A 128,628-nucleotide genomic window follows, 5' to 3' on the forward strand; every position below is an offset into this window, starting at 1 on the left:
ATCAGGCCTCTAAAGTTCTTTCACCTGTGTGTATGATTCGAATGATTGACTATCACCCTGTCATGCAGTGGAAAAACCATGTTGAATGTATGTAAATGGAAACCATGTTTTGAAAAATGGATTCTATAAGCCGACTACCACATGGTTTACAGGTTGCAGCCATTTGGAGAATATCATCTTTTATTTCATCCAAAATGATGGGAATCGAATTCTCACAGCTCTTCTCGGAGAGTTCCAGTTGCTGTGATAAACCTGACAAATCTGTGTCTGTTTACAGTCAGCAAAAACAAGAACAAGGTTCAATGTGCAAAGACCTTAATACGTGCAATTAGCAAACCTCTCATGCCTAGGACTGATTAGTATGAGCCTATATGAGATCAACAGCGCTAAGCAAACCTGTGTCAGTGTGCTGTGTCACAGTGCTATCCCTCTTTTCCGTTGGCTTGCTCCATGATAGTGAGCGGGCCGGCAAAGCAGAGGGATAGCGAGTTCACATTCAAGTGCGCAGGAACCAAACAAAGATGGCAGCCACAGTGTGGTCTCTTTTACAGTGGTGTAACTCTGAATTATATTGATTTTAATGGACTTACTCCAGATTTGCACCACTAAAACCAAGGTTGGACTCTAGTCCTGTATTTGACTGAATGCCTAATTCCTGACACCATCCCTTTAAGAAACACCCGTCAGTATTAGAGCTGGAGGAGGAAGCCAGTACTTTCTTCTTTTGGAAAGGCCATCAAAATTTCAGCAAGCAATAGTTTGCTTTGTTCTGTGACCCTGAACATAAATCCTATTAAACACCGTAATATGGATTTGACAAATGGAACATACATCGGCTAATTCCTTTAATGATCATTTGGCACCAGAAGTTTGCAGACATATTAATATAAGGAAAAAAAAAGCAAGACAAAAATCCCTTTCCTAAGCCCTTTCTAACAATGTGCTTCTTTCAGAGGGTTCATAACATGCGAGTGCTCTTGGTTTGCTTGTGTTTCGGGGCTAGCAGTGAACTAGTTTCCCCTCCTCTCCACACACCTCCCAATCCGAGATCCTATAAAGCAGGGGTTTTCAAACTTTTTTCTTGGGACCCAGTTGAAGAAAATTGTTGATGCCCGCGACTCACCGGAGCTGGGGATGAGGGGTTTGGGGTGTGGGAGGGGCCCAGGGCTGGGGCAGAGGGTGGGGCTGGGAATGAGGGGTTCAGGGTGTGTGGGGGTTCTGGGCTGGGGTAGGGGGTTGGGCACCGCGGACCGTACTGCAACTGAAGTGGCCAGCAGCAGGTCTGGCTCCTAGGCGGAGGCACACAAGTGGCTCTCGCTAGCAGGCAATGCCCCCCTTACTCGCCCCCCGCTCCCATTGGCCGGTTTTAAATTAAATTAAAACAGAGCAGTGGATCTGATCCCAGAAGAGAGACCCACCAAATCTGAACCCCCTGATCATGGGAATATTATCAGTGGGAGGCCTGCCCGTTACGGTCAATCAAAAAGAATAGCTTGGAGCTAAGGTACCAATTAGTAGACAGAGGAAAAAAATCCTTGGGAAATAGGAGTTAGGGGGAGAATTGATAGTAACCCAGAGTTTGTTCTTCAGAAAATTCCAACAATTTTAATACAGTTTTGTTGCAAACTGGAATAAAAACTAGAAATTTTGAAATTTCCCAAGGAAGGGAAGTTCTGAAAAAAAGGAAAAGGAAAAAAAGAAAAGGAATTCTGAAAACAACAACAACAACAACAACAACCCCCCCCCAAAACAACAACCCCTGGTTTTGGAAAAACTGAATTTGTTTGGTTTTATTTGTTTGGTTTTTAACTAGATCTGCCAGTTGCCCCAACTCCTGGGGACTCTTCATGCTGCCCAGCTTCCCGGAACAGCTTGGGAAATCCTCCTCCGGGGAGTGGGAAGCCTAGAAGCCCTGAAAGCCCCAGGTTCTAGGGCCTCCAGGCTCTTGGCTCGATGGCAGGAAGTCTGGAAGCCCTGGGGACCTCAGCCCCAGGATGTCCACACGGTTGGGCTGCCCCAGAGCTATGGACTCTGGAGTCCCCACCTCAGGGCATGTCTGGGTCACATTTTGGTTTTGATGAATCAGCATTTTCAGCAAAACCCTGTTTTGTTAGAAAATTCTGGACCAGCTCTAGTTAGGAGTCAGGGGGCTGTTAGGAAAGGGGAACGTCTGAAACTTTTCTGAACAAGACATTTTGCGTTTTTAAGCTTAGTGGAATCGAATGGATTTGCTCTTAAAACTTGCTGACATGCAGCCATTCTGTCTTTATCACACTGAACAGCTACAGCATTGATTATTTTCAGGCTAGAAGACATGAAGGTCGACTTTGCAGCTGAATGTGACGTGGGGCAAACTCACTGGTCAGCTAGAAGCTAGATTAGCTGTAGCTAGTAGCTGAGTTACAGCAGGCGCTGCCCTTCTGAATTTAACCTGGGTGCTGTTTATTTACACTAATATGCATAATTTGGACTATCGCAGTTCTCCCTAAATAAACAGGCATAAGTGCCAATCAGAGAGCTGGTTTGTCAGGGGAGAGGGAGATCAGTAATGGCAACAGAATGCCCCGCAGATCCAAACTTTCCCATGTTAATATGCCAGAGAGCAATTTAAATGGGTCAAGTGTGCCAAAAAATATAGTTGCCAAGATTACAGCATGTTCCAGATGGGTGCAGGGGGCTGCCTGCTTGGAACAAATCCCCTATCATAATTAGTATAAAAATAAGAAAAGAATCAAATTCTGCTCTTGAATTTACTTGGTAGAACTCCCATGCAGAGTGGTACAACATGCCAACCTGACCTAGTGTACTAATAAATCTAAAACCACGTACATGTCTAAGAAAGAAAGAAAAAGTGTGATTTTTGCCTTATTATTCAATGTATTATTCTTCTTTGTTTGAGAAACTTGCTGTTTCAGGGGCCTGTGAAGGAACGCAGTGTACGTGCAGAGTACAGAAAAGTGAAGGCCCAATTCTGCAACTATTTGGCAAAAGAATGATAATGTTCGTATAGTGCATATATCTGAGGACCTCAAAACAGTCCACAGAAAAGTGAACATATCCTCAATACCACTTCACATGCAGTTAGAGGTTAAGGTCTACAATTTCAGAAGTATCCACCAATTTTTGGGTGCCAAACCTTATACCGAGGGCTTGATTTCTAGGGGTGCTGAATACCCAACATTCAACTGGAGTCACTAGGAGCTACAGGCACTCAGTACCTTGCAATATCGGCTCTTGGTATCTTAAGCTAGGCACTGGGAAAAAAAAGATGAAACCCAAATTCAAGGGTCTTGTTGTACAGTTACAGCGCTGATGCTGTAGTCTAAATGCTTTCAACATTGATAGAAGAGAAAGGGCTGCTTCCATCAACATAGGTAGTCCACCTCTCAGAAGCTGTAGCTAGGATGACAGAAGAATCCTTCGAGATGTGTCTATACCTGGGGTTAGGTCAACCTAACTATGGGGCTCAAGACATGAAATTGTTCACAGCTCTGAGTGATGTAGTCAACCTAAGTTTTAGGTGCAGACCAGGCTTCAGTTGTAGATGTGGACCTTAAGTGACTTGCCAACACCTACACAGTGAGTCAGTGGCAAAGTCTGAAATATAACCCACTACTCCCATTCATAGAATCATAGATTATTAGGGTTAGAAGGGACCTTAGGAGATCATCTAGTCCAACCCCCTGCTCAAAGCAGGGCCAACCCCCAAATGGCCCCCTCAAGGATTGAACTCACAACCCTGGGTTTAGCAGGCCAGTGCTCAAACCATCGAGCTATCCCTCTCCCCACCATGAGCCACATGATCATCACACCACTCAGTGGCACTATTCTCATCAATGTTAATACTCACATGAGGAAGGTGCACTAGTTTGGGGAACGTGTCTGCCTATCAGTTTAGCAAGTCCATTTTTTGCTTTGGGAATGCCTGTTGTATTCTCAACATCTGTTTTGAATGGGCTCTTTGGGAGGCCTTTGAGCATTCATTCTGTATCTGGAACGTCACACCTAGGACAGAAGCTTTCTCTGGGATCCTGGCACAGAGCAATCAAGGCCCATCAACATGGAATGATTTTTCCCCCAGTGGAACAATGGTCTTAACGGTATTTTAAAAAGAAAACAAACAAACAAAAACCCCCCAAAAACACGACTTTTCAAGCTATTAAAGCTGAGGCCCGAGAAATATGTTTTGTCAAGAAACACACCTAAAGGAGGAAATAATGAATACAAAGGTACCTGGTTCTACGTTCCTTACCTTTCTCCAGGAACATCAAAGAAGAGAGGAGTAGCCATCATTCCTGCCAAACATATACCTTTCCAATTAAAGCACAAATATATAGATAATGAAGGCAGAGATCTACTTGTTAGAGGGACAGTTGGTGGTAAAATGCTCAAGTTAGTAAGTATTTATGCCTCTAATCAAGGTCAGATGCATTTTTCAGAACATGCTTTCAAATCTTAGAGGTTTTGGTGGAGTTATTATTGGAGATTATTAGATAGAAAAATCAGGCACAGAACTAATCTCACTAATGAATAAACATGATTTGATTGACTCCAGGAGATGTCTGAATCTAAAGGAATCTAAAGGAAAGAGACTACTCTTTTTCAGTGCTGCACAGAATATATATACGAATTGATATAATGCTAATCTCTTGCGTAACACAGCAACATCAGCACAGCAAGGCTACATCTGGTCAGATCATATACCAATTTGGGTTCTTATTAGTAACTGGGAAGATACACTTAAAATGAGGTGGAGATTAAACACCCCACTTCTATGTGAAGAGAAAAGAGTTCAAGATATTAGAGAAGAAATTAAGCAATAGTTTAAGGAAAACAAAACAAAGATTAAAACAAAAGAGAAAGAGAGAGAGAGAGAGGATTCCTATTTTAGTAGAAATGCAAACATTACTTAGTAGGGTTGAAAAACCTAAAAACATTACATCAGAAAAAAAAATCACAGAAAATATATAAAAAAGAGAGGCCAGAAGCAAGTTAGATTTGTTACAAACAGAAAAGGCTGATCAGGCAATCAGAGACACAAGACAAGTCCATTATGAAAAGAGTAACAAAAGTGACAGATTACTAACTAATAGACTGAAAAATAATGCTAAAGAAAGTACAATTACTCCTCCAGCCTGGAAGGCCCTAAAGGACATGACAAGGGGTTCAAAAAGGTAGACAGGGAGGTTTTTGCATACCACTATAAGAGACCTTACTCCCTAGATTCAGTTGACTATAAATTGATAAAGGAATATTTAGCTAAAAGCTAACATACTCAAACTAAAACACCCAGAGCTAGAAGCCCCGGAGGAAGATATTAAGGAGAAGCCCTAGAAGTTATTAAGTCCCTTAAAAATGGTAAATCCACTGGCCTGGACGGACTTCCTCCAGAATTCTATGACTTTTTTAGGGCACAGCTAACAAAACAATTAACAAATCTCTTCAATGAAATAACAGAAAGATCTCAGATACTTGGAGAGAAGAACAAGTTGTAGTTGTCCCAAAATCTGGTCAAGGACTCGTCCAACAGTGTGTTTTACAGGCTCATCTCCTTATTACATCAAGATGCAAACATTTATGCTTCCGTCCTAGCAAATAGATTGTTAATATATCTAGGTACTTTTGTCAACGACCAGATGGAGTCTGTATTAAATAGGCAGCTATCATTTAGCGTTCACAGAGTTTTAGACCTGATCTTCACAGGCTTTACCAGTGAGCTCAATCCACTTTTATGAACAGATGCAGAAAAAGCTTTTGACAGAGGAAAATGGCAGTTCTTAAAGTTACATTTGGTTTAGGCCCTAAATTTCACGACTGGATTTCCGTTTTATACTCCAGGTCCATATGCTATTATTAGAATAAATGGATCTCGATCAGAAAAATTCACCCTTTTCAGAGATCCATGCCCTTTTCACCTCTTCTTTTTGCCATGGTAATGGAGTCATTTGCCCAATCAACCAGATATATAACCTAATATAAAGGGAATTACAACAGGAAACAGGGAACACAAAAAGCCTTATATGCAGAATCCGTGCAGTCTGAGGGCAATATGAAAGGAATCGGTGGTCTCAGACCAGCTTTTGGGTGGGGTGGGGGGAAGGCCTGAAGGCTCCTTCATGGCAACATTTGGAATTTTTTTTGGTCAGCTACAGAAACAGCAAAATGGGCAGAGAATGAAGATACTTCTCTAAACTTATCCCTGTAAAAATATTGTTATAGAAACACAACAAGGTCGCCATTCCAGCCAACAGCCTGCCAAAGTCATGAACTCTGTCTCAGCAGAAATGATGAATCTTGGTGCAAGCCATCAGGAAACCAAGACTCTAAGAAGTTTTTTTTATGAAAGGTAAAATAAAATCTTACCAAACCAAAGCCCCCTCTAAAATCAATAAGACCAACCCCAAGGCAATCAAATCCCCTGTCAATCAAATCAAAGTTCCCCAGATTAGTCAGCTGAATTGCCCTTCTCAAGATTTCTTTCCATGCCTCTCTTCACAACAGCTGCGCAGTTCTCCTTACCCCAGTGTTGGGACAGACGGCACTTCACAGCTGCTACTGGATGCTTGGCTTCCTGACAGCTACCTCGCTGCCAGGCCCTCACATGAGGACAGTTTCTGGGGCACCCAGAGCATTTTGGGTGTGCTTCAGTGGTGCTGGTGGTGCCACCAGCTTCCAAGATATAGGGAGACAGCTAGGCAAAAATAAATTCCGAATGGTGTGTGTCAGTGTGAAGAGGCAGACCTTTCTTTTAATAATAATTCTGTGACTAACACCTGTGCATAACTGGGACCAGAGCTTCTCTGGGATATTTTCCAGCGTCTTTGTGTCTGTGTGAGCCTGTCCCGGAGTCTAAGGGCTAGTCTACACTTACCAGCCGGGTCGACGCGGTGAGTTCGACTTCTTGGAGTTCGAACTATCGCGTCTAATCTGGACGCGATAGTTCGAACTCCGGAAGCGCCGCGGTCGACTCCGGTACTCCACCACTGCAAAAGGCGGTGGCGGAGTCGACCTTGGAGCCGCGGACTTCGATTCCGCGGCGTCTGGACGGGTGAGTAGTTCGAACTAGGGTACTTCGAATTCAGCTACGCTATTCACGTAGCTGAATTTGCGTACCCTAGTTCGACCCCGCTTCTTAGTGTGGACCAGCCCTAAGAAACTGGAATTGTGTGAACAAACTGCCCCTGGGGAGAAGGAGCAGCAGCTAATGGGAAGTGGCACAGAAGAGAAACAGGAGAAGCTGCGAGGAATAGGATTGCATGGAAAGATCCAAACCCCAACATTGTGCAAACATCTCCAGCCCAGTTTCTCTCTCTGTAATGAGACAATTACATCTTACTTCTTAAGCCTCTCGGATTTCCCAATATGCACATGCTTTTTCTGGCATGCTTCACTTCGCCAAACCAGGCATACTTGTCCTCTATAGCCATGCTGCTTATTTGTAATTGCATGTACTAATTGTAATGAGCTCCCAAACGTTTAATAATGCTGGTCTGATGTTAATTGTATTCTCTTGACTGGCCGGAGGTATTCATAGAGTAAATACCAAGTCTGGCATCCTCCTCTCCCCTTATGGCAAAACTGCTTCACCTCAACTTGAATGGCTGCTCCACAATACATGCAGCCAGACAGGTTTCAGGTACATGGGGTTTTAGACACTCTCAGTCAGGAAAATTGGGCCCATCATTTGGAGTGTATAAACAGCATTATATCCGAAGTTAGATAGAAGTTCTTAAGTTATCAAGAAGCATAAAACTCCTGCAGAGGGACAGCTTATTTTCAAGGGAATCTTAAAAAGAAAAACAAATGTGTTTCCAGGGCAGGCAAGTGCTGTGAGGGGAAGTGGTCCATAGAATGGTCCTACATATAATTTTGAGTATATCCTCAGCCATGTCACCATTGCCTCTGCCCATGCTATCTTGGCTACACTGCTATTTATACACCTCTACCCTGATATAATGCAACCTGATATAACACAAATTCGGATATAACGCGATAAAGCAGCGCTCCGGGGGGGCGGCAGGGCTGCGCGCTCCGGCGGATCAAAGCAAGTTCGATATAACACGGTTAGATTTTTTGGCTCCCGAGGACAGCGTTATATCTGTGTAGAGGTGTCCTTGCATTGTCTCTCAGCGAGCTGCCACAAGTATGTGAGCAGGGGAATCGTATACCTCGCTCGTAGTATTAGTCTTACAGTGAAATGTCAGATTCTCTCTCCCCTGCCCTGGATTGCCCATCAGTCACTAGCAGTCACTGTAATCCAATTCATTTTCTCTCTTTCTCGCAGGTATTCCTAAAATACCTTTCACCATGGTACTAAAGTGCTGGATGGTAATTTAAAGTAGTACTTAGGTATTGCTAACTCCAGCCATTCGAAATCATGAGTCCGGCCCCAAAAATCCAGAGATTTGGCTTAAAAACCATAAGTTAAAAAAATTACATGTTTTATTTGCAGTCTGAGCTATCAGGGTGCTCTTGGCTTGTGCTTTCAAGCTTTTCTCCATAGCCACAAATCCTAGAAATGTACTTTTTTCGTGCAAGCTGAGATACTCACCCAGGGGCTGGTGCTTTAAGGAAAATGCCAGATATCATGAGACTCACGATAAAATCTTAAGAGCCGGCCACACTGATACTGAGTATTCCCGAAGAGGCTAGGTTATCTCATTCTCCCAAGCCCTATTTTTAACACCTCCTTCTCTTGTTTCCTGGTTTATGATGCTTTTGTCCTTTCTTCTGTTTTTCCCCAACCCAACTTCATTACTGTGGACTGGTCATAGGGACTAGGGAGTTAAGGGGAAAGAAATCACTACTGTATATACTCGTTCATAAGCCGCATTTTTGCAGTAAAAAAGGAAAGCACCAGGGAAGGGGGTTGGCTTATGAACGGGTATAGCGAGGGAGAGGTGGGACACAGCCCCTCCTCGCAACAGAGGGAGCAAGGAGAGGCAGCACAGCCAGCAAAGCCAGAAGTCTCTCTGCTTTTGGCCATGCTGCTCTCCCTCCAGCCTCCGAAGCTGCTGCAGCTCCGGGGCTGGCAGGCTGCAGACGTGCCGCTCGGCCCGGCCCCCCCAGAACCAGTGGCTTATCCTGATGGCCCGGGAGCCAAAGTTTGCTGACCCCTGAATTATAGGGTCGGCTTATGAACGGGTCATAAAATTTTTCCATTTTTACTTATCCATCTTGTGGGGGGGTGTCGTCTTATAAATGAACCGGCTTATGATCGAGTATATACGGTACTAAGAAAAGGCATTAGAGAAGAATTGACTCCAGGTCCCGTCTGGTATCCCATAGCTAGGGTTCTGCTGCTTAGAAAGTTCTGGCTCCTGGGCCTGTCTTGTTGTGATCTCACTGTGCAGCACAGTTATCTTGTAGGGTCATATTTGGACAGATAGTTTTTAAGATAGTCAGGATCTGTTGTGGTAAGGGTCTGGTGCATTATGATGAAAGGTGTTAATTCAATTTGTAAATAAACATGTAGCCAGCAGAGACCGTGGGGGGAGCTGCAGGCCTCAGTTACTCAATGAGCATGCTACTGTGTTTTAAGCAATTTGCAGTTTGCTGGTGATGTTTATTTTTGTAACCAGACAGAAGGAGGTGTAATTAGGCTCGGCAGAATTCATTTTTTAAAAATAACGTTGATGGAAAATATCAGTGTTTATTTTTAAACAATTTTTTAAAATCTTTATCCATTTAAATTTTCACAGTTGCAGGAAATCATGGGAGGGTCGGACAATTATTTAAGGACAGTAGATTCCAAAAGTTAAAGCTTTATAACTGTTAAAATATGAATTGTCAACATCACATATCAAAGTATACTAAGCAAATATCCTTACAGCAAACGGTGTGTATGGTGAAATCACCATTCACTGACATTTACCGATAAACATCCTTCAAAGGCTAGTTGAGGTCTAACATGAAGATAATGAATGCATAGATCAGAGTAGCCAAGTCCCTATCCGAAAGGAAGCATAGTAGTTTCCTGGCAGTAGAAGCTGGTAAAAAGTGTTCTCCTCTGATGCAAGCTGCATGTTCAGGAATAGTGAGGAGACCAGCACCACCTTGAGGCTACCATGATGAGTGGTGTTTGCCTGGCCTCAGCTGAGGATGAAGTCAGTGTTTTGGCAAATTTCTCAGAATCTTCACCTTTTCGTGTTCTCTGTATGTATATATATCTTCTTACTATATGTTCCATTCTATGCATCTGATGAAGTGGGCTGTAGCCCACGAAAGCTTATGCTCAAATAAATTTCTTAGTCTCTAAGGTGCCATAAGTACTCCTGTTCCTCTCTTCCTAAGAGCATCAATTCTGTCTTCCCTGGATTAAGTCTGAGCCAATGGCTGTTGATCCATTTCATTATTTCCGATAATGACAAAGGCTGCTTTGGTGGAGAAGGAAGCAGGACAGAGTGTGATCAGAATACTGCGGCATTTTCCCATGTTTATCATGACTGCGTGGTCTGTTTGGTAGGAGCCAGCAGAGTTCTGTCTTCCTGGTGCTGCTGGGTTCTTTATGTAGGTCAGCAGCCTTTCATCACTGGCCATAAGGAGTGCTGTCATTAAGCACTAAAAGGCATGGAGATCTGGCCTCTCCCAAAGACCATAAACAGTTCATCCTTCTAATCCTGAAGCCTGTCTTTGAGCAATATCCTGGCCTGAAACCTGAGTGTAAAAGGGACATATTTCCAAATACAGCTTTATCCCAGCTCAGTTGTGAGACTGACATGAACCGTCTCATTTTAAAGCTATAAATTATAAAGCAGCTACAGTCATCTGTAGCAATCCTACACAGCTGTGAATAATCAACTCCTTTCCCTTAGATATAGCACTCTATGCGCAGCATAGAACAAAGCAGTAAACTCTATTCAGCCTTTGTAAAATGGGGCAATTTGGTCTCACTCAGTGTAAACAGTCAAAGGTTTTGGAGAAACTGGGTATCTGCACTGAGATTAGTATCTTGAGGCTCATGATGGATGGAAAACCACCACTGTCTGCTGCGTGGAACAATCCTTTTGTACCACAGCACACCAGTGCTGGGTGCCTCTGGAAAATCATTACATCTCAAAGTTCTGATCCTTAATTCCACTAATATACACGGTCAAAAACATCTATTTCCCAGGAGGCTATGAAAGAGTGTGTCACTACATTGTCAGAAAAAGTGACCCAGTGGCTGTGTCTGCTGCAGGGCCGGCTTTAAGCCGATTCACCCAATTCCCCGGAATCGGGCCCCATGCCGAAGAGAGCCCCGCGCCTAAGGGGGCCCCGCTCTGGGGGTCTTCAGTGGCATTTTAGCGGCGGAGGGTCCGCTCCGGGGGTCTTCGGCTGCATTTCGGTGGCTGTGGGTCCACTCCAGGGGTCTTCGGCTGCATTTCGGTGGCTGTGGGTCCTTCGGTGCCACAGAAAACCTGGAATGGACCGCCGTCGAGTATTCCAGTTGGGCCCCACGGGTCATAAAGCTGGCCTTGGTCTGCTGGGTAAGTGGTCCTTGTCCAGTTCCAATCCTAGATGCTTTGCCTGTTAAATACAGAGTGAAGGAACTGATTGGTGACTGGGGTCTCTCCACTTCTTATGCTCTTGGAAGGAGGAGCTTGAGAAAGGGGGGCACGGCCTCCCGAGGATACAGCTAGAGAAAAAAGAACTCTGAACTCCCATGCAGGGGCACCAGCATACTATGAGTAGGGTCCACATGCAGAGGACCCTGAAGAAGAATGTGATAAGTTATAATTATTTGATCTATCCACTGGGTTAAAAATTATGTTCAGTTATCAGCATTTATTATAATATAATAGATGACAGTTTCCTAACTCAAAAAGTGTTGCATCCAACATGGAGGAATGCTACATTAGACCTCATCTTGATAGATAAAGAGGAACTGATCACAGAACTAAAAATTAAGAGATACAAGTGATCATGACTTCATCACATTTATAATGGGCAAACAGAATAATGTCCAAACCATGGGTATCTTGGAGGGCTGGTATGGTGTGTATATAAGGGAGGCAAATGCCAAGCTGCTTCCTTTAAGAACACAGTCACTTGAACTTGAGCAACCAGAGGATCAGCAAGAACATTTAGTTTCTCTTGGTATCGACACCTCCTCATCAGTTATTGGGAGTGGACCACATCCACCCTGACTGAATTGGCCTCGTCATCCCTGGTTCTCCACTTGCAAGGGATCTCCTTTCTCTTCATGTGTCTGTATATTTATTCTTGTATCTGTAATTTCCACTCCATACATTGGAAGAAGTGGGTGTTTTACCCATGAAAACTTATGCCCAAATAAATCTGTTAGTCTTTAAGGTGCCACCGGACTCCTTGTTGTTTTTGTGGATACAGACTAACACAGCTACGCCTCTGATACTTAGCTTCTGATAAGGGTGAAGAAATCATGTGACACTGAAGTCACTTCACCCTGGTTTAATTCAGACATGGGGTTACTATTTTTTTTTTTAACTCCCACAGACTAGCCCCTTGCAGGAAAAATGGGTCAGCCAAGCCACTGAAATTGAGAACAGATTGGTTGAGCGTATACGCTATATTTTCCAGCAACTAAATTACTAGTATTAGTGAGGCAGAAGATGCATTTTCTTATTTTTCGGTTCTTTCCTCCTCCCAATTGGTCTGTGTTTTGTTTTGTTTAAATGAGAAATAGGATTGGACTTTAGCAGCCCAAGATCCATCAACTAAAAGTGCCTTTTTCTGTTTCCCACTCAGGGCATTTAATACCCTCTAAGATACAGTCAAAGCAAGGGATTTTCCTTTTACAGACCTCTGCCCAAAGAAAGAGGGCAGAAAGGAAGTTGTTACAAAGACGTTTTACTTAACTGTTTAAGTTTTCAGTGTAAGATTGAAATAAAAAGAAAAAAAAAGTTATACACAGTTTAAAACATTTCTATGTGGAACAGGGCGAGCTCCACTCCTGCCTTCTACCACCACAGGAACGGCTCTGACTCCACTGGTTGTGTATCCACATTGTATCATTTATTTGTGCTCTCTCCACCAATATCTTTACAGTCCTGTGCAGCAATGCTGTTTACATGCATAGAGTACGTGCCTACAGTGTCTCCTCTGCTGTCGGCCCCCCCCCAGGGCCTGAGGTCCCCCTTCTGTGAGACTGGGCTCAGCTAGCTTTGTTCCTCTCCTCCCTCACTTCCTTCCGGTTCCCTTCTCATCTCTTTTGAGCTGGTGGGCTAATTGGCTCTTTAGCCAATTAGGTGGCTCCCTCACCGGATTGGACAATTAACTTCCATTGTTGTTTGCAGCGTCAGTGTAGCCCAGCGGGACCCAAGATATTAGAAAGCTTTCTTCTTTCACCAACAGAATTTGGTCCAATAAAAGATATTATCTCATCCGCCTTGTCTCTCTAGAGCAGTGTTTCCCAAACTTGGGATGCCGCTTGTGCAGGGAAAGCCCCTGGCGGGCCGGGCCGGTTTGTTTACCTGCCATGTCCGCAGGTCCGGCCGATCGCGGCTCCCACTGGCCGCGGTTCGTGGCTCCAGGCCAATGGGAGCTGCTGGAAGCGGCGTGGGCCGAGGGTAGGGGTTTCTGAACTATGCAGGGGCCGTCGGTGGCACCCACATCCTAATACTTTGCCCACCAAAAGCAGCATCTAAGTATGTGAACCCAAAAGATCACTATTGACCTGTCTTTCAAGGCTTGGTGGACTACAGAGGCAGATTCATGAATACAGATATGGGAAACACTGGAAAGGTTCACAAAGCCAGGGTACTAAGGAGCATGGAGGTGTACTTGAGGGGGCAAAGAAGGGACTTTATTCCCCAGAGACGATGTGGGTTTCTACCGTGTGTCTATGAGCCCGACCCCAGTGTGTGGCTGCGAGGCGAGCTCCGACCCCGAAACCTGCGCTGGGTTGTGAGCCCCGACCCTGACCCCCATGGTTCATGATGCACTATGATGCACACCTTATATGTATTAGTTGATTTTGTACGTGGCTCTTATGATTAAAATAAATAAACGTTCTATTATCATTATGATTCTTGTTATTTACGTATTTTTCTTTCTTTCTTTTTTTTTTTACCAAGTAGCTACTATGAAATTATATGTAGGGGGGAGGGCACAATTTTATATTCTTGCCAACAGTTATTTTGGGGGACCCACATACACACATGAAGCCGTACCCCAATATTAATGACTCTGGAAAAAGGGAGTTCACTTACAAATGTAGTAGCTGCAGAATGATCATGGAGTGCACATCTGGCAGGCTGAAAGCTCATTGGTGATGCCTGTGCATTGGTCTGGAGGCCACCAGGACCAAGGCTGTTTGCATAATGGTCACGTGCTGCATGCCGCATAACATTTGTGAGGGTAAAGGGAAGTGCTTCCGTCCAGAGTGGGCACAGAAGAGGGCTGAACTCTCTGCAGTCAGCTGGATGCCACTCATCTGCATGTGGTCCCGGTTCCCAGTGGGCATGTCAGGGATGCCGGATGTGCATACATGTTAGAACAGCAGGGAGGCAGAGGGTGACATCTGCCTGCACCGAGGGACCCTTTCACACCTGCACAGCTGCTGGAAAAGCACAAGAAGGGACACTGGCACATACCTGTGATGCTACCTAGCTTTGTGAGGGTTTTGTTCCCCTGTCGCAGACAGTCTTTAGCCATTCATTCCTGTGATTATTCACCCACTACAGGGTCACTCCACTGGGTTAACACCTTAGGGATTGGGTTGGTGCTGTGGAGGGTGCAGGCCTAGTTGTATAATGATCATTGTGCAAGGTTTGTGTGTTCATATGAACACCTGTTGCAAGACTATGTTATCTGGAGCACTCAGTTTAAACAACCGTATCAACGTTTCCTTAAGCAGTGGGAGGGATTCACACATTCTTTCTAGTCACCATTTGTTGTGGGCAGTGCTAGGAACACTTTAGAAGCTGCTATGCATCACCACACCCGAGCCTGAAACTGGTAAAGGTTTTGAGGGGCTGCGGGAGAAGGGGCCATTTAAGTCACTGTTCAGTAGCAGACGACTTTGTTACTTTAATTGTGTTTTCCTGCTCTGTATGTGAAGCAGCCATAAAAGAGGGTTATCTACCCATTTTGTGTGTTATGACTTCTGCTGCTTTTGAAACTACTCCTGCATTTTAAGCAAACCACAATACATTTTCTTCATCCCTCCCAGAGAGTTACGGACCTGCGGGTGGGGTGGAAGTAGGTGTGGGAGGGGCAGAAATGTGTTTGCAGTGCGATGCACCAGAGTTTTACACTATTCAAATTCATGCGCTCTGAATCATGGGGACCAATCCCAAGCCTGAAAACATGGTGTTCATCATCACATGCAGGAAGGAGACTCCACACCGAGTAAATGTTATTGCTTCCTTGACTTGAAAGTGGCAATTAAGAAAGAACTATGTGACCGGAGTCCCAGGGGGACCACACTGAGATTGCTTAACCAGGGCAAACTACAAAGAATATGGCAGGCGATTCCCCAAACTGGTTATTACTCTAATACTTAGATTCATCAAGGTAGCAACAAAACAGCTTCTACAATACCTTGATGGCTACCCAGAAGCCCAAAACACAGTTCTCTTAAAGCAATCCAACCTTGGGCTCCCACCCAGACAACCAAGTCAAATATGATGAAGATTACTGAAAATCGTGTTCATCATATAAAAAAGTTCTACCAACTTTTTGCAGGGAAGGGGAGAGTTTGCAGGGAAGGGGAGAAGGGAACCACTGAGAACACCCTCTCACCCCCAATGCCAGAACATCCAGCCCCTGTCCAGCTGACAGCGGTGAAAGGGACAAGGAAAGACAGATACACCACAGGTATGGTGTTCCCAGAAGTTTCATATCAACGCCACAAGCTGCTTGCCCCTCCACAGCAAACGCCGGGCAGTAACATCTTTCAAGGGAGAAAGGACTTCCTCAGACCTTTCCTGTTCTAGGCCTAACCACCACTCCACCACATCCCCCCGTCTCCCATGATGTGCAGCTCCCATTTGTAAGGGAACCATAGATAGTCTTTCAAGGAAGAATATAAAGTTAATTGTTACAACCAACTATACATTTACTATGCCCAACCAGGACCTTTCTAAAGCCACCCTCACCCTCTTCCCAGTCCAAATGGCCCCCGAACCTTCACTGCCTGCACACTGGCCGAGAAATGCACAGTCGCAGGAGTGCCATGATTGTTGCGTCATTGATCTGGTTTATAGCTTCTGCCACATGCGTAATAGCCGTTCACTGGGGAAAAAACAAACAATAAAATCATTGATTTATAGCTGTGTCTTGCTTGGGGACCGTTCTGGAAAGGAGCAGAGCAGGGCTAGTCTTTAAATCAGGGATGTAGTGCTGGAGCAAGAGGGGATCTTGGTGGGGACAGTGGGGGGCCATTGTAATTTATCAGCCTGGGATTCTGATTCCTGCTGCAGCTTGGGGTCCTCCTCATGGGGCTTGCTCAACTGGGTCCCTCCAGGTGGAGGTACAACATGACACGCTCCTTTTACTCTGAGTCTTCTGTGGTTTCCTCTGAGGCCCATGGTGCCTCTGGCCCTCGTCAGCATCCCATTGCACGAAGAGGCCAGTGGGGTTGCGGAGAGGATTGTGAGCTGAGTAGTGGGAGCCCTTGACAGCACCCAGTCCTGGCATGTACGAAGCATGTCCTGGCATGTACCTGGACAGCACCCAGTCCTGGCATGTACGAAGCATGTCCTGGCATGTACCTGGACAGCACCCAGTCCTGGCATCTACCTAGAATGGGCAGGTATGAGGGTCCCTCCCTAGACTGACTGTTCAAGTCTGTTGTCCTCTGATACAGGAGCCTCAGATGCTTCATGAATGCCTGGCACTGGGACAGAGTCTGGGAAATGCCAACCTCCTCCAGCCTGCATGACGTTTCCTGGCTCAGGTGTAGGTTCTTGCTGTCCTGAGCAAAATTGTGTAAGATGGTGTGTTCCGACCACACGCTGATTGGCAGGCAGGTGTGATGGGTGGAACAGGTTGCTGCTCTTGGAACATGATTCACGTTCACCTGTCCTGATAAAAAAAAGTGCAGCAGAAAAAACTATTCTGAAGTGGTGAGTGCAGCTCACTACTACTGGTGACAACGGGGGGACAGAGCCCTTTACAGACTGGGTAAGGGTCAGGCAGGAAAGTTTCACTGCATTGTGGGAAGGGGGTATGGAGGACTATTGAAACTCGGGACTCGTTATATGCCTTTTGCCCTGTTGTACAAACACCTTGGACAATGTTGTCGCTGCCTGGAAGAGGTTACATTCTCAGCACATAAGAGGCATACATAGGATTCTGGGAGAGGGAAAGCATTTACAGTTTTCAACAGCTGTATGTATATTTGCCTTTTGGTGAGTTAGTATAAACAGATGACTGAACTTTCACTAGATCTAGCCATCAGTAGCTTGATGATTTCTTGCAGGCGCCATGGCAGAGGTGGGTCTTGAGGAGAGATTTGCAGGAGAAGGAACTGGCCTTAAAAATCAGTGTTTCATGTGAATTGGGCAGCATGGAAGACGGGGCAGAGAAATTTGTGGGCAAAGCTGACAAATGGGCTGTTGAGATTGGCATCATTGGTAGAGAAGGGTGTGGTTGCACGGAGACAAGAGAAAACAGGTAAGGAAGTACCTAATTGTGAGTGCTCTTGAAGGTGGCTGTAAAACAACTTCCCACAGGAGTTGAAGAATAACAGAAGCCTGATTGTATCTGAGGAAAACGTAACACATCTTGGCCTTCCCATAAAATTGTTGCAAAATGTATAAGAAATCAGACTGCCAGCTCCCAGAACTGGAAGGGAGAAGAGAAGAACAGAAATACAAGATCAGTGAAATGAAGTTCTGAAAAATCCTCCTGCTAGTGCAATATGAAAAAGAAGAGACATCTCAGCTCTCTCATTAGAGCTAATATATCTTTGCCAAGAGAAGCACTAATCCCATAATGATAGGCACAGTAGGAAAACACGTCTAGAGTGTGTGTTGCCATTATATCTACTAATATGAAACAATCATTTATGCAGGCCTTTCCCCTTTCCACACTTCCTGTGTGGTGAGATCTTCACCTATCTATGAGTACTTCCAGGAGTAGGTGGATGGGGTGTGGAGGGATTTTTTGATCCTGCAACTGGAGATTTTAACTGTGGAGACAACTGCAGGAGAGCAGTCAGTCCCTAGTTCCATCCTTCTCAGCACCGTGAAATGGAATTCATATTAGAAATTTTTCTTGTTGCTTTTATCTTGTTGGTGGCATTGGCATTTTACTATGAACATCCAAAGGCTGAAATCCCTCGGGAAGTGGATCAGCACATAAAGCTTTACATTTTTCATTACTTCGTGAACTTTGCATTTGGTCTGGTGAGTGTACCTTGTTTGAAACTCGGGTTTGCCTGTTGTTTCCAAATACAGAGGTGGATTTTTGTAAGAGTCAGTGTTTAAATATATTGTAAAGAGCTGGCACGGGGTCCCTGTCAACTGGATTAGTTCTCGGAGGTAAAGAGAAGAAAGCACCAGGCAACATCACTCCCAGGTAGTTGCGAGGGAGAATTATTTCTTAGTGTTTAGGTAAAAGCCTTTCTAGAAAAAGTATAAAGAGTGATAAAATCTGTGCTAGGTAGGAGCTCCGGGCAGGGCTGTGAAACCAGTTGCTTATGCAAATGCAGTAGAAAGATTTCAAGTCGGGGTAGCACAGCCTGCAGTTATTCAGTCCAAGGTGTAAGGAAGACTATAGTGTCTACATATATATATATATATATATATATGAAGTGTTAAAACGAGGCAAGAGATAGGATTGAAGTCAATGGAGTTGCATCAACTTACATCAGCTTAGGAGCTAGGCACGGTCTGACTCCTGCTATTAAGAGAGTTCTGCTTAAAAGCAGTAGTAAGGAGCCGCTAGCTGTGAGGCTTAGGTTGTGTTTTTAAAGCGGGGATTCAACCACCTCTTTTTGGGTGTGTGACGAGTACAATGTATCTTTGCCAAATTCACAGCGCATCATCTGAGTCAGCATTGACTTTACTGAGGATTTTCAAGGATATCCTTATTAGTTTATAACCCAAGGGTAAGTCTACACTTCAAGCTCCCTCTCTCTCTCTGTGTGATTGCCAGGGGAGGAGACACACATGCGCTAGCTCTCAAGATAGCACGCTACAGACAGAACGGAGCCACAGTGAGGCAAACTACAAGATGGCTGGCAGCCCTGAGGATGCACCTCTTGGCCTGTACTTGGGGTGACTAGCCCAGCCTCTCTAGTTCTGGCACACTGGCTCAAGGAGAGCTAGCAAAAGAATCATAGAATCTCAGGATTGGAAGGGACCTCAGGAGGTATCTAGTCCAACCCCCTGCCCAAAGCAGGACCAACACCAACTAAATCATCCCAGCCAGGGCTTTGTCAAGCCTGACCTTAAAAATCTCTAAGGAAGGAGATTCCACCACCTTCCTAGGGAACCCATTCCAGTGCTTCACCACACTCCTAGTGAAAAAGTTTTTTCTAATATCCAACCTAAACCTCCCCCACTGCAACTTGAGACCATTACTCCTTGTTCTGTCATCTGCCACCACTGAGAATAGTCTAGATCCATCCTCTTTGGAACCCCCTTTTCAGGTAGTTGAAAGCAGCTATCAAATCCCCCCTCATTCTTCTCTTTTGAAGACTAAATAATCCCAGACTAAATAATCCCAGAATGTCTCCTGGTGCTGGGAACCATGCCCTCCATCTTGCAGTGTAGACTTGCCTTAAAATTAATTTAGAATGGTCCCTTTAAGAAATGTCGCCTTTTTCTTTTTTGGAACCTTTCTAAGCTAAAAATATAGCCCTTACAAGCACCAAGCTTCACCCACGCCCATCTCTCAGACAAGCGCCTCTCCAAATTTTGAAATATACACTTAAAACCAACTTGTCCCTTATTGTCTCCCCTGCCTGGGGGTGGAAATGGGGCAGCAGGGCCACGTGGGATGGGAAGCTCAGGGAAGAGTGTTGTGGGTCCAGAGATGTACGGGAACATCAGATTAATGTTTGGGGAATCATTTGTCTGGAGAGAGAACGTGAGCTGAGCAGGGCTATGAGTTTTATGGGCTTCCCCCTCCATGAGCTCAGCCCTCTCCCCTGCCCTGCCACCAATGACCCCTCTTCCAGTTCTCCCTACAGCTGTAGAACTCCCACCATGCTCCCTCTACAGCCATGTGCTGCCCACACAATAACTGGATCCCTCTGTTAAAATGGCAGGCAGCAGGCACCTCTCGGAGCTACTGTTTCAGACTGCGTCCAGACTCAGGCCATTCAGTTACTTTTGGTTCACATTTTTTGAGTTCTCTTAGCAACCCTGAGGTTTAGAAACGTATCTTTTTACATGACAGCTCAGACGCTGAAGCATCCGTTTGGACAGCAATACAAATACAGCGAATAATTCAACCAGCCGACCAGGAAAATATTCAGCATTCATTGGGACATAGATGGAAACAGTTGTGACTAAGTGTGAATAAAAATACATGAATAAATAGGAAAACTCTTCTGTGCTTTAGCTTTTTCTTATTAGCTAAGGTTCAACTGATGAGAAAAAAACAGCTGGACAGCGGTGGCTTGGCAGTCAACAAAGGACAGGGGGAAAGAGACAGAAAGTGCCAGCTTATATCTTAAAATAGAAGATGGGGATTGGCTGATGGTCACAGGAGTGAAGCTGGCTAGGGAGCAGGGCTATGGAAATTGGGGAACTGTCTGTTGATACAATAATATTCACAGTGTTTAAAACGTTACAAGCGGTCTCTGCTCAGTGTTCCACAGGGAGAGATTAGGGACGGGGGCTGGTGAGAAGAGGGATGCAGATCAGTGGAAGGGAGTGTGGAAGGACCCCTGAGCCATGCCAGGACGGCTCTGCCCCCTCCCCCCAGCACAACTAAACAGTCCACATGCACACACCCGCCTCCTTTGCTTAATCCTTTTCTATGCCCTACTCTCAGCATTATCCAAGTTCTATTCCCATAATCACCACTACCTCCAAAACTCTGAATCCTACCCACTCACCCCAATATGTAAATATGACAGCAACTGCTCCACATTTCAAAAACCTAGGAAATTCATACACAAAATCTGTGTGTGTGTGTGTGTGTGTGTGTGTGTGTGTGTGTGTGTGTGAGAGAGAGAGAAGAGAGAGCGCGCGAGCGAGCTAAGGTTGCCACCACACATGCCATAACTAAGACCAAAACCACAAAAGCAAGGATATGAAAAGTTAAATGAGCTAAGAGTACATATTCCCTATCCTTCCACCCACAGCTACACATCTTACCACTAGAGCTGCTGTATACCACAGACTACGAAGCACAACCGTAACCCTTCCTCCATAGGGATGCAAACCTCCACCACTGCCTATTGTTGCCAATGGGATCTGTTTTTCACTGTTTCAGCTTGAGTGTCTACTGTGGATCGCATGCTACACCATTTGTGTTGATTGTGGGAGGAATCTTTGAGCAGGACAAACTTGTGAAATGAGGTGAAATGAGGTCACAATTGACTTGTCATTCAGCTTTTTTTATGCTAGCTTGCAATTCTTACAAAAATTGAGAATACACCTCCCACTGCCATACCTATTGGCAAGAAAGAAATTGCTGCAATCAGCTCCACCAGAAAATTGCATGTGTTTTTTAATTAGGTGACGCATTAGGCAACAGGTGATACATTCAAAACCATGCCAACTCACGAGTTACTAATTTAGGAATTAAAATGCATGAAGATAGGCCATTTATATGCAGATATCAAGATACTAGCTCATGGTTTTAGCATGCTAAGACTTGATGACAACTTATACTCTTCTCTGGAAACTCTGTGTTACACTTATTGCAACATTTCAGAGTTGGAGGCTGGCATCCTTATGGGTTACAGCTGAGCATGGTAATTGTGGTAGTGCCGAATTGTATGTCAGCAAATGGAGAAGTAGATGGCACAAATGGGAAGGTAGCTCTGTTTTTTACTTCCTTGCTGTTGTTGTTTTGTTAGGTAATGTGAGTTACAAAATTATTGCTATTGTTGTCCCTGCTGTCCCTTCCTTTGGTGCATGATACATTTCAGTTGTATGCTGGTCAGGGCAGAAACCATGTCTCCACTTTGTAACAGAACCATTTAAAAACAAACAATAATTCTTTATTTGTCACTATTAGCAGAGTGCACCGACAGCTCTATAGACCCCACACTATGGGTTAAATTCAGCCACATGCAATTATATGTTAATGTATAATAAAAAAAAATGTGCCTCCTATAGACCTGCTCATCTGAGCACCGTACACACCCCAATATATTTTAGGGGGGGGGGCAATCCTGGCTCCAGTGAAGTCAACAAGAGTTTTGCCATTGACTTCAATGGACACAAGTTTTCATCCTAGATGTTTTATGAATCCTAAAAATGAACCCATTTCAGACATGGCAAGGATACCCTAGATAAGAAGGTTTTGTCTGGGCTTTCTAAGTTTCCTGTTGTAAACTGGAAATTGCTACCAAATAAAAAGGAAAACCCCGCTCCATGTTGCATTGGGTAGTGCTGACATCACAAACATGGGATCATTGCCAATCAGCCAGGAAGGTCTGTTAGAGTTCAAATTTCTAAAGCAATTTCAGAATTGCTGTGAATTTGGAGAGGGGGCAGAGAACTGATTTTGCCATTTTAACGAAGTGTTAGCTTGTGTGATGAAGATTATTGCAAGTGGGAGGGAAACATTGATTTCCTACCCTAGTAACAGAGTCTGAAAATAATACTTTTTATTTGAGGAAGGTCTGGATTATCCAGCTGCCAAATGTGTCAACTACACTAGGCTTATAGTAAAATTCTGTAATGGTAAGGACGGCATGACTCAGGGCACTGGGAGTGGGAGAAGAAGCATTTCAACTTTGCTGTAGGTTACCAATTCAAAGCCAGCAGAGTTATCATTACAACCTTTTTGATTACTAGTATGAAGGATAATTGGTAGCACATGTGAAACAAGTTGGTTGTCTGAATCTACTTCAGAATGTGACCATCACAACAGGGCCCTTTGATGGCAGCTCCGGCACAGACCCCGAAGTATGAATTGGTTATGGAAACAACTTCCTGTTCACCCTCCAGGGTATAGCTGAAGCACATTGACAGGGAACTAATTTTTGGTCTCTTTCTCCCTATAAACAGGGAAGAATTTGTGAGAAACTGGGCATCTGTAAGGAGGTTTACCTCATCAGGGCCTTCTTGTATGGAATACCACCATGGAATGATGCTAATCTCTTCATCGAGGACTTGAAGTTTGCAAAGGTGTCAGTGAGGGTCTACCATCCGAAAGTGCCATCTGCTGGCCCAAGGAGAGGAGTCCTTTACCTTCACGGAGGAATTGGCCAGATTGGAAGCATACGTAAGAAGTTTAAAGAAATTAAGAACTATGATAAATATGAAGTATTATCTAGTTCCTTCCATTATGATAGTTCCTACATGATAATTAAGAACGACTGCAATTAAGAATTTAAAAAATAAGTTAAGAATGATAACCAAACTTAAAAGTTACATACTTTTAGTCAGACTGGCTGGTATTATGCTGCTAAGCATTCCCTTCTACGAAAATTTGTACTTATCCTTGGATTTCTGTTCTCTGACCATTCATGAGAATTACTTTACTTTTCCCTTTCATTGTCGCTACTGGAGACAGAAAAATTGGAGCTTTGGCCACAGCTAGGCAAACTGCTCCCAGGCTGGAAGTCTTTGAGATCAGTAACATACTGAACTTTGTTAATAATTATAGCACCAAAATGTCCTTTGTACCTTTGAAAAATCTAACCATGATAACAATAATCCCCTAGACATATTTTTGGTTGCCCAATCTGAGACATCATAAGATACCCGGATTTCAGTAGGTGCCGAGTACCCACCCTTGGAAAAAATCAGGGCCCTTTAAAGGCATCTCACATTGGGAAAAAATTGAGGCATCCAAGATCACTGCTCTCTTTGGGAAATTGTGGCCTTTATGCAGGCTGAGTGTTGGATGCTGTAATTAGAGTGGGGTGAATTTTTTCAGAAGCATAGTTTATTCAAAGAAAAATGCAGTTTGGGGTTTACCAAAACTATTCTTGAATTAGGAATGAATTCAGTGAATGGTTTCTGTGAATTTTTTTTTTTTTTTAAGTCAAAGTTTTGTTTCAACTGTTTCTAAATGAAGTGTTTTGACCTTTTGGTTTGAAGCAAAGTTTTGATTAGAAATGTAGCAAGATTTAAATAAAGCAAAAAGGGTAAAGGCACCCAAAAACTAAATGAAAACCCCAAATCATAAAAAATATGAAAAATTTATGTTTTGGGTTGAACCAAAACAAAATATTATTTGGCTTTTTCAGTTCAGCCACTGACTTGAAAACAAACAAACAATTATTTACTCAGGTCTAGTAGCATCTGCAAAAGGGGGTATTAAAACAGATAGAAACTTTACAAATGTCCTCATCAGACATCTATTATTCCTGTGAGCTATAATAATCCCTTTCGAAGAGGTAGCTCATTTTGTCATTATATGCTTCCTTGGTGCAAGTTTTAAGCCCTGTGACAGGGGATGCCTCAGAGGATTTGGCTAACAAAGCTGCTCAATTCCTGAATGTGCAATTGAGATGCACCTGTCTTCCCTTCCAATATCCACTTTGCACTATTCCATCATCTCTTCCTTTTGTTTCGGACAAATAGACACCTGAGACATTTCCTAAGATCTGTGTTAAGATGTTGTGGCTTTTTGGAATAAAGGCCCGGTCTATTCTGACCACCTGTGGGAGAGACAATTACTACATTTCTATGAAACTGGCCCCCCAGACAACGTTCCTTCTCATTTGTTTTCCATAAATGGGACAAATGGCGGCCTTAACTCAGATTTAAAAATCTGTGGGTGCAGTTTCTTGCGTTCCCTTTCTCTCCCTCTCTTTCTACATCTCCACCCTACCATTCCAGCTACCATTTCATTCACTCATCCCTTCCTTCCTGCCTCATCATTCATTCTATATCCCACACTCATTATTAACTCTTTTACAGCACTCTTTTTCATTCTCTTTTCCGTGCAAGTTTCCCTTCCCCTCCCTTTCTTCGTTCTACACACCACTTCTTTTTTACTATATTCTATTCTGGTTCTTATCTGTTGCTCATTGCTGCGGCCATGGGAGGACCTCCCAGACGTGTATTATACAATGTTCCTGGTATCTGTCATGTGTTGATCTTCCTTACCACAGGAAAAAAGCGGCATGAACAATTATAAAAACATTAAGATAATATTTATTTTATATATGCATGTATATGCACATGCTGTGTGGTTATACTGGGAGAGACAAGGTTTAAAAAGAAAAGTGTCTTGCCCTTGCAGTGGAAAGTGGTGAGGTCTGAGGTAGTTCTCTGTGTGTGAAAGAAAATACCACACTTGCCCCTTAGGAAAATCCCGCCATTGCATTATGTGGCCCTGCTAGTGGTACCAGTGGTGTCTTTGTTCAGCCTCCCATAGGGCTGTTTACATAACGTGAAGGTAGAAATGTGAATCAACATTGGTGTCCTGTCTGCACTAGGGCTCCCACAGATGTTAACAAAATGGAGGAAGAGTTCATCCCTGTGCCACTCCCCCCCAAATCTAGTATTGTCAAGGCCAAGGACAGGAGAAAGCCAATGCAGCTCATTAGTATGAAGGAGATACAGATTCCAGAAAGTCTGACTCTATCTTTTAAGTGACGTTACTTCCACACCTTGACTCACGCAGAGAGGCATTGAGGAGTATTTTGAGTATGGTGTTTGGATACTTCTGCCCCAATGCACACAACTCCCAGTGAAAAACCCGAGAGGCCTTTTTGCCACATATTGACCACACTAAGACTTTCTCTGGATTAGTAAACCTGGGATGAGCAGAATTCCAAGTCACATACCCCCCCCCAATCTTCCTGTAAGATCATGAGTCCCTCATCAAAAATAAACACCCATCTGAATTTTCTTCTCGTTTTGTAAGGACATAGAATTGAATATCTTGAAGACATTAATACAATTCCATTGAGAATATTTGTGTTGCAGGCATGTATGAAAGAGTATGCCGTTTTATTGCCAGGAGAAGTGACTCAGTGGTTGTGTGTGTTGGGTAAGTGATTTTATTTCAGTTGCGTTATGTGGGAACCATTTACAATGTGTCAGCTTCCAGGTGTATATGTCCGTGAGCCACTCCCTCTCAGTCTGTTCTTTCAGAAAGTGGTTCAACAAAAGGAACATATGGATGGATATAATTTTGCACTCTACGCTCCGCCCTCTTGTTGAGTTCTTTGGAGCAGACTTGCAATATGTCTGTTATGGAGCCTGAAAGAGCAGACCAAACAAAGAAAAAACCCTTTAAATATTTTAATATATAGCATCATTTTTATAGATAGTGGGTCAAGTCCTGACCCCTATCATGTCGGAGGAAGGGGACTGCACATACCTTACTTTCACCTTTCATGATGCAGCCAGATCAACCCTTAGGATGGCTGTTATGACAGTGCGTTAGCTATAGAATGATAGAAGCATAGAAATGAAGGGCTAGAAGAGACCTCGAGAAGCCATCAAGTGTAGCCCCCTGCACCGAGGCAGGACCAAGTTAACGAAGACCGGACAAGTGTTTGCCCAGTCTGTTCTTAAAAACCTCCAGTGATGGGGATTCCACAACTTCCTGTGGAAGCTATTCCAGTATTTAACTATCCTTGTAGTTAGAAAGTTTTCCCCAATATCTAAATTCAACCTCCCTTGTGGCAGATTCCACCCATTATGTCTTGTCCTGCCTTCAGTGGACACAGAACAATTGATCGCCATCCTCTTTATAGCAGCCCTTAATGTATTTGAAGACTTATCAGGTTCCCCCCTCAGTCTTATTCTCTCAGGTCTAAACTTGATTAGTTTTCTTAAGCTTTCATAGGTTCCTGTTTTCTGAACCATTTTTGTTGCCTCTCTCTGGATTCTCTCCAATTTGTCCACATCTTTCCTAAAATGTGATGCCCAGAACTGGACACAGTACTCTGAGACCTCTCCAGTGCTGTGTTGAGAAAGACAATTACTTACCTTGTCTTACATACAACACTGCTGTTAATACAGCCCAGAATGATGTTAGCCTTTTTCACAACTGCATCATATTGTTGACTCATACTCAATTTGTGATCCATTATAACATCTAGATCCTTTGCAGTGTTACTACCGCCTAGCCAGATATTCCCCATTTTGTAGTTGTGCATTTGATTTTTCCTTCCTCAATGAGGCACTCTGCACATATCTTGACTGAATTTCATCTTGTTGAATTCGGACCAATTCTTCAATTTGTCAAGGTCATTTTGAACTCTATTTTTTTTCTTCCAAAATGCTTGCAAGCCTGACAAACTTGATATCATCTGCAAATTTGATAAGCCTACTCTCCACTTCATTACCTAAGTCATTCATGAAAATATTGACTAGTACTGGACCCACAACTGACCCCTGCTGGACCCCTCTAGATACGCCCTCCCAGTTTGACAGTGAAGCTTTGATAACTACTCTTTGAGTACAGTCTTTCAACCAGTTGTGCACCCACCTTATAGTAATTTAATCTAGACCACGTTTCCCTGCTTGCTTATGAGAATGTGCGACTGTGTTAAAAGCTTTACTAAAATCAACGTATATCATGTCTACTGCTTCCCATGCTCCCCCGCCAAGCAGGCCTGTAACCTGGTCAAAGAAGGAAATGAAGTTGGTTTGGTATGATTGGTCTTTGACAAATCCATGCCGGCTATTCCTTAGAACTGCTTTTCTCTAGGTGCTTACAAACTGATTGTTTCATAATTTGTTCCAGTGTCTTTCCAGGTGCTGAAGTTAGGCTGACTGGCAACAATAATTCCTCCTTGTTCCCCTTTTTAAAAGATAGGTATTATGTTTGCCTTCTCCATTCCTCTGGGACCTCACCTGTCTTCCAGGAGTTCTCAAAGATAATTACTATTGGTTCCAAGATTGCTTCAGCTAGTTCCTTAAGTACCCTAGGATGAATTTCATCAGGCCCTGCCAACTTGGATTCATCCAGCTAATGGAATATTCTTCTAGGCAGCAGCTTCATAGCTGTATACCACAGAGGCCTAGGAGAAGGGGAGCAGCTTTGGCAAATGAGTCCTCAAGCCCCTCCACTGCAAAGCATGCCATTAGTCTCTCTCCACAGAGACTACAGCAGAATTGGGGGCAAGGGGGAAGATATACAAGGGTCTGCTGATTGGCGGGGCTCATTGCAAGCACTCTAGAATGCTTCCGTGTAGGGCTGATAAGAAGGGTCGTGCGTGCGGGCGAGAAGGGAAGTTGTGCCTCTCCTCCCATCCCCCAGCACCGACTGTTTTTTGGGGACGGCCGGCTTCCTTCCTTCCAGTGTTAGTTATCAGCTAACAGCCACTGCCCTGGTATGCACCTAAATGACATCTGTCTATATGAGCATCCACTATTAAAAGTTCAAACTTGGAGGCTCTTTTAAAAAAACACACCCAATCCATTTTAAAATGCAACAGTCTGAATGATTTGAGTTGCAGTTTTCCAACCCCCTTTTATATAAAACATGGTCCCCTCCGCTGAGAGCTGATGCAAAGGGCGGTAAGAGGAAGCCATTTGCAGAGCACAGGAAGAAATGTTATGGAGCCTACCAACCCCAGGAATTACTCCACATACTCTAGAAAGCCATCTGCTGTCCCTTACCTATTAAAAAACTGGTTACAGATAGAACAGACTTTTAAAAATCTCCCTGCTAGTTATCCCCCAAATGCTAAAGTCAAAGCACACGACCCTGTTATGGATCACTGGGATTTTCAGGGAAACTATGTCTGTGTAATGAATGAGAGAAGTGGCTTCCCTAAACGCTTCAGTTCCTCAGCATTCATCATGTTGTAACCAAAGAGCTTTAGCTAAATTCCTTTAGTCCTGATAACCTGACAAACCTGATAGGAGATGGCTGCTGCAGGATAATCAGAGAAAAAAGCAGGCAAAAGACTTTGGGGTCTGTACTCAATAAACTGTCTGACTAGCTTCCCTGATTAACAAATGTTTTTGGTGTCCTGAGATCTTTGGCTAATCAAGAGCATCATAAATTGCTAACAAAAAGACATAACCACAATGAATATTCATCTGTATATTCCAACCCTTCTGTGTCTTTGAGGAGCTGTTAAAATGAACGCTGATGGTTGCTGACTACCCTGTGTGGTGCGTTTGTGGGTTAATGTTTTTATGTTTCCGGATATTGTGCATTTCTTTACGGGAAATTTTATTTCCCAATTTCTTTACTCCTAAAAAAGGATAAAAAGTTGTTTCCCTCGAATTATATTAAAAATCACAGTACCTGTTCCCTTAATCCTGGGCTACTGGAATTGAGCGAACAACCATGCGGAATCCTTAGCGCCTATTGGCTCCCTTTATAAATAATTCATGACACAAAAAATAGTAAATCTTTATAACTTTCAGTGTTTATTCTCACATATGTACTCGGGATGGAATTAGACTTCATTGCAAACCTAAAAGCCGAAAGGCTGATTACTGGTGTTTACTCCAGAATGCTTCAGTACCACACAGAGTCAGATGATGTGCCTACAGTTGTCTAGAACGTAATTAAAAAGATTTGGTGACTCCTGAAGCTATTCTACAAAGCAGAATTTTAAACACATACATAAGTAATAATAAACACATTTTTCTAACTTTAAAAGGTACTTGAAAGAAAAGATGACACTACCCATAGATATGATGACATTAAAACACTGTCATTGATATTTTAGGTATCGTTCGGCTCCTAAACACCCATATCCAACCCAGTTCTGGGACTGTCTCACTGCCACGGTACACTTTATGACGACAGCAGAAGACTATGGGGTGGATCCCACCCGTATTATCATCTGTGGAGACAGCAGTGGAGGCACACTCGCTGCTGCTGTTTGCCAAACCCTTGTGGGTAGAACAGACCTCCCAAAGGCACGAGCCCAGATCCTACTCTATCCATTTCTCCAAGCTGTGGACTTTAATTTGCCTTCATATCAGCAAAACAGTTCAGTCCCCGTCCTGTTAAAGAAACGGACCCTCACACTTGGACTGCAGTATCTCAATAAGGATTTGTCACTGATGAAAGGTATCCTAGAAGGTTCCCATGTGCCTGAGGATTTGAAACTGAAGTTTAGCAAATGGCTGAGTCCAGACAATATCCCCATGGAATTTAAGATCAGAGGCTACAAACCACCTGCATCTGCTACATATTCAGAAGAACTTCATACTTTGGCCAAACCAGTTTTTGAGACAACCTTTTCCCCACTCTTAGCTGAAGATGCCATTGTTCGCCAGCTCCCAGAGACTTTCATCGTGACCTGCGAGTACGATGTGATCAGGGATGATGGACTGTTGTACAAGAAAAGATTGGAGGACAATGGCATTCCAGTAACTTGGTACCACATAAAGGATGGATTCCATGGAGTACTATTCCTAATTGACTATGGGTATATTTCATTTCCATGTGGAGAGAGAGCAATGCTCAATGTAGTAAACTTTATAAAAGGCTTGTAACCACCGCCCCTCAAAAAACAAAAATATCTCCCCCCGTCCCGTTCTTCAGAGCTGGGAGTCTTGCTTTCCATTCCCAAAGCGATACGTCTGAGTGGCCGCAGAAATTACAGAAAACTCTCAGATTTCAATTATCTTTGTCCAGCTCTGAAATACCAGATATGGGGCTGCCCCCTCTTTCCCCACCTGCGGCTGCTATTTCTAGCTGCTTGTGAGAAGTGCAGCTAGAGGAGCTTAGGAATCTCTGTTTCTCCTCCTTCTGCTACTCAGCTGGTCTTCCAGGGAGAGATTTGTGCAGTGCTGCCCAGGGGATGGGAGAAAACTCTAGGGCTGGGAAACTGAACAGGCAAAAGGGATTTGGGGCTGAATCTGGAGGTAATGGTGAGGGGGGGTGAATTGGGGGAGCGGTAAGTGAAATGGTGACTCCTGGGGAGTTGAATCTGGAGCTGGCTGCAGAGGAGCCTAAATCTGATGGAGGCTGAATCCAGAGCAAATGCTGTAGGGCATAGAGAACTGAATACAGGGGTTGGATCTGGAGATGCAGGCAAAGAAAAAATGGTGGAAGGAAAGAGGAGGAAAGCAGGGGATCAGCTTGTGGAGAGCAGAGCAGTGCAAGTTATAAAGCCATAAAATATGAACAATATTTAATCAGGAGCTACATGCTGTTATGAGTTTCAAAGGTAAATGAAACAACCTTGTGCCAGGAGGTAGGAGACAGGGTTAGTGTGTCTAACCAGAGCAGTAATCAAATGGTATGCGCCACAGAGATGTTGCATAAAGTAAAGTTGTTTAGACTCGAACTTCTGTATTAAAGAGCCACCCATAAGGAAGAGGCTTTTACCTCAGTTTCAAAAGCAGCATTTTAAAAATAAATAATTGTTGACTTCCCATGAATGCCCTTTTTGATCAGCCACTGTAAAGAGGACATGTCACTATGGATTCTAGGCCGGTATTATCCAAAGCAGAAAGCAATTTCTGATAAAAAGAATGGATCCGTGAACACTCTACCATGCCATGGCAGAGAAAGAGCTGGGATAAAGGAACTGCCAACATTCAAATGGTCCGTATCCAGGAGCGAATAACGGATAAGCAAAAATGCCTTATGATTTTTAACGAGGTGGACAGGCACAAACAATGGAGCACATCATAGCTGAGCGTCCCCTTTGTTCTTTCGTCGGGGGCCTGAAGGACATTACCAGCTCACTGCTGTGGCGATGTGCTGGCTATCAAACCTAGATACAAATCTGTAGTCATTGCTACCTCCCCAAGCCATATGAAAGACGACGACTAGGTGGATGGAGCAAATTTGGTCTGAGCTCTTGGAAAATCCAGAACACCCCAAGATACACTGATTTTAAAGGACTGGTGATTTGAGGGGTGGGGAGAGGCCAAGTCACAATAGTCCTCCCCTTTCAGAGATACTCTCGAAGTCCTCCACACCAGCCCAGGCTGTCCTTAAGTCCACTGCCCTGTCTGTGCCACTCCCGCAATGACTAGAACGAATGATCCCAAGTTCACTGCCCAGATTGTGCCACTCATTCAGTGGCTGGTTGGGGAACCCAGGTCCATCCCTACACTGGGTTCCAGCCCAGGGGCACCAGCATCTAAGGTCTGTACTACCAAGAACCTTCCTGCCACTCCCCTGGAATGCTTCCTGCCTGGCCTGTCCTAGGCTTGCATTCTCCACCCTTCTAGCCAAACCCCTATCTCCTGGATCTGCTACACAAACTCTTCCTTAGTAATCCCCACCCCTTTCTCGCCCTTGTCCCAGGGAGAAAAATTGCAACCTTCCTCCCTGCAGCTTCCTCGGTTTTATAGATGCCCCACCTGTTCTTGCACAAGTGTGCTTCCCTTAATTAGGGCTCTCCTCTCGGCCTAAATCTCTGCTGGCCCTGTTTGCAGACTAATGGGTTACTTGGCCCATCTGGCCTGCGTTTACCCCATCAGGGTGAGTATGGGGAGCATACCCCATCACAAGGTGATAACCTACATAGAAAAATGATACCAAGAAGATGATTATTCAATACTCTGAGGCCCTGAAATCTCAGTGCTCATTATTTGCAATAAACATAACTCCCTTTCAGAGAATATCCTACATGCTGAATAAAATATAATGAACATATTTATAATACATAGATACAGTGCAATACACAGAGGGTTAAGTATTTAAAATAACCTGATACCAATCAAAGCTCTCAGTAGCTCAAACAAAAACAGAGAGAATCTTACCCAAAAATAAGGGGAATAAGCCTTAATACTACTAAAGAGGTTGCGGCTGTTTTTAAAAACAGTGAAAAAACTTTGAATGTAGAAAACTAAAATATTAAGCGTTGTTAATAATTGTGATTACACCCAACGGGTGATTTTCAAGAAAAAATAGTAAATAGCTTAGAAATCATTTATTTAAGGTTTACAATTCAGAAATGTTTGTGTATGCGTGAAAATATGACTGTTGTACGTTTTTAATTTCGGGGACATAGTTTATATTAGTTGGCTTTCAGTAACAGAAGTAATGATATAAATTATTATGAATTGTAAACCTTTCAAACTGATTTTGATGGTATTGTCACTACCGGGGTAACTCATTCAACTAGGATCTGTATTAAGGATTAATGTTTGATAAATACAATCTTCCCAGAAGAGAACAGAATAAAGTTAGATCAAATTACCTTTGATATTACTTTGATTGTTGTATTGAAGAGCTGGAGAAGCTGGAGTAAGATGGGTTTTAGAGACTGTGCAGGAAGGGAGAAGATAAGGGTAAGCTCAATGGTTGAGGTTTGCTGAGGGTTTAGGTCTGCGGGCATGGGGTGGAGGAAACTGGGGTGGGAGGCAGTTAGCTTTAATCGGATGTCCGGGGTAACTAGATAGTTTCAGAGACAAGCTGGGGCCAGCTGGGAGTTGGTAAATACATCACAGAATGTGAGAAGTTAGGAACAGCAGTAGGCAAAGGAGAAAAGAATGTTTTGAACCCGATGGATGAAGTGGACATGAATAAGTAGCTGAGGTGATGTAGGCTGAAGATGGGCATTAGTAAATATAGATATGGTTGAATGTGTTGGATTCTGAACTTTGTGGTCATTCAACAGTGGCGTAACTATTCCTGGGGACAACTGGAAGACACCCTTCCCATTTTACAAGGGTCATAGCACTGAAGATCATGCAAACTACAGTGCCATATTCTCTTTCCAGTGATGACATATCTGGCTGCAAATTCTACTGCTCTATGGTCCTCCAAAAATGTTGGTATAAAGTTTTAAAAAAATTGTAAGAAAGCCAGTTCCATAAACTCTATGAAAAATGTAATACTTAAAAAGATACCTCAAAACCCTGTAAATAAATAGAACAAAAGGAGGCTTTCCTCATCCTAACTGACCACAGAGCCAAAAAAATAATGTTAAGTATCTCTCTACTTGTCCCATAAGTGTGGTGTATTAAGGTCTGTTTTGGAATTGCGAGCTATCACTTTAAGAGTATATGTGTGGAGGTTTCTGATCCTGCTTGCAGGTTAGGGGACTCTTTGGGGAAGGAAGTGATCAGTCAGTCTGGAAAGAGCCAGCTTAAAGCAGGGTGGGTGAGTTATGCCCATCTGCTTTAGGAAGCAACCTATATTCTCTGTCTCTGTGTTGGGGTTCTTGCGTGTAATCGCTCTGAATTCTAAGCAACGAAATATAGTGTTACACTGCAGCCTTCCAGCAAGGTATTTCTACATACTGTGAGCAAAACAATAAGGAGTAAAGTAATGTGCAGGATTTCAGTCATTCTGCAGCAGCTGAGCTGTTTCTTGTAGGACCGTAGAACTGGAAGGGGCCTGAAGAGGTCATCTAGACCAGTTCCCTGTACTCATGGCAGGACTAAGTATTATCTAGACCGGTGGTGGACAACCTGCCCTAAGCAATTTATTCCAGTGTTTAACCACTGGTGGGCCGCAAGACAGTTTGTTTACATTGACCGTCTGCAGGCACGGCCGCCCGCAGCTCCCAGGGGCTGTGGTTCACCGTTCCCGGCCAATGGGAGCTGCAGGGAGAAATTCCACAACCTCCCTAGGCAATTTATTCCAGCGTTTAACCACCCTGAAGTTTTTAGGAAGTTTTTCCTAATGTCCAAACTAAACCGCCATTGCTGCAATTAAAGCCCATTGCTTCTGGCCCTATTCTCAGAGGCTAAGAAAAATATTTTTTCTCCTTCTTCAGAAGGGGAGGAGACAGAGGAACAGTGGGAAGCAGCAAAGCCACGATGAACCTTGACTACGTTTAAGCTGGCGAAGTTTTCCAAAAGCATATAGGGTCCCCCTGCACACATCCTCCCACCCTCACAAAAAGGGATGGAGAGTGTGGTCAAATGATTAAAGCAAAGACTCTTGTGAGTTAGGATTCCTAGGTTTTATGCACACCCTCAGGGTGAGAGAGGTTTAACCCTCACATCATAGGAACTTGTCTTTCTGCAATACAAGGGTTAAACCCAGTTGTCCTCTTCTGATCTGTAGTCAGAGTTCTCCTTGCCTCCAAACTAGGAATAGAATCTATGAATCCTAGTCCCCAATCTCCTTGTTCTAGACCAGATTCTCATACAGTGCAAGGAATGCAGAATGCATGTGGACATAGTGGGGGCTAGCTTCTCTCAGTGGTTGCGGCAGTTTTGTTCACTCAATAAGTGGCTGTTAAACAAAACTAGTCATATATGGGATGTTACATTTAATTGCTGAGATTCTAATGACTGAAAATTGTTTAACATAACATATAGATTATGAGCTCCTTAGGGAAGGGTCTGTCTTTTTCTGCCAAGCACAGGGGTAGGCAACCTATGGTACGTGTGCTGAAGGCGGCACGCGAGCTGATTTTCAGTGGCACTCACACTGCCCGGATCCTGGCCACCGGTCCGGTGGGCTCTGCATTTTAATTTAATTTTAAATGAAGCTTCTTAAACATTTTTAAAATCTTATTTACTTTACATACAACAATAGTTTAGTTATATATTATAGACTTATAGAAAGAGACTTTCTAAAAATGTTAAAATGTATGACTGGCACGCGAAACCTTAAATTAGAGTGAATAAATGAAGACTCGGCACAGCACTTCTGAAAGGTTGCCGACCCCTGCGTTAGATGTATTCAAGTTTGGAGGGACTCCCAAAAAGCAAATCCTCAGCCAATTATCCCTGGAGTAAACTATCAGTAGACAACATTTTTGTGTAGTCTACATGAAACTAAGTGTCTGCTATGATAAATCTGGGTCCCCTGTCCCAGACTTTTTACAGGTGCCAACTTAGTAGACCCCAAAGAGTCAAAGGACTCTGGTGCCATCTATAAACAACAGAGTAAATGGTGCAAGTTTCTCAGCACCAGAATGACAAGAGAGACCCACTTTATGCCTTTCGCCTGAACCTGTGGTGCAGCATCCCCAGTGCTGGACTGCCACGGATAGAGTTGGTGCTAGAAAATCTAAGGTGCCATAACTTTGACACCTGACTCAGCCACTTGCAGCTCATTAGAGTTGATGATGCAGAAAAGCTGACACCAAAGCAGGTTGATCCGGGTACTTTGGTGTCATATCTCAGCACCAAAGAAGGTCAATCTAGAAGGATGCAGGGAGCTCAGTGCTTTAATCAACAGTGAGGAAGCCCAGGCATCAGATTAGGCTAGCCAGTTCAGATCCAGGAAATTTGGTGCCATGACCAGCGTGCCAAAACTTTGACATTGGGTTCAGCCAGTGGGATAAGACTGGGGATCTGGTCATCACATAAGCCAGGAAACGAGCCACTGAATCTAGTGGATCTCTAAAGTTGATGCTGGATTTACAGATTGCCAAACTTAGTTAACAGGGTAAGACTGCCCTTTCCATACGTGCAAGTCCAGGTGTTACTTATGCTGCACAGATACCACTTTGTTCTTTTAAATAAAGAAACCTCTAGTAACTGATGATCTAGCTAATTAAAAGGAAAATAGCTCTGAAAGGGCTGAAGAATAAAACAATGAGAGAAGCATTGACGACACTGCATGGGATTTGAGCTTGCTGTACTTTCAGTGGTTAAGAAGGAATTCAAGGGTGGTTGGACCCTATTTCCTCTTTTATAGCCTTGGAATCCTCTGTAAAGGGAGGGACAATTGGCCCCAATAGACCCTGGTCTCTAGAAGATTCTGCAGTTTTAACTTGTAGACAATCACAGAGGTGGCTGAAGCTGCTGGCTCTGCTTAACCAGTTGCCTGAGGCTCCCTCTGTCCCCTATTTCTCCCTTATGGTGTTTCCGATTTTCACTAACACCATTAGGGTTCTAGCCACAGATACCTAGAACGTTCCCTGAAATTTGGGAAATGATCAGATGCAGCCAGCAGATGTCAGTGCAGGACCATATTAAGTGACAAACATACCAGCTAGTCACCTGGGAAAGAATTCTCTGTAGTAACTCAGAGCTCTCCCCATCTAGCATCCCATCACTGGCCATTGGAGATATTTGCTGCTAGCAGTCGCAGATCACCTACATGCCATTGTAGGCAGTCTCATCATCCCATCCCCTCCATAAACTTATCAAGCTCAGTCTTGAAGCCAGTTAGGTTTTTTTGCCCCCACTACTCCGCTTGGGAGGCTGTTCCACAACTTCACTCCTCTGATGGTTAGAAACCTTCACCTAATTTCAAACCTAAATTTGTTGATAGCCAATTATATCCATTTGTTCTTGAGTCCACATTGGCTCAACTTAAGAAACTCCTCTCCCTCCCTGGTATTTATCCCCCTGATGTATTTAAAGAGAGAGAAATATCTCCCCTCAGCCTTAATTTGGTTAGGCTAAACAAGCCGAGCTCTATGAGGGGGAATACAGGCGCAGTTGCCCTGAATTGTGACACACTGAATCTTACCTGGCTATTTATTGGGTCATTCATTTCAAATACATGATACCAAAATTCATCAGTTCTCATAGTGCTGTCATATTCAGAAAATGCATCACAGATTTGATAATCCCTAACTTTCAAAATCAGAGGATCCATTTGTTGCGCCCTGATCACATCAGGAGGTCCATCAATCACCACCTTTGTATCATGGCAAGGTGTTGATACAAACTGCTTGGATTAACAAAAGCAGTCTCTCAAGTACAAGATCTTGTAAAGGCATTGGCTTTTCTCACATAAGCCAGTGCTTTGCAAAAAAATTCAATGACAAATGTCTTATATGGATGTCTTGTATTGATCATGCTTTCCATTCTTGCGTAGTCACATGTCATAAAATGCACCAACACTTCAGATGCCGGTGACGGCACAGGAGAATCCTTGTAATTGATTTTCATAACATTCTCACTTGCAGCTGTCACAAAAGGTTTCATAAATCTCAGAAGAATATCTTTGTATACAGTCATCATTACTAGGTACAAAAGGTGACTCACCGGTGCTTCCGTTTGGAGGAGTCAGTTGACCTTGTAAAGCATGGGCAGCACTGCATGAAAAAACAAACAAACACCTTCATTAAAGGATTCTTGGAGCTCATTGGTGTTCTTATTTCCCATGTTCCAGCAGCACCTCTTTTCTCTTTTTCATCAAAGGTACTGACAAAGGAGGAGTATAGGCCAGGTACCATCAATTGATCTCTCAGCAAGCGCATTTTCACATACAACACACTTTTCTTCACACGCGTATTGCAAAATGCAATCTATTCATTCAGGAGGCCACTCTTTTGACACTTCTCTGAAAGTGGTAGTAAATGTTGATCAAATCCTCAACATTCATCTGTAATGAGTTCAATACGTGCTCTGCCATACAGTACAGGTGGGAGGAGAGGCAACCCACTACCTACAATCTCTGGTTCATTGTTTGCTTGGCTTTAATTTGAGACAATATACTGTTGTGTTTACTGTGAATGTTTGCAGCATTTTCCATGGAACATGTAACTCATTTATTCCAGTCAACATTGCGTTTTGACAGCACAACGTTGGTTGCATCAAACAATTCCTGAGATGTATTTGATGCACGAGAAACCATATCTAAAACCTCAGTAACTAAGGCCAGTTTCTGGGAGCTCATACACAACCAAGATTGGAAAATACTTCTCAGACTTGTTCAAACTAGCATCCAGTGCCAAAATATTGTTTATGGCCTTCAGTCACACTTCGTACATTTTCACGGGCTTTGGGTGAGATAGTCCCTGGTATAATAGGGGCCATTTTTCTGGAAACACACGCATAGGGCTGAGCAATTTTGGAGTCTGGGAACATTTTCTTGAAGAAAGGTCTCACATGATCACTGCTAGCAGGAGGAATGGTATGCTCCAAAAGTAATCCTATAAATAACACTTCAGCTTTGGTTACACAGTCACTCATTTTTGACCCAGCAGATGGAGAACAAGCTACCAAAGATTTTGACTGCATTGCAGCCTTGGCACGGCTCGCTTGTTTCTCCTTAGCAATGTGTCTTGAAATATCATTGTATCCGCCATGACTAACAGAAAAATCAGCTCTGCAATACTCACAAAAAGCAAATGTTAGCCCTTTGCCCTTGTGTGGTTTTTTTTTTGTAGAAAATGATGCTTGTGCTGAGCCCCCTACCCCCCACAACAGTCTTAAACTGACAAAGTCTTTTCACTTTTTAATTTGGCAAAGCCTCAATGTCTTCATAAGCCCCTGTGGCTGCTGAGTCTTGACCAAAGCCAGATTAAGACAGAGTCAATGTAGGCATGTGCCTAGGGCCCAATTTGTGGGGGGCCACCCAACATTAGCTCATGATCCCTGACTGGTCTAGTTCAGGTACTGGTGCGGCAGCCAGTCCTTGGCAGCAGCAAGGAATAGCAGCACCAGCTGCCCCAATACCCACGACGGTGCCAGGGCCAACACTGAGTGAGTGGCATTGCGACTTGGTGCCTGGTGGTCACAGCAGTAAAACATATGACAGTCACAAATACATTTAATATGTTCCTTTTCACTTTCATTCAAGGGTCTCTTAAAAACAGATTCCTCCACTGAGGAATTAGTTTGGACTCATGCCTCTTGGCCTAGAGGTTTCCTGAAGAAAGCTTCAGAACTCTGTTGTGAGAAGTATCAGAAGTTTGGGAGAATCTCTCAAATGTCCTACCCCACTGGTAGAAGAGGGTGCACGAATTTCCTCAGTGGAAGTAGATCTTGAAATCATGAAAGACTTGCACTAAAGTAGGGGCATTGGTATTTGGGAACCTTTCTTTGCTCTGAAAAAGCACTGTATGCAGATAGATCCGGCCCCAGCAATTTTACAGCCATGTGATATTTTGGGCACTTTTCCCCCTTTAATAATGGATCTTGTTCTATATCATGGCAGCCATTTTGCTTCTCCATTAGCACCAGCAGGGAGGAGGGAGGGTTGTATGATCATTACTATTTGTACTACTTTAGCACCTAGAAACCCTAGTCATGGACTAGAATCCCATTGCACTAGGCCCTGGACGAACATAGAACAAAAGATGGTCTCTGCCCCAAAGATCTAATAATCTAAGTATAAAACAAGAGATGACTATTGACAGACGGTTTCAGAGTAGCAGCCGTGTTAGTCTGTATCCGCAAAAAAAACAGGAGTACTTGTGGCACCTTAAAGACTAACAAATTTATTGTAGCATGAGCTTTCGTGAGCTAAAGCTCACGGGGGCATACAAGGAAACAATATTGGTCAGCATGAGAGGTAGTGGATTCAGCACATCAGAAACCTAACCATTATTATAGGTATTTTTTGTAGGCACAAGGAAAATAAGAGTTTTAAGGAAGGCTTGAAGGAGGATAGTGAGGCAGATCTGTGGATAGTTTCATGGAGCTTCTCCTAAGCATGAGAGACAGCATGGGAGAAAGCATGAAGGCGCTTATTTGAAAATATAACAAGTGGACAATAGAGGCTGGCATTGCTGGCTCATCGGTCGAGTGGACGAGAGATGATGTAGGTAGGGGGGGAATAGGCTATGAAGGGCCATGAAAGTGAAGACAAGTAGCTTATAGTTAATGGGATTGTTATTAGAGGCATACCTCGAAAACTGGTGTTAAAGGCTAGATCACTCTGCTGTATTGCTGAGGAAAACAGGTGAAAGGTGGAATACACTGATGGTGGGTTGGGCTGTGCATACGCACAATGGAAAGAAGAACACAAATTCAGCACATCCTGCCCTAAAAGGAAGATGGACAAGTCTGATGACTAAACATCCAATTCACGTGAAGTTCCCAGTAGAAATTTGCGAGAAGAAATTCTCACACTCCGAACTTTCTGTTCTGGAAAACCCAAGTCGAACATTTGCTAATTTTTCAGAGGAATTGGGAAAATAGGAACATCTATGTGCCCTGCTTTCTTCTGCAATATGTATGGCACAATTGTCTGACTAAAGATTTTTCTGAAGTGCAGGAGTCCTGCTGGGGAGTCTCCTGAGGAATACGAAAATCAGAGAGACTTCAGGTCCAGCTGTGTACAGTTTTCACAGTGAAGCCCGTATTTTACACCACCATCTATTCCAGCATAAAGGCGAATATCTATATATAAAAACTTTACATCAGCTAAGTGCTGACATATAGGTGTAACAATATACCATGGGTAGACCTTATAGAGGCACATGACAAACAACACACCGAGTAGCTGTGCTCTTACATGTATATAACACTGTATATAAAATCTGACTACACACCTGTGTACTTTACTCATATTTACTGACAAATGAGACTATGAAACAAAGTGTATGAAAACAATCATGGAATTGATTCTTCTCTAGAGAAGTGTCTACCACTATTGCCAACGCAAATATTTGGCTTTTGGAATGTCTAAGAGTTAGTTCTGCAGTCCCACCAAGAAGTCCATCCAGAACTGAGTCATAATGAAACCAGATACAGAATAAATAGCGTTTTAGGCCCATTTTGAATGTTCATGTTGCCGGAGTTTGACTGTCAGATTCTAGTTTCTTCTGTGTGTGGGTAGAGCCATCATCATGATTCATGGGAGGAGGGTGGAGATAATTATTAATATTGCAGTCTTAATCTGATTATGTATTTTGCGCTGTGTCTCAGAGGGTGCCCTGTATTGCTTAGTCTCCTGTAAGGACACTTCAGAAACAAGTCCTGGGAGAATCAAATCAGAACCATTTCTCTGAGTACATCATCCTCATTCAAGTGAAATGGGGTTGGTTTGTGCTCCTTTGACATTAATAGGAGTGATCTGGATTTCTCCCTTTTTGCTACCGGTATTGTTCATTTGGGCAATTTGTTATGATCTCTTCAAATCAGAACTGCCTCCTGGAATTGACCAGCCACTAAAGCTTCGGTTTTATCACTCGCTATTAGTTATGACTGCTGTTCTGGTAAGTTGACTTGGCTTCAAACAGGGGATTCAACTTTTATTTTTGACTAATGGGATGGAAGTTGGAAGATCTGTAAAAAAAATGTTCTTAAACAGTCTAGAAACATCTGGAATATGAATTATACCACATTAAATTATCGTAATTCTTAAAGGTAAAGACTAGAGGCTGATTTTAGAATTTATTTATTTTGATTTTTTTCAGTGCCTCTCTCAAACTCTAGACACTTCATAATTTTTAAAACACTGCTTCACACAAAATGTTAAAAAAAATCTGTTATACATATTGAAGGTGTCCATAGATAGATACTCACATAATAGCAAACCTGACAGAATTCCAATACATCCTCTTCCATATCCCATTTCCTTGTCAAATATGGCAGAGAAAAAATGAAGAGTCATTTCAAAGTGGGAAACCAAAGTTTTTGGTTTTGATAATTTTTAAACATTTTCTTCAACTATTTTTGATTTGAGAAATTCCTCAAAACTGACCCTTTCCCACAAACACTTTTTGGTTTTGGTCAATTGCCTTTTTGACAGGAAAATCTCACTGAAAAAATCCCATCCAGCTCTAGTTAAATGCACATGCCTACCTTTATACGTTCACTGAGACATATTCACAGACATTTTACTACAGTGAAACCTATCTGAAGCAACAATCCCAGAAAGTAATAGATGTACTCTTTAGCTACAGATCAGACTAATACAGCTTGCACTATGTATACACTATACCCATGTTTTTTATATTGTATGTATTATGTATGCACACACAGATGGAATACAAAAAGATGTGCTACAAGTTATATTACTCTGAGTTTGGGACGGTTGCTTAATCACAAATGGCAAAGAGAAGAGTGGAGTTATGCAGATAATAACAGATGAGTATAAATAAAACTTTTATACCATACCAAACCTGCCACACCTACATGTGTTCTTTATATATTACATGTAGTCCATAAAAAAAAATCCTAGGATAATTTTACGGAATTTAAAACATTGTATTGGGATTATTGATTGTAACCTTCCACTTGTAAAGCTATGTGCCTTAGTTACTATGATTGTGCATGGATCTGAGGAAGAGAAAAATTAAAATTAAAATTAAAATTAAAACTAAAACATAAAACATCTTCAAAAATAACGAAAAATAATTTTTCTAGACCAAAAAAGTCAGTCTTGAAATGTGAACCTTCCAGGGCAAGGAGTGACCAATGCGTCCCCTTGCTTCTAACAAATGACATAAAGCTCTTTTGACATTGAACTTCATAGCTCATAGACATTATATCTTAAAAGTTATTCCTTTTTTATGTAAAGAAAAAGCTGTCCTGGACCCAGGGTTAAATATTTGCCATCCTGGGCATCGAGCAAGATAAAGCTTTTTTTGTTTGGTTGGTTTGGGGGCTTTGTTTTTAAAGGAAAATTTCACTCTTGAGAGGAAAAGGAGGAAATATTTGACAGGTTGCTTTAAAAGCACGGCAGGTATTTGAACATACTGAAGATTTTGGAATGTGATATTAAGTCCTGGTCAGATGGATTAGTGGATAGGTGATATGGTCATATCCATGTGATAAATCTAACAGGTATGTGGTAAATTTATCACATGCTTGTGCAATTTATGACATGGAGATCACCTCAACATGTCCAGCCGGCATATTACATATTTTGAAGGATAAGTTAAAGCTGCCCTGAGATTTACACTTAAAGCAGGACTAAACTTCTCACGTTTCACACTTTAATGACTGCACATAGTGTCCAAATCTGGCACAATGACCCCTCATAGGACAACTGAATTTTCTTTGCAATTTTTAACAAAATATTTACTTTCTTTTGTAGAGGAAGCATTTGATTTTACATTTTTATCCTCTTTTCCTTGGGTTCCTGAATCTAAACAGCCAGCTGCCAAACTTCCCACAGACCACAGAGATATATTCTCAGACATCAGCTAGGTTTGAAATGTATTAGGATAATCTTATGGAGCTATCCCATGAAAAGCCAACAGAACTGCTCAAATACATCCCCCTCTTTCCAGTGTTACAGGGGTTAGCTGCCTCTGTGGTGCCATTCACAATTTTCTGGTCTCTGATAACTTGGGATGCAACTATTCCTCTCTCCCTAGCCTCTCAGATCCTTCTAGCTTCTGTTCGCAGCAAAAGGTGATGGAAGGAGCTGGGAAGATTGATGGCCATGTTGTCAGAGAGGTCAAAGACCTCAAAGACCAGTTGTTCCTTCTGAGGATGCTGGTCAGAGAGCAATCTTGGGCTGACGGAACTGAGGGAATCTGTTCGTCTAGGACACAGCAGCTGGGACTGGCTGCTGAGGATCACAGCTGTAGTTCAGGGCTGAGGAGAAGAACTCCTGTCTGTTTTCCTGACTACCTCACAGAGCCCACTGGTTCCCAAATATTCTTTAGAGCCCCGTTTCTTGGCTCCAAACAGTAGCCTGGCTTCCTAATTCTATGCCATCTTCTCCTTTCTTATATCCACATGTCTACAAAGCGAAGGCCACGCGGGGGGGGGGGGGGGGGGCGGGGGGCTCCCCAGGCTAGCTTGAATCTAGCTAAGGTGAGTAGCAGCAGTGAAGGCAGCACAGTACAGACTTCAGAGCGAACTAGCGAGCTGAGTATGGACCTATGGTCTGTGCCAGGTTTGTACTATCTAAGTTGAAGTTTATACTGCGCTGTCTTCATTGCTATAGTGACCCATGCTAGCTGGATTCAAACTAGCTTGAATAAGTTAGCCCGTGCGCAGCTTTTGCTGTGGAAACATGCCCTTAGATGCCTCCTTGCCTAGCCCGTTTCCAAATCAGAAATTGTTTTTCCTTTTCTCCCTATATTTTTAAGATCAGCTGTTTTTTTGATTATTTGGCTCTCTAAAAATGAATGATCACAACCACGAACCACAACAAAAGACGACCCTTTTCTGTTTGGAATGGGGCTGCGTAGGGAACTCCGCACTGCACCATGTCCCCGTTGCTTCTTGTCCATGGCACTACTGGAGACCTAAATCATCTCTGTCCAACTTGGCCACTTTCAGCACCGCTCAATGTACTTAAAAACAGTTCGACCATTTCTTGGTTTGTGACCATACTCTGCACTAAATTCAACCCCTTGCCACAAGCTACCGTCTACGCATTTTGTGTAATTTGAAAGATTTGGACCTCTTTGCAGTAATCAATTTCGGATCTTTTCTGTTTTAATAGGGAAGGATTTTCGAGAAGCTGGGTATCTGCAGTGACATAAGCTTACTCCGGTTGATCCTAGATGGAATACCACCACCATGGAGAGATTCAAAACTCCTCATCAGTGACCTGAAGTTTGCTGAGGTGCCAGTGAGGGTTTACCAGGCAAAAGCACCATCTGTTGGCCAAAGGAGGGGTGTCCTTTACTTTCATGGAGGCGCTGGCACCCTGGGAAGCATTAGTAAGAAATACCAAGATTCAATTGATGATTGATAATTAAAAAAACAACAACACACCACACATTTTTGGAATCTCAGAAGAGGTTTGTGTTTGGCTTGAAGCCAGATCTAAAATAAGTTTTTAAAAATTTTTTGGCCCATCCAACAAACAAACAAACAAAAGCAAAAACAACAACGAGTTCTTGTGGCACCTTAGAGACTAACAAATTTATTTGGGCATTAGCTTTTGTGGGCTAAAACCCACTTCATCAGATGCATGGAAAAATACAGTAGGCAGGTAGAAATACACAGCACATGAAAAGATGGGAGTTGCCTTACCAAGTGGGGGGTCAGTGCTAACGAACCAATTAAATTAAGGTAGAAATGGCCTATTCACTTCTTGTCAACTGTTGTGAATAAAGAACAGGAGTACCTGTGGCACCTTAAAGACTAACAAATGTATTTGAGTATAAGCTTTTGTGGGCTACAGCCCACTTCATCAGATGCATACAATGGAATATATAGTAAGAAGATTTTATATATAAAATCTTCTTACTATATGTTCCATTGTATGCACACACACACACACACACACCATGAAAAGGTGGAAGTAGCCATACCAATTGTAAGAGGCTAATTAATTAAGATGAGCCACCTTAAAGCATGAATTAACATTTTGGTCCATTACAATACTATTGCTGTTATAGACCAAGAGAAATACATTTCCATAGTTCTGTACTTATTTCCTTTTATATTTACACATCTTCTAGGCATCTATTGACTGTAGAATACACCTCTAGAATCTGTAAATGGGGGCAAGAGTCCCCAGACCACTAAAGATACTTTGGTGATTAATTTGGCCCTGTGGGAATACATGCAAGAGTAAGGTGATATGGATTTGGCCCTTCTTGAGGAATATTGTATATTGAATTCAGTCCTGATTCACTGACTGATGGAAAGGTTTTATTGTGTGGAGAAATGTACTCACAGGACTCAGGACTGCAGTGGTTTCGACAGCATGTGTGCGCCACACCTTATTAAGGAGTGTACATAATAATAAACGTCTAATGTATTCCAAGGGCGATGAACTATTATGACATCAAAACTTCCCAACTGTGAGAAGAGTAAGACAATGGAACAGACCGCCACCAGAGGTTGTGACAGCTTCTTCACTGGAGGTTTTCAAAAGGAGGCTGGATAGCCACCTTTCTTGGATGGTTTAGACACAACAAATCCTGCATCTTGGCAGGGGGTTAGACTAGATGATCGTTGTGGTCCCTTCTAACCCTATGATTCTGTGATCAACAGAGTTACACTGGGCAAGAATTTGGCACAAAAGAGTACGGAGCAGGATTTGGTTCTTAGATTTTACGTAGTTCTTCACGAGTTTCAGTCTTATTTCTAAAGAATATGGAATATATGAGAACTCAAATAGCTTCTTCTTCCTTGCCACTTCCTTATTTGGGGTTGGCGACTTTTATAGCCTTCTTTCAGAACTCATGATTGTACATGAGGCTGTCGCACAGATTGGTCTCTGAGGTCTGCTGATATTTGGTTCAGGTACCGAGTTTTTAGTTTTCCCCTTGGTTGCCTTCCATTCACACTATTAAGTATTAAAACTCAAATATGTCACTCTTGAAAATTTTTGTTTTCAGATGCCTTTGAAAGAGTGTGTCGTTATATTGCCAGAGAAACCGATTCAGTGGTTGTGTCTGTTGGGTAAGTGAGCTCAACCCAGTGTTTTTATATAGGTTTTTTTTTTCAATGTGACAGTTTACAATTGGAATGCTTCTGTGATACATGCGGAGATCTGAAAATGTGACAGTCCTTACTATTTTAGCTTGTGCCCTATATTTCTGGTTTGAGGGTTTTGTTCATTTTAGGGATGTATTTTTAGGCAAATTGTGCTAGAGAAATTCAAATAAAATTATTTAAAATTTTGGACATTTTTATTGAACTAATTAAAATGCATAGGTTTTATAATTGTGCAAATTTAGAATGGCGTTTTTAAGAGAAGATGCCACACCAATTAAACATAAAAATATGGAAACAAAATTTTTGCAATGGCTTCTTTAAAAATCATCATTTCTTTGATATTTAGTTATCGGTTGGCTCCTGAATATCTGTATCCAAGCCAGTACTGGGACTGTCTCAATGCCACCATACACTTTATGAGGAATGTGGAAGATTATCAGGTGGATCCTGCCCGCATCATCCTTTGTGGGGACAGTTGTGGAGCTAATTTCGCTACTGCTATTTGCCAAATATTGGTGAGCAGGACAGACCTCCCAAGAATACGTGCGCAGGTTTTGATCTATCCAGGCCTCCAGGGGCTGGACTTTTATTTGCCTTCATATCAGCAGAACCGCTCCGTCCCCATCTTGTTCCAGGATCGCGTTGTCTACTGTTGTTTACGTTACCTCAGTAAGGACACATCAGTAGTGGAAGATGTCCTGAAGAGTTCCCACGTTCCTGAGGATATGAAACTGAAGTATAACAAATGGATAAGTGCAGACAATATTCCTGAGGAATTTAAGATCAGAGGCTATAAACCACAGAAACCGCTTTCATATAAATATGATGTTCATGAAGTGATTAAACAAATGTTAGAGGTAATGTTTTCCCCACTTTTAGCTGAAGATGCTATTGTTAGCCAGCTTCCTGAGTCTTATATTTTGACCTGTGAATTTGATGTGCTTAGGGATGATGGACTGTTGTACAAGAAACGATTAGAGGACAATGGTGTTCGAGTCACCTGGTACCATAATGAAGATGGTTTCCATGGAGTATTAACCTTATTTGGTTACGGAATTTTTTCATTTCCATCTGCAAAAAAGATACTGGATAATACTGTGAACTTTATTAAAAAAATGTGAAAAATATTCTTTTTTAAATGCTGCAGGTCCTGTACTTCCAATAGCAAGTGCAAAATACTTTATGCAAATAAATTAGGCACTTTTTGTTTAGGTTTGCATTTTTTAAATTATGGAATATTTTACACTTTCCAGTTTCCACCTGCATAATTGTGACCCTCAGATAGAAATTATAACAGCACACAGTAAAGCCAGTATAACCACTGAAAACCACAATAAAAACATGCCTAAGACAAGGGGGGAAAAAACAGAAATATTCATTCTGCCCGAGCTTACCTCCAACAATTCATAGATCTTTGTACAACAGGTCAGGGTCCTGAGAGAAGCAACAGGGACAACTCTCCAGCCCCTCCGGAAAGCGGAGGGACCTGCAAGGAGAGGGGAAAAGAGTGGCATTGTTGTCTCTTGCTCCTCATCAACATGAAGGATTTTTGGGGAAACACAAGGATGGAAGAGTCTCTTGATGTATAATGCAACATCACTTCCCTTTTTACCCTGCCTGTCCTTCCTGAACAAGCCATACCCCTCTAACCAATATTCCAGTCATGAGACTTATCCCGCCAAGTCTCTGTGATGCCAATAAAGTCATAATGTAGCTTATGCACTAATACTTCCAGTTCTTCCTGTTTATTCGACACACTTTTGCAATTGTGTATAGACATCTAAGATGTAGAGCAGATTCCCCCACAGATGTCCCTCTTGTTGCTCCTATGACCCTAGTGTAATTCCTGCTCCCTTCCCCTCCCCCCCCCCCCAACATAAGCTTCTGTTAAGGTTGCCTGTTTTATACTGCCGGCTTTTGTCACCTGCCTCTTTTGAACCTGGTTTAAAACCCTCCTCGCTAGGTTGGCAAGTTAGTATGTGAAGATGCTCTTCCCCCTTCTTGGTCAAGTGGACTCCATCTCTTCCCAGAACACCTTCTTCCTGGAATAGCATCCCCTGGTTGAGGAAGTCAAAGTCTGCCCATCCACACTGTCAGTGCAGCTGTGCGTTCATCTCCAGGATGCATGTGTCCCTGCCTGGGCCCTTTCCCTCAACCAGGAGGATGGACAAGAACAAACCCCACATCCTTCACCCTTTCACCTTAGCTCCCAGAGCCCTGTAGTCACTGCGGATCTGACCCATGTATGCGGAGTGACAGATGTGACTCATGTTGCTTCACACACAGCTGGACAGTGCACAGATCCTATGTAATGAGGGCAGTATAAGAATCTGTACAGAACAGATTAGATCTTAGTTTTTGGGAAGAGCTTCAGAGAGTATCACTGCCTTTTATTCCCCCCTCTCCCAATTCTGTCCCAGAACTAAAAACCATCTGAGAGAATAGCTTTTTCCATGTGGTTTTGTTTCTAAAGCAACACAACAGATGGGCCATATGGTGATGCAAAGCCTTCTCAGAGCATCATTGTAATGAAAGAGGATAACCAGGAGTTCACTTGCCCCTCCCAGATGGATTTCACATGCTCCTTTTCTACATTCTGTTCCCGCCTAGTTTCGTCTTTTGCCCTTTCCCTTTCTCACACTTTGCCGTCCTTACCTTCCCCCGTTGTTCTGTCTCATTCATCCTCAAGATGGAGGGTGACTACACTGGGCCAGTCAGAGTCTAGTCTTGGTTACTCTTGAATTCAGCGGAGATGCTCTAAATTGATGGATTTTAAATAATAGCCACTTGACTTCAATTTCTTCCTGGCTTCCACCTTTGCACAATTCAACATTGCTCTCAACTGCCCTATTCCAGCTACCAAACAAAACTGCCCCTTTTACCAACCTCAGGTCAAATGGACCCATTTCAAACTGACCCTCCCACCGATCCCAATTGAAAACGTTCCTCCCAATTGAAAATGTTCCTCCCAACAGCTTTGTGTCAAGCCTTGTGACACCCAGCTGCCTCACCTTGTGACACCTTGTGACACCTCAACCTGCCAGGCCACCTTCCAGAACCTTTTGATGGCAACATTCCACACCTGCTGTTAAAAGGACACCATCGCACAGATCAGTCTCTCTTTCTTTGCACTATCTGAGCAGATACAAAGAGATAAAGAACATCCCTTTATAGGTAGCCTGCTGAGTATTTTTGCAACCCTCTTGGCTACTAATGAACTAAGCAATTGTTTACCATAATACTTAACCTCACAATATTGGGACATACAGGAAACTAGGTTTTTTTTTAAGTCACAGGTGTCTTTCTACCATTAATCATAATGCTTCTCTGTGCCGATGATACTTGAATGGTATAACATCCCCTGCAGGGACACTGCCTGCCCATGCAAGTCACAGCAGTCCAGAGGCTATTTTAACTTGTGTCAATGGTTGAACTGGCTCCTGGCCAGCAATAAGGGGCATAAATATGCCAAAAAGCTATTTTCGGTCTTCCCAGGTCCTACACTGAATAGAGCTCAGTCGAGAGGTCAAGAATCAGGGTCATTGTTCTCAGACCTAGCTCCATTGTCATCTCTCCCCTCCCCCATTTCTGCTCTCATTCCCCCTATCCCTATTCCCATTGTTCTTTTGCAAACCTGACACCTTCCTGCTTCTCCCATAACAGACTTTTCCCCTTCCATCATGCTGTCCCATCCTCTTGCTGCTGGAATAATGCCCTTTTCCTCACCTACGAATCACCCTCTTTTCTCCTTCTTTCAAACCCATGTCTTCCAGAAATCCCTCTTCTAAACATTAATATTCCCCACTGTTTCCCTCAAAGGAGATGTTGGCCATTGTCTTTTGTTGTCTGTTTTGATCTGATCAGATTCTAAAATATTCAGGTCAAGGGCATGTCTATAATTATATCCATAGCTTTAATCTCAAAGCACTTCAGCCAAGGTGGGTAACCATAATTATTATTTTTGCAGATGAAGGCAGAAATGAACTTCACGGTATTTTATAGACTGTGTCTCCCAAAATACTTTAGCTTTTCCATAAATGGTGCAGTTACAGAGCTAAATAATATCAGGGGCCGGGGGAAACAAAGAAATGTTGCTAAGAAAGAAACTATATTTTTTCAAAAAAAGCAGCAAAGAGTCCTGTGGCACCTTATAGACTAACAGACGTTTTGGAGCATGAGCTTTCGTGGGTGAATACCCACTTCGTCGGATGCAAGTAGTGGAAATTTCCAGGGGCAGGTATATATATATGCAAGCAAGAAGCTGAGTTTCCAAATGAGATGGAGAGTTATTGAGGCAAAGAAATGCTGAAGGCTGGTCAAGATGTCAGGAGCTGCGGAAATGATGGCTCTTGTACCTACAGTGGTACAGGTAGAGGTCCAGGAAGGAGAACATTAGGAAAAAATAGGGAGTGTAAAAGAGGCAGAGAGTGTGACCAAAGCCACAAGACAGGCCATAGCAAGACCATAGAGGGCTTTGGGAATTAAAAGAAAAAAATTAAATTGGGTCCTTACGGGAAGGAGCCATGTAAGTTGCTTGAAAGTGGGACTGATGTGGGTGAACTTTTCTGTGCATGTCAGGAGGCAGTAGGCAGCATTCTGTATACGCTGCGAGTCAAAGAGCTGAGAACTAAGGGATGCCAAGTGGGAGGTGTTACAAAGGCTGATGAGGATTTTGGTAAAAGGTGGAACCAACGTACTGGCACACAGTCACTTACAAATGCTGGCAGAACCTCGAATCGGAACGAAGTTGGGAAGGGTGACAAGACACAAACTAAGAATTGTTCCCTGCTGTCAGAATTGCTTACAATTGGTACAAATTGATGTAGCTCCATTTGAATTCAATGAAGAGATACCAATTTACACTAGCTGGCAATCTGGCCCATTTAACATAGTCTAGAGTTCATCCCACAGTCTAAATGCAGAACCACTACTGAAGAACTAAACAGTTTGCTCCCTTCGTTGCTAAAACAGGTATCTTAAATTCCTGCTGTATTGTAGGCTGACCCTTCTGGTGCCTGTTGCAGGGTGAAGGAATGAGGCTGTGGATTAGCCCAGGCTGAATACCACCAAATGTACAGAGAAAATGAGCTGAACTTTTGGATACTTGTCTGAATCAAATTTCTAAAAGATTCAAGACATTGTCACTTCCTCCCCCTCCTTTACCCTCTGAAAATAGTGGGAGGCCTAAGAAGGTCTAAAATTACCAGCCGCATCAAAAATTAAACTCATAAGTCCCACATCCCTTGGGAGGAACACACTGTAGATACAGAACTGTCCTGCTGACTACCTGTAGCATTGTTAACTTTGCATATGTACAGTTTAGGTTGAGCTACCGTACTTTGGCTGGCTCTGTCTCTCCATGACCAAATCTGCATATCATTTGTGAAGCTGTCAGGATGGGCGCACTTGCCAAAAGAGCCCCTAGCAGAATTTTATACTGCTGTGCATGAGAACGCCTACGTTAAACACATGAATCCAGCCAGTTACAGTGCAGGCACATACAATCTCATCTTTGCACAATGTTCAGTGCGATCCTCTAACTAATATTCATCTGCAACACTTGCCTAAATTGTTATGAAATCCTTCACCATGTCAACAGTGCTGTGATGAAATGTTGGGTGCTATAAAAACATTCTCCATTGTTGTTTCAGCTTGGGACTACAACCCACATTCTTTTGTGGCTGTAATAATTATATAACCAAGACACTTCAGAAACTGGAAGGCACATCAAGTAAAAGTCAGTTCTCTGACTACATCACCCCCAGTCAAGAGACATGGAGCTCGCTTACTCCTTGTTCACAATTGCAGCAGAAATATTGATTGTTTCTTTTACTCTGGTGGCAGCATGGACAATTTATTATGAGCTCTCCTATTCCGAAATCCCTCCTGGCGTTGAGCAACCTGGAAAGCTTCGCATCCTTCACTGCCTGTTGATTTTTTCACGTGTGCTGGTGAGTTGACGTGGCTTGGAACTGCATGGTCATTTTAGTTTTTGATTGACATGGGGGGAGAAGCAGGGGGAAAGTTTTAAAAGTAAATGTTGAGATGTGGTGCGCTCTGCTGAGACAGAAACTAGGAGAGATGGGACAAGTATTTAAGACGAGAAGAAAGGCTGACTTTGAGTTATGGAGCAAATTCCAGTCTTCTCCTGCGGGTGCAGATACGCTCCTGCCAGCAGAATTTGATGACTAAGTTAGGGCTGATCTACACTACGGGGGGAAATCAATCTAAGATACGCAATTTCAGCTACGTGAATAGCGTAGCTGAAGTCGAAGTATCTTAGATCGAATTACCTACCGTCCTCACGGTGCGGGATCGATGTCCGCGGCTCCCCATGTCGACTCCGCTACCCGATACGGCGGGTAGTCTGGACGTACCTTAGTGTGGCAGAGAATTCAACTCTGAATTCCACTGTCCAGGGACCAGCTAAGATCAAGTCTGTGACTGAGGGAGCTGGAAATCTGCTGCTATGTACATCCTCTGCTACCCCTGCCCTTCTGGGAAGGGGTATCTTAGGGCAACAGCAGCTACTGTCCTCAAGGCTGCAAAAAACACCTGTAGACCTGAAGCTGGCCTGACACAGAGGTTTCCTTTCCTTGCTGCTCCATCCTTGTGGAAATACTAAGGGTAGAGCATTCACAAATTCTCTGGGATCTGCAAGGAGATTCATGCAATGCATACTGTTAAGAAGCAACACCTGGCTTTCCACCAAATATATAAATCTCACCGTGTGAAATATTTCTGTGAAACGTAACTCAAATAAAAATTGCTTGCAAAACTGAAATGGTTTAACTTTTTTTTTTAAACTGGTTTGTATGGGCTAGCATGCCTTCATGTTCAAAAAGATGTTGCCTTTTCCATAGCTTAGTTGGATTGTTGTGAGCCCACAACTCAAAGTTTAGGTCTGATGTGCCCTTGCATGTTCGTGCAGGTTTGCATATGTTCAGAACTATGTATGGGAATGAAACTCACAAGCTAATAGCAGCCTCAAATGTTTGCAGTAAGTTGGTGTGTTTTGATTGTTCCATAAGTGGAAAGGTGTAAACTTTTTGCCCTCCCGGCTCACCTGCAGCTATTAATTTTCGTATTGTCTAAAACAGTGTTTCCCAAACTTAGGACGTCACTTGTGTAGGAAAAGCCCCTGGCGGGCCAAGCTGGTTTGTTTACCTGCCGCGTCCGCAGGTCCGGCCGATCGCGGCTCCCACTGGCCGCGGTTCGCTGCTCCGGGCCAATGGGAGCTGCTGGAAGTGGCGGCCAGTACGTCCCTCGGCCCATGCCATTTCCAGCAGCTCCCATTGGCCCGGAGCAGCGAACCGCGTCCAGTGGGAGCCGCAATCGGCCGAACCTGCGGACAGGGCAGGTAAACACACCAGCCCGGCCCATCAGGGGCTTTCCCTACAGAAGCAGCGTCCCAAGTTTGAGAAACACCGGTCTAAAAGTCCAATGACTTAGCAAATGGCTGTGAATGGACAAAGACTAATTTTGACAACTTTTGAGATCCAAGTTGAACACTTCACACAATTCTAGCGCTTGTGTAATGAGGAGATGATTATTTTATTTCTTGGTTACAGAAATGATAATCAGTTTCCTGTATCTGATGCACAACTGCATTACCAAATTTCTCTTTCTGACAACTAGTTTTATAGCACAACTTTTTAACAATGGGGATTAGATGGCTCATGGGGATTGGTGATGGAATACAAAGCCTTTTACCTCCAGGTCAACTGTTCAAATTAACCTGTTGTGGCAACCACAATTCACAATAATCTGAAGGCTATTTGGTCATCTATGTTGAAGGAGTTGATGATCTTAATTCACTTCCTAGTGGACCAATGACCACTATTGGCATGGACTGGAACTTTTGTTAGCATTCTTGGCAAAGGACTTAATAGGCCAGGAGGGCTAAAGCACCCTCTATTTTGAGGCATAAAAACTGGGAGATGTAGGGGTAACTTGCACAGCAACTACCAATGAGGCATTTATTCTGAGGAAAAAACAGAGGACTTCCATCTCCAGGCCTATCAACATGGCAACTTTTACCATCAGAGCTGGGGGAAAATTTTCACACGAACAGTATATTCACCAAAAAAAAATGGCAGTTTTGGGTAAACCAAAAGTATTCCCAAATTTGACACAAATTCACCAAATAGTTTTGGCCAATTCCCCCCGGATTTAGCTGCCATTCACACAACCAGCAGCAGGTGATGGTGTCCTCCTTGTAGCCCAATTCCTCCTGCTGTCTGATGTGGAGAAGAGATTTGAACTTGGGTCTCCCACATTATGAATGCCTGTGGAGTACCACAGTGAATGACAGTGAATAGCCACTGGGCGAGGGAAAGAGAGGCTGACTCTATAGAGGTGGTTAGACATGCATTCATCTGTGGTATGGGAGACCCAAGTTCAAGTCCCTGTTCCAATGACTGTTTAATAATTTATACACAGTTCAGCAGCTTCATCAATGGAGACAGAGAGACCCACACCAGACTGCCCAGTAGCTAGGGTACTTTTGTGCCCTGCAGGGAATGCAAATTCAAATCCCTTCCCCACATTAAATGGCGGGAGGAACTGAATACAGGTAGGTGCCCTAACCACTGGACTAAAAGTTATAAGAAAAGCACCAGCACTGCCTCCTCCTCCAGCCATTTTATGAATCGAACCCTTTAAAAATGCCACCAATAAAATGTTTCAGTCAAACAACAAGTTTCTTTTGACCTGTAATGGATTTTTTTCAGTTTGCCAAAATCTTTATTTTTAATTTTTCAAAATTGGTTCGACCTGCACCAGTCCCCCACCCTCTGGTTTTTCAGAATGGCCAAAAAATCAGTTATTTGCCCAGTTCTGATGACCATCACTACATTTACTTGAAACCCTGTTTTATGAGCTCAAAACACTACAGTAAATAGCCACATCTTTATTTGCCCATAGCAAAAAAAACAAAACAAAACAAAAAAAAAAACATTAAGCCCTGTGCACTACCTGCACAGTGGCCAGATCAGGGCCATCTTCAACTAATTTCTGGCCTTCCTTGTTCCAAACAGGGTAAGATTTTGGAGCACCTCGGTTTCTGCTCTGAGATTGACTTCATCCGCTACACACAAGATGGAAAAAAACCGCGGGAGGACCCCAAACTCTTCATCAAGGATCTGCAGTTTGAGGACGTACCTGTGAGGGTTTACCAGCCTAGAGCACCTTCTGCTGGCCTAAGGAGAGGGGTCATCTACTTGCATGGAGGAGGCTGGATGTTTGGAAGCATTAGTAAGTCATTAAAGGGGGAAACAAACACTAACAGTATTTAAAACAAATAACTCATCTGAACTGTTTAGAACCTCCGAAAAGGTTCCAGGTCTGTTTCCCATTTCAGGAGAAGTTTTGGACCAGTTCTTATTGTATCCAAATGGAGTTGTGGCTTCCATATTAGTATCGAAATTAATGTACACTGGTTGCTGTTGGTAAAAACAGCTTTCAAATCCAACCTTCTGAAGCCTGATGGCTTAATGCCCTATTTTTATATACATTTGTGCAACTCCATTGAACTCCGAGGGGAGGATTGAGGTCTGTAATGTTTATAGGTGCCTGTATTTTGGGTGTCCAAGTGATGTTAAAATGTCACATGGAGGGTTTTGTTTTTTGGGGGTGGATGGAGAGTTCACACTAGGTAGAAAAGATTGCCTGTCATAGGCCACCCAAAGCTTTTCTACAAAGATTGGAAGAAACAAAGAAAGAAAATTGGGCTGTATAAGTAGGGGCATTGCCAGCAGATTAAGGGACGTGATCATTCCCCTCTATTTGGCATTGGTGAGGCCTCATCTGGAGTACTGTGTCCAGTTTTGGGCCCCACACTACAAGAAGGATGTGGAAAAATTGGAAAGAGTCCAGCGGAGGGCAACAAAAATGATTAGGGGGCTGGAGCGCATGACTTATGAGGAGAGGCTGAGGGAACTGGGATTGTTTAGTCTGCAGAAGAGAAGAATGAGGGGGGATTTGATAGCTACTTTCAAATACCTGAAAGGGGGTTCCAAAGAGGATGGATCTGTTCTCAGTGGTACCAGATGACAGAACAAGGAGCAATGGTCTCAAGTTGCAGTGAGGGAGGTTTAGGTTGGATATTAGGAAAAACTTTTTCACTAGGAGGGTGGTGAAGCACTGGAATGGGTTACCTAGGGAGGTGGTGGAATCTCCTTCCTTAGAGGTTTTTAAAGTCAGGCTTGGCGAAACCCTGGCTGGGATGATTTAGTTGGGGATTGGTCCTGCTTTGAGCAAGGGGTTGGACTAGATACCTCCTGAGGTCCCTTCCAACCCTGATATTCTATGACTCTATGATTCTCTAGGAAGTGGATTGTCACAAATTGCGTGGAGGGCTAACACAGGTATCTTTGCCACAAGGAAACTAGCCTCTTGTTTTCTAGAAAACTGAAAATACTCAGGGTAGAGCTGGATGAATAATTGATTTTTTTGGTTCCGCACATTAATTAATTAAAGCCATCAGTTTGGATCAAATGGAAAAAATGGTGATGGTGCGTTTTGTTGCCATCCACTTCATAATTTTCAGCCCAGTGGTTAGGACACTCACCTGAGATGTGGCGGACTCAGGCTCAGATCCCTACCCTAGAACAGAGATTTGAAGTTACATCTTTCTTCTCTTAAATAAGGGCCTCAACCCCCAGGCTATAGGCTATTCTGGGGCGCGTCTATTTCCACCTCTCCTGGTATAGCTGTTCCACTTTGTATAAAATACTTGAATAGTCACTGGGCCAGAGAGCAAGAGCAAGAATGACGCTATAGCTTGGGGTTGAGGGGGATGTAGCAGGGGGAACACCCAAGTTAAAGTCCTTGTGCCAATGAATAATTATGTATATAAACTGGAACAGCTGCAACAGAAGAGACAGAGTGCCCCACCCTAGAACAGCCCATAGTCTAGTGGCTAGTGCAGTCAGCTGAGAAGATAGAGACCTAGTTTCAGATTGTTGCTTCAGAGCAGTGATTCGAACCTTCATCTCCCACATCCAGATGAGTGCCCTAACCACTGAGCTAAAGATTATAAGATGGGCAGCAGCACGGCTGTCCCTCAAGTTGTAAACCTAGCCCTCCCCACCGACATTTTTTTGGCCAAAACTATTTGGTGAATTTCTGCCATATTAGTAAATAGTTTCAGGTCAAACAAAACTGCATTTTTTGGCAAATAAATTACGTCTGAAAATTTTGCCCAGCTCAAACAGATTTTTGACGGGTCTTCAAGCCAGTCTCCACTTTCGCTCACACTTTCAATTGCAGGTTTAATATCATGAGTGCAAATTTAGGGTCCTTTTCAAGAAAATTTAGCCATCACTATCCATTTATTGCCGTAGAAAGGATCAAGAGACCAAATTCTGCCCTCAGTTTCTCCCTTTCAACCCCACTGCCTTCACGGAACAATAGAAAGGTTAGATAAGTACAAGGCAGATTTAGCACAAGCCCATTAGCTGTGTTACAGAATATACATCAATACTGATTGGACCACCTCAGAGCAGAGTAACATGATATGGTGTTAAATGTTGATGGCCCATCTGGATTAAGGCTCCCAATGCTGGTGGAGCTGAACAGTAGAAAACTTGTAGAAATCTTCCCTAGCGTACAGAGAACCAACCTGCGCCTACTGTTAAATCAGGAATGGGTGGTATGTGTTATTTGGTTGCAGTGGTAGTCTGAAAATACCGTACCTGAGCTTCTTAGAAATATGCATGTGAAGGGAAAGGTAAAAAGCATTGCACTTTAACAGTGCCGCAAACAAGTGAAAATGCAGTTCCTGAGGTAACAAATACAACTATTTAACTGGCAAAAACAAATAAACCCAAGACAACTAGAAATAGGCCCAAACCAAAACTACGGATTCACTCCACTATTTGGGATGGAAAATTTTGGATCGGGGTCTGGATCAAGAAACAAATGTTCAGCTGGGACTCATCTGAATTTGAGACACTAATTCAGTGCCATTGGAAACATTTGTTTTCAGATTCCTATGACAGAGTGTGCCGCTATATTGCCAGAGAAAGCGAATCAGTGGTGGTGTCTGTTGGGTGAGTTAATCCAGTACAAATGGAGATTATGTACAAGGAGTGGGTACGACAAATATTGCAACCTTCTGCAGTATCTTTGGGGACCGTTGTATTCAATGTTTATGTATTATTGTGTTCTACTTCCTGTGGGAGGGTTACCACAGCTCTTCCAGGAACTAAGAACATTGGGGGTTTTCATACATCAGGTCAGCTGCACCCGGATTTCCCCTCAATGGTCCAGCGAGAGCACCCATTCTCAGGCTTCCACCTCCCCAGCCATTGCCTTTTGTGAATGGAGACCTGGCTCTCCCTCCCTTCTGAACGGGGTATTTCTAGGCTACTCAGCTCCCTGCCTTCACTGTGGCATTTCCAGCAGAGACTGGCTGCCCAAGCACACCTGCTTGCTTTCTCTTCCGAGATGACTCAGTGTGACTGCCCATCGTTACAGATATATCACAGCTCTTTTTATGCAAGCCTATTTTATTGGCAAATGCACTACAGAGAAAACCTACTAAAAACAATAAAAACCTACGTGCATACTAACAAGCATACTAGACATTAACCCCAGTTCTAACAGACTCCAGCAGGAGCAGTCCTTTAAAACCCCACAAAGGGGGTCTCTTGTCCGGTCCCAACTTGATGCATCCGATGAAGTGGGTTTTAGCCCACGAAAGCTTGTGCTCAAATAAATGTGTTAGTCTCTAAGGTGCCACAAGTACTCCTCATTCTTTTAACTTCATAACAGCATCAGCTCAGAACTAGCGCACTTATCACATTTTACTCCACCCTTTATACAGGTCAGGGTCTTTGATCTAGAGTTTCTAGGAGCAGGTAATTAGTAAACAATGGGTTTTCCTCCCCAGGGCGTACTTCCAAAGGGTGGTTTTGAAGTGAATCATTCGAATTCCCCCTGCTACTTTCTAGAAAACCCACTTCACATGCATTGTTCCAAAAAGCCCTTTGAAGTTCTTAATATCTTCCAGGGATTGCATTAGTCAGTCTCCTAGAGAAGTTACATACATACATTTCCACAATATCACACACTCAGTTGCATTTTTAATTCGATGGATCCCAAAGACGATGAACCTAATTCAACAAGGTCCAACGTAATTCAATAAAGTATATTCAGGATATTGCAGGAAATTGTCAGTCTGTCACAGGGGTGCTTAAGGTAAGTTGCTGAGATGGTAAACAACTCCTAAGAGGTACGACCCTCTGGGTTGGTTTGAAAGTTCTGGTTGAAACTGGATTTTCCAGAGACCAAGAGACAAAAAAAGGGCTTTTGCTATTAAAAAGCTAAGCTTGAACGGATATAGGGTCTTCCTCTTGATTCAGCAAATGGACAGGATTTTTTGTCTTAGTAGGGCCCCAGGCCGTATTGGCCTTCCACGGCCCTGTAAAACCAACGGATGATTTTGGGTACATTTTGTGTCTAAATCTGTTTATGGTTTATTATAGGTTTTCTTTGTGATGCTTTTATCTTAAGAATAAATGTTCTCTGCTGAGAAAGAGCGGTGTGATAACTCATAATTGCTGGTATACACTGGTCATAGACGTTGGAGAAAGAGCCACACGGGGCTGGCCATCAGGTAGACTGGCTTGCTGGGGAGATCACGGTGTCTGTCAGGGGGCTGTGGAGCCTTGTCAGACTCCTGGTCAGAAGGGAGTGGGACACAGGTCCTTGCCCAGGGACAGATGACAAATAGAGACCTGAATGGGCAGTCCTGGAGTGGACCATGGAAGTGGGATACAAACGCAGTTACCCTGAAACTGTGACAGAGAGTTTAGAATTGGCACGTTGAACTTTCAGGAATATGTCTTTATTGGACAACTGCTTGTCCAGCATGAAAACAGCTCACCAAAAGGCCCAGATTTACATTCTGCACTGTACCCCATTTTCCTCCGTGCTGCGATGATGCCGGGCCTGCCCTGTGTCACAAACTAGTCATCCCACTACCCTACAACCCAGATATGGTTCCTGCCATGAAAACAGATTTTTTTCCTTTGCATTTAATCCAATATTTACTATGGTTTTTGCAGACCCAAGAAATAGTTTACACATGGTATGCAAATATTATTGAGCAGGTTACACAAGGTTATGCTGCAGAATGAACAAGACGGTGTCTGAACACACATCTAATGTCCTCTACCCATTTTTGTGATGGCATGTGCTTCAAGCCTGTGGAAAGCAGACATTGCAATAGGAGACTCTTCCTCAGGGTTACTTTGTTTGGGATATGTTCTTATATTATGTATACCATTAAATTAAGACAGAGCATGCATCATTTTCCTATTTACAATACACAAAAGGTGCATGCCCCTCTGAAATGCCTCTTTCTCTTGCATCATAACTGCTAACGTAATTGTTTCCTGTTTAGGAATGACTCACCCCATTTTATTATGAGTGAACTATTTATTATTCATTAGCCTTTTCTGTCAAAAATCTCTCCTTGTCCAATCTATTGCAGCAGAGTTAAGAGAAGTGTCTACCTCTTTCGCCTCATATGTCCCTCTCTGAAGTTTCTCATGTTGGGAATACTTGGCATTTTCAGTACCCCAGACTAATGTTAGGGAACATATCTACTTGTCGCACCCTGTATGCCTCCTACTGGCTATGCTCCACCTTTTATAAATACTTCCTGTTTCCTCCATTCCCTGTCTCCTTCACTCCCACATTGGTGACCTTCTTTCATGCCACTGATAACTTAACAACAGGCTCCAAATTAATGTTTATCAAGAGACAAATTAAGGCCTCTTTAAAATCTTGGCCCCATGTATTTTAAAATATTTACTATATTCACAGTTAGTGTTGGGATCCTTGATTGATTGGTCCTTTCTCTGAAGCAGTCTGTGTCTCATAAAGAGAGCTGATCATGTTTTAGTTCTGATTGTTTTCTGCTATTAAGTGGAGCCCACTCCTGAGGGAAGACTCTCTATTGCAACTTATATAAAGGAAATGCTTCCTGCCCACAGAGTATTTATTTATCTTTTGGCATAATAGTATAATTATTATTACTAAATAGCACACTTAATAACAACAACTGTGTACAGCTCAATGAAGAAAAATGCAAACGAATGACGAAGCCAGGGTACTTTTTAGACGCCAATAGCCATTTTGAAGAGCACATCCATACAGCTTAGAGTGAAGAACAAAGCTGCACTTAACATTAAACTCACTGTGAAAGGTTTCCCCAACTCCTTCCAGGTCAGGATATTAAAATTTTTCCAGAGTGTGCACCCTGGGAGAGGAATGGTAGAGGCTGGCTCCAGGCACCAGTGAAGGAAGCAGGTGCTTGGGGCGGCATGTCTGGATCTTCGGCGGCGGGTCCCTCAGTCCCTCTTTTCCTCTTCGAGCTGCCGCCGAAGAGGAAGAGAGGGAACGGCACGATTGAGCTCCTGCCAAAGATCGGCTTTATCTCCCCCCCCCCTGCTTTGCCGCTTGGGGCGGCCAAAAAGCTAGAGCCGGCCCTGGGTAAAGGGATGGAAGAGCAGAAGAAAAAAAAATTGACTATAAATAGAAAATAGTTAGTGTTGACCCTCCTCTCCCAATTATTGTCTTTCCTTGCTCACGGGTCACAAGTATCAAATTAAAAAACAAACAGAATATTAGAGGCATCTAAAAAGGATGCTCTTTCTGTAAGAGAATTCCACCACCAAGAATGAAGAATGTTGAAAGAAAATTTTAAATTATTATGACTTATGTAGATTACAGTTGTGCCTAGAGAACTTAGGTGAGATCTGCACTGCATGGTGGTAGATATAGTAGAACCCGCTGTGAGGAGCAGTCCCAGCTTTTCAGAGCCTCCAATCTAAATAGATAGAGCTATATGACTAACCGATTTTTCAGTTCAGTAGCTGAACTAAGTGATTTAAAAAATTGTTTTGGTTTCACCCAAAACAAAAATTTTCTGGTGAATCCTCAGACAAACAAAAACAAAAACACTCCTCAAAAATGTCATTTCAGTTTGAACAAAATGTTTCATTTCACCCGAAACCAAATTTTAGGTTTTTTTATTTTAACCCCCCCCACCTTTTTAAAAATAAAATTGACTTAAAATTCAAACAAAAATCATTTTGAATTGAAAAAAATCAAAACTTTTTTTTTTTAAAAAAACATTGAAACAAAAACATTTTGATTATTTTCGCCACCTGAAACGATTTGCGAATTCAGTACAAAATTTGCAGAATGTTTTGGACAAACAATCTGCATTTTTAGGTGAAAAAAAGTTTTGTCTGAAAAATTTCAACCGGCACTCTGAACAGACAGAGCAGTCAAAGCACGTGAGGGAAACAGAGGCACAGTTAGAGGAAGAAGCTTGTTGCAAGGTGAGTGACAGGCCTAGGAATAGAACTGACCCTCCCAAACCCCAGTCTCTGCTGCCTCTCCAATAATCAACGTCTCCAACGTTGCAGGTATCGTTTGGCTCCTGAGCACAAGTATCCATCTCAATTTAGGGACTGTCTCACTGCCAGCACACACTTTATGAAGGCTGCAGAAGACTATGGGGTGGATTCTGCCTGTGTTATCATTAGTGGGGACAGTGTTGGAGGCACTCTTGCTGCTGCTGTTTGCCAAGCATTAGTGAGCAGATCGAATTTTCCAAAGCCACTTGCTCAGATTTTGATCTATCCAGGCCTTCAGGCAATAGATTTTTATTTGCCTTCATATCAGCAAAACTGTGCAGTGCCCATCCTGTACCGAGAGCACGTTATCAGCTGTTGTCTGAAGTATCTGGAGAAGGACGTCTCAGTATTGGAAAATGTCATAGAGGGGTCCCATGTTCCTCTGGACATGAAACTGAAGTATGGGAGATGGATAAATCCAGACAATATCCCTGAGGAGTTTAAGATCAGAAGCTACAAACCACATTTGCCCACTTCATACTCAGATGAAGTCTATGAGGTGGCTAAACCAGCTTTAGAGACAACTTTTTCACCTCTTCTGGCTGAAGATTCCATTGTCAGCCAACTCCCCCTGTCTTATATTTTAACCTGTGAATACGATGTGCTTCGGGATGATGGACTGCTCTACAAGAAACGGTTAGAAGACAGTGGCGTCCCTGTGACTTGGTACCATGTTAAAGATGGCTTCCATGGAGTGGTTAGCCTATTTGATTTTGGGATTCTATCGTTTCGCTCTGGTAAAAAAGCAATGGATAACATTGTAAACTTTTTAAAAAGCTTATGAAAACTGTTTTTAAATGTTTGTATATATTTTAAAGTCTATATTTATACCAAGTTTCTGGAAGTCTGGATCAAAAAATTACTATGACAGGATTAGGGGTCTGTGGCTTTGATTCTGCTCTCATGTTTTAGTTGCAGGGGGAAGGGGCAAAATAAACAGGCCTCCTTTTAAGGCTTATTGGGTTCACATTCTATAAGAATACAGAGTATTGTACATTTGTCTTTTGTTCAGTTTTGATTCCCAGACTGGAGTAATCATTTCTTTTGTCCTTTTAAATGATTAGCAATTTTAATAACTAATTAAACAATGCTTTCAGGAGTACAATAGAAAAAGAAACACACAATGCAAAGCAGTACCATAAATAAATACACTTCGAATAGGAGCCACTTTTTGGTCACTCCGCCACTGCTGTGTGATACCTATTGTGACGGTTCTCAGGGTACCCAGGTCTGTGAATCCCTGCCTCTGGTGAGAGGTAGCCTTACCCTTGTTGACTGGTTATCAGCACCCTAACACCATCAGCCTTTCAGCCACTCAAGCACTCCCCTTTGGGCTATGCCAGCCTTGTCTTTGCCTTGCAGGTTCACAGTAGCTGCACCTGTGTCTCCGAGTCTCCTTGAATCATTCCCCTGTGATATCCAGCCCCTGACACTGGCTACTCACAGAAGTCCCAGATCCTCTGCCCGAAAGGAGCAGTGTACCCCAGTTTACTAGTTTTACCTTAAACCACTGCTCCTGTAAACCACACAGCACTTCTGAGCAACTTTTAATAAAACAAACATAGGTTTCTTTAAGAAATAATAGAGATTCAACTTGGAACAAGAGAGAGTGGTGGAAACAAAATGATTACAAGACAAAACAAAATCATGGAATGTGAACTAGGGCCTACACTTGTTAACAGTTGCCTTACCTGTCTAATCAACTAGGTTTTTCCTCCAAAGTCAGAGCTGTGGCAGAGCTGGCTGGCTTTACAGGAACCAGAATCCAAACTTTCATGGAGACATCCCCACTCCACAAAATGTTTCCTCAGTGAATGAATCTGGAGTGCCTCTACCCATTCTGTATGATACCAAAAAAGTCTTGTCTTTATTCTTACACAGGGCGATCCCCTGCCTCTTGAAATGTTTCTTTTTTTACCTCCAAGTAGTATTTGATTGTTTGCAGTTGTCCCTGCTGGTTTTCCATTGATAGTCTTGGGATGGAGCAAGGCTAGACCACTGAGCTTTACATTACATCATTGGCTAATTGGATAGGGGTGACCACTCCCTCCTGCTTGAACGGGCCATCACTGAGACGTATTACCCCTTAGTGACAAATTTTTACATCCAAGACCTTAAAGCAGATTTTCAACTTAGTTACGTTATTCTTTGAATAGTGCCCGTACACACGTTTCACAATGATTATGAGCCTTGATAAGTTGTGAGCTTTCTGTAGATACCTTACATGTATCTTTATAAATAAATACCCTGCAAGACACGTGTTTGGTATAGTGAGTTTGCTAGGTTTGAGACAAAGACTGTTTGCGAAGAACAGAGGACCTTTGCCAAGGGGCTTCTGTGTCACACCTATCATATAGGTGAATGTTTTACTGCAATTTCAGATTTACAAAAATACGTATCGGAACATGTAAATTCTAGTCCTCAAAATGGCAAAAGACACGTACAGAAAGTTAGCCTCAAACGTGCAGAACTCATAAAATCCCAGCCTCAAGACCACAAAAGTCTAGAGAATTATTATTAGGAGAGTATATAGACTTATGCAATAAACAGGGCTCATCAGTGCAAAAATACATGTAGAAACATGCAGTAAAGCAGCCTCAGCATTACAAAAATACATAGAAGAGCACACCCAACCATAGTCTGAAAATCCTGCTCAGCTCCTTGTAGGGGAGACCCACTAGGGTCTTTGTGACTTTGGGGATGGAAGGACCCTCAGATACTTAGGAAATGAACAATAGCCAAACTCTCTGCAGGAAGGTTCTGACGGGTTATAATTTCACTCCAAGAGGTCCCGCAAGAGGCTTTTGTGGAGGTATCCAGGGCTGTGAGGCGCCTCCCTACCACCTGCCCGTAGTGTAGAGAAGCCTTGTCTGTGCCTGCCAGGGTTAGCTCTCTGACTCCACGGGTAGGGTTGCCAACTTTCTAATCACACAAGACCGAACACCCTACCCCCACCTCTTCCCTGAGGCCCTTCCCCACCCCTTCCCTTAGGCCCCGCCCCTACTCACTACATTCCCCCTCCCTCCATGCTCACTTTCCCCCCCACACCCTCACTCACTTTCACTGGGCTAGGGCAGGGGCTTGGGGTGTGGGAGGGGGTGAGGGCTCTAACTGGGGGTGCAGGCTCCCAGGTGGGGACAGAAATGAGGGGTTCAGAGTGCAGAAGGGGGGGTCCAGGTTGGGGAAGGGAGTTGGGGTGCAGGAGGGGGTGAGGGCTCCAGCTGGGGGGGTGCAGGCTTTGGAGTGGGGCTGGGGATGTGGGGTGCAGGAGGGGGGCTCCAGGCTAGGGGGGTGGAGCTGAGGGATTCGGTGTGCAGGAAGGGGCTGTGGGTTGAGGCAGGGGGTTAGGAGGGGGTATGGGCTCTGGGCTGGGGGTGCGGGCTCTGGGCTGGAGCCAGGGATGAGGGATTTAGGGTGCAGGAGAGGGCTCCAGGCTGGGGGGGTGGAGCTGAGGGATTCAGATTACAGGAGGGGGCTGTAGGTTGAGGCAGGGGGTGGGGTGCAGGAGGTGGACCCCCTGCCTAGGAGCCAGACCTGCTGGCCACTTCCGGGGTGCAGCGTGGTGCCAGGACAGGTAGGCACTAGCCCGTCTTAGTTCTGCAACACCACCAACTGGATTTTTACTGGCCTTGTCAGCGGTGCTGCCCGGGGCTGCCCGGGTCCCTTTTCAACTGGGCATTCTGGTTGAAAACTGGACACTTGGCAACCCTAGCTACGGGCCCCAGGCAACATAAACATTTCCCTCTAGGCCTATGAAGGCCCTGATCTCTCTACAGGTCAGCGATAGGCACACTCCAACCCCAAAGTCCTCCAAGCATCTGCCTGGAGCGCCCAGCCCCGGTCCGCTGGACAGTCACAGTACTCACAGATTCACTGCTTCCAAAGCAGGACACCTCAGCGAACCAGTTTCACCTCAGATCATTGTTCTGCTTCACACACAGCTCCTAGGTATGTTTATAGTTCAGACAAGTACAAGCTGATTTAACAAAGTAGAGAGATTCAAGTCAGAGCAGATAGAAGTATTGGAAACAGATGGTGACATAGAAAATCAAATCAAATGCAAAGAGGCATACATTATGAGGCACACAATACACAATGACCAGATTGGAAATATGCGTCTGTTACCCCCTGCCTGAAATGAAACTGTCTGAGAATGTCACCTCCTGGTTACCTGCCTTAAGAACAACATTTTCAGGACAGACACAAAGCTCCTTAAATATTGTCCGAACATACATTTTGCAGCGATTATGTTGACCAGTGGGTAGATACACCATGTGCCACCCTTTAGTGAATTATTATGCATATATCTGACCCACGTGATCCTTGGAAAATCCTATGCACCTCCTCTATACTCTGCAAGTTGGCATGAAAAAGAGATCACTTCTCTCTCTTTACTCCCCCTGCCCCTGGGGAACGGGAAGAGAGCCACAAAGGGCCTCCTTCTCCCTCTCCTAGAAATGGGAGAGTCACATAATTAATTCCTCGAGAAAAACAAACATCAGCTACATTTGGTATCAGAATATGACGGAGTATTTTCAGCAGATGCTTGGTGAGCAGGCATTTAGGTTTCCCATTCTCACATCTGCTGCTGTTCAGAACAACTGACCAGCACAGCCAGCACAAAACCTTTGAACCAAACAGCCAGAAAAAACATTTATATCATGACTCTTACAGTGTAAGTGCAGCAGAGTTCTACTACAGTAAGGTCAGTGCAGCAGTTTTTAGCCTGAAAACTATCATATTAAAAGTAGACAACATAATAAAACTACCTTTTTCTTCAGATGACACGATGGACACTGCAAATGGTACATTTATCTGAAAGCTACATTATTCCAGATAAGTACTAGAGTAAAGCTATGCACTGGTTCTCTTGCATAGAGGTTTTACTAGTATATTAACACCTGTAATTATTAAATCAAACTATAGGGCCACATTCTGTTTTCACATGCAATCTCTCAGCTGCATGGCTAGCACCAACTCATATGCACACTGATCAGAGCCTGGAGCAGGTCCTGGGTGCATATTTATGTATCTGTTTACAAGAATTAATTGTATCTTTAGGGAAAAAGAAGCCAAACAAACAGGAAAACCAGATTAAAACATAATAGAAACGAACAACAACACTTACCAGCTGGAAAAAAGGGAAATGAAGCAAGCAGCAGCCATTTGCAAAACAGCCACTTTAGGGCTACAGCAGCTTGTCTCTGCCAAATTTAAAGGGACAGCTCCCAGAAAAGGATGCTGGGAAAGGGTTTTTGTTATGAGCTGGGTTAAACCTTGCCATGGGTTGAGTTAAAATCTCAGTAAAAACTCACATATGAACATGTCCTCTACTTAAGAGAGTTGTGAGACAGGTAAGGGACCATACCTAAAGCAAGGTAGAGTCTGTTTGAAAACTAGGGACCGGAGGGCAAAGGGGGCGGAGGTGTGTATTGTAACCAGGTGGGGCTGGGTGTATCTGTGAGAGAAGACAGACACACAGGCCCAGATTCTCAAAGGTATTTAGGCTTGTAGTTCCCAATGATTTCAGCAGGAGATAGGCACCTAAGGTACCTTTGAGGAACTGGCTGACAGAGACAACTGGAAAAAATCTGAGTAGAAGCCTGTAAGCACAGCATGGCCCAGGACCCTAGAGAGAAGGCCTACGTCACGGTGCTGGCTGAAAAGAAGCACTCCTTTTGCTTTCCGTTCCCCCTGCATTTGCAGAAGCAAGCCTTTGTACATTCCTTGTAAATAAGCAAGATGGCATTAAATAAAATACCAGACTCTGTCATCAGTTCCTGCTGCCAGCTGGAACATCCTGAGGGCTACTTTGACTAGCCTCTTGCATCAAAAATGGGTAATAACTCTATGGTGACCAGATAGCAAGTGTAAAAAATCGGGATAGGGTGGGGGGTAATAGGAGCCTATGTAAGAAAAAGACCCAAAAATTGGGACTGTCGCTATAAAATTGGGACCTCTGGTCGCCCTAAGTAACTCCTGTAAGACAGTGAGCCTCCAGTGCTGCGTCTCAGCAGGGGTGAATCAGTCACTAAGAAAGGTTCTTTGAGGGAAGAGGGCTGCTTTTCTTTCTCACTCTCATAACCATTGCAGTTATATGTGCTATGACACGGTATTGCCGAATAAAGGATTTGCTCTCTGGAAGTTCGGAACGTTTCACTTATTCATACTGCTATGCACCCTTTTCTCTTCCAGACCTTGGTTCTGGTTGGAGGCCTAATTAAACTCTTAAATCGGACCTTTTTTTTGCATCCACTTCTACCTTAAAATGTCAGGGGGCTTTTCTATTATGGCTCAGTAAATTAATACTAGACTTAATATACTGAAGCCAAAATTACAGCACTGTCTGTGACAGTGTTTTACTAAAGCAAGTAAATTACCTTGTAATCACATGCGTTTGCACTGTGAGCATTTTAAATAAAGCTGAATATTTTGCTGTTAAAAAAAAAAAGACTGATTTGATCAAAAATATTTTTCTCTGTCTGGAATGCTGGCTATGATTACATTTCCATAGGAACTAGTGAGATATCGCCATGTAGAAGATCATTATTTGTAGTAACCTCATAACGGTCTGAAAGCATATGAACATAGGGAAAGAATAATGTCCTTGAGCTGAAAACTTAAGGTCTAGATGGCACAAGTTGTTCTACGCATAAGGCCCTCTTGACTTCAATGGGAACTTGCAAAATTGGGCTCTAAATCTGCAGCGTTATCATTATTATGATGCTATGAAATAAATATGAAATAACAGAGCGCTATGGTAGTAATTAAAGTCAGACACACAGCTAGTGTGCCACCCTATCCAAAGCTGCCAGAGCATAACATGATCCTACTTCTGTGAAAAGAGCATTCTGTACAGGCAGCGGGCTGGAGGGCTGGGATTGGAGGAAGCTTTAGAGAGTAGAGATGCAATAGTCAAGGCAGGAGGAGATGAAGGCCCCGAACCGCAAAGGGAGTTAGGTGTTGCAATGGGGCAGCATTGCATCACCTAACATTTAGGTGCCTAGAAAATCACAGGAACACCACTGTGGTCCACAAGGGTTGAATTTGGTGCCCAGGCTCTCTGCACAATGAATGGGAAGAGATAGGCACCTCAGAACAGGAGCCACAAAAGCCAGCATACGAGGTGAGGAGCTGCCCAAGCCATCCAATGGGAGATGTTGACAAGAAGGATGTGTCCTAAGCCTCCCTCTCTCACAGTTAGGTGCTTAAGTCCAGGCTGCAGGGAGGTACCTATCTTTGCTTGCAATCCACAGCTGGGAACACCTCTCCTGGAGGTAGGCAGCTTGGGGCCTAAACTGTTTCTTATGAGAATGATTTAGGTACCTAAGATGATCTAGTGCAGTGTTTCCCAAACTTGGGACGTCGCTTATGTAGGGAAAGCCCCTGGCGGGCCGGGTTGGTTTGTTTACCTGCTGCAGCCGCAGGTCCGGCCGATCGCGGCTCCCACTGGCTGCGGTTCGCTGCTCCAGGCCAATGGGAGCTGCTGGAAGCGGTGGCCAGTACGTCCCTCGGACTGCACTGTTTCCTGGAGCTCCCATTGGCCTGGAGCGCGAACCATGGCCAGTGGGAGCCACGATCGGCTGGACCTGAGGATGCGGCAGGTAAACAAACCGGCCCAGCCCGCCAGGGGCTTTCCCTACACAAGTGGCATCCCAAGTTTGGGAAACACTGATCTAGGGAATCCCCCATAACCTCTAGCCCAGTGGTTAGAGTGCTCTCCTGGGAGATTGTAGTTCAGTTATCCCCTCTACCTGTTGGGGAAGAAGAGATTTGAACAGGGGTCTCTTACCTCCTAAGTGAGAAGCCTAACCACTGGACCCAACCCTTAGAATATCTTAGAGCACTCACCTGAGACAGGAGAGGTTCCTGTTCAAATCCTTTCTCTTCATCAGGCAGAATGGGGAATTGAACCAACGTTTCCCATCGAGAGGGCCTTATATCTACCCTGCTTCATCCAGTACAAAGGGGTTGTGTACGCTAACAGAGTAACCACATGACATTAGAAAATATAAACCACGATTGCTGGCCTTTCAGAACCAATTTCCAAACACCAGTGATGTAAAACAATGCAATAGCCTTTGGAATTAATGTGGGGTCCTTTCAACAGCTCTGTCTCTTGGGCTTTGAGTGGGGAATCAAACAGACTGCTCCCTCATCTTTGCATCTGGTTGCACCCCGTTTCCAACCAACATCTTATTACTGGTGGCAAGATTATCCTTGCCGGTGAATATTTGGGGAAAGTGCAGGGATATGCAGAGTGGCCAATCCCAATCCAAAAATGACAAATCAGGCCTCCAAAAATCATTACAAACCATGAAATATTACAAAAATAAATGTCAGGTACATTTTCTTTGCTTTCTGGCTTCTGAGCCCTTGGTGGACACTTGGGTCACATTTTCAATCTTCTCTATGCAACCACAAGGGTTAGACATTTACTTTTTTTTAAAATAGAAGCTGAGATACTGATGTAATTCCATCATTCCCAGAGCTGGGCTTTTAAGAACGCCCCCACCCCCAATCATGAGATGCTTGTGATAAAACCATGAAAGTTGGGAACACTGGATTGCATGGCTGAGAGGTACCGCAAATGCAGGCATGACGTAAGCACCTCCAAAATGTTCAGAGTTCCTATTATCTGCTGCATGTGTAAAATTTGGGATGCTTATCTGAACTCAAACTTTAAAATGGGATTGCTTTCTCTCTTTTTTTGGTAAAAGTGGCTTGTTGTTTAGCTAATGCCTTTCTAAAGGTCCCATTCTGATTTTTTGTTTTAAATAATGGCATAATCCCAGTGCATTCTGAGATGAATAAATTATGGATGCAGATCACATGCAATGTACAGTACAGCCTTTTCTCTCTTTTCTGGTAAATGTATCTGCATTCCACAAACTTGAACTTCTGGTTCTTTACACAGTCCTAGATAAATATCACCTACGAACAGTCTCATATACCATCCTGGAGACATGAGACTGAACTATAGACATAGATTACCATGGCCTACACCCTTTGTCCTTCCCATAGTCAGTACAAGATTAAATGCAGTCTCGGTGTGTGAATAGCTGGCACTGGCAGCTTGTACAGTGTTTTGAAGTGTCTAACACCTCATTGGCAGAGCTGCTGGCATATGCACAGCTGAGAGACTCATTGACGAATTACAGTTCCAGACCTTGAGGACTCTGCAGCATTTGCTAACTAACCGAGAGGCTTTTGCACCGACCTGTAACTGAGAAGGGGAAAAATTCATCCTAGTGCTGCCTGATTACAGGCAGTGGTGCTCCAGAAACAGGAAGTAACAAATCAAAGAGAAGGGAGGAGTCAAGCGAAAGTCAGATTCCTGGCTCCGTCCGGCCTCGTTACATGAAATGGAGTTTGTTTATGCACTGCTGGTGTTAGTACTGGCAGTCTTCATTGCTGCTTTCATATTGTTAGTCGTGGGGACAATTTATTTTGATTTCTCCAACTCAGAAATCCCTCTTGGAGTGGACCAGCCTGTAAAGCTCCGGATCATTCACAGTTTTTTGATTGGCACAGCGGTTCTGGTGAGTTTACCTTGTCTGACACGAAGGATTCTGACAGGTGGGGTGCTTAGGTGAGCAGTAAATGTCACGCTAAGCATAATGCAAATGCTGGAAATAGGAATCCTGCCAGATGCATTTACTTGCGGTGAAAGCTACCAGACCAGGAATCCTACCAGGAGCACATCGCCCTGCAGGCAGGGTTGGTGTTAGGGGGTAGCAAGCAGGGCAATTGCCCAAGGCCCCATGCCACAGGGGGCCCCAGATTGTGGGGCTCAGGCCCCGGTTAATCTGGCTTGGCCTTTGGCAGAAATCCAACGTGTGAGCAGGCAAAGGAGGCTGGGTGGGGTCCCACTCTTTAATTTCTGCCCTGGGCCCCAGCAAGTCTATGGTGGGCCCTGCCTGCAGGCAGCATGACGCTCACACAATGTGCTGTCCCTGCTGGTTTCTGAAGGGAGAGTTCTGGAGCACTTTCTCCCCACTCATCAGCTGGTGGCAGGAAGGGCAGGAAAGGGCTGGGGGTGGGGGGGTAAAGCTCAGGAGAGGGCAGCTCCCAGGCACAAGAGGCACCTATCTGTGCCCACTGCTCTCCAGCAAGAACCTCTCCAACCTGTGTCTTATGGGGAACTCTGCAGGGACAGCAGACCTTGGTGATCTGAGACATTTCTGGTCCAGTCAATAGATATTAGGGCAAACTGAAGGAAGCACAAGAAACCCTTTAAATAGAAAATGGCTCCATGACTCAATGTATATAAGTTATTTAAACTCTGCAGATTATTTTAAAATAAAAGCAAAACAAAACAAAGACATACTTGTTTCTCAGCTGGGAATATCCAGAGTTCCAATAACCCAAATGGCGTGGAATTCTGTAACACAATGAGAACTTACAGTTCATGACAAGAATGTAATGAGTCGTTTTGAATTTTTAACAGCCGGGTTCTGGATTTTGCAGCTTCCCAAACCAGAAAATCCAGTTCTCTCTCTCTCTCTTATTAACTACACATTGGCTGCTGTATTAGAAGTCAGCTTTACATGCAGCAATATAAGTGACTGGTAATAAAAGGAGATATACCAATCTCCTAGAACTGGAAGGGACCTTGAAAGGTCATCGAGTCCAGCCTCCTGCCTTCACTAGCAGGACCAATTTTTGCCCCAGATTCCTAAGTGGCCCCCTCAAGGATTGAACTTACAACCCTTAGTTTAGCAGGCCCATGCTTAAACCACTGAGCTATCCCTTCCCCAATGAGTGGCTTTAGAACATTTTAAAACTGGGAATAATTAAAAAAACCCAAGGCATCTACTGAGGCAACAATATTGTTTGCAGTTGTTTTATTTCAATTGTTTTGGTATCTAGAAAATACAACTATACAAATCAAGTCACCCAGTGTTTATATATAATCAAAAGCACAAGCATTAATTTCTTTAAAGTTACCAGAGCCTTACAGAATTTAAATCACTACTTTACAGAGTCTGCTTAGTTTGGTTATCTTCAGTGTCAAGTGTAGGGAACATATTTATTTACAAGCAAATTCACTACCAGTTTAACAAAATGCCTTTCATAGGTAATTACTTTACTGAGAGATAGTCATGCAGTTTGCAGTGTTGTAGCTGTGTTATCCCCAGGATAACAGAAAAACAAAATGGGTGAGGTTGTATCTTTTATTGGACCAACTTCTGTTGGTGAAAGAGACCAGCTTCCGCGATTACACACAGCTCTTTGCCCACACCTGAAGAAGAGCTCTGTGTAAGCTCACAAACTTGTCTCTTTCACCAACAGAAGATGGTCCAGAAAAAGAGATGACCTCACCCAGCTAATTCTATCCTAATGCAGTGACAGTCGAGGCAAATGCGACCGTCATTTTTTGTTGAGAATAGACTTGGACATTAGCGGATGGATTCAAAGCCCGGTGACATCAGTAGAAGGACTCCCATTGACTTCCATGAGCTATAGCTCAGGCCCTATAACCTGTTTGAAGAGAGAGAACAATAGCCTTGGGGCACCCTGACTCTTTTTCGTGAAGTGTCTAGTTCGCTCTGATTTGTTCTTGCCCACCCTCCAATCCTTGCCTGAGACATGCAGCAGGAATGTAGTCTGAAGCAAGGCTTCTTGAATGGTGCAACACCTTCCATGGGAACCTAAGAACTGCCATACTGGGTCAGATCAATGATGCATCTAGTCCAGTATCCTGTCTTCCAACAGTGGCCAACACCAGATGCTTCAGAGGCAGTGAGCAGAAGAGGGCAATTTCAAGTGATCCATCCCGTATTGTTCAGTCTCAGCTTCAGGCAGTTAGAGATTTAGGGACACCTGGAGTATGAGGTTGTGTCCCTGACCATCTTGGCTAACAGCCATTGATGGACCGCTCCTCCATGAATTTATCTAATACTTTTTAAAATCCAGTTATACTTTTGGCCTTCACAACATCCTGTGACAATGAATGAGTTCCACAGGTTGCCTGGACATTGTGTGGAGACATACTTCTTTTTGTTTGTTTTAAACCTGCTGCCTATTAAATTAATTCCGATTTCAATTAACACACTGCGGTGTTAGTAGTGGGGATGAGCCCAAATTCCGAGCTAATAACCTTCTGACTCAAGAGGCAAGTGACAAATACCCCAGATGTTATCAAGTGAGGCGGTTTGCATCAGAAGAAAAGGAAAAAACAGGACAGAAGATGATTGCTCTGAAGTCTCTGAGATGTATGATAGGGTCTGAGAGTGGCATAGAGGGTGTAAACCATGACATGTTCAATTTTTTGGAAGAAACAAATTTAATGGGTTATGGTTTCAATAAAATTCCAAGTAATGTGTTACAGTTTTGAGTCAACAATACCATATAGCACATTTGGACCCATAACCACGAGCCTCATATTGAAAGCTTAACGTTACTGAATATTAAACTGTTCTGGCGTCATTAGCCTGCGAATGTCACTCTCGCTCCCAGAAGAAGTCACCTTGCCAGGCTTAAGGACAATTGCACTGATATAACTGCCCACTGCTAACATTATCTGTGGTACAAAGTCCCATTGGGTCTAGATTAGACAATCACTCAGTGAACTGGGCTCACATTCACATTCATTCAGGGTATTTTTCCTTACATCTTATACCCCTTGTTGATTCTTGTAGGCTGTGCATTAGGGCTCTGCTAATTGCTCATACCTTTATGTAGCAAATTCAAGGTTTCTTTCTTCCCTTGCTTTCAATACGTCTCCTGGCTGATCTCCTTTCATTTCTTTGCTCATACCATCACTCTACCCATAACTAGAGCTAGGCAAAACATTTTCAGACAAATGTGTTATTTGCTGAATAATGCAGTTTTGAATCGCATTCGCGAATCTGTGACAAATTTGCGAAATAGTTTTGGCCAAATACATTAAACTGAAAAAGTCAAAATACTCCATTTCAACATTTTCAAAACAAACCATCTCGATATTTTCGACTTTTGCATCCAAATTTGCCTAAATTTGTTTTTTTTTAAAACAGGATTTAAAAAAACTCAACACTGCAACAAAATATTTTGTTGGACCCAAACCAGAGAACTTTAAAAAAAACAAAATTCTTTTTGTTTTGGGGCAACCCAGAATGATTTTTATTTGATTTCTTGGTTTGGCCAGAGAACCAAACAATCTCCCCTGCTGCAGATTAAGCCCATTACTTCTTGTCCTACCTTCAGTAGATTTGGAGAATAATTGATCGCCATCCTTTGGAATTTACAAAAGTATTAGAATCCATTCCTTATTTTTACCTACCATCTGGATGGCAAATTACTCTGTGGGACAGCTTGATTTTCAGCCTGCTTTTTTTTTTTAAGGGCAGACCAGGTGATTGGTAATGGGCTACATGGTAGAATCCTTTGCGTCTAATTGCTGGTATAATGAAAAATCATTGTAGCCTGAATTCTGGTTGGTGACCTCTTCTCTCAGTCCTTGTGGCTGAGTGTCCATGTCAAGAAAACCACCACTACACTTGTTACTTATCTGTTCCCTTGGTGGCATTCATAGCAGAATAACTAAGGACTGAATAACCTAAGGAGACTGAACTCTCCAGTAAAGGGCAGAGGACCAATGATAATGCAGAGTGAGAAGATGGCTGCATAGACATTGCCTGCGTTTCATTTCTCTGTGGTGCTGCTGCTGTTGTTATTTTTATTTTATTTATCCGTATTGTGCTAGCGCCTGGAACTCCACAGTCATTATTTTTTTTCTGTATGAGCTCTAGACTTTTGATCCTGCCGTAGTTTCTCCAAAGAGAGCACAGCTTATGCCTATTGAGGAGCATGGAGGTTTCTTTATGCTAATCCCTGGTCTCTTTCACTCTAAACAGGGAAAGATTTTGGAGAAGCTGGGTCTGTGCAGTCAACTTGGCTTCACCCGCTATATGCGATGTTTAAAGAAATTAGGGGAGGACCCAAAGCTCTTCATCAAGGACCTACAGTTTGGGAAGGTGCCAGTGAGGATTTACCAGCCTAGAGCACCTTCTGCTGGCCGAAGGAGAGGGGTCATCTACTTTCATGGAGGAGGCTGGGTGTTTGGAAGCATTGGTAAGATATTTAACAGAAAAAATATGCTGGATAATTAAAGATAAAAAGTCACCCCATTTTTACAAACATCAAAGGGAAGTTGGTTTGGGCCTGAGATTTGGGAGAAGGTTTGAGGTTTGACTCTTCACCAGCAAATACACACATACTCTGGCAGAAGAGACGACTTGGTGAACATTACATGGCTGTTCCAGACAGTGGGGCAGCTTGGAAAGAGGTGTGATATCATGATGAGCAAAGGGGACAGGGAGAAATGAAGCTGGAGTAGTGTGTAAAGGGTGGGAAAGAGCGGGGCTTAGATGGGGGAAAGGAGAGAATTGTCATTTCCCTTAAATGCATCAGAGCGCTAACAGGGTATAGAATTGCTACTCCTTAGAGCGCTAGCAAGACACCAGTGAAAACATTTGTTTTCCAGATTCCCATGAACCCATATGCCGCTACATCGCCAGAGAAAGCGAATCGGTGGTCGTGTCCGTTGAGTAAGTGAGCCTGGTTCACGTCTGTCCTAGGAACTAGTTACTCTTCATTGCGATAGCCACTAGCTGCACGGTTCTAGGGTCAGAGGACTATATTTTCAAGAATCCAGGAGGCTCAGCAAGATGCTCAAGTTGACATTACGATTTTGCAGCTTTTCACCACTTTTGTGCTGAGCTAGACAGAACAGACCCAGAATAAGATTGCTATATATGAGCACATTTTGTCATCTGCTGGGGAAAAAAAAACTGGAAAAAAGTTATCAGATCATTTTAATAAAAAGCAAATCTGTCTTGCGCCCAGCAATTAGCATAAAGTTGTCAGATATTGAGCCAAATCTTCATCTTAGTCCACAAACTCCCGTTGAGGCCTTGAGGTCAATGGAAATTTTGCCTGAATAAAAAATAAACAAGAAATATTTGTATTTTCATAGCACCAAGAGTAAAAAAGATTGTTGTGGTATAACAGTAGCACTTATAAGAGCTAGGTATTATGATTATAGGCATCCACCAAAACTGGGGTCGCATGATGCTGATCCCAATATAAACACAGTAAGAGACTGTCCCCATCCCAAAGACCCCACAATCTAAATAGATAACACGGACAAAACAGGTATAATTAATCCCCATTGTACGGATGGGAAATGGAGGATTAAAAAAAGAGATTAAATGACTAAGCCAAGGTCCCTCAGGGAGCCTGTGGCACAGCTGGGAATCAAACGCGGCTCTCCTGAGTTTCAGTCTAATGCCTTAACCAGAAGACACTCCTCAGCATTTGCGTCGCTGGTTATAGTTTGTGATCTGCAAATATAAGAATGATCGTTTGGAGGGCGGGTGCACGTTTATGAGGTAATATCGATGTCCATGGCTGCAAAACAACAGGAGGGCTGAAAGTGGAGGAGTTTGTAGCAAATAAACTTCCAACAAATAATAATAATTTTTCCTGTTTTTATAATCCCTGACTCGTTGATATATTAGGTATCGTCTGGCACCAGAGCACACGTACCCAGCACCATATGAGGACTGTCTCACTGCTACCACACACTTTATGAAGACTGCAGAAGACTATGGAGTGGATCCTGCCTGTATTATCATTAGTGGGGACAGTGCTGGGGGCAATCTTGCTGCTGCTGTTTGCCAAACACTTGTGGGTAGACCAGACCTTCCAAAGGTGCATGCTCAGGTCTTGATCTATCCATGCCTCCAGGCAATAGACTTCAATTTGCCATCATATCAGCAAAACTGTGGAGTCCCCCTCTTGTTCAGGGAACGTACGGCTTTTTATGCTCTGCAATACCTCAAGGGGGACGCATCATTTTTGGAAGATTTCCTGGAGGGTTCCCATATGCCTGTAGATGTAAAATTGAAGTTTAGAAAATGGCTAAGTGCAGACAATATCCCTAAGGAATTTAAGGTCAGAGGGTACAAACCAAAAGTGCCCATCGAATGCTCAAATGAAGTTTATGAGGCGGTTAAAAAAATGTGTGAGCCGGCCTTTTCCCCACTTCTCACCGAAGATGCTGTTGTTCGCCAGCTCCCTAAGTCTTTCATCTTGACCTGTGAGTATGATGTGCTTAGGGATGACGCCCTGTTATACAAGAAGCGATTAGAGGATGGTGGTGTGCCAGTGACCTGGTACCACATTGAGAATGGATTCCATGGAATCATAAGCCTGTTTGATTGTGGCAGGTTGTCATTTCCAGCTGGAAAAAAGGGACTGGACAACATTGTAAACTTTCTCAGAAGCTTATAAAAACAATCTTCTCAAATATTGGGTCTTATATTTCCTCTGGTCTTCATATGTGCCCCCAAAGTCTGGGAAGAGATCTGTAGGAACAGTATCTTATATCACATGATGAGCTGCCATGACATGGTTTCTGTCAGTGATGAAGTCCACAGGCTTGTGTGAAGTCCCTTCCGTTACTGGGTGGAATGTTGATTACACATCTACATATTTTAAATGATTTCTTTGCATCATGCTGCAAGCTATTGTCTTTATAGATATCAGTAAATATTAAAGAAGATTTGTAATTGATTTTCTGGTTTGACCCATTTGATTCAATTAAGGCCTGACTGTTAATCCTTCCATGGAGAGATACGGTTCATGTGTGCCTATGTATGTAAGTAAAAGTACACGCCACCTACATCACAACATTATGATGCAAAGTCGATGCACTACAGTACTTTTGGAGAGCGGTACCAGCATCCAACTTACATGCAGCTGCAGTGGTGAAACCCTTGGTCTTCTGTCTTCTGCAAATTTAAGGGTTCATTATGGCTCATGGAATATTTTTCATCTCAGTGCAGAATATTACTTATATTGGATTAAACAAAGATTAGCCAAACATTTTATGATTACCTCTTTTTATTTTGCCCAGTGTGCCACACCTGTAAATAGAATGAAACATGAAAAAAGATCATTGTTGTCCATCTAATGTGCCCACCAAAGTCATGGTGTCGCAAAGTAAGCGTCTTTGCTACATCCCTCTACAGAAACATCAGAGATATTTCTGCGCTTCCATTTAACAATGCTCCACCACTTTTTAGTAAGATCCAGTGTTGTATCAGTTTAATCTCATGTTCTATTAGGGAACTAAAATCTTCCCTTACAGTGAAACATACTTGATGATTTGCCTGCACTGTTTTCTCTTTCACCTCTACGAGTAAAAGATGTTCCCCTTATGGAAAAGTTCTATAGACTCTATTGGGAAATCACAACCTTTTTGGGCACCATCCTATAAAATGTAGTTAATTATATCCCTGCTATTGAATTCTATATGATGGTTAAAAAAACTCTGTAGAAAGGATAACGTTTGATTTTTTTAATTTTTTTTTAGGTTTAGGTTTAGAATAATTTCTACAAAAACCTGCTTAATTTCTGTAGTAATCCTATTGGCTGTATCCCTACTAAATTCTAGAAGCATTCCTTAAAGCTAGTCCCATTGCCCTGTCCAAATTTCAACTCCAGTAATTATGTCCTTCCTACTCTGTCTTTGTAATGCACAGAGCTGTTGGACTACTTTGTTTTTAAATTACCTTATGTGGGAGTGTAAAGATCCAATCCTGCTCCCATTGAAGTCAGAAACAAAACTCCATTTATCTTCGATGCAGCAGGAGCCTTTCTCTCTTAGCAGTAGGATCCGCTGTTGCTTAGAGAGTGTTTGCATCCATTGACGATCACCATGGAGACAGCAAACAATGGCGATTCCAAGGCAGGGGAGTTCCACACATTAACTAGCTCGCCCTGCACACAAGCAGAGGGAAGCATAGATCTCGTACTGCCTGATCTCTCCGCTGCATGAACACAGAACCACCATTCACATCCCAGAAGGGGAAGGGCAGAGGAGGCATTGATTCTACAGGAGTGGACGGGAAAGGGTGCTGCTGAGACCTAGAATGCTTACATCTCAGAGGGATGTGCAGGAATCGTACCTTCCCAGCTGGAAAATAAAACCAGAGTACTCCGCGAAAGTGCTCATTGGAAACTGGTTGGAAGAGAGGAAAAGGGTAAGAAGGGTTAAAAGAAAAGGGAGAATGGGAACAGAGAGGGTCAGACCTGATGCTCTGGAGATGATCAGCCACCAACCTTTAGGGGAGTTTGGATCCAGGCCCGTCTCAAAAGAGGAACAAAGGCAAAACCTTGGGTGCCTTGACCACAAAGTTCACCTGCCTGCTTCCATTTCTAGTCAGGAGGGAGTACTCTTCCCACTGAGCCACTACTAAAGCAATGCCCAAGCATGATGGATGCCCAGGGATGTGGTGTAGATGGAGAGGTTTTTACAGACAACACATAAAGTGGTGGTCTTGACAACTTTGGGCCATTAAAGATCCCATGGCACTTCTCCCAAGACCAGGTATGTTCACTCCAGTTTTCTGGTTCACTTCCAGTTATGTAATTAAGTTATGTGTACCTCCGATTCCCCATCCATTCATGCTTTCAGGTGGATAGGAGATTCTTTGTCCTTCACTGTTATTGGATTCTGCATAAAGGCATCCCAGTCAGGTGCAGCTGTATTTCAGTGGTGGGTGCAGACAGCCCTGTACTAGCACATACACTTTGTAACCAGCTACTAAAATCTGTCAAGTGCCATGCTGTCATTGGGTAAAAGATGCCTTATAATGCCCATTTCATTATTTTTATTATTCATTTTTATTGTATTCTGCTTTAGCACAGCTCTGTTTCTCACAGCGAGGCAGCCAACCCCTGCAATCTCTTTTCTTTGATAAGGAAAAGAGCTTATTTCATAACGACACGTCAGACATGTTCTTCCTGGGGGTGAAGCAATACTCTATTTTAAATACGTAAAGAAAATAAACTCATTCAAGTTTTACTGGGTGCCTAAGACCCTTTTAAAAAAAAAACTTTAGATCCTTTTACTGTAGGATACTAGCATTGTTTATGTTCTTCACAGTCAGCCTCTCTCTTTCCACACAGATGGTCTGTAGAAATTATCTTATATTTAAGTGGCACTTTTTATATAAATGTATGTCAAATTAATTTACAAATGGAACAAATTGTATATAGAGATCTAGCCTACATTGTAAGCCCAGGACTGTCTTAACTCTATGCTTGTAGAGGACGTAGCAAAGGTCCCCATGCACCACTGTAATACATAAAAAGAATATATACCCACCACTAAACTGCAGCCACCTCAGGGTGGGAACACGCAGCTGTTTAATAGTACACAACAACACTGTTCAACAGAGACCTGATTACCCTTCTGCCTCAACAAACTGCTCCAAGTAGCACCCCGATCTCCTTATAAAAAGTGCCATGGGGACTGGAATGACCGCAGTTGTTCTGGATGTTGGTTTTGCATGTCAGGCAAAGAACAGCAAATCCAGCGGCACAGCAACCCAATACACCACATTGGTTCAGTATTGATTCAGAGAGAACTGCCTCCTTTTAAAATTACTCAGACTCCTTCTGGCAGCCCCCCACTATTTCCTGGAATTGCAGCCAAACTCTCACTCAGCCTGACACCATTTATCTTATGAGATCTGATGGGATCGCAATGGGAAGAGATATTTGAAGGGTGTAGACATTATACAAGGAGAGAAATTATTTAAGGTGTTGCCTAGCAGTATAAAATAGGAGGAAATGAAAAAGGGAAAACATAGGTTGCAGATCGGGAAACACTTCCGACAGTGAGATGTATTTGACCATGAAAATAATCTCCCAGGGGAAGTGGAAGAGGTCCCACCACTTGAGATTTTTAAAACTAGACTGGACAAAATCCCAGAAGAGATACTGTAGGGAACAATCCTGCACTGGGTGGTAGATGGACCAAGGATCAAAATGAAAGTTGATCCTTTCCTTCCAGTAGCTAACCCTACACTACGTGAATAAGTGTGGCAACGAGCCATTGGTGAGCTTGTAATGTCTACACATAAGAACCATCCCAGGCTTTTTACAATGGCTGGTTTTACTGGTTGATTGTAACATCTGAGCCAAGGGCTTCAGAGTAGGCCTTTGCAAGCAAAAAGTGTCTCCCAAGTGCGGGGCAGGAAGTCATTAGCATCGGGGCTTTGGGATCCTTTGTAATGAGAGCCCCTGGGCAAATCTGCCAGATCTGTTCATTTTAATTCAGTTGTTCCATTGATCTTCAGAAGGCCGAAGGGGACATTGTCAAGGGCACCCGTGAGTCACCCAACTCAATGGGAGTTTGACACTCTAGTAAAGTGGTCATTAAGGGATTAACTGGGTTACCAGAGTACAACAGGTTGGAGCCGTTCTAGCCCTCCCTTCCTGTTTAGTTAGCGTGTGTTTTCCCCTACTCTGTGTGTAGATAGTTGAATGAAGCAGAATGGGTTTTGCCTGTAGTACTGTAAGCAGAGTGTGTTTGCTTACAGTGAGTGGTCCCTGTACAAAAGACACCTAATTGCATGTTGGGCCTTTGAAAATCTCTCCCAACGAGCAGTGGTTTCAGTGTGAATAATCGCTACGTAGCGAGTGTCTCCTTTTGGATCTCTTTTAGTTTACAAAAGACATTGGGAAACCCAGCAACAGCATCTATGGGACTGACTTTATTCGCTTCCCTGGCCACAGAACAGATCGAACAGTGAGGAGAACCATTATGAAGAAACTTGATGTAAGTAAAAAAAAAGGGGGTCTCAGGGCTTGACTATACAGAGATTTAGTACCCGGCAAGCTGGAGTGTCAATCTACAGCACACCAGCCTACTGGGAGCTGAATGGTCACGTGGACTTTGCTACCATGTGCTAAAAGTTCCGTACTGTGCTTTGATCTACTGCTGTTTGACACCGCAGGCTAGAGGGCTGTCGATTTACACCCAGGCTTGCTGTGCACTAAGTGGCCATATAGACAAGACCTCAGATTTAAGATTGTAAATGTCAGCATTCAGAACAGGCACGTGTTAAATTTAAGATTAAAATCCTGCCCAAATGTGTGTGTGTGTGTGTATCCGGGGAAGGTACAGAGTGATACAGAGCCATCCCGCATGCTGCTTCGGGGCAGGACGGCTTGCGGAAGAGGGAGAATACAAATCCCACAAGGCTTTTTGTAGCTCCCCCCAGTTCTTGTTGTTAACCCCAACATGTGTGCAGGAGGAATAGGACATGTTTCCTAAGGGAAGGCATCCCCCAGCAGAGTGCCTGGAGTGGATCCTGCACTGCTGCATCACAGATGTGCACATGGAAGAGGCTCCTTGTGCCCTCTTCTCACCAATGCACCCCCATGTAACAGGAAAGGATTTTGCACTAAATGGGGCCCAGATCCTCCAGAACATTAGGATTCTCCCCAAATACCACCCCTACAATGTCTCCTCCTGCAAAATGCCCTCATCCCCAGACGCCTTGATTATTTCCTCCAGATACCTGTACTGTATGTGTGTTTTAATGCCTCGGAATACTTTAGTAACACGTGAGGATCAGTTTTTCAACTGCATACCTCACTGCACCTGCACAGGCCTGAATGGGTGTGTGTGAAAAGCTGCTACATATGTAGCTGTTTTGCAAGTGCAAAAGCAGGGGTTTGTTGGGGATTTGGTTCTGACCCATATTTGCCAGATCACCTGGGGCGCAATCTGACCTGATAGGCTCCAGCACCTTTTAAATGCTCTGCCTGTACAAGCAATATGGTTTCGTGCACCTCTCTTTACAGGGCCTGCCAAAGCAGCATCTGTTTACGCATCATGAAGAACCGAGCAACCGAAATTTAGTAACTCAGTATGATGATCATTACAACAGACATGGCTATAATCCTGTGTTGCCTCCGCTCCGCAGATGGAATGGACAAAAGCTAGCCTGGCTTCCGGAGAAATCAGATTTCCCCATTTTCGGTACTTTTGAGGGTTATCCTGGCAGTCGCTCACAGGCAGAGAGGCAGTCTGGTCTAGTGGTCAGCATTCAAGCCTTAGGAGCCAGAGACCTCGCTAAATTCTAACCTTTTGTCTCCAAATGGCTTGCTGTATCCCTTAGGCCAATCACTTACTCTCTCTGCACCTTAGCTTTTCCATCTGTAAAATATAAATAATAATAATTAATGCTTCTCCACCACAGAGGAGAGTAGTGAAGTTTAGTTAATGGACCAAACTTTCCTCCCATGTGCAACAGCCAATGATAATAATGCTGGTATAACTGCTAGAAGAATTTGGCCTATTGGTTGCAAAATTCATTGAAGATTAGAAGTGCCTCAGACTGAGTGCTAAGTGTTATGAACAGACAGGGTAGACTCTCTGTTAATTTCCTATTGCATAAGCACAAAGTCATTAATGTCCTGTCTAGTGGTTAGAGCTGGGAACTTCTGAATTTGGGGGTTGAAGTACCCCAAGCTTCATTCTGACTTTAAGGGCTTATGGTTGAAGGGGCACCTGCTTAATACACTTGTGGTTTCAGGGCAAAATTTACAAAAGTCCCTAAGTGGCTTAGGAACTTAAATCCCATTTTGATGTAGGAATGGGAATTAAGTGGCTAAATACCTTTGAGGATCTGGGCCTTAGAAGTGTAAGTCTCGTTAAGTGTCTAAGTCACTTTGGCTCCTAAGTCATTTAGGTGCTTTAGAAAATTGTACCCATAGTCTAGTAATTTGGTTCAGTTACCCAGGGAAAATTGTGAACTAAAATGTTAAGTGTAATTCCACTAACTTTTCTATGCACCAGAGGGTGTGCCTATATACCACTGCTCTCGACTGGATGGACTCGAAACTGTTCGCCTGTGCGTCATAGCGCCTCTACTGTCAACAGCTCACAGTGCTTCTCCTTCCACTCGAGGAGTAAAGGTCTCTGGTTGTGGAGGAAGAGGGTCTGAATTATGTCCTCGCTATTGCCATGAAGTTCTGAATTAACCTCATGTGCCCTGTGTTATGGAAACCCTAGAGGCCATGAATTGTTTCTATTACTATGACATTTCATCATTGTTTGTTCCAGAACCACCCACCAACTATGGCCTTTTTGAGCAACTAATGAAAAAATGGACCCACCAAGAGGCTGGAGTGATGAACAGTGTCTACACTGTTTCTTATGAGATGCCGCCTGTTTCTGCTTTTGCCGTTCGCCGACGTCCAGTCACAAATTGCCACCGGCTCCCCCGTGATGGGCAGCATCTTCCCCACAGCCTCGGTGCAAGTCTGGAATGTGACGGCGCACCAAAGTGCCTTCACGTTTCCGAGCAGCCGGTCAGAGACACGGTAGCCATTGGCGCCACGCTGTAGAGTGCTTATTGCGATACTCTCACTGCTATTCAAATACAGCATGTTGCCCAAACACTAAGACTATTCTGGTCCATGTGCTATTGGCAGAAATATGAATTAGGCTATATAGATGGAGCGGTGTCTACTGGTTGGAGCAGAGCACTGGAATGTAGGGTGACTGGGTTACATTCCCAGCTCTGCCTTTGACCAGTGGCAGCTCCTCAGGGTGGACTTTGTTTCCCTTACTTGAATCAGACATCTGCATGATCTTTCTGTGCTGCTGTGAATGGCTCTGAGTTCACCTTCGTGCATCAGCTTTGCCTACTCACTGACAAAAGTCACCATCACCCACTGCCTCTACTGAGCGAGTGACTTTATTCAAGTTTAGGGGTGGGCCTTCTGTGCCTCTCCCTTGTGGAAAGAAGCAGTAGGATATATATTCCATATACAGGGAGCGTACCCTATATATTTATACACATTACACATGAGGACTGTCATATATGACAGGGGACACTTATATTAGAGTGAATGCAGGATCTCTCATGAGTGCAATGGGTAAAACATATGCTACACCTCTACCCCGATATAGCGTGACCCAATATAACACGAATTCGGATATAACGCGGTAAAGCAGCGCTCCGGGGGGATGGGTCTGCACACTCCAGCAGATCAAAGCAAGTTCGATATAACGCGGTTAGATTTTTTGGCTCTCGAGGACAGCGTTATATATCTGCCTGTTTTGCATATGTTTTGCTTGTTTTGCATATTTTTGTTTTACCTGAGCATTTGTAAAATGGTGTGAGGATCTTTGCCTACTTCATGGCTGTCCGTGTGAGGGTGTGTGAATAATGATTATTAAGTGCTTTGAGATCATCAGCATGGAAGGTAGTATTACATAAGTGCCAAAAGATCAAAACAAAGGAATCAACACGGCCCTGTTCAGGCTAAGAAGAAGTTGGTGTATTTGATTGTGATTGAAAATTTGTTTGCAAATTTGTAATGAGTTTGACTCATGCTTACCAGAAATTCTAAGTGCTTAGCGGTGGAGTTAAATTATTTGGGTGAATAACCTTTCAGGATAAATGGGATTTGACTAACTCGTAGTCAGACCTGTGTTGATTACATTTTGGACAGCCCCTTACACTGTGAATTCAGCCTGATCCCTTAAAGCCAGATTGTCCCATCCGAACTCCCAGCTACGGAACTACCTGCGTAAGTGCTTGCCAATGTGAGTAAGGCTGGAAGAATCAAACCCGAATATGAAGTCATGCCAATCAGCCCATTGCCGAGTAAGGTGTTATTTTGAATAAAGGGTGCAGCATCTGTCCCTCAATTTTCACTTGCATTTTGCACTCAAGTACAATAATAACTTCTAAAGGGAGAAACTTGTTGCAGAAAAACGGTATCTGTTTAGACGAGCCTTCAAACTGGGCAGAATAAACAAACTAACTTTGTTTCCCTAAACTGATTTACAAAGTTCGTATAATTGTGTGCGTATGGGTTTTTTGTTTCTTTGTTTTATTTCAAAACAAATTCAGTCACTTTTTAAAAGCAGAAATAAATCAATGCTCCAGTTCAGTTTTCATGGGCAACCCTACAAAAACAAACTCAACAATAAGGAGAAAACCAGAGAGGGAGGGGAGGCCTCTTTAAAAGGTGTTGATTTAAACAGGTTTTTGTCATTGGACATATGACAATTTCAATATCAACAACTTTATTGTCATGACAAGTTATACAGGTGTCGTTATAAAGTCATGCATCTCTATTTAGGACAGGTTTCACAATGGTAATAGTTTTATACAGTGTGTCCATTTCTCACTACTGCTCATTTCAGATTATGGGACAGGCTGTTACAGGTTGTGATATAAATATTAAATTAATAAACAAACAAAGAAATAATACATTTTCATTTTACTGACTTAATTTTTTAAAGCGGGTCTCTCTGTGTGCGTGCATGTTTTTCTGCATTTAATTTTTACCTTTCCTTCGGGATAGGCCCACACAGAAAAAGCCTACTCCAGATTTTGAAACCTCAAAGTTCAGCGATATCAGATCAGCCCCTTATAGAAAAGAAAGGTCAGCTGCAACATTAGGATCAGGGTCCAGGTTTGGAACCTAACTCCTTCTCCCTTTGTTTAGGGGTGATCAAATTTGGGGTTTGGGAGTTTATATTTCTGGAGTGGGGAGGGTGACCTGGTTAAATAATAGTTATTGGTTTTGGAAGGGCACAAGGAGATGAGTGAAAAGGCCCCAAGCTCTCCTATTACCATTTCTTCCCTGAGCACGAGTGGTGCACAGAAAGGGAGGGTTCCAGCAGGATACGACAAGAGATGGGCCCAAGCCACCACGTCTGAAGTCCCCTGAAGTTCAGAGGTGTTCAGAGCCTGGGTCTGGCACAGACCCATTACCTAAGCTCCCACCGAAAGAGCACATTTAGTGTATAAACACTGTGCCACAGTCTCCAGACCAGTTATCGGTGTGGCTGCAATAGAAACGCACTGTGCAGTATGGGTGTGACCCTGGAAGGATGTGTCTCTCCCCACTGGCTTGCCTTTTCTTTTTCTCAAAATTCTATTGCTCTCACTTCCGAGAAACTGCCAGAAATCTGTTTTTTTCTCAACCCCCCCAACCTGCAAATATGTATAAACATGGGAGATGGCTGGATACAAGGTGAACCAAGGTTGCTCTCAATCCAATATTCAAGCAAACCTTCAAGTGCCCTTGGCTTTAGCTTACTAAATGTCTCATGACATTTGCAGAGTAAGTCATGCTGCCTGGCCTTAAGTTACCAAACACTGTAAACCTAGAAGGCATAACAGGAAGCGGCCTTTATCCTGCTGCACATGGCACCTTGCTACAGTTTTCGGTTGCCGGCAAGTCTGCGAATGAGCTGCAGACAGACTAATGATACAATCCAAACTCTGTCATTCCACAGATGTGCATTTAAATCACACTTGCCCCTGAGGACAGAACTTAGCCCATACTGAGGTTCAGTTCAGGCATAAGCGGCTATCTAGCCGGGACCCACCAATGCATTAGCAGAGTGAAATGCTAGAATAAGCTTTGAAATATTGCCAAATACCTGTCCTGAACCTGCACGTTAGGGTGGCCAATCAATTATTTACCCCTCCTTCCATGCTAGAGTATCCTTTCTCTGGAGGATCTCGTTTATCGCAGTGGGTTTTTTGCCATTGCTGTCACACATGGTAAAAGTCAGATCGCCCACTGGGGAGGTTTACGGTGCACTAACATACTTTAAATGCAGTAGTAGTAACTAAAAATGACTGAACGGATTTCAACCATTTTCTCTATTAAACCTGGCCTGGTAGTGTATAGTGTACTACTTTCACATAGACCTCAGTGGTGACTGGATCGTGCCTCTTGCGGTTAACACTGCTAAAACCTCACTCCATGTGATGTGCATGGAGCCATCAGTCTTAGCGGGTTGTGGAAGACAAACATAGGGCAGATACAGCTGTGTGACAATGCTAAGGAGAACAGCACCTGTCCGCACCACTACCTGCTTTGTTTTATTTAAAATCTATGTGTGTGTGCCTCATAACTTCCCTTTGAATTTCAGCATGAGGTTTGAACTGATAGCCCGACATGAGATAATTGTCTCTGTCTTGCTTGACCTAGCATGAGCTGATGAAGAGACTGGGATTCTCATTATGGGTACCAATACCGATAATTAATAGGGTTTTGCACCTTTTCAGGCAAGGGTCTCGCAGCACTTTACACACATTCATAATTTCACACAAAACCACGTCACACGGGTTAGAATTATATTCAATTTGCAGGTAGGAACACTAAGCCACAAGTAAGTTGCCCAAGTACACACAATCAGTCAGGGTGGGAACCCAGGAGTCCTGGCTACTCCTCTTGTATTTAAATGAGCCTGTGGGTTTGATAAAAGAGATATATTGCTACAAGTCTACTTACTTTCAAACTTATTTTAATCTTCTGTATCACAATAAGGCTCGATCTTGCAGACATATATGTGCTTAACTTTAATCACATGAGTAGAATCCTAGAACCATAGGGTTAGAAGAGACCACAGGTGTCATCTAGTCTAACCCCCTTCCAAGATGCAGGAGTAGTCCCATGAAACACACTATAACCAATTCTTGCAATTTTATTGTGAGTCTTGTGATATTTGGAATTTTTCCTTAAAGCCCCAGCTCTTAGTGTCATGTGGCCACATGAGAGGCTGAGCTTTTATTTTAAAAAATATTAAGTTTCTAGTCCTCATGTTTCTGGCAAAAAGCTTGAAAATGTGATGCCCAAGGGCTCAAAAAAGTAGTCATGTGCTTACAGTTAAGCATGTGCCCAAGTCTTTGCAGGATCAAGGCCTTTGGACAACAGGAGTGGTGCTGAGATCTGGACTGGGCTTTTGCAAAGGACTGAATTTTACCCATTATAACGTAGAGTTTTGTTTTTTCAGGTTGCATGTGATTTCAAACTCAGATCACTTTCTGAGCCAACTGAAGGACTGATACCTTGATGTTTTAGTCCCATTGGTGTAGAGCAACAGTGCCATCTATTGGTAAAGTGCATATTGGCTAATCGATGTGAGCATGTGATGGTTTGCAGGGCCATTCACAAGCCAAGCAGGCTCAGCACAAGTCATGCATCCAGGGATCAGACAGCAGTATTGTTAATGAAATCCCTCTGAGCTAGAAGAGTCTTGATAAATACACAAAGCATTAAGCGTCCTACTTTGCTTTTGAGTCCCAAGACTATCAAACCAGGACAATTTTAAAGAATGAGAATTAATAAATATGAGTGAGACTGCAGGGGTCACTGAAGCACATCCAGCAACAAGCTGCATCATAAAAGCACTAGAAAAGCAACCTTAAAAGGAATCCAGAATAAGCTAGTCCCCTTCAAAGGAATGAAACACGTCACGTCTGGGATTCCTATACCCACAACCACATTTTGACCTGTAACTCAATAATCCGTGCTATAGGTCACACGTGTAACTCCTCTTAATGATGGTACGATGGGTGTGCATCTCAACAGCAAAACTGAACCCATATATTCCAAATACAGGTTAGACATGCATGCAAACGTATTCTTCATTAGCATTGTCCTATCTATTTGCTTGGAAACCTGGACATCAATCATTTATAAATATTAAACATGTATGATGAATGAAACATTGATGATTATTATCTGCAGTACGTATAAAACCAGAGCTTACACGTGGGGAGAGATGCCCAGCTTGGGAACCATCAAAACATACAAGTTGAGCCCTATGAAACTTGCATGAAGAAATTCATTCCAAACCTGTGAGTAAAGAGGGCTGGGCTCCCTGCTGCACAGGTGTGAGCTAATGCAATGACTAGTAAAATTAGAGTGTATAACCAGAAAACCCGGAAAGAATCATATCATGCTGGCGGACTGGACGGGACAGCTCTTCAAAATAATCTGCTGACAAATGAAATATGCAAAAATAACTTCCAGGAGGTGCTAGTTGTGGTTGGGACTAGCCAGTAGCAAAGTATTTGCTTTTACAACATAAATTCACTGCAAATTTTTGGCCATTTTCTTTTCACTTTAACAATGCAAACAGCGTTCATGTGCCACTGCTGTTTAACGGTGGCTTGGTATAGACCCTCAAGAGTCCAGCTCTGCGTTGAACTCATTCTGTGAAAGCAGCAGAGCCAGGATTTTTCTATCCTCAGTCATGATGATTGCAGCGGGCAAGATTCCCATTGGCTTCACTGGGCTTTGAATCAGGCCTTCTGATGCTACCCAATATCAGCAAGAGTGGCAGAATCAGGCCATGGTCAAGCAGCCCGCAGCCAACCTTGAATGAACTCTTATTTCAGTCGCATTCCTCAGAGCTCAAATAATCTACGATACAATATTCCAGAGAACATGGTACTGATACTCCAGTGACTTGTGTTTGGCTGTGATACAGAATGAGTGACCAATATCGAGACAAGTTAAGTATGTGCATAAGAGTTTGCAAGGCCAGGGTCTTATATGACAGCCGTAATCAATGTGCTGAGGTAGGATAGGCACATATAAAAGATATCATGGAATCCTACCCCACTAATGATCATACCCTCATCTTTCATGCTATGGGGCAAACAGGGATAGTGCATGTACTTGCTTTTGGTTACTGTGCTGTTGGAAAACAAAACATTTAAGTCGTCATGAAACACATGTCCTCACCATACTGTGTCTAACACAACCACCTCATTCCCACCCCTCCAGAAATTAAAAAGCCTATATTCATTCAACAGAAAAAAGTTACTGATGATGTAATTTCATCACTGATCTTTCAGCAGGTAACGCAGCTAATATTTTGACAAGTGACATGGAAAAAAAGGAAGAAATAAGAAATCTCATCATAAACTTTTGAAAAAGGAATTACAAGGCATTCTATGTGTAAACGGAATGGACAGTCTGGAGATAATATTAGAGATAATGGAATTGATTCTGGTTTGAATGGCATTTGCTTGAGATAATTAAGGATAGTTAAGTCCCAAGCAGACTGTGAAGAGCTACAAAAGGATCTCACAAAAGTAGGTGACTGGGCAACAAAATGGCAGATGAAATTCAGTGTTGATAAATGCAAAGTGATGCACATTGGAAGACATAATCCCAACTATACATATAAAATAATGGGCTCTAAATTAGCCATTACCGCTCAAGAAAAAGATCTTGGAGTCATTGTGGATAGTTCTCTGAGTCATCCACTCAATGTGCAGCAGCAGTCAAAAAAGTGAACAGAATGTTGGGCATCATTAAGAAAGGGATAGATAATAAGACAGAAAATATCATATTGCCTCTATATAAATCCATGGTACACCCACATCTTGAATACTGCATGCAGATGTGGTCGCCCCATCTCAAAAAAGGATATACAGGTATTGGAATTGGAAAAGGTTCAGAAAAGGGCAACAAAAATGATTAGAGGTATGGAACGGCTTCTGTATGAGGAGAGACTAATAACACTGGGACTTTTCAGCTTGGAAAAGAGACAACTAAGGGGGGATATGATAGAGGTCTATAAAATCATGACTGCTGTGGAGAAAGTAAATAAGGAAGTATTATTTATCCCTTCTCATAACACAAGAACTAGGGGTCACCAAATGAAATTAATAGGCAGCAGGTTTAAAACTAACAAAAGGAAGTATTTTTTCATATAATGCACAGTTAACCTGTGGAACTCCTTGCCAGAGGATGTTGTGAAGGCCAAGACTATAACAGGGTTAAAAAAAGAACCACATAAGCTCATGGAGGATAGGTCTATCAATGGCTATTAGCCAGGATGGGCAGGGATGGTGTCCCTAGCCTCTGTTTGCCAGAAGCTGGGAATGGGTGACAGGGGGATGGATCTCTTCATGATTACCTGTTCTTTTTGTTCCCTCTGGGGCACCTGGTATTGGCCACTGTTGGAAGACAGAATACTGGGCTAGATGGACCTTTGGTCTTACCCAGTATGGCCATTCCTATGTTCTTATATTTTTATCTGTCTTACTAAAGCAATGAATTCAGTGGGAGATGAGGGTGACAGGATATGCAGGGTAACCTTTGTAGCTTACCTTTACAGACAAATATATGAGCATAGAAACATTCACTCATTTGCAGGGTTAATTAAAGAAAAATACACAGCACAAACTCCCACTCTTCTCACAATGAGGATTTGAACTTGGAAGGAAGAAAAAACTTTTACAACTAAAAAGTCCCCACATTTTTCGGAAAGAAAAAAGGCAAGAAGAGAAAGTCTACAAATAGAGATGGGCTCGAAACAGATTCCTGGAGCCAAATACCCCTGAATTCTGAGGTCTCTGAAAAGCAGATCCAAGTTTTGCAGCCTGAACCCGTCACTATTAAATGAGGACATAGTATTTATCCTACCTCACTAGGGTGCTGTGTGAAATTATTAATGTGTGAAAAATCACCTTGAGGTACTTGAACAGAAATCTCTATATAATGCAAATTATTATGAATAAATAGAATAATAAAAAATAATAATTTTATTTGAGCTGGTCAGAATTTTATGGATCTCCAGAGGTCATGGGTCTATTACAGGAGAAAGGTAGGTGAGAGTCTGTGTCCTGCAAAGTGCAGGGAGTCAGAATAAATGATCATGATGGTCCCTTCTGACTTTAAAGTCTCTGAATCTATTGTCAGTGAAATTCCAGATTGTCAAAATAAACTGTTTCAAAGCCGGAACGTTTCACTGAGATGTGTCAGGTTCAACAAAGCGTTTGTCAAGAGGTCTTTTAGGTTCAGGGGCCTCTGGTCACTTCTGTCCAGAGAGAGAGAGAGAGAGAGAAATCAGAACCAGAACTCTGATCTTCCCAAGCAGAAAATGAACATTTCACACAATTCCCTTCTGTGAAAACATTCAAAAGGTTTTGGTTTTGTTCCACTGTGGAATGAAAATGTGCACATTGGTACAGCCTGTACTTTCTCAGGCCCTGACCTCCTCAGGCTAAGATTTGTCTACTCTCTTTTGAGTCAGATACGGCACAATCCTTACAGCTGCTGTCACTTGGCTCCGAGCTCACCTTGGTATCAGTTTTGCCTGCTTGATTCAAGTGTGAGCCTGACTGCAGATTGCAACCAGCCTCCACTGGCCTGCAGAGAAAGCATCTAAAATAAAGTACAAACATCTTCTGTTTATGTCATTATCAACAATCATCCCCCATAGGGAGTGTAAACAGGCGGTCTGGGCTGGTAAATATCCATGGCAGCTTTACCAAGCTGTATCTGAGGACAATGGGGAAAGGGAGGAATTTATCAAACGAAAACGCGGGCGATGATTTCTATTTTATTTCTATTTTTGAGGGTAGCCCCATTGCACTGAGTGGTCTCTCACAGGGACTATCGAAGAAAAACCTGGGAGAGTGAACTTATTAAGACATGGAAGTTCTCAGCTAGAGGGGAAATGCAAAAGGTCAGGGCTGAACCACGTAGGATTCTTCGGATCATTGTGGGGCTTGAAAAATGCTCCCTGCTATTTGGTTCACTGGGAACTAATTCTTTCAGGATGGTTTGAATATTAGATGTAAAGTCTGTTAGGAAAAATGCCTCCTCCTCCTCCCCCTTCTTGGGCTACAGAGGCCTCATTGCTACCCCACTTCCCTGCCACCTCACCCCCACAACAAACCACAGCTGCAGCCCTGCTCCCCAGAGATATGGTGGAAAGGGGCTAGTTTCATGCCACTCAGGCAGACGTTGGAAAAACAGACAATAGCTTTATTCAGGAAAGATCAAGGCACTGCAGATATGCAATCATGGGACTGTATATTTAATTGGGAGCATAATAATAAAGATGCATAGGGCCAGATCGAGCTAGTAAGGCACAGTCCTGAGTGGGAAGGAGAAGGCAAGAGGCTTCTCTGAGTTCTTGGAGAGCACAGCCTCTGGGCCACCGTAGCTGAGAGCAGCATGTAGTGCTGATGCAGGGTGCGGACATTCCTCCTGCTCCTTTAGGAGAGGCTGAGGCTGTCAACAGACATAATGGATGCAACTGGGGAGGGCTCTTTCCATCCTGTGCACAAGAACTGGCTGCAATCTGGGTTATAACGGTCCTGCCCCCAATTTATTTTATAACAGCATCAGTAGGCGTGTTCCCCATGTAAGTCCGTCTCCCTTTGGAATGCCATTCCTCCTTACAGAAGGACAATGGAGCTTTGCACAGTGAAATCCGGCCCACACTTGAATCTCGGTGACACCAGAGAGACATGCAGCTAGTTAGGATTGATACACGCCTCTCACAGCTAGCCCATTTCTTGCCTCGAAGGAGACCGGTGTCAACCCAGATGAGCTGTGCAAACAAGAAGCTGGATTCTTTGGAGGGTGGGGGCTGACCGAGGAACCGTGATGCAGGCTGGCTGGCTCAGCACTAGCAGGGATTGTGCATGCCAGCTGGGAGGTTAAGGTGGTTAAGGAGAAAAAGGAGAGGATTTCAGGGAGAAGCCCAAAGAGAAACAGGCAATTGACATGAGGTTTAGTATGGCCAGGAAGTCTCCTTTTGGAAGCTATAAATATTCCTTGTCAGTCTCTGAAAAGAGCATCCAAAGGCGTATTTGCTATTAAACAGTATCTCTAGTCTGAGCATTACCACCACCTTCTTAGGGGACCCAGCCAGATTCTGCCCTCAAAAAGTGCACGTGGAACTCCCACTGAGTTGTGTCTGAGCAATACCGCCCAGCACATGCACCCAGTGAGCCCGATGGGGCTCCCACCAGGGCAATCGCAAAGCTTTCTTTGATTTCACTATGCCTGAAAAATAAGGCCACTTATTCAGATGGATTTAGATACCTAAATATACCCTGTGTTTGACAATGTTGCCCTAAATATTTAAATAAATATAATGTTCTCCTTCTTACTGAAAAACGTAAATCGTTAACATGGAAAGAGTATTGTTAAAACTATTTTTTTCTTTTCCCATTGATGCTTTTGTATTTCAAGAGGGATGGACAGTCCAGCCAGCCTGATCAGTTTCACTGGGTTTCTAGTCACGTTGACTGGTGGTACATCAGTACAATCCATGCACGGGGAGACAGCAGGTCTGAGGCAGTGCTGTTGTGAGCTGGGATTCCACCACTGCAGTGACTCATTTTGTCATTCCCCGTCTCACTTTTTGTTTGTTTGTTTGTTTAAATAAGAGTTAGTTTTTGGACCTCATGTACTGGATATTACCCCTTCACCATATCTCTTCACATCAGCAGTGACTAAGCTCCCTTAAAGGCTTTAGTAAACATAACACGCACCCTAAACTCATTGTTCAACTTTTACTGAAATAGGTGACCACTCACACAAATAGCCTCCTTTAAATCAACGGGACTCCTTGAGTGAATAGCTGCTTACCAATTTGAGTTGTACAGTCTAACGCAGAATGTAGGGTATGCAGCAGTGCAAACACTCAATTTTTTTAACCTATACTGTAAATTTGCTTTGCAAAGAAGTTTGCCAGTTTGCACAGGTAGCCGCCATTTTGTGAGACAGAGTTGATGCTGGATGTTACAAAGGAGACACACACTGTGCTCTCTCTCTCTCTCTCATTGAGGCTTTACTTTTGTTCTTTCTTGTTTTCCCTCAATCTACTACAAGAGCCACACAGGCTGAAAAGGATAAGTGCATGGAAAACATATAACAAAAGAACAACTTGGGTGGTATTTTCTGTAGAATAGTCCTTTAATATATATATATATATGTATTCCTATACATAACATACTAGGCAACTGTGATCACGTCTGGTCTAGTCCACATGTAGCATTAGAGCCCATTACTTACACTAGGTAGGCGAGTTATTCCTTCAGCTCATGCAGTAGAGGCCTGTGATTTTGGTGCTGAAGATCCTAGGTTCTGTTCTCCAATGACCCAGGGTATGGGGAGTGGTTGATAGATATAAGTAACATACTGGCTGGTTGAAGCCAATATTATTTGCTGTGAAGAAAATTCTCTAGGTGTATTCACCATGCAGGAGAACTGCTCTTTACTGTTCATTTATTTTTACTATTTCTATTGCAGTCGCACCTAAGGTCCCCACCCTCATTGTGCGAGGCAGTGTGCAAACACCACAAAGGCAAGTCCCTGGGCCAGAAAGCTCCCAACCTGGGGTGGCCTAAATACACTGACAGTGTTTGAAAAATATGTTTGGACAAGCCAGCCCAGTCTCTCAAATAAGAAGCGCGGACTGGCTGCATAAACATGTACTCTTCTGCCTCAGAGCTGTTCTTGGGTAAATATGTAATTTAGGCTGGTGCCTCAGACGATATTTTGGGTTTAATTGAAGGGGCTGCATATTTGGTCGAGTGGGTCTGGATGCCAGTCAGGTAAATATTACAAGCGGTGCAGCTTTGACAGCCGATTTAGTAAGGGTTTGATTTAAATATAACCTGGACCAGACTGTAGCTTTGAAGTCATTGGCCGCATTTGGGCTGGAGGATGCGTAAGGGGTCCCCAAGAGGGATCCTGTTGGCGTTCTCCTGGGGCTCAGAGACGTGCATCCTGGCCTGGCAGCCGACACCCGTTCACTCATTGCAGCATATGCCCCTCCAACGCTCATGCAGTTCTACTAGCTGGCATGGAGGGTCATGGCCCCACCCTCCCCAATGCACCTGCTTTAAGAAGACCAGCGTTGCTGCTTGATCAGTGCAGCGCCTGGACTCCCTTGTCAGACTGTGGCTGCCCCAAGCGAAGGGGCTGATGCAGTACTGGTTATCCCTGATTGCTACTGGCCTGCTCCAGACTCCCTCTGCTAGCTGAGATAGGGGAATGGCTGCTCGTTTGAGCTGAGTAGTTGGAGACTTGTGGGATTTTTTTTGCATCCTGCTTTCCATCCCACCTGTAGGAGGCTAGCTGATGTTAGACTGTCACGGATTGCCCTAGGTTCAGGCTGTGATCAGATGTCCATCAGCAACCGCATCTTTTAAAGGTTATCGTTTGAAGCACGTGTTCTGGGTATTTATGTACCATAGGACTGCCGTTCTCAAAGCAATCCAAGAACCCCCAAGCCCCTTGCTCAGCTCCAGGCCCTGCCCTCACTCCATCCCTTCCCCCAAGGCCCCACCTCTTCCCGCCCCCCCTCCACCCCTGCTCCTCCTCTTTCTGCTCCCTCCTCTGAGTGCGCCCCCTCCCAACTCCTCCTCCCCCTCCCTGCGCCTCCTGCATGCCGCTGAACAGCTGTTCCCTGGCGTGCAGGAGGCACTGGGAGGAAGGGGGAGGAGTTGATCAGTGGGGCCCACGGACCCCCCTCACAGACCTCTAGGGGTCCGTGGGCCCCAGTTTGAGAAACACTGCCCTAGGTGATAGCTCTGTGCTGTGGTGCAGCATGAATGATTTAAAAGCCTTTCTGAAACCCCCATGTTCTATTTCGCCAGAAGGCTCCAAGCACAGAACACGTATTTCTGAAATCAGCTTTGTGCTGGCGAAAGCCTTAGGGTGGATGTGGGGATATAGATATTACCCTCCCTAGAGATGTCCTGGGAAAGGTGAAGAGATGATCGACGTAGGCTGTTGGTCTCACAAACAGACTGGAGAATGAGGAGAAAGATTAAACTGCAGGGCATTTCTGAGAGACCCAAAACTTACTGGGATCAATTTTTGCCTTCACTTTTGTGGGTGAAACTCTCATTTTGAAGCCTGTGAGAGTTTCAACCTTGGAAGTAAGGGCAGTAATAGGCCTTCCTCCTTTGTCTGCTCAGCTGCAGCGTTTGGACAGCAGAGAAAGAACCTTATTTGGCCAGTCGGGAAAACTTTGGAATCTAACAGAGCTGACAGGTCGGCTTACCCAGCCTCATGCAGGGTTAACCAGCCTCATGCAGCTAGCAGATCTCTCACAGAACACAGTGTGCAGTCCTGGACCCAGTGACATCAGCGGGAATTTTGCCACTGCCATTGACTTCTGTGGGGCCAGGATTTCATGCAGAGTGTTGGGAAAAGAGAAATGCTGACCCTGGAAATGGAGCCAATGTCTCTCTCAATATAAGCAATGGTCCATTTCTCTAAACTGCAGTGATGCTTGGTGATCTTTGCAATGACTAGATCTATGTCAACATCAGTGAAGAGAAAGCTCATAAACAGCGCAAGGACCATTTTCCCTTTTCTCACAGACCCTACATTTATTTCAGCGTCCAACCTCAGGCCAAAGATTGGAGGATTATGAATGAGTCACTACCAGTGATGATTTATACACGGAGATGCACTGCACTCAGTATCTGTTGCTGCTGCCTCTGCAAAAAGCACAATGTGCCCTCACAGGGACAGCAGCAGAATTCATGGAAAAGCCCCAGCCTCAGGAGGACAAGGGGACATTGAGGGGCTCTAGCTTTCATAAATAGTGTTGCCGACAGAGACTTCCCTTACAGAAGCAGAGGAGAAAACCAAACTCCATGTTGGCAGCTAGCAGCGTTCTCTCAGGATCTTCTAATGGGAATATAGGGCCTAGGGTCTGGAACGACCAAAGATAGATCTTGAGGCATGAATGGATGTAAGGAGGCCACAAAAGAGGGGAATTTTTCCTACTGCATGAGTGGAACTATGTGGAACTCTAAGCATGGGTGGGTAATGCCAAAGAGTAGGCAGGCATTTAGGTCCAGCTCCTCAAAGGTAATTAGCTGCCTACCTCCCATTGATTTCAAAGCACATTAGAGTCGATGGGAGTCTTTCCATTGCTTTCAGTGGGCTTTGGTAAAAGAGGTGCAACATCACATATACCATGCTGTGCATTTTTTTAATTTTCTGTGGGGGCGACACCTCATTATGTTCTTTGTTACAGTTTGTATTATCAGGCGCAGACCACCTAGTAGCACCCACTCCGGGGAACACTGTCTAGTGGTTAGACCAGCAGCTTGTAAGACAGAATTCCTGGGTTGGATTCCTAGCTCTACCGCCATGGTGGGTTGGGATCAGGGAGTTTGGTTTAGGGCCCAGTTCCACCCACACAATAGTGACCGAACACTGCTTTTACTTGAAGGGAGACATGGGCTCAGAAATACAGAATAGCAGTTCTCCTTATTAGCCGTTTTCAGAGTTGATGACGGTCAACGTGAGAAGGCCACAAACAATCCACCCCAGCGCAGGCCCCCTAGGGATTGCTGCTAACAGAGATTGCCGAACCTCAAAACTTCCCCCAGCTCATGGATTTAAACCCCATGTGAGGCCCAACCTTTTAAATGTACGTCTTACTTCAGGACTGTCTTTTTGTAAGGCTGGTGCATGGAAAGTACCCTGTCGTAGCCTAGCAACAGGAGTGTTTGAGGTGGGAATTGTTGTGACAACTGGGCCTACAATTTTACCTTAATGTGAGCTCAACTTTAAGAAGTGAGTGTAAGTTCATAGGATGTCACAAAAACCTAGAACAACAACTGGTAATGGGAAAAGGTACGAAAGGGAGACGAAAGACTGGGTTAGTACTAACAAAAAGTCTCACAGATACAATTCAAGGACCATGTTAAGATCATGCCTGGGAAACAAGAAGAGTGCAAGACCCCCCGCCTCTGCAAATCAATGAATGGGTATGGCAGATATTAGCTTTCTTGGTGGACAAAATAATGAGGGGATGGGCTGTTCCACCCACTGCTCCCTTTTGAGGTCTTTAAAGAAAGAGACTTAGGGGAGAACTATTGGCTACTGGAGCAAGCCTAACCCTCATGGCTGCCAGCCCTGCCCTCTCCTAGGCCTCATTCATCCCAGTCCTGAAAGTCGTCCTGACCAAAGACAGGGAGCCAGATGACATCTCCACCACCACTGGGTGAAACCTGATCACCACCTGGGACACCACTCCCCCCCGCCACCATGTTCCTTTTGCCTTCCCCGCCTTATATCTTCTCTTTCCCATCCCTTTCCTTTTTCCTTCTGTCTAATAAGAGTCTAGCTTAGCCAAGCAAGGCTGCATATTTTGCAACACATCTGTAGTCCTATGACCAGAAAGAGGCAGCTAAAAGCAATGTCCCGAACAGCCCGATGCAGATACAAATTTGCCAGGTCTCGGAATGCCGTGCCTGTGGTTTTTCCACCAGTGAGGCTGCATGTCAATATTAACACCAGAGCCAGAAGGCGCATTTTCTCTCTTTGGTGTTCTTCTCTCTTCCCTTTCGTGTGTTTGTCTTCTTAGGAAATGGGATCAGACCTTAACTACAACCATGCTCCAGCCCTCTTTACCTCAAAAGAATGGTTATTACCAGCAAAAAGACTGTCAAACCGGGGGCGGGGCGGGGGGGGAGTGTTCTTTTAAAAAATCTCTTTCTAGCTAAAGGGACAGGGAACACAGGATGTTGTTAAAATGAAAGCCTTATTTCATACTCTACACCCCAAATGCTTTAATTGTTTTCCCTTCTTTTCTTTATCTTTAATAAAAGGATTGAAAAGATTTGTGAACGGTGTGTTGGTTATGGTGCTAAGCGGGTCTCCGTATACCAAACTTGGAGCCTTGTTGAACACTGGCCAGCGAGTGGGTTGGTTAAGCCCACGCGGTCCACCTGAAGCAGTGCAGCCGAGGAGAGATGACAGATGAAGTGCCACCCAGCACAAAGCCCCGAGGACAGTTAGACCTAGGACACTATAGCACAAAGTAGCCTTGGTAGGTCAACAGATACTGTGGAGAACTAGGTGTAATGAGCAAGAGGGGAGAGGGAGCAGAAGTAAGCTTAGGAGGAGGATGGGGGCAGACAGACAGACAGCAGCAACTAAACCACCAGGAGGGAGGACAAAGCACTAACAGGTTAACGGGGCTAGATAACAAATATTGATCGGTTTCTAGGGGGCTCTGAGCTCCTTGCTTTGGGCTCAGTAGTGCCATGCGTGGCATTGGAGAGGGAAGGCTTGCAACACAAGGAGGTGAACTCTATTTCGTGTCTGTAGCTTGTGGAACCCCGGACATAAGAGAAACACCATTAGCTAAGAGAGGGAACTGGTCTTCGTTTGGCAGTCTTGAAGGGAAAGCAAAGTGCGTGAGGGTGGCTCCGCTGGAGAGAGGTGCGGGATTCCTCTCCGTGTACGGGGCTCCTATTGGCCAATCTCCCCATGTTCCACCATGTGCAGTGGGGACCCATGGCATTTACAAAGCAAGGCGGACCTGCCACACAGCCTTGTGGGAAGGAAGAACAGTGGCGTTAACTTGACTCTGCAGTTGGCAAGTCATTTCACGTTAGTTCCCTACAGGGCAAGTCACACTGGTCTCAGAGCACAGCCATGATAAAGGGAATTAATTGAAAAGCTGCTCTGCTTGCCCTCCATCTAGACAGATACATGGTCTTGCATTCTAATAAACTTGGAACATTCCGAATACACTTGCCGTGCATCCATGCCTAATGTCCTCGCTCATGGCAGAAGCGGATGACTCTGGTCTCCACAGTTAAGAACATAACATAAGAACAGCCGTATTGGGTCAGACCAAAGGTCCATCTAGCCCAGTATCCTGTCTACCGACAGTGGCCAATGCCAGGTGCCCCAGAGGGAGTGAACCTAATAGGTAATGATCAAGTGATCTCTCTCCAGCCAGCCATCTCCACCCTCTGACAAACAGAGGTTAGGGACACCATTCCTTACCCATCCTGGCTAATAGCCATTAATGGACTTAACCTCCATGAATTTATCCAGTTCTCTCTTAAACATTGTTGTAGTCCTAGCCTTCACAACCTCCTCAAGCAAGGAGTTCCACAAGTTGACTGGGCGCTGCGTGAAGAACTTCCTTTTATTTGTTTTAAACCTGCTGCCCATTAATTTCATTTGGTGGCCCCTAGTTCTTGTATTATGGGAATAAGTAAATAACTTTTCCTTCCTACTTTCTCCACATCACTCATGTCAAATGAGAGCCATAATCCAGTGCTACCTTCACTTTAAAAAAAAAGTGGAGCACGAGCACTTATTCCAACTTAGCAGCGTGAAGGCCCGTTATTTTAGTTTCATGGTGCCAACGCTCTGCAATTTAAAAAAAGGCCACCTCGAGCCTCCTGGGCCTTTTTGATATTTCTCCCTGCAAAGAGGGCTGATATTTTGGTGTTTGTTTTGTTCTAAGCTTGAACTTTTAACACCTCGGAGCTGCCACCAGCATTCTGGGAGATGCTATTTTGATTTTGCTCATTAGCAGCTGTGAAAGAGAAAAATAACGTGTCTCGCCTTTGCTATTAATTAGAACATATTTTCGCCTGTAGCAGTTCCCTGGTCGCGGGTTGTGCGGGCTGCTGACTGAGGTGCCTTTGCAAGTCTTCCCCTATAAATAGAAAATAGCGAGCCCTGTTTGCAGAGTGACCACCGCGCCGAAAAAAGAAGCCTGTTAATCAGGCTAACAGGCGCAGGCCGACGAGGCTGTCTAAAGAACCAAGCAGAATCATTTAGGATATGCCAACATTTTGTGCAAAGCAGAATTTGGTCAAGTGGTTGAGGAGTGGGACTTGTCATCACAGCTGTGCTCCTGATTTGCTTTTGGAAAAATCACCTTGACTCTGCGCCTCAGGATATGTCTACACTGAGAGCTGTGGGGCAGGTGATTTCCCCTCAAGCAGACATATGCTCTGATCAAACTTGTGCGCTAAAAGTAAGGGCAGCCATGGCAGCGAGAGGGGCTAGCAGCCCCAAATACACGCCTACCGTCTTGGAGAGGAGTGTACTCAGGCAGCTCGCCCCTCCTGCCCCTGCAGCTCTGCTCCGCAGATTTTGATAGCACCCTCTGGAATAGTACATCCTTACCTGAACACCTCCTTGGCAGCACTGGGCTGTGCAACAGTCGCTCAGACTTTATAGTCTGCCTATTGGTCTTCCACTGCTCCACCCAGCTTCCAGTGTCTTCTGGGTACCATAGCCCTCCAACACTGAGATTACTGACCGGTTGCTAATCAATGCTCACTATGATGTTGCTTTATGTGATGTGGACAATTGTGCACCAGGAACTAGGTGGAACACATCAACCCATTTCACAGAGGCCTCCCAAAGCAATGGTGTTTGGACAAAAGAAATGATGCACCTTGTTTTGGGGAACCTTGGTTATCTGGCACAGATAGTTTACATAAGATTGTCTCAGTTCAGTGACATTAAAAATAACTCATAGATGGGAAATGTTCACCCGGAACAGAGATGCCCATTGCAGAGTGTTTGGGCAAAATGCAGATTCAAACCCCTTTTTCCGAAGCAGGCACCATTTACCGCTGTGGCAATGTGCAGTGGACATTGCATGTTCACAAGAGGCAAATATATTTAATTGAAAAATAGGGCTGGCCACCACAGTGGTTTTCTGAGGGAAATAAGGGGGTGCAATGATCTGGGCTTCATACCCTTAAATGGGCCCAGAGAAGTGCAGACAAAATGGAAGATTAGTAAATTGTAAGAGCATAAAATTCAGTACAAAGCACTGGAGGGGTCTGAACGCAGAATTGTGGTGTGTGTTTTGGGGGGAGAGGTGGAGGAGAAACAAAGGCCATTTACAGATTTCAGAGTCAGGTGGGCCAGGCACCATGCAGGTTGCAAAATGCCAAATCAGCCCCCGTTACTTCTACTAGTATTCTGAGGCGTGACGAACGAATATACCCGCAGGTAGCAGGGCTACATCCGAACAATGGTGTCTGTACCTGTGACGGCAGAGCAGGCATTTGAATGCAGCTGATGGGCACTACTAGGAACTACCGAAGAGGCTTTCTTTGGAATTTGTCATACAGTGCAACCCTACCTGCCATGACCTGCTGTAATGCAACATGTTTGCTTAAACAAAGGTGGAAGAGGCTAATGGAGTAAAGTAGCAGATACTTAGCAGCTGCATTCAGTGAGCAGCAGAGGAGCTGCGAGCTCTGCAGGTGCTTATAACTTGTCCACTAGAAATGACCAGGTCCACCACCAAACTCACTTGAATTAATAACCCGGGACTAGAAAGAGCCAGGGTCAGAGAATAATAATAGTGTTTTACAATTTGAGTGCACCTTTTACACTGCAGTAACCCAAAGTGGGTTATAAACTCACATTTACTCTGGACACATTTTCTGATTCACTTTTGGGTGGATCATAGCAACTGTTTAACAGCACTCTCCACTATCTGCTGACCAGTGTTGCTGACTGCTATATCCAGCGATCTAGGAAGGCAGAATATACTAGTCTTCACTGGAATTTAGCCAGACTAGAGCTAACCAATACCCCATCTCTTAGGTAAAGTACTACGAGCTCTTTAATTACTGCAAGCACTCTGGACATTGCTTATATGTCTCATCTAAGAGATGGTGGGAGAGCACGAATTTATTTGCTTAGGCAAGAAACTCCAGTCTGGGGATTCACCTGGAGCTATCACAAGTGAAAAGCAGTGGTGCCTACAAGGAGGCAATTATTAAAACTAGTGTTTATATAATAAAATAAGAACCACCTGCACCAGGACGCTATACACATGCCTAATGAACAAAGGTGTGATCTTACCCTGCCCCTCCCTGCTGTTTGTTACTTTCACTTGTTGCATCACATCTAAAAAGGAGACTGAAATCTTGGGGACAGGGACCGTGTCTTCCCAGGTCTATATTCTATAAAATGGCCAGCATGCTCTTGGGCACGGACAGTGGCTCAGCAGGTGGTGAGGTATTGCTACTCCTTATTTTGCAAAACACGCTTCTGTTACTGTCCTCTGGTCTTCTCATCCCCTGAATTGTTTCTTCTGCCTACTGCATTCTGTCCTAATCCTAGGCGGTGAGTGTCTTGGGGCAGGGACTGTCACGTTAACTTGTTTGTACAGAGGCTAGCCCAATGAGTCTCTGCTCCTGGACTGGGACTTCTCGGGACTATCGAAGTAATAAAACACCAGTCACAGTATTAATAGTAAATTGTGCATAAATAGATGGGGAGAGGGCCTCAGTTTGTTGGCTGCTTTGGAATAATTCTTTAGCAAACACTTTCCACATGTGAGCACCTCCAGAAAGTCTCAAATAAGATTGCAGATTTGTGCCGGTCCCCAACAGATTCTAGTTTTCCCTGCAGAGAAGAAAAATGCCTGGGCGGGATTTAGGCCCACCAAGGTATTTTATAAATTGGGAAGCTCCCAAGCTTTCTGGAGTAAAGAGCTCTTGATAGTCTGTTCCGATGAGTAAGCATTACCGCCGCTGACACTGAGTCTCGTCCTACGCTTGTGATGCACAATCCCTCCTGAAAGTCACTCCGCAATCAAATGTCCTGGGCTTTCAGAATAGTAATTTGCCACACTGAGGAATAGGCTTATCCTGCTGCTGTCATTGGGATCATGTGAGCATCACTCCCGTCTGTTGTGCCCTTCAGAGGAAAGCCAGAGCTCAGAGCCTGTGTGCGTGAAAGAGAGAGTTAAAGGACATTAACTCTGTCTTTGAAAGGGCTGGGACTCCTTCCTCCTTCAGACACAGCTCGCAAGACCTCTCTCAGGGCCCCTACCTCAAGTAAGGTGACCAGACATCCTGATGTTAGGGGCTTTGTCTTATATACACAACTATGCCACCCTTCAGGGGGTGGGGAGAAGTGTCCTGATTTTTCACTTGCTGTCTGGTCACCCTAACCTGAAATGACTATCGTGGTTTCACTGCATTAAGAGGATTTTTTTGTTATATCCTAGCGTGTAGTCTGCCAATACTGAATGCCTGTCTGGCTCCCAGAGTAGGGGTATCTCACCATGCGTGGCCCTCCAAGCTCTGAACTGTGGTTATAGAATCACAGGACTGGAAGGGACCTCGACAGGTCATCTAGTCCAGTTCCCCTGGTCCTCAAGGGCGACTGTGTTAAGAGGAAAACATGCTGTCGAGTATTAATTGAAGATGTGCTGCCTGAGCCACTCCCTGGGCTTTTTAAGCAGAAGTGAATCAGCACCGTCAGTGCAGGGAGACAACAGGGGACACTGCCTCCCCTATAACCTCAGAGCAGTTCTCGGGTGAGCCTGGGAACGCACCAAGCACAGCTGCTTGGAAAGTGGATTTTTCTGTGCCACAAAAAAAGATGGAGATTGCTCAAAATGATTTGTCCCAAATTGGGACAAAAAGCCAAACATTTTTTAAAATGTTCACGAAACAAAAATTCTGGGGCGGGATGGGGGGCAGGAATAGACATTTTGGGTCAATTGAATGTTGTGGTTTGATATTGACCTTGGTAAAAACAATTATATAAAAAGTCCATTTTGATGAACATGACTAACTTCTGCGCAGCGCTCCCTCCATCCTGCAGAGTCCTTGTCCGACTTGAACCCTGCTGAGAGGGAGCTGGGGAGAGTGAGTGTGCGGCTACCACCCATGCCCACAGGAATGGGGGAGACCCAGGGACTTGCCTGCTGGCTACGCAGGGGTGAGCCCTGCTGCCTGCGGCTCTCCAGGCAGCATGGCCTGCCTCCCCCGACCCCCACCTGCCTGGCCAGGGGCTCCAGCCCTGGACTCACCTGCACTGACCCCTGCTTTGGCAGCCCAGGCCTGCCAGTTTGCAGCATTCAAACAGCACCCCCTGACCACAGCACCATAAGGCTAGCCCTGGGTGAACACTGAAATGAATGCTCACAGCAAGCAGCTCATTATCAACCCAGAGACTTGCATCCGATGAAGTGAGCTGTAGCCCACGAAAGCTTATGCTCAAATACATCTCTAAGGTGCCACAGATACTCCTGTTCTTTTTACGGATACAGACTAACACGGCTGCCACTCTGAACCCAGAGACTGATAATGTTCATAAAAATTCTCCAGCAAATTATTTTTAATGAACATTTTTTTTAAAATCTCAGCCTGTTTACAGGCAGAAGATCGGGCTAATTGCAACTAATTTGATCAGCTCTCTCCAGGAAGCTGACAACTAGAGTCAAACACCATTTACTTAGCTCCTGCTTGAAGTTTTGCTGATCTTTTTTTGTCCGTCTTGAATTCTGTGGGACACGCATCGAATGCGTTTGTGTGACAAGGAAATCTTTTAGCTGGTTCCGTGCCTACTTATGCCCTATAACTGGTTTGAACGACATGACTTATACAGGTCGTTACCGAGCAGGGTGTGAAAAGAAAGGGGAAAACAAGGTCTGTTAAAAAAAACAACAACATTGGATACAAAATAATATTAGTAATGACTAAAATGTTTCCGTTTTTAGTTTTCCCTTTTAGGAATTATTTTTATACAAAATAGTTTGCATCAATTTATGTTTTAAAAACAGGAACCAAGATTTTCAAGGGTGACTCGCCATTCTGGGTGTCTACCTGGACGTTCCTTCTAAGCCCCCGACTGGCAGCACGGGGAAGCTCAGCACTCCCTGAAGATCAAGTCCTTTAAGGGAACCCAGATTCGGTAGGTATTTTTGAAAGTCTTAACCAGGGATTTTTTTCCCAAATGTCAATATTATAAATTATAACAAGGGGGGGACCTCACTGGGAATGAATCAGCAGGAGTCAGCACTCACACAGTCAAACTGATGCACTTTATAACGGCAGTAATGGCTTGGGGTCAGGTGTATTTTCCACCTGAATTCTTTCCTTACTGCAGTACGAGCCATCCAGGGTGCCGAAAAGTCAGATTCTCCAGGTGACTTTGCAAAGGGTAATGAAAAATCTCGCTAATTATTATTTAATTAGATTTTATTATTTGTGTTACTGTAACCTCCAGGAGCCCTAGTTACTGCAGTGCCTAGGAGTCCTAACTGCCCAGGACCTCATTGTGATCAGACAACAGAGAGATGGTCCCTGCTCTACAGAGGATTAATGATCCCACCCAATGTAATGACTTTAGTCCACCAAGCCCAGTTTCCAGTCACATCCTGCTTCTCTATGGTTTGAAGCAGTGGTTCCCAAACTTGTTCTGCTGCTTGTGCAGGGAAAGTCCCTGGCGGGCCGGGCCGGTTTGTGTACCTGCCACGTCCGCAGGTTCGGCCGATCGCGGCTCCCGCTGGCCGCGGTTTGCTGCTCCAGGCCAATGGGAGCTGCGGGAAGTGGCGCGGGCTGAGGGATATACTAGCCGGTGCTTCCCGCAGCTCCCATTGGCCTGGAGCAGCGAACCGCGGCCACTGGGAGCTGCGATCAGCTGAACCTGCAGACATGGCAGGTACACAAACTGGCCCGGCCCGCCAGGGGCTCTCCCTACACAAGCAGCGGAACAAATTTGGGAACCACCGCTTTAAAGGAACTTCCACTTTCCTGCTAAACGCAGTGTGGACACTAGGTGGTGACATAATAATTTGCCGCTCCACGCTCAGTCAGACCAGCTGTGTCTAGTGACAACATCTGTGACAAACTGATTGGTCAGGGACAGAGTCTTCCACTGTACTGCACCTAGCATAATGCAATATAATAATAAAAATATAGCTGTAGTTTGACTGGTTTGAAGACAAAAAGGTAGCACATGTATAACTGAGGGGCTAATTTGGCGTGCGGAACCTCTCTGTTCTGCTGCTAATAGGGCAGGGGCCGGGGGGCGTAAGGCGGAAAACACAGCTTCACCCTCTGATCCCAGGCTGAGTTTGCAGAGTTGTCAGCTTGTAAAAAAAAAAATACCCATCTACACGTAAACAGAGCACAGTTGGTAGGAGGTTTGAGAGGCGATAAAGACAAAACTTCACAACCCTAGGAGTGCAGTCGCTTTTCATACGGAAACTGCACTTCAAACATTACACTGTGCTCTATACGCAGTAATTTTATACATGATTGTGGATGCCAAAGCACAGACATTGTCAAGTTTGTTTAATGACATTAGGCAAGCTTGGACCAGCATATCACATATCACTGGCAATTTGGCCATAACTCATTCTCTGGCTTCTTGGCTATTACATTTAAGCAATAATATTTGACCTTCAACATAATTCCAGCACTGAATCAATTACTTTATTAGTACAATTAAATACAGTTACAGTCCATTTCTAATTCCCTTGGGGGAAAACCAACACCCAGGATGGTTGCTGGTCGTGTTACATGAACAATCAGCCTGAAATGTAACTCCAAGCCCTTTCACAGAAATTATTCATAATGAGCTCTCTGTTAAGGTGTAACATTACTTCCTGTTCCCTCTCACTGACACAGGAAGTCTGTGTTGCGAAGGGCAGCCGCCTACGGTCCTTATAGAGATGCCTTCAGCTAGGTTGTCCAGTTCCTGCTGATCCTAGGGTTAAATTAATTCAAAGGAACGCGTGCCAGGACAGAGGTCTTAGGTTGTGTCAACATGTTTTTAGAATTGCATTAACAAGTTGCTCCACATGTATAATTAATAGAGAGGAAGGAACCCTAGACTGTCAGAGAGCTCAGCCTCCATCCCAGCACATCCTCCATCCCTATACCTTCTTTTCTCTTCTATGTTGTTTCTTAGGATATGGACAGGGCTTAGCATATTACACAGCGAAAGGAAGACTGTGGAAGTGAACAAAGAAAGGTTGCACTATCTGTGATGCTAAAAAGAGGACAGCGAAACTATTTTGCACCACAGTAAAACAGCAACTTTTACGCTGACAGCTCAAAGTGCCTTACAGAGTTCAATTAAAAACTAAGCCTCATGACACCCATGCCAGGTAGGTAAGTAGTCTCATATCCATTGAACAGATGGTTAAAATGCAGCACAGAAAGGTTAAATGATGTGCCCAAAGTCATACAAGAAGTCAGCTGCAATGCTGGGAAAAGAGCCCAGGAATTCTGGCCTCTACTCCACTGCTATGATTATTAGACTGCAATAGAGAATGAGAGTGACTCTGTTGTCCCATGAAAATGATTCAGGGAACTGGTTTTTGGAGGTGGTGTCTTTCACCATTGATGGTTATTGGTAAGTGGACAGGATAGCTCTTGGGATACAGTCACTGGCCTAAATCAATAGTGAGCATAAGTCCTAATTCTCTCTCTGCAATATACCAATACTGTGGATAGAAAGAGGACTTCTCCCCTCACAGCTGTCAATCTGGAATCTGAAAATAGATTTCAAAAGTTCCTGCTTGTTGGTATTGCTGTAAACCATCTGGACCGTGATGCAGCAAAGCCCTTAAGAACACACTTAACTTGAAGCTGTATTTAAGTTCATCTCTATTCAGCAAAGCACTTAAGCACATGCTGTTGATTTGGGATCTCAGGGAGCAATTTCCAGCTCAGACGAGCTCAGCAGCAGCTTGTACTGTATCGTCTCACTCAGAAGGACACTTCCCTTTCCTTAGTTCCCCTGGTAGAGCTGCCATCTACAGACTACAAGAAAGAATCTAGTTCTAGACTAGGGGCTTGGCTTCACGTATAGTGTTGCAGCTGAAGGTAGCGCATTAGTGGAGACACTACTATGCCGACAGGAGAGCGTCTCCGTTGGCGTCGTTAATAGGCCTCCCCAAGAAGCAGTAGCTCTGTCGATAGGAGAAGCCATCCTGTTAATATAGCACTTTGTGCCCGGAGTGTTAGGTCGACATAACTACATCGTTCTGGGGGGTGGATTTTTCACATCCCCGAGTGACGTAGTTCTATTGATATAGGTCTGTAGTGTAGACCTGGCCTAGGCTGTGGTCCTGGTTAGAGGGCAGGCCACACACCCAGGAAACCCAGTCTCTGGCAGTTTTACACGATGCCAGGAGCACTCATTGAGCTGAAACATTTTTTCCTTTTCATGTTGTGACTTGCCTATTTCTCCAGCACAGTCATAGAAAAAAACCTAAGACAAACCCCTGTTTGCTCTATCAGTGATAGTGTAACCCACACATAGGGTGACCAGATATCCTGATTTTATAGGGACAGTCCCGATTTTTGGGTCTTTTTCTTATATAGGCTCCTATTACCCGCTGCCCCCGTTCCGATTTTTCACATTTGCTGTCTGGTCTCCCTATCCACACCCCTCCTAGGTGTGGTGTTCTGTCCCATCCAGTGGCACAAGACCACTTAGAGAGAGATAAAATGAGTCTGCTCTACACCCTTGTCTAAAAGCCAGTTAGCTTTTAATGCATTTGTCTCTACCACATGAGCTAAGCTCCAGAGGTCCCGGGTTTGATCCCGCCTGCCGACAACCGGGGTCTGTCAGTGTTACAATGGCAGCAGCAGCAATGGGGATGGGGGGCAGTTCTGCGTCCCAGCTGTACGTTAGCATACATCATTCTCTTATCGGCATGAAAAACAAAGCAAACCGACAAACACAGCCAGTGTGAGTTTAGTGCTGCGGAAAGGTGCCAGCCTACTGGAATCCTGAGTCAGTGGGGAGAGTCTGCCAAGACGACATGAATAGTCCACCCCTTCAGACAAGGGAGGGGCCACAGAGCCCAGAACTCAACAAAATAGGAGGATACAATGAATGCAAAAAACAAGGACTGGGTACAGGTCACTGGGTCAAAGCAAGGGGACACCAAGCGGAGAGCTCCAGACAGCACCCTAGGGAGTCCAAGGAGTCAGTGGTTGCTGCCCAAAGGAACTCTGCCTGGATGTGAGCATGGACAAGGGATTGGGGAAAGGCCCCGCAGTCACAGAGAACCCCCCACCTCCACCCAGTTTTGTCCCGCCAGCACTGATAAACGGTCCTCTTACCCGCTGCTGGGAGGAGATTGAGGAGGAGGGCTTGGGACTTTGTGGGGCAAGGAATGGGGAGTGCACCGAGGAGCAGGTGCAGGGACAAGTGCACGAGGAAAGGGGCTCCGATCTGCTACACTGCAGGCAGGCATGTGCCAGGATCTCCCTCTTACTGCAGACGGGAGGAGGTGTTGGGGGCCTCCGTGCCCAGGGCTAGAATGACAGCCCTGGAGACGGAACTGCTGCTTGCATCCACCCAGAGCACTGATGTGGCAGCAGAGCAGCAGACTTCCCCCACACGAATAAACGAGATATTAATAACTCACATCTCCTTAGAAGGATCCCAAGACACTAACAAGTGAGTGCCTGGTCCAACATCCATTGAAGTGACTAGGGGTCTCGCCATAGATCTCAGCAAGCTTTGGAACAGGACCTACAGGAGGGGATGGTGGTCAGGCAACCCAAACAGAGAAAATGGAAGTCAGGACTCCCAGACTTACTCCCAGCTGTGTCACGGCCTTGCTGGGTGACTGGCATGGGGTTCACTCACCACTGGCAGCACCTCCTGCTGGCCATCCTGGGAATTAGCAATGCCAGGCATGGCACGCATGCTCCGGCAGTGCTGTCTCGCTCGGCAGCCCTTCTCACTCCAGGGACTGCAGTCGCCTCGTCATGGCTTTTCCCTCTAGCCAGGTCACTACAGTCCTCCCCTTCTGGGGAATTCAAAGTCCTCCCAGACCCGCTGGAAGCTCCAACACTCCATCACTTTCCAGTGGCAGGTCGGGGAACCTAGGTCCTCCCTCCACACTGGGGGCCAGCCCAGAGACCCTATAACAAGCAGCCAAAGTCTCTGCACTATCCTACCCCTCGCTGCTGTTTCCCTGGGCTTCTTCCCACATCACTGGCTCCTACCCTCTCTGGGTTTGCCAGCCTCTCAACTCACTCCACTCAGGGAGCGGCTGCAGCCTATTTCCCTGCAGTCTTCGCCAGCAGCAGCCCTCTGTCTGCACTGCAGCCAGCTACCTGGCTTTATACAGGTCCCGCCTGTTCTTAATTAGCTGCTTCCAACCTAAAGCTCCCCTGTTTGCAGCCCCTGTTTGCAGCTCTTGCTGGGCTAGTGTGGGGAGTGCACCCCCTGACAGTGACCTTGGTGGGACTCAGGCATAGCTTTGTGCTTCAGTGTTTTTATTTCTAAAATGTTGCGAGTGATATTTGCCTGCTTCATAGGAGTATTGCAAAGCTTTCCTAGCTAGAGCCAGACCTTCCTTCCTTCCACACATAAAGCCGTTTGTGTGAGTGAAAGGAGCAAGATTTGGTCCTAAGTTTGCAAATTATATTGAGACCCTGAGTTGAAAAGTGTTTTGTCCATTTCAAAGCATATGTGATAATGATAAAATCATTTTATAAAGTCATACACAGGGCATTGTACTGAAGGGTTCTAACTCCCCACCCCCACAAAACAACCTCAGGCCAATTTGTGTTTTCTGACAGCCAACTCACCTCCCCGAAACTCAGTCAGGGTGCCTGGCTGAAAACGAGATCAGAGCAATGGCCTCTTAGCGACAAACCATTTTCACATCCATCTATCAAATGAAAGGTCCTTAAAAAAATCAGTCAAAAAACCCCTCTGATGCAACATTCTGAGAAATAATAAATTAAACCAGGATGGCAAAGCTGCTCCTCAGAGAGATTAGGCCAGACAAAACAATTATCGTCTGCTTTTTGATTTAATCTGAGATCAACCCCACACAGGAACATCCCTCCCTTTCCTACGTCACAGAAGTTAGACAATCCCATAACCTAATGTGTCCCATGGCAGGATTAGTGTGTCATCTGTCTGTGACTTGGCTGAGACCCAGTCATGCTAAAGTTTGGGGCATATGTTCAGTAATACACATCCCAGGGAATTTGCAGTAAAAGAGAATGGGTGCAAAACTGGAAACAGTTATCCATTTTCCCTCTCTGCACACTACATTGGAAGGGCTCAGAGAAAAGATCTAGCTAGCTACAACCCTGTAAAGCTTGGGAGTCTTTCCATAGATGTCTATGGGCTTTCCTGCACTCTTGCTACCCTTCTATTTGCTTATATGGCCTCCATCCCCAAAGTATCTGACTCACCCCACAGCTATGGACTTGGTTAGAGATGGGCCTAAGATGTAAAATCCTCATTTGGCCCCAGATTCTGAAGGTCATGAAGTTCAGAGTTGGAGGTTTGGATCAGATGATAAAGGTGGAGCTCAAACGTGAGATCGGGATTCGGAATCTGAACGTCCCCTCCCCACAAAGCTTTGTTTTGGGTGCCTCTCTAATGCATATTTTGCAAAATCAATATCACTCGCTGCTTTGCTCATTTCTACAACAAACATTTCTACAGAAGGTCTCTTAAGTCGAGGAGATATCTAGATTCCATTGAAACATACGTTTGGATCCCTTCACAGTCAGTGACACAATCGAAAGACCTCCCAGAGTCCCACTGTGCAACCCCCATGCCACCCCTGAAGAACATGCATCAAACGACCCCTTGCAAGCCTGGCTGGTGCAGTGAGGAGTGTGAGACATAGCCCCAGTCCCATCCCGTTATTGTCCTTGATGAGATACAAGCTACAGCAGAGCGATTAGCTGCCAGGAGCCTGGCTGCTCCTTGCATCCTATCTCCTCTATTGGGCACCCACACTTGGGAAGGTCACAATCTTGCCCTATGCCAGGGAAGATCATGATTCAGTGTTTGTTTTGTCAGACCACAAGAAGACACCTTGAAACAAGAAATGGCTCTTGATGTGTCAGTCTGCCTGGCAGAGCAGATAGCTGGGTGAGGCTGAGGTTAAAGACGCTCAGAATAAATCCATCGTCAAACTAGGACAAGGTACATAGAGGTACAATGATGATGAGATGTGGAGCTTGTGCTTGGAATGGCAATGACTCAAGGACTTGTTCACAACTAAGACAGGACTGTGGTCAAGTTTAGATGATTGGGGCCTGATCCGGCTTTCATTGACTCCACTGAATTCATTTTAAGCCCGTTGAACATCTGTGTGGAGAACCGAGTCCCATGTTTGTGCAGAACCGGGACCCTCTAAGCAGTGCTATTTGACATCATAAACAAGAAGGCTCAACCACTCCCCAGTTCAGAATCAGATGTTTACGGCAGTATGGAAATGACAGATGTATAGGTCATCGTTGTAAAATGTGCATGCTATGGGCCATTGGTTTCTTTCCTGCGACAAAATGTGCAGAGAGGAATAAACTTACAAAAGCTCCTAAGCTCCGTAAGGGTTTACAATTTTCCAGCCTGTGTCCTCATCGGGGGTCAACCAGCATAGCTCTGTACCACTGAAGTCAACAGAGCCACGTTTGTTTATATCAGCTGAAGAATTGGTCCTGTATTTTAGTGTGAGGCCATACAAGGGATATTGGTCTTCAGGCATTTTTAAAAAGTCCTATTTGAAATTTAATAGAAACCAATCAATTGTTCTTTTTCTTTCTCACCCCCAGTCACACACACACAGGCGTGCACACACATACACACAAATACACACACACACATTCAAACATCAGTAACTAATGTGCACTCTGCAACATTACAAAGAAATCAGTCCCCATGGTATATTTTCTTCTGGAAACAGTAAAAAGCTCTCATCTCAAAGTGTACTGTGATCTAAGGGGATGATATTAATTAGACTATGTTAAATTTTTTAGTCATTTTCTCGTCATATCACAGTTTTGTGTTCATCAGACTATGGTTTAAACCCTTTCATTTATAAACCAACCTCTCAGGGTGTATTTTCATTCAACTGCTTAAAAAAAAAAAGGCCATTCCAGACTGAATAATCCCAACAGAAGCTTTTTCTTGCAGGTCTATTTTAAAGATTATTTTGCACAGTTATGAACAATGTTTGATAAGTTTGGACACTTGCTAACATAACTTCAGCCTTGAAATTTTGTCTGGCAATTGGATTGTGAGAATTTCCAACACCACCTTATATGATGCTAAAACATTTCTGGCACTATGTTTTAGATATCACTTTTTTTGTCACATTTGCCAAATGAGCTGTTAACCAAGGTCAAAAGGTAGAATGACATTTAGGATTTGCTGCAAGAAGAAAACAATCAATCCAGTTCACTGCAAAGTAACATGCCCGCCCTTCCTTTTTTAAAATGCAATGCACATTTTAAAAACAAAAGTTGTGAGTGTAATGATCATGAAAACTGAAGGATGAATTACACTGAAAGAATCACCTATTGAGCGGGAAGACAGCATGGACAGGTGGACAGTTCAGGATTAGGAGTCAAGACACTTGGGTTCTAATCTCAGCTCTGCCACTGCCTTCGCATGTGATTTTGGAGAAATCACTTTGGTCCAATTTTTCAGAAGTGGCCTCTGATTCTGGAGGTTTTAATATTTGCATACCCCAGCTGAGATGCACCCCAAAATCAGGCCGCTGAAAAAGACCAGCCAGGTTTGAAAATGTTGGCCTTAATCTCTTTGCACCTCAGTTTTCCCATCTGTAAAATGGAGATAATAATGTGTATGGTACCTGCCTTTGTCAAGTGCTTGAGATCTATGGATGGAAAGCTGTATAGGTGTGGTAAGGGCTAGTGTTGTTGTACACCCTTAATGAAATAATAATAATAAAAATAGACCACCTGGCTTTTATTAACATGGATTTAGGTGTAAAATATGACGTTTAATACAGACATCAAAACATTCTATTATGTTTCCCTTGTCTCCAGTATAAATAATGAATCAATAAGAAACTAGGTAATTTGAAAATGAATATTATTATAGCCTTTCATGGAAATAAATTAAGACATAATTGCTTAAAAATGGAATCAGCCAAGGCAATAGAAATAGACTGTAAACTCCGTGGGGTGGGGGCCATGGTTTCGTACCTGCTTGTTCAATGCCCCAGTACATTGTGAGTACCACCAGAAATAAAGAAGAGTATTTAAATTTTCTAAATGACTTTTCTTATGGATTTTAAATATGCAGCTAATCTGCTGACTCTGTCCCCCAGTGCACCACTTCAAGTAAATGGGAAAATTCTATACCTTTTTGGACAGATTGATGGCTCAGAAGGTTGGTTCAGCCTTTAAGTAACACAAGGGTTTTCAAAAACCACCCGAGTCCATATTTATATGAGAGACTGAACAGGTCACAAAGGAGCTCCCCAGCCCAGCAGATACTGTGTGTACATTTTTAATAAAGGTCTCAAATGTGTTTGCCCTGCTGATCAAAATGACCTAAAGGGATTTTTTCTGATCATTTTCTTCTGTGACCTAAATCCATGTTTGAAGCCAGATCTTCAAGGGATAACGGGTAATACTTCAACCCGCCACAGATTGTGCGACCTAATCTACTCTTGAGAGAACGACAGAGTTACTCAATTTGGAGGGAAATTAGTAGGCAAAAATAGATTGCCAGACTGCACAGAGTCATTTCATTCCCTATTAAAGGCATTGAGGACCAAACCACATTTCTTCTGCAAAGCTTTTCAACAATGATCCACTAAAAAGGCAGAAAACACCCCAATCCCTGCATTACAACACTAATGAACCCGCTACCTGAGTGTCAGATGTACTGAACTGTATTGTCTGTATCCAATTGTAAGAGACCAATTGCCTGTAAGCGCGCATACAATTGGGCAGTTTTGTTCCGTGCACAGGCTTAGCGGGCCAATGGAAGTTTCCTCCTGCACAGGAGAATCTTTGGGTGATGTCCAGCTGCCCTTGCAGCTCCTATGTTACTATCTCCACTCCTGGCAACGGTGCCAGGGGGTGTGACCAGGAAAAAGGAGGTGCGGTTGAGGTGTCTTCATACCTCAGGGATTCCTGGTTGGCAGAATGACCCATGGGGCCTATAGACCACAGATGCAACCTACAGCAGCTTTCTGGTCTCATATTCTGGGTGGGGATTTGGACTCTTTCATTTCTGGGTTGCTCAGATTTGGGGTTTTGGTACAGCCCATTACAGAGGTAGCATGTCCCATTTCAGTTCCGAATTTAAACTTTCCTGAAGTTGGCAGGTGTTTCATTTCAGAGCTGTGTAAAGCTGAGATTTTAATTTAGGTCCATTTCTACCTGGCCTACCCAGATGTGGCTAGACCACCTTCAGGAGTCACATTTTGTAGCAGACGGTGCAAGGAAAGGCGCTCACCAATCAAGCAAAACGCTGCCTGTGAGACAACCTTCAATCTACCAAACTGCAGCAGCCCAAGTAGCCCCGTTCATCTCCTGTTTGCTGTTCGTTCCTGCAAACTTTCCTCTTCCCAAGATGCTAAAACTAAAGCTTGTTCTGCACTGTTTACTCATGTTTTTTGACAGCCTGAGAAAAAAGCACATTATGCGCTGCTAACCCAATGTTACACATTTCCATGTGGCTTCACAGGGCTGGTGGTGGGGAGCGAAAGTGCTGAAAGTGCAGATTCCACACTCCAGTTGCAATTCAAACATTCAGCGTTGCAACAGGAGGGCTTTCTTGCAGGCTTGCACTGTCGGAAAGCTTGAAATCCAAAGGGTTTTTTCTCCAAACTCTTTGCAGGCATCAGTACATGGGCAGTCATTCAGTATAAACAAAATCCTGCTTTATGGGGGAGCTTGCCTTGGTCTTCTGGTTAATGATCACTATTCCATTTGATTGATCATTTATAGAACTGTAGCATTCAGGGGTTTTAACCCGGCTGGGACCCCATTGTACTGGGTACTGTACAAAAGTATCGTAAACAACAGTCCCAGATGCAAAGACCTTACAGTTCGAACGATAAGTCATAACAGGTAGGTAAAGCAAACAAGTGAGCAAAGGGAGAGAGGATGTGGGAACTAAACTAGGATGTTTCAGCACAAATTAGCGGTATGCGCAATCTGTAGCTGATCAGCAGCAGTGAGCACAGTAATCACAATCTGTGATCTGTAACCCCAGTCCTTTCCTCTTCCTGGTTAGTAGGGATCCTCCGACTAAAGCAGTCAAACCGGTCACAGATGATTGACTAGAGAAAGGTGGGAAATTCCCACCCTGCAGGCTGACTTTCATGTGTGCCTCTGCACTACGTCACAGCATGTTAAAAAGTTCAGGCAGCTGGATGCAGTGGAAGGTAATTACACAGCTACGTAAGTAAATAATGCTTTGCATTAATCCAGTCTGTACCTGTGTCTGAAATAGAACTCAGCTCTTGTGTCGCAATATTCTCGTGCTTGGGGCACAAACCCATCCTTTTCTTTACACACTTGATAGAAGTGCAGGTGGGACATGGAACCAGGGGGCCCTTGGTGGCTTATGGTCATTACAAAGTCCCTGACACACAGAGCTTCCTGTTCCACAAGCGATTTTATGGGTTTAGCTTTCTCTTTGGAAAGGGGGTATGGGCATTCAACATATCAATCTAAAAACACTACTATGAACCACATCAAACTCCCTAGTAAAGCACTTCTATTGCCACTAGAGGTCACTAAAAACAGGTTCCAGGACAAATCATAACATTTTTACTCAGCGAGAACTCCTGCCAGGGATGTCAGACAAATTCAGATTTAACACGAAAATAAATGTCTGTGTTCTTTTCCTTCATTTGTAGGCATGTGAATTTAGTGCTCAAGAAATATGCCAGACTGGCAGCCTTGGAGACCAACGGTAGACTGCAGGCAGAGAACATAGTAAACTTCCCCATCTGGCTTTGCCAATGTGCTTGGATCCTTGTCCGGAGGCATGAATGGTCGTTTCAGCCCCCATGGCCCATTCAGTCTCCAGACGTTCTACTGAGACAGACTACAAGGGGGATAATTAGAGGAAGTTCTCTGCCAACTGCTGATGTAATTTTTTTAGCCCCGAGGTAGGGTTGTGCCTGCAAACCAGCACCACTTTGCTCCAATTTCAAGTCTACAAGTTTTCTGGGAATGACTTTTTTTGGGGAGGGGGGGAAGGGGGAGTCTTGTAAATTTTGAAGCCTATTGTCCATACCTCCAGACTTGCCCAGGCTACTGTTCACAGGGCGCTTCGCATTCATGCCCCGTTTGTTGGGATACATCACATGGTATTTTTGCTGTGTTCCTGATTTGCTGTCCGATCATTTGTTGTCTCAGTAGAGATTCATAGATGTTAAGGCCAGAAGGGACCTTTAGATCATGTAGTCAGACCTCCTGTATTACACAGGCCATAACATTTCACCTAGTTACCCCTGCATTGACCCCAACAACTAGAGTTTGACTAAAGTACATCTTCCAGAAAGGCATCCAATCTTGATTTGATGAGCAGAGATTGAAAACCCACCATTTCCCTGGGTAATTTCTTCCAGTGGTTCCTCACCTCCACTGTTTAAAATTTGTGCCCAGTTCTAATTTGAATTTGTCTGACTTCAACTTACAATCATTGGTTCTTGTGCTGCCTTTCTCTGCTAGACTGAAGAGCTCTTTGGTACCAAGTATTTTCTCCCCAGGAAGGTATTTATACACTGTAGTCAAAACACCTCTCAATCTCCTTTTTGATAAACTGAACAGATCAATCTCTTTAAATCTCTCCCTGTAGGGCATTTTCTCTGGCCCTTGAATATTTTTTGTGGCTTTTCTGCACTCCGATTTTTCAACATCCTTTTTAACATGTGGCCACCAGAACTGGGCATAGTTTTCTAGTAGCAGTCTCACCAATGCTGTAAATAGAGGTAAAATCACCTCAGACTCCCTACTCCCAGGATCACACTGGCCCTCTTGGTTCCAGCATTGCACTGGGAGCTCATGGTCAGTTGCTCGTCCGCCATGATCCCACATCCCTTTCGGGGTCACTGCTTTCCAGTAGGCAGTCCTCCATTCTGTAGGCATGGCCTGCATTCTTTCTGTCCCCATGTAGGTTCTTGCATTTGACTGTATTGCAACATATTTTGTTTGAATGGGCCCATCTTGAAGCAATCCCCATCGCTCTGTGTGACTGACCTGTCCTCATCATTACTTACTACTCTGCCAATCTTTGTGTCAGCTGCAAATTTGATCAGTATTGATTTCATATTTACTTCCAGACCATGGATACAAATATTGAATAGTGCTGGGCCTAGTACTGATCCCTGGGGAACCCCGCTAGGAATACCTCCATCCAGTGATGATTTCCCATTGACAAATACTTCTTGAGATCGGCCCATTAGCCCAGTGGTCCCCAACCTTTTTCGTCTGGCAGGTGCCAGACAACGGGCCACCAAGGACCATGGCCAGCGCGGACGAGCATCTGTCGAAATGCCGCTGAGAAGCAGCAACGTCAATAGGCATCACTGCTGAAATGCTGCCAAGAAGCAGCGTCATCCAGAGGTGTCGCTGCTGAAATGCTGCTGATTTTTGGCGGCATTTTGGCAGCGACATCTCTGGATGACGCTGCTTGTTGGCAGCATTTCGGCAGATGCTCGTCTGCCGGACAGTACGCGGGCGCGCATAGATGCCCCGGTGGGCGCCATGGCGCCTGCGGGCACCGCATTGGGGACCACTGCGTTAGCCAGTTCTCAATCAATGTGACATGTTCTTTACTGATATTGCACAGTTTTAATTTTTTAATCAGAATGTCATGCTGTACTAAGTCAAATGCCATACAAAGGTCTAAATGTATTACATCTACATAGTTCCCTTTGTCAACCAAACTTGCAAATCCATCAATTTGTTTAATAAATCCATGTTGAATGGCACCGATTAGACTCCCATACATGATTTCTTTGTTGACTGAATCCCATATCATCATGGGATTATTAGTCCACTATTTTCCTGGAAATTATTTTTCCATATCATTATTCCATTATATTTTCCAGAACTGACGTCAGACTAACCAACCTCTCATTACCCAGGTTATCCTGCTTGTCTTGTTTGAATATTAGCATGACATTAGCACAGAAGGAGTCTTCTGGAGTTTCCCCCAGATTCCAGGATTTATTAAAAATTAACGTCAGCAGGCAAGAGATCTCTTCCAGCCAAGGTGCAAGTTATTCACGTCGGCTGATTTGAAAATGTTTATCCCTAGTAGATGCTGTTTAACATCCTTTTTAGTTCTAGTGGATTGGAAAGTACTTCATCATCCTCATGTGATAGAAGTACATCATCCTGCTTCTTTACAAAAACTGCCCATGAGTAATACTGCCCATGAGCACGCCAGCCTTTTCTGCATCATTATTCACAATTTTATCATCTCTACCTAGTAATGGGCCCACAGCATTGTTAGGATTTTTTTCAGAGACTGCATTGTATTTGAGTTCTCTAATCCAGATGGAAAAATGAAGGAAAAAACTTTTTCTTTTAATCCTAGCACTTGGGTCTGTTTGATTCCATCAGGTAGGGGCCTAGTACATGTAATGGTTTCATTAATCCCTCTGGGAACTGTCTTATTTTTACTTTATATTTTCCTTTCCATAAACACAGCACCTCTCAGTTTTGTAATCTGTGCACATCTCTCTACTGGTGTTACAGAGGGCAAACAATTTATGAGTTTACCCTGCTTTATACAGGGTAAAACAGATTTATTTGGGGTTTGGACGCCATTGGGAGTTGGGCATCTGAGTTTTAAAGACAGGAACATTTTTTGAGCTGCTTTCAATTAAGCCTGCAGTTTGTGGGACGTGGTTCAGACGTGGGTCTGTGTTTGTGGCCGGCAAGCTTGCCTGGCACAGCCATGCAGGGCTCTGGAGTCCCAAGCAGGCAGGGAAAGCAGGGGCAGAAGTAGTCTTGGCACATCAGTTGGCAACCCCACGGGCGTTTCCGTCATCCAACCCGTCACAGGGGCCCAGTACATTTAATGGCTTCATTAATCCCTCTGGGAACGGTCTTATTTTACTTTATATTTGCCTTGCTTTACTGGTATCTGCGATTTCTCTTTTTCCAACAGACCAAGACTCTGTGTATTACCCATGAACAGAAGGGGGTTGCAAAAGCTTCAATGCACTAACATTTTTCTAACTAATGTATAGGTTATAATTTTTGCACTTTCTCTGTGCTTCACAAGCGAACTGAAACACACACATTTGCACAACCTTTTGTATTTGTGTAGATACAAATGCAGATTGTATTAGCTATTCCATGATAGGAAAAGAAAAGAAAAGAAAATTCTTTTCATGGGGATGGCATAGATCCATTTTTCACTTTGGGTCTCATTAGTGAAATTTGAGCTATTACACAAATGTGACCTGCATTATTTTCGGTGGTATTCTGCTATGGAGAAGACCAGCTTAATAATGCTGCTGTTTCTACCAAGCAACTCTGTTAGTTAGTTTATTCGATTTTCAAGTGCTCCTTCTCAGCGCTGTCTCTCTCTCTGGGAACGGTGCACAAGATCAGATTCAGTAATGCGGGAGCCTGCAAACTCAAGTGAACTCACAGGTAATGCCAGAAGTTCTCAGCCAGCCACAAACAATGGGAATTTGCATTTATGCAACGCAGACATGGGATTTTGCTTGAGCACAAATACCAGCCATTTGTGAAGGCAATTTGCATGTGGACTGGACCAATGACAAAATTCACAGAATTGTGGGAGAGCCAAACTGGAGGATCCACTCAGCACTGATCAGAATCGTGTGTGGTGGCATTTTGTGTGGACCGTTATGTCAGTGGCAAGTTTAACTAAGGCCACGCCATCTGTTGCACATAGGAAACCTGACAGTGGGTAACAAGTTTTTGTTATTAGGTGTGTCCTGGGCAGGATTCAAATTAGCAGCCTAGGACCTACCCACTGTTGGCTTCATTTAAACTATACTTCTGTGAGAGGCCAGCAAGATTTGGCCTTTACTTTGCCATTTACCAGTTCTCAGGACCATCCTCTCGACTTGCTTTCCCAAGACATGTTTATGTTGCTCCAAACACTGGCCCATTCTTATCCATAATTGACTATGAGCCACAGCAGGGAGAAAGTCAGCTCAAAGATTAAGAATTAAATGCTGGGCTCATAGTGTCACTCCAGGTGATATTTTATTTAAATATTCTCTATGTGGAACCATCTTTTTTAGCCAATGTGTATATTTCTAAAAAGGCAGTGCCCATTTCTCACAATTTCATCGCACAGATATGCTTCCCTGCACAATGTTTTGGACCTGTATGCACAGCCCCATGACGCTCCAGCATTTCATCAAGGAGATACATCCTCAGGCAATTTAACAGCTGCTTCCTGGCTCTTTCAGCTTGCAACATTTTATCTGGGTCAGGCGAAGTATCTTTTCTTCCCTTGAAGCAGGTAAAACATTTGCTCATTTCAGGGTGACAGCAGGAGACATTACTGTGAACTCAAAGCCATTTTTACAAGGGAAATTGTAAATTTGGATGCACCTGCTCTGCTATTAAACAAGTGTTTGTAATAAGCTACCGATAAAGCTTCTTGTGCGTTGTTTTGAACTGGTTGCATAGGGAATTAAAGTTAACGCTCTCGATTGCATTGGTGACATGCTTATTTTAATAGGGTTTAACTCTAGATTAACACCAGTGTAACTGAGAAGAGAGGGCCCAATCAGACCCCCTCCATAGGTAAATATCCCACTTCTGCACAGAAGGGGAAAGGATTAGCCACACCCTACCAGCCATACAGAGCTAGGGATGGAAAAGTTAATACAGGCTCTTTAATCATGGTCACTCTCTTCATGGTGGGATGCCCTCTTAAAGAGCGGGTGGCCCCCCATGGCCTCTGCTAGTTGTGGGACTCCCCTGCAGCTGTACTCCCAGGAAAGGGACGGGAAGGAGCACCAAGTGCCAGAGCAGAGGCATAGGGTCAGGTGGGCCTGGCCTCTTTCTTCTGCCCAGTATCTACACAGAGCCCAGAAGACCGACATGATTTGGTGGCCGGCTCTGTAGGGTGAGAATTGGTGCTCAGACCCAAAATCTGGGCCTAGGGAGTCAGAGCCTCCTTTCATTGTCACTGGTGTAAATCAGAGTATCTCCACTGTGGCTCCTATGTGTATCTAAAAGGAAATAGGCTAGAGAGAGACATGCAGACAGACAGAGTTTAGGGGTTCTCTGCATCGATGCTGAACCTAGTTTCATCCATTATGACATTGATGTAATTGGTAAGTAAAAGCCTCTCACTGACACCCAAGGCTCCCTGACCCTCGAGAATACGGCACTCACCACAGTCAATGGAGTTACTCTGGGTTTACACTGGAGTCACTGACAGTAGAATATGTCCCATTATCTTTACCTGCAGCCATAGTGTGTCTCTCAGTGCACTTCTGCATGACAATTTTTCCTACCCACTCTCAAATGCCACCAGTCTCCACTGATTAATAAGCCACTACTCCATGCTTGTTTTTTTTAAGTAAGTCAGAGAGAGCATAATCAGTCATTTCAATTATAGGCAATAAATCAGAGTAATTGGTTGGCAATTAGGACAGTACAAATGGCTCTGAAAAAGTGAGTGATGGTCGTAAGAAAGGAATGCTTTGGACTTTCACGGCACCTTGCGTCAAAGAATTTTAAAGTGATTTACAAACATTTTGTTACCTCTCACAACCTCCCTTTGAGGTAGGGAAGTATTCTTTACCCCAGTATGCAGGTGGGGAAACTGAGGAATAGGGAGGCTCAGTGATTTGTCCAAGTTCCCACTGCAAGTCTGTGAAGAGCTAAGGACAGATTCCCAGTTGCAGACTGCTGCTGTGCCACTGTATCATGCATCGTCCCTTCCAGGTACACACACACACACTTATCATTGTGGGTATATGCATTTCCATGACATTAACCTGGGTTTCATGTGTTTTTCACATATTTTACCAGCTAGTTGATATATATGTTATACATACATATGCACAACTGTACATATTTGATTGTAACCCTCTCTCTCCACCAGCTCCTTATCCTCATAAGATCTTTGGGGCAGGGACCATGTGTTTGTATATGTTTATTTAACACCTAGCACAACAAGGCCTGGTTCTGATTGGGACTGTGTGCTTCGGCAATATTATTATTAATGTTATCCTTCCATATTACATTATGGGCATTTTTTAAACAAATAGCCTTCACAATGTACAAGATCTTTAAGCTTAAAAAGGGGATCTCTGCTGACTAGAATGTATCCCCATGAGTCACCCATAAATCCTGATCATGAGCTGGCTCTGTAGGTTTGAGTAGTCAGGAGTTTTGTTAAACCCTCCACAGATTTCTTGCATTTTAGGGACTCACATGCATTTGTTCTCCTTGACTTTCCTTAAAATTCTCATAGTGCCTAAGTGCACTGTCTTCCGGCGGTCACCGATCCTGACGTCCTCACTCCCGGTTAGTTCTTGAGCTGCTCATCTGTCTCCTTAGGGATTGCTCCAATTGCTCCAGCAGTCACTGGGATTGTCTTCATTCTAGTTTTCCATAATTGTTCCACTTGGTGGCAGAGTTCTTCATACTTCACTATCTTCTCCTTTTGTTTCTTTTTCTATGTGTCTGTCTGCTGGGATCGCAACATCAATGAACGCTATCTTTTTTGTCTTCTTTTCTACAACAACGATGTCCGGCCTGTTTGACAGCACCATTCAGTCTGTGACAATTACCAGATCCCATAAAATCTTGGCCTCCTCATTCTCTAGAGTAGTTTCAATTAGGTGGTCATAATACTGCTCGGTTTGTTTAAATCCGTATTTGCCACAAAGGCTCCAGTGCAGACACTTGGTGACCTCATTGTGTCTGTTCATATATTCTCTCCCAGCCAGGCTCCGACAGGCGCTCGGCACATGTTCCACCATCTCTTCCTTTCCGGAACACATTCTGCAGTTCGGGGAGCAGTGCTGTCAGTTAGTTTTGCTTTGAACATAATGAATCCTGAAGATCTGCTCTTGTGCACTCATAATGAGGTTCCCTGACTCTCTTTTGAGGCATCCTTCTACAAGCCAGGAACATATTAGTTTTTGATCACTAAGGGGTTCGAGCTCTCTCCATCACTGTCCGTACCCGGATTTCTGTGCACATCTTTTGAGTCTCTCTTTGGCGATTTGCTTTCTCCTTTCTTTTATGCTTTCTTGCTATGCACACTCGGTCATCACTTGTTATCATGACCAGATGATCTTTTACTCTGGCTGGCTCGTAATATATTTTAATCTTATACTTTATATTGTCAGATGCTTCCTCCACAGATAGCAGACCTTTTCTTCCATCATATGATCCAGGGCCGGCTCTGGGCACCAGCATCCCAAGCAGGTGCTTGGGGCGGCAATCTGCAAGGAGGGACAGTCTGTGTGTTTTTGCTGCCCCAAGCAGCGCACCGAATTGCCGCCGCGGAGGGCAGGTGCAGTCCGTGTGCCATTAGGGCAGCACGCGCGTTTCCGCGGTGGCGGCAATTCAGCCGCAGCT

General features: G+C 43.9%; 5 protein-coding genes and 1 long non-coding RNA gene across 6 annotated transcripts; 5 read left to right on the plus strand and 1 right to left on the minus strand.

Moving 5' to 3' along the window:
- Window positions 1–18,158: 18,158 nt before the first annotated feature.
- Window positions 18,159–30,817, plus strand: LOC123354501 (arylacetamide deacetylase-like 4). Its single transcript, XM_044996619.1, has 4 exons — window positions 18,159–18,314; window positions 23,106–23,322; window positions 25,983–26,046; window positions 29,699–30,817. Exons 1-4 carry the CDS (start codon window positions 18,159–18,161, stop codon window positions 30,471–30,473), a joined length of 1,212 nt encoding a protein of 403 aa, XP_044852554.1. The 3' UTR covers window positions 30,474–30,817.
- A 10,746-nt stretch (window positions 30,818–41,563) lies between these two features.
- Window positions 41,564–48,010, plus strand: LOC123354484 (arylacetamide deacetylase-like 4). The gene is made up of 4 exons (XM_044996597.1): window positions 41,564–41,746; window positions 44,938–45,157; window positions 46,790–46,853; window positions 47,236–48,010. The coding sequence occupies exons 1-4, from the start codon at window positions 41,564–41,566 to the stop codon at window positions 48,008–48,010; spliced, it is 1,242 nt and encodes a 413-aa protein (XP_044852532.1).
- A 4,653-nt stretch (window positions 48,011–52,663) lies between these two features.
- Window positions 52,664–64,109, plus strand: LOC123354502 (arylacetamide deacetylase-like 4). Its single transcript, XM_044996620.1, has 4 exons — window positions 52,664–52,840; window positions 55,928–56,144; window positions 58,879–58,942; window positions 63,335–64,109. The coding sequence occupies exons 1-4, from the start codon at window positions 52,664–52,666 to the stop codon at window positions 64,107–64,109; spliced, it is 1,233 nt and encodes a 410-aa protein (XP_044852555.1).
- An 8,456-nt stretch (window positions 64,110–72,565) lies between these two features.
- Window positions 72,566–79,888, plus strand: LOC123354482 (arylacetamide deacetylase-like 4). The gene is made up of 4 exons (XM_044996596.1): window positions 72,566–72,867; window positions 77,167–77,383; window positions 77,796–77,859; window positions 78,832–79,888. Exons 1-4 carry the CDS (start codon window positions 72,691–72,693, stop codon window positions 79,604–79,606), a joined length of 1,233 nt encoding a protein of 410 aa, XP_044852531.1. The 5' UTR covers window positions 72,566–72,690; the 3' UTR covers window positions 79,607–79,888.
- LOC123354486 lies at window positions 74,231–81,025 on the minus strand. The gene is made up of 3 exons (XR_006574768.1): window positions 80,890–81,025; window positions 80,213–80,241; window positions 74,231–78,247 (listed from the first exon to the last, which is right to left on the minus strand). It is a non-coding gene; the product is annotated as an uncharacterized LOC123354486 (long non-coding RNA).
- A 46-nt stretch (window positions 81,026–81,071) lies between these two features.
- CFAP107 (cilia and flagella associated protein 107) lies at window positions 81,072–88,337 on the plus strand. The gene is made up of 4 exons (XM_044995909.1): window positions 81,072–81,360; window positions 83,832–83,945; window positions 84,977–85,154; window positions 86,241–88,337. The coding sequence occupies exons 1-4, from the start codon at window positions 81,250–81,252 to the stop codon at window positions 86,522–86,524; spliced, it is 687 nt and encodes a 228-aa protein (XP_044851844.1). The 5' UTR covers window positions 81,072–81,249; the 3' UTR covers window positions 86,525–88,337.
- The last annotated feature ends 40,291 nt before the right edge of the window (window positions 88,338–128,628 follow it).

The sequence above is a fragment of the Mauremys mutica genome, chromosome 21 (genome assembly GCF_020497125.1).
Source record: "Mauremys mutica isolate MM-2020 ecotype Southern chromosome 21, ASM2049712v1, whole genome shotgun sequence".
Taxonomy (NCBI): domain Eukaryota; kingdom Metazoa; phylum Chordata; order Testudines; family Geoemydidae; genus Mauremys; species Mauremys mutica.

What these genes read in the sequence shown, in the direction of transcription:
- LOC123354484 (XM_044996597.1), top strand. Translation starts at nt 41,564, where the DNA reads ATGGGGTTGGTTTGTGCTCCTTTGACATTAATAGGAGTGATCTGGATT. An exon ending in TAGTTATGACTGCTGTTCTG is followed by an intron (nt 41,747 to 44,937) that starts GTAAGTTGACTT and finishes CTGTTTTAATAG; the next exon opens with GGAAGGATTTTCGAGAAGCT. An exon ending in TGGCACCCTGGGAAGCATTA is followed by an intron (nt 45,158 to 46,789) that starts GTAAGAAATACC and finishes TTTTGTTTTCAG; the next exon opens with ATGCCTTTGAAAGAGTGTGT.
- LOC123354482 (XM_044996596.1), top strand. Translation starts at nt 72,691, where the DNA reads ATGGAGTTTGTTTATGCACTGCTGGTGTTAGTACTGGCAGTCTTCATT. An exon ending in TGATTGGCACAGCGGTTCTG is followed by an intron (nt 72,868 to 77,166) that starts GTGAGTTTACCT and finishes CACTCTAAACAG; the next exon opens with GGAAAGATTTTGGAGAAGCT. An exon ending in TCGGTGGTCGTGTCCGTTGA is followed by an intron (nt 77,860 to 78,831) that starts GTAAGTGAGCCT and finishes TTGATATATTAG; the next exon opens with GTATCGTCTGGCACCAGAGC.
- LOC123354502 (XM_044996620.1), top strand. Translation starts at nt 52,664, where the DNA reads ATGGAGCTCGCTTACTCCTTGTTCACAATTGCAGCAGAAATATTGATT. An exon ending in CTGGATGTTTGGAAGCATTA is followed by an intron (nt 56,145 to 58,878) that starts GTAAGTCATTAA and finishes ATTTGTTTTCAG; the next exon opens with ATTCCTATGACAGAGTGTGC. An exon ending in TCAGTGGTGGTGTCTGTTGG is followed by an intron (nt 58,943 to 63,334) that starts GTGAGTTAATCC and finishes CCAACGTTGCAG; the next exon opens with GTATCGTTTGGCTCCTGAGC.
- CFAP107 (XM_044995909.1), top strand. Translation starts at nt 81,250, where the DNA reads ATGCTTACATCTCAGAGGGATGTGCAGGAATCGTACCTTCCCAGCTGG. An exon ending in CCATTATGAAGAAACTTGAT is followed by an intron (nt 83,946 to 84,976) that starts GTAAGTAAAAAA and finishes CTCTCTTTACAG; the next exon opens with GGCCTGCCAAAGCAGCATCT. An exon ending in ATCAGATTTCCCCATTTTCG is followed by an intron (nt 85,155 to 86,240) that starts GTACTTTTGAGG and finishes TGTTTGTTCCAG; the next exon opens with AACCACCCACCAACTATGGC.
- LOC123354501 (XM_044996619.1), top strand. Translation starts at nt 18,159, where the DNA reads ATGGAATTCATATTAGAAATTTTTCTTGTTGCTTTTATCTTGTTGGTG. An exon ending in TGGCCAGATTGGAAGCATAC is followed by an intron (nt 23,323 to 25,982) that starts GTAAGAAGTTTA and finishes TTTGTGTTGCAG; the next exon opens with GCATGTATGAAAGAGTATGC. An exon ending in TCAGTGGTTGTGTGTGTTGG is followed by an intron (nt 26,047 to 29,698) that starts GTAAGTGATTTT and finishes TTGATATTTTAG; the next exon opens with GTATCGTTCGGCTCCTAAAC.